Here is a 136,745-nt window from a genome sequence, read left to right as displayed (position 1 = left end):
TTTCACGACAGCAGAGCAAATGCCCGAGTCAGGGAGGTCATTTAGATGGGACTAAACTGCAAAGTTTATGTTTTCTTTCACGGTCTGCGTTAACCCCGGCAGGCTAGGCTGCATGAAGACAAGCACAGCACTCTCATATTCAAGCTGGGGAAAGATGCAGAGATGGGTTGGCTCAGAAAAAGTAAAAAGTCCAAATATGAGTGGCTCCTGTTTCCCAGGGCAGCCTTTGAAATGCTGGGGATTAACGAGGAGGACAACAACTTTGGTGTATGTGATGCAGCTAAAACATTTCCACTTCCTCTGTGCTGGAACGAACAGCACTGCCAGATAATGTAGGGCACATGCAGCAGTCGCGATGACGCAGCTGCTGCTGCTTTCACTGTGTGTGTGAGATGATCACAAAATGGGTCCCCGAACAGATCTGGAGTACGTCGGCAGGTGTGTCTGTCAGTCTGTGAGTGACAGACTTTGTCAACAGGGCGACGTCACGTGAAAAGCCCCAGAAATAGAAGGGCCCACGGTGCCTGGGGCCCATCCACGCGTCACAGCCCCGTCCAACACTCTTCTTAGTACATGTGTAACGGTCTATATGCTGCATCTCTGTGAGACAAGCGTATAACGTCCAGGATTCGTCCAAGGACTACTGGTCTGTAGCTGTGCTGTTACAGTGGTGCATGCTCATACTGAACGTGGCTGGATATGAAAACGTAATCTGTGTAAGCAAAACGCTCAGCCTTCAGACTAAACCACCTTTGACTCGGTGAGATCAGCTCCGCTGCACGAGACAGATCGTGGAGCATGAAGAACCATTAGTGTTACAGATGCAAACAGAAACGGTTTTTGCATCAAATGCGAGAGAACGAGGAGCTGCTGTCTGTACCGTCCATTTTTCAGACGATTGTGTCAAACTTTAGCTTCACTTTTGAAATTCCAGGTTCCTGAAATCATATCAGACATTTGGCCTAAAAACATTTCTAGATAATGCTGCTCGCAAATACTTCAGACTTCACCATAAAAACATTTTGTATGAACAAGCTGTAAAATAAGAGTAGATGTAGTAGATGAGACACATGAACTGCTGTCTTTGGCCTCTCCGCCTCCATTTTTCTAAAATCACCTCCAAGTGAAGGTAAATTTGTGTAAGAGATTTTTTTTAAGAACATTTTTAATTCTGGTAACGGATATTTGAAATCTTTGAACATGAATCCTTTTCCTAGAAAGCAAGGAGCACATGGAAACCCATGTGTACAAGGCTTTTTGTGTGTGCAGAGTTTCCAGTGCATAGACACATCCAGATAGCTTTAACCCTTCAAGGCCTATCGAAGCGTGCACGCTCCGTTTTGCACAACTATTTTTAAATGCCGGTAGAATTGCAAGCTAGCGCAACATTTCTTTTGCATTTGAAATATGAGGAGTTATATGCATTCAGCCTGTCCCAGGCCGCGGTTTTTATGGCTTTGCAAAAATCGCGTAAAAAGTGCCGGCAACAACGAAAACATGATATTCCAGAAACACGCTTTGCTGATCTGATCAGCTGTTTACGGCACTTTAACGTCAGCTCGAACTATCGCATGTCCGCCATGTTTGACTTTTTGCCTTTCTGTTTCTGGGATTCTTAGAACTTAAACTGCAAATCGTTTTTTTATGCTGTTTTTTGCAAATTGTGCTCAATAATATTTATTTTTGTTTCTCCTTGATGTATCTAAAAGTGAAACTATGAAGACGCTCAAAATAAATTTCCTGTGGTTGGAAACTATTTTGTGCAACTTTTCTGCATTTACAGTTTTGAGGGATCTACCTGTGAAATTACTGTAATTGGAAATATGTGTAAAAAACAAAAACGATTTTACATTTTTTGTTAGTTTGTTGCACTTTTTAGCAATTTATGTAGTTACTGTGAACGTAATGCATACATATTATTACAATTTGGGCTATAACAGTTGTACTGATGTAACGCAACTTGAAATGGTCCCAGAAATGGCACTACAGCAGGGCTCGCAAAATTTCAAAATCCCTGGTAGCCCTTCGGGCAGGGACTCTTCAGTTTTTGGTAGCCCAAAATAAATGTAAGTAGCCCGAATAAAAAAGAGAGCAATTTTTTGATTGATGTTTTGTTTCCGTTACAATATTATACATTAAAGTATAATATTGTAACGGAAACAAAACATTAATCAAAAAAATTGTTGAAAAACAAATTACAACATTGTATAAAAATTACAATCATCAACTGAAACACTTGGTTCTAATTGAACAGAAATTTCTATGAACTTGTAAGAACTGTGTAGGACATGAATCAGTCTGTGTCAGATCCTGAATTTGAAATTTCCACTGAAGTCACGGGTAAGAGGCAAGTGGAACCAAGATCGAGGCCGTTTGCTTTTTGAAGTTTGCAAAGACTGCTAAATTTTGCCAGTGGTAGTTCACTCTTCGCAACATAGTAGCTGTTTTAAACTGATTTTCAGGTTTATTTTTAGTTTGTTATTTGCAATTGGTGTTTGTTCTGGGAAAGCTATTGCAGACTGAGCAATAATGCATTTCTTGCATTTCTCATGGGTTCTAATGGGGGCCTTTCTTAAAATTACTGGTCCCAGTAACTAAGGCGCTTGTCGACTCAGAAATCGAGGGAAAACCAACAACACACCCGGCAGAACATTATGTTATTTACACGGGTGCACATAAGTGGTCCGCATGTGCGCATTCACTGTCAAAATAAAAGACGCGCACCAGATAAGAAGTTGCAACGCGCGTTTGCGTCCATAAAAAAGGCGCTGTTTTTGTCCGCTAGAGTGGGATTTTCACGGCACATTCTGCACCACACCTCTGTGCGTTCATCATTTGTTTGAAGCCAGCTCACCTCCTGCAACCACTTTTCCGAGAATACGCGCTTCTTTTGTGGTTCGGAGTCCTTCTGACATTTCTTTGGAGGTGGAGGAACATCACAGTAATTGCTTAAAGGAGTTTCTTCGACATCTTTAAGAGTTCTAAACAAATGTCTGTCCTCCTCCAGGAAATCTTATGTACACAAACACGCGTTGCAACTTCTTATCTTGTGCGCGTTTTTTATTTTGACAGCGAATGCGCACCTGCGGACCACTTATGTGCAGCCCTGGTTATTTAGCTTGTCATGTTGCAGCCACAGAAATTCTTTTGTCCATGAAACCATAAAGCTGCACTTTATTTTTGCCTTATAGTCTGATTTGTCATAACTTTTCCGTTTTGTGGTAAGCTTTTCTTTGGCCCTTCTTCACCCTGACCTGTCTTATTTGGCTCAGCAGAACTAAAATATATATCCTGCTGCTTTTACACAGGCACTCACATAACGCTCAGCGACTCTCTGCGCGATCAACCTCTCACATGTTTAAGCTGCGGGAGATTTCACTTGTCATGTTTGCGTAGTAAGCTAACGATTGATAAGACGATGTCAGAGGAATTGGTGCGCAAATTATCGTCACTCACCAATCAGTGCTGTCGCTCTCTATACACAGTTCGCGCGATTGCAAAGTGAAAGCAAAAAACAAGCGCAAATTCAAACGCGATTTCAATATGTCACATATTGACAGTGGCTCACCGATGCCAATGACATAATTACCCAGCTACATTTCCGAAAGAATGCAAAAGCATTGACATATATTTTTCCTTCCTACGATAGGCCGACGGGCAGGGCAGAGATAGATTCTGGTAGCCCGACTGGAAAAATCGCTAGACGTCGGGCTAGCGATTTTGCGAGCCCTGCACTACAGCATGTAAAAATATAAAGATAAGCTCTGGCAGACTTGGGTCTATGGTGGGCTTTAAAGGGTTTGTGTTTGAATATATGTAACCTACAGCCTGGGTTTTTATTTTTAACCATAAAGGAGAAAAGGCTCTGCACCTCACTGGCCTTCTATCCTTATCAATAAAAAAATCATTTGATTTATTTCCCGGCTAACATCAGCACAGAGGCAGAAGAAAAGTCTGTTTATGTGTCAGCGAGATTCCATAAAAACGACCGCGGTGAGGAGCGCACACCGAGGAGGGAACGATGCAAGGACACAGGGAGCACCAGTCCTGGCAGCGAATGCCTCCATATACTTCTACTTTCCTTCACTGTGAAATCCACCCACAGCAACATTTTTCTCCCTGTCATTTCATCTTTTCAGTGACAGCGAGCAGCGATGTGCAAACAGCCGACACAGTGTAAAAGAGACGCTTTCACACACATACGACCTTAAAAAAAGAACGCCATCTTCAACCCCTCCAGGTCAGTTGTTACTTTAGTAAAGAAGATAAACAGACGATGAACTGACTTGGTCACTGACAAATATAGAGCTCAATACAAAAATAGAGCTGAAGACAAACTAGGAAACACACTAGTGTGCACAATCAGGTGTGGAGATGTGTGAAAATGACTGCCAAGACCAAGACCACAAACTCAACTCTCAGACTGCTTACTGGCACGGGGCTGCCAAAGAGGTTTTGGAGTCCACGCTTACGGCCGTTTAGCACCTGGCCATCATCCCAGACAAACTCGTGGCTTTAGATGAATGCCGCCTAGGGCGGGGCTATATCATACCGTTCACGGTAATACCGGTGTAGTTTTGGGCAACGATAGGAAAATGAAATATGGCGATAGAATATGGGTAAAACGCACATGCGCAGCGCCTTTGTTTACATACGCACATGGCGGCAACGCAGAATGAGAAGAGCGAAAGTGGATCGTTGAATGAAACCAATGAACCAGAACTGGTTTGTAAAAATGCTGCAGCTTCACTGGTGTAACTGGTTTAGCTTTCGTCCGTCAGATACACAACAAAGCACTATTTTTGGTAGCGCATGCTAGCGGGCGTCGTTATTACCGTGTTGTTTGGAAAATACGGCGCACTTAAAATCAATCCTTTGATTTTTCTGAAAGTCGACAGAGCCCCTTATAATCCCGTGAGCCTTATGTATGAACTCTGGTTGTGTTTACTGACCTCGAAACGATTTTATGTACACGGCGCTCGAAAATCTGTCAAATGTTTCAGTACGACTTTGCTAAGCTACGAAGCCGCACCGCTTGATGGATTGTGGGAGCATTACGGCTGTCGTAGGCGGAGCCTCGCGGAGTGATACGTACTGTGCTTCAACATAATGTTACCGTATTGTGTGTGTATAACCTCTTTTTAAGTTTTGTGGATGTTATACATGGTTATGCTGAGGATATGTCGGCCAGTTTCCTCTGGAAATGCCTTTTGGTTAAACTGTCAGCAAGAATTTGCATTTGCACTGTTAAATGTTTATATAACTTTAATGCAAAAAACAGCTGCTTGTTTAAGTGAAAATACAGTGATGGTTTTTTGCACTAATAAAGTTGTGGAGTTGTAAAGTATTTTGTCTCGTGTCAATTATATCATCAGTTTTATCGTTATCGCAAATTTTCAAATGTATATCGTGATAAATATTTTCGGTCATATCGCCCTGCTCTAATGCCGCCTTAAAGCGCCGCTGGCAGAAAGGCCATCACGCAGGAACGGGTGCAGCCACACAGTCAGATTAAGGACGCTGTGACTGCAAAAGTCTACAACACAAACTGGAGAAAATGACGCGTTTGTCTATATGAATGAAACTCCTTACACACGTCACTGGATGAGCCCATTACTGTGAAACCGTGCCGTTAACCCTGTTTTACCCTCTTATTTGTGCCATTACAGACAACCCTCCCACACCTGTGGGCCAAACGAGGCACAGCTCCCCACTGTGGGAAGTTACCTCCATCTATCAGCAGAAAACATTCTTCTAAGTGAAACCAAGGTTTTTTAAAGAGTGTATAACATGTGTTATAGTGGAGTGTGGACAACTCTGACACCTCAGAGTAACTGTTATGTTTAGGTGTCTCAGGAATCGACAGCACCTTGCTACCACAAGTTGCTAAAATAAGCTTTTGATAGTGAAATTCAACCTTTAGTTAGCTGTATGTTAGATCCATACTGTAGAGCCCCCTGATTTCCCCTCAAGTGGGCATCATCATCACAATATGATATAAGAGGTTCAGAAAGTTAAAGGGGAAAAGCCCTCAAGCTTTATGGACAGTCGTCTCCACAGTGCTTTTGTTGTCTTCCTGACCATTCAAACAAGCCACACTCGCACAGGGCTCTAATCTATACACTTACACGCTCTCTCCATCTCAAGTCCACACCTACGGCCAATTTTAGAATTACCAATTAACTCTGGGCTGCAGGAGGAAACCAGAGCAGCCACACATGCAGACTCTCCACAGGAAGGACCCAGGCAGCTTTAAACCCACTGCTTAACTGCTGTGTGTTCACTCAAATGAGCTTTGTACAAATAAACAAGCTAAATAGATTCCTAAAGCTTTGGTCAATCAGTAACACTACGAGCTCACTAATGAGCTCATCAGTGCGCACATCCCGACGTCCCACTGGTAAAAGTCAAGTGACGAAGTGGGATAAACCTCAGAATGAAGATCACAAATGACTCCCTGAGAAGATGACCCAACCTTCACTTGCTGCTGTTTCAGACTCCGAGGTGTATCGATTCAGCCAAGCCAGAAAATTCCCTCCACGTGCATCCAGCTGAGCACTTGCATCCAGATACGTTTGCAATACTTTCTTCAGTGTCCAATCTTGTTCCTCTCACACAAATTTGGATCCAAATCACAATCACCTCCAAAGGTTTTTATCTAAATCTGCCTGTAACGTTTTGCTAGTGCCTTCTTGCTGTGAAGCAAGAATCATTTCATCACTGTTCAGTAACATCACCTACAGACAGGCTTCCCAAAGACATTTTATGCAACATGAAGCTAAATGCTACAGCACGGATATTACATTTAGAGCCCCCAGGTCATGAACACAAATGAACATGAGATATCTACAGCTTCATGTATAGTTCTACCAGCAGCTGCACACAATGAAGCTTCAGCTGAAGTTCCTGCTAATTAGCCCTCACCTTACCAGCTTTACTGGTGATAAAAAGCAATCCCCCAACCTAGTGACGGCTGCAACCTTTAAGAACAAAAAAACAGGAAAAAAGGCATCGAGCTGTAGAAACAGTTTCAGTGTCGTCCGTGTGTTTTCTGTGGAAGTACTGTGACTGTGGACAGCGCCACACTAGACTGAGAGGCGTGTCGATGATTATTTCAGACTAGCCGCTTGAAGTTTCACCATCTTAGCAGTGACTCACTAGCAGTAAGTGTGGGGTGGCTGTAGCTCAGGTGGCAGAGCGGATCAGCCACTAAGAAGGTCGGTGGTTCGATCCCAGGCTGCTCCAGTCTGCATGCCAAATATCCTTGGGCAAGATACTGACCCCATGTTGCTCTCCGATGCGTCCATCGGAGTGTGAATGTGTATGAATGCTTGTGTGATTGGGTGAATGAATTAGCTGTATAAAGCGCTTTGAGTGCTCGGACAGAGTAGAAGAGCGCTATATAAGAACCATTTACACCCCACAGTATTATTCCCCGTCGCCATCTTTCACAGCTTACTGAGCTCAGCAGCCTGGTACTACTACATACTGCCCTCTGGTGACGTTTTTGTGCAGTGCATTATTCTTCCCAGTTCTACAAACACACTCGACAGTTTCTCTGTTCATTCTCACCTCATCAGCTCCTCCACCTTATCATCGATATCCAGATCTTCCTCTGTAGCTTCAAACCCGAACGCTCGCGTCGCTGCAGCGCTGTTCACCGGATATCGTGGCGGAGACAGTTTTCCGTTGGGGGTGGCAGCTAGACTGTCGCGGCCGTTCTGTGTCAGGGCCACCAGCGAGACCGGGGACGGCAGGATGGCAGAGGGCGGCGGCGGCCCTGGAGGCGGGGACGTGTCGTAGCTGTTGCTGGGAGACAGCGAGAGCCCCCCGGCGCTGTTGAACTGCGTCTGCGTGGCTGTGGAGATTTTGGAGGTCGTTGAAGAGGCGGCAGCGGCGGCGTGATCGGCGGCTCCACCCTCACCGCCACTGTTGATGCCGCCGCCATTGCATGACGCTGAAGAGGTGGTGGTTGCCGAGGCAGTGTTGTTATTGTTGAATGACGTGGTAGTAGTAGTATTAGAGGCAGAGTTGTTGGTGCAGCTGTTGGCCCCGCCTACGCCGTAGGAGGACGAGGAGGAGGAGGAGGAAGAGGTGCGGCGGCCAAACTTGTCGCCGTGCTCCCGGTCCAGCCGGTCCAGAGTGTCGAGCGCATGCAGGATCTCCTGCTTGGTCATGCCGGTGCGACGCAGCCGCTGCAGCAGATCTATCTGCTCAATAGTGAAGCGCGGCTCCTCGCTGAACTCAGACATCCTGCTGCTGCTGCTGAGATGAGACACAATACAGACAAGCTGAGAAACACAAGAGGAACACAAGGCGAGGAAAGGAAGCAGGAAATGCAGACGGGGCAAGTTGAGGAAAGTAGGAAGGAATCCTTAGAAAAGTAAGTGGAGAAGGAAAGGAAGAAGGAAAGGAAAGGAGGAGCAAGTCAGGCAGTGGAGGGGATGGTGGAGTGACAGAGGAAATGAGAGGATTAAGTAGCAAAGAGTGAAAAGGAACGCAGTCGCAGATGGGGAAGGAGGATAAAGGTAGCGGAGGAGAGTTAGAGGGATAAAGTAGCCATAAAACGGGTGGGAAGGGAGGGGAATAAAAAACTGCAGGAAGAAAATATAAAGAGGCAGCGGAGAAGAAAAGGAAGACAAGAGCGAGAGACAGAAGTGTGAAAGAAAAAAAGGCGAGGGGAGGGGCAGGGCATAAAAATCAGCTATTTTTGGGAAGCAGCAGGCAACACGCACAGAGTGCCAGAGTCACCTTGACAGCTGATGCTATCTTAACATTCTGTCTGTCGTTCTTTAAGAGCCACAATACATCCTCGGCTCTGCGCACCACCCACGCTGTATGTTTTTCATGAGCAATTTGCTGTGCTCAAAATCAATGCAACTGGAATCAGACTGCGGCAGATTTTCCATCTTCTGTGCCAGCCCGACCTCTGCCGATATGATAAACGGTTTAAAAGGGGTCACTGGCATTTTTCTACATCTGTCTTTCTCCAAACTGTGCGGAGGACAGAGGGGAGGGGGGAGGAAACATAAATGACTTCTGAGTGCATTTGAAGTTATCATAAATAATGGGGGGACACTGGCACATAAACCATTACCAGGACTTCAGACACGTGCAGTAAAGGGTCATTTTGGGTCTGAGCACATTATTTCTGCAGCGCTGACAGGTGAACATTAACTAGTCCTTGGTGTTTAGAAGGTGAGCTGCTAATGCTGTAAATCATTACCAAGCAGAGTCAAAATCTGTCACACCCCAGAAAGACGCTGAATTTGGATTAGTGAGCTTAAACATGCAAGTGAAAGCAAAATGTGTGCTGCAAACAAACGAGAACATTTGAATTCATGCCCACTGTGATCAAGTGGGTAAGTTACCCATTCACCCAGAAGGCAAAGTTCACCTGCACGTAACTAAAGCAGTTAAGATGGAGCTGTCTGCATTCCTATCGGGCTTGGATGTCCCCTGATAACAGCGCAGCTAAGTTCACGAACTCGGAGAGTGTTTGTCATGCCAACAGCAAAACTACAACAAAATAAAAACACAGCCACGGTGTCGTTAAACACGGTAGCGTCTAACCAAACTCTAGATTGTTTGACAGCGCAGCTTTCTAAACGCTTCCAGTCTTAAACTGCTTCGCCCCGCAGTTGGCGGTATCTCTTCTCCCTCCATGTGTTTTTGTTTTGCTGGCCCGCAGTGAGAGCACAGATCCGTCGCGCCTTTCAGCGCTGCAGGCGAAGCGCTGTTGATGCCAGCTTTCACGCCCTTTGCCCGAAAGCTAACGTTAGCGAGCGCTCCGTGCGGCACACGGACAAACCGCCCTGACTAAACGTCAAAATTACCCAGCACGGCGAGCCCTCCGTAACACTCGAGGATTGCTCTCGTTTTCTTCACTGCCCCCCGAGGCTGAATCCACACTGACAACAGCCCCCTGGCATCGCGGAGGGCGAGTAGCCACCTGAGGTGGGCTACGCGGGTCGCCGTGGGCTCGTGCGATGATTAGCATACAACGCTAGCCGTGCCAACGCCGATACTAGCTGACGTTAGCCGCCGTCGCTGGCTAGCGAGCGTTTGATATTAATAACATCACTTTCTGTGTCGAGAGAGCCGAGTAACAGGACTTACCTCGGTTTCAAATCGTCCACTTAACCATTTAACTTTGTAACGGAAGCAAAGAGGCGCGGTGTCGTTTACTGCAGCCGAGCAATGAAGCAGCTGGGAACAGTGCCCTGTCCGACCCTTTTCCAAGGATTTCTAATCAGAGGCGAATTATTTGCCTCTCTGCTTTGTCTGTCTGACAACAGCCATATTGACAACTAACACCTCCGAGCAGCTCTGAGGGAACTGTAGTTTCACTCCCGCAAAGGCCTCGAACACGCGGCGGCGTTCCCTGCGCTAAGGACTACAAATCCCTGAAACGAGGGAGAGGGGGAGCTGATGGCTCGCTGATCTACAGTTGTCACAAAAAAACAGTGATGCAGTTTTTAATGTGGCCACAGCGGCTGCTCTCCCTAACCCCGCAGCAGCTGCACCAGGCGACCCGTGCCACCTCACCGGCCAACCGGGCAGCCACCAGCCGGCTGCACATCTAACCGCATTACCGCTGCGACACGTTTCTGTACACCTCACACGAATTCAGTTGCAGTGTGACCATACAGGGGCCCCTACTTGTTACTCTATTAAAGAAAAGGTAAAGGCCACTTAGTCTTTAAATGAAGTGGAAACCCCCCTAATTAAGTTGGTGCCAGTAATCAGACCCAAGGAGAGGGATTAGAAGAGTAGCCAATTAAACAGCTTTGGTTGGAGCACACATCAATGACCCAGGATGAAGGAAAGCAGGCTCAATAATCAAGATTATATGAAATGTGAAATACAGTCTTAGAACTGCAAGAATAGAAAAGAACAGGAACAACGCAGAGCAGAGCAAAACAGGAATCTGCTTCAAGGATGTCAAAATGATTTTACATCGTAGGACATAACAGCCCGCGTTGATCTGAAGTGAGGTGGACCAGTGACACTCTTTCTGTGAGTGCGAAGTTGGCCAACCACACATGTAAACTCTGGGATGTTTGAATATAAGAAAAAGATTAAAGCAGTACACCTCAGTTTGTTTTTTAGATGATAAAGAAATGCTGCTTTGGACTTAAACTGTAAGAAATGCAGATGGGTACACTGTGGTCATAGAGGGATGGTCCGCAGCAATACCAGGTGGCAGTTGATGCTGAACTGGTACTGAGGGGTCCAAAGTGAAAACATCCCCACACCATCCTGAGCCGTTGATACAAAGCTGAATGCTTCCATTCTTTCATGTTGTTTACATCATTTTCTGAAAATACCATCTGAAGGTCGCAGTAGAGTTTCATCAATTGGACAATCTTGTGTTGTCTGATATCGGAGAACCGGTGTGGACCTCAGTTTCCTGTTCCTGACAGGAGTGGCACTCGGCGGGGTCTTCTGCTGCTGTAGCCCATCAGCTCCAAGGTTCAACATGTGTTGCGTGTTCAGAGATGCTCTTCTGCATGTCTTTGCTGTAACAACTGATTATTTCAGTTACTGTTGCTTTTCTACTGGCTCAAGGCAGGCTGTCCATTCGTCTCTGACCTTGGACATCAACAAAACATTCTCACCCAGAGAGCTGCAGTCATTCTCTGTAAACCCCACAGCCCATCTAGGATCATCTACTACACCATGTTTAAAGTCCCTTAAAGTCACCTTTGTTCCTAATTCTGATACTTGGTCTGAACTTCAGCAGGTCGTCTTGATCATGTCTACAGCCCCTAAATGCTTTGAGCTGATGCAATGTGATTGGCTGATTCAATATTTGCATGAATGAGGAGTTGAAAAGATGTGCCTAATAAAGTGGCTGGTGAGTGTAATCTCAAAACTGCATTAAGTATATAGTTTAGAGGTGCTTTTGAATAATTTTCCTCAACAGAATTGATCCAAAATTGATAAATTACAGATTTATTCAAACTGAATGCTAACGAGCTGTTCATGGTTAAAGATTAGCCATAAAGGGACATTTAAAGCTGCTTAATTCTGGAGGGGGATTGGATCCAGGTGTTTAACCTGACATGTGCATCACTTAGACACTTTGTCTGAAAAACACAACTCATTTAAGTTAACCATTAATATAGTATGGGTGGGTTTCTTCTTCTCAGCGTGCACCTGCTTTGCCTCAGCAGAGTAGATGCACTTACATTTTTCATTCTCTGAGTTTTAATCAGAAAAATTCATTAGACTGCGTCAAACAAAGATGCAGAAGAGCACCGTTTGTATCAGCTAAAGGTCCATATATGATAATCTGCTCACGCACAGTTTGATCCAAGTGGTCACGCTGGGAACGAGACAAACGAGTGCTTCTGAGCAAGACAGTCAAACTTGATCTGCCACAGTGGAGGCGTTAAGTATAGTCTGTGCTGTTTGAAACCTTTGTGCTGCACAATAGAACAGGATGAATACTAATGCAGTTAAAGCGGTTGTCTATGACCTACCGTTCATGAATAATGCATAACAGACTCATGTAAGGTGCTTGGCATATTTACAGCAAGCTATATGGGAGCACTACTGCTTCACTACAGCCGGAGAACCGCAGAGATGGCAGTGTAAGTGCTGCTGCAGAATCTGTGCAATTTCCTGTACAGTCTGGTAGTCACACTGCCCCCATGTGACAACTACTGTCCAAAAATAGCTTGAGGAAGGAGTCAGTTTGTAGTTGTCATTGTGTATTTTATTTTTAAAATGTATTAAACGTGTCTTATCATAATGAGTCCACTGATGTGAGCTGTAACAAAAAGTTGAAATACTGCTTTAAGTGAGATCTATGATGCTCCTTTTTTTTTTTTTTTTACATTTTTGAACTCTAGAGTAGCTTTGCATGATTCAAAAGTTCAAAATAATCCTTATTTATATCATACTGGGGCTTGATGGAGTCCCCCGGCTGTCTGACACAAGCTGTTTAGTTCTCATCGTTTTAAAGGTCTCAGGGAGCTTATTTGAGTATCTTATTTTGAAGTATATTGAAATCCAATTTTAATAGTTACTGGGACATAAAAACTGCATATCTAAAGTCATCATCCATTTTCATTACTGCTTATCCAATTCAGCGTTGTGTAGTAGCTGGAGCCCTTACCAGATGTGATTGAACAATAGGCAGAGTACATCCTGGGCAGGTCGGCAGTCTATCGCAGGGCTAAACAGAGTCAGACAACCATTCCCTCCAACAGTCACACATATTGTCACAAATTAGCCTAATATGTATGATTTTTGGACTGTGGGAAGAGGCAGGAGCACACAGAACGGGGACAACATGAAAATGCCACACAGTACAGCCAGCGGGCTTGACCCACCAACACTCTTGCTGTGAGGTTACAGTGCTAGCCACTGCACCACCATGCCACCCTGAAAGCTCAGGATTCTCGCAGGAATCCAGTCTGTTTCTCTGAGTGAAAAGGCTTATCTATACTACATATGAACTTATGTAATACAAGTTCTTTAGTGACTGCTGCAGCTACGTGAGAGTCCCTCTGTCTCACTGTGTGGTAAAATATAAAAAACGTCTGTCTTTTATAATGTAAATCAAAACTTCCAGAGTCCAAGCTAATGATCTGACCTTACATGACATTGTTATGAGGACAGCACTACTCTGAAGCACGGTGCGAACAGGTGTTAGCTGATCAACCAATTCTAACTGTACTCAAGTCGAAGCATCCAAATTATATTACGAGGTGACCCTGATGTACAGCAGAAGAAAGCTTGTGTTTATTAACGGTACTTTGACTTTCGCCAATTTCCTCCACAGTTAATGATTCTTGGCTTCCACCTGATTCAGTACAGATGGTAAAACATGTGGGTATGGGCTGAAAGCTTACAAGTGTATCGTTATTGATGTCCTCATTAACTGAGACAGTTCTTTTGGTATTTGTTCCCCAATTTGTTGTTAGTGTCACGGTTTGGCTCTGTGGCAGGCAGGATGTAGGACCCAAACGCAGGAAACACAACATGGGAGGTTAACTGAAAATGGCAGCTTTATTGCTGATATGTTTAATATGCTGCTGAGAATATACCCCAGAAGAAGCGTATAGTATAGCTTTTATTTTGGAAAGAGCCATTTCTCTGTAATAAACTCTCTTTTCCAAAGATGAGTGATTTCTCAATCAGATAGATTTATTATTTTATCCCTTTGTTGTTTCAGCAACATTAAATTTAAAAACTGTACGTTTGAGTTAAAATATATATTTATAATTTTAATAAACGACAAATTAAAAAAGCATGAACATTTTTTTGTATCGAAAAAATATCGAACCGTGACACCAAATATCGAACCGAACCGTGAATTTTGTGTATTGTTGCACCCCTAATATCTATCTATCTATCTATCTATCGAGATAGATAGATAGATAGATAGATAGATAGATAGATAGATAGATAGATATGTATATTTACAGTGCAGTAGACTAAGCGTGATATTTGCATTTTGCTGATATCAGGAAACACTTTCCCATTGCTCTTTTCAAGCCTTGAAACTAGGAACCGGATGCAACATGAAGCTCATTTGGTAACTCAGGGTTCCCACTAATTTACCAAAAGACAGAAAGGAACATATGTTTTACTATAGGAACAACAATTTACTAGGCAACAGCATACAGTGTCCAGCAGTGAAGAGCTCAGTGCTCTTGGCTTCAAAAAAGTAAGACTTCATTTTTTCTAACCTACAAATGACCTATAACGACGGCATCTTCCATCTTTCATATACAGCCTGCTGATGCTTCTGTAATTTAGCTTTAAATGTTTTGATGCGTGCTCAATCATCCAGCTAAGTAAATCTCCAAAAGTTGATTCTGTTCAACGCTACGTCCAGATGAACAGAATCAACTTTTGGAGATAGCTTTAAATGTGTTGAAAAAACTGCACGTCCTGATGAATATTTATGCCACCAATTGGTACCATGTGTGCATCTGTTGTTGTCAAAGCATGTGTTTGTACATGTAGAACAAAATCAGCCATCAGGCTTTGCAAAAACTAGAATGTGATGGAAAGACGCATTCTTGCTTTCTGTTACTTTTGTCATTAAACGCTGTCCCTGCTGAGTCAGCATGCCTTCTTTGTTTGAGTCCAGAGTGAAGTGAACGCTTCTGTCTGATCGCTTTTATTCGAGACATTTTCAGTTCACTGCTTCTGAACGGTTTTGTTTGAGCTCCCAACAGAAGGACAGACACTGATATCTGAAAAACTACTTTTGCTCAAATAAAATACTTCGAGGAGATAGGAGGCTGAGGTACATAGTCGCCTCCTAGTGCCCTTCGAAGTTTCCTACATTTCCTCCCAGAAACCTCCTGATAGTACAAACAAGAACTCAGTGCGCAGCTGCCCACCCAACATGGTTTGATGCATGGAGATCGGATACATCAGCATCCGCAGGAACTAAAGTAGAAACCCGGGAATACTTCTCCGGCCGGCCGTTAGCACTAGCCCCGTGTCTTGCCTTCACACCGTGCGGGTGCTCGAGTGAGTATGGGGCTGGGAGAGAAACAGAGCAGCCGCTGTTGTTTAGCCAGCTGTTTTGGTCAGCGAGGTTAGCTGGCTAGCAGCGTCAGTCAGCTAACGTGAACTTAACTCGCCTGCCGAGGGGCAAGCACCCGCGCTGCGCTGTGTTTGTTTCGGGGGAGGCTGTGTGGGGTTCGTAGCTCTCAGGTGACGACAGAGCCTGTCTCCAAGCGAGCTGTTCACGCTTTGGGCTTCATTGTGGTTAACGCTAGCTCGCGGGGTCAGCTGTGATTTGACATAAGGCCGAGGCTGATAACGTCACATTTGGCTGTTAATGTGCACGCGGACAGGTCCGCCCGCCCCTTTAAATTTGAAACGGGGTGTTAGTTTCAGCTGTTCGGAAAGAAGCAGGAGTGAAACGTGTTCAAAGTGTTTGTGTACCTGGTTGTTATTAGTGTGCTGGTCTGCAAAGCCGAGCTGTACAAGCACAGGTGTATTTTCCATTTCACGGAGGACCGTGGACACTGTCACCGTGTTTGCTGTGTAGTTCCAGGAACTGTGCTGGCAGACTGAAACTGATGATGCTCTCTCTGCCTGACAGATGCTGCTTTATTTATTTGAACACCTCCTCAACAGAGTAGGAACTGTGCTTTTCCTGCATTTATAGACTGTTTATGCCTACCTGCCACTTCATTAGGTACATCTGTTCAAAAGCACATTAAGGCAAATATGTCATCCAATCACATGAGACCAGGTCATTGCATTTAGGGATGTAGGCATGATCAACACGACCTGCTGAAGTTCAGACTGATTATCAAAGTGTGGAGGAAGAGTGATTTAAGTGGCTTTGTTTGTTTGTGTCACGTGGGCTGCTGGGAACAGTTTGGACCAGTCCAGCATCGTTTTGAAACCACAGCCTGCCCGAGTTTGTTGCCCATCAAGTGAGACCTGACGTTGTTTCCGGAACATCATAATTATTGTTGGTCCAGATTCAACATTGCAAGTGACCAATCACATTATAGTGATGTCATGACCTGGATGACTGAGAACCTTCACAGACATAGTGATGTCATAGTTTTGCTAGGCTAGGTGGTAACACCATCACACCAAAACCCAACCTTAGCCCTGTGACATCATAACAATGTGACTGATCACTTGCAACTCTGAACCTGGGCCAGCCCTGACTACGTTGCTCCTGGAGCAACCCCAGCATGGGGATATCGGTCACACCTCCATCCCTTTATGAGCACAATATGCCCATCTTTCAGTGGCTGCTTCCAGCAGGATAATGTTTCATGTGACAAACCATCTCACACTTCACTGTACTCCAATTCCACAGTCACCAGATCTCAATCCAATAGAGCACCTTTAGAACTTTGGTGGAAGACGAGATTCTCGTCACATATGTGCAGCTGACAGATCTGCTGCAATCCGTGTGATGCTGTTGTGTCAGTGTGGACCAGAACCTGAGATGCTGACTCTTTGCTGCAATGAATTAAGCTTAAAGGCAGTCCAACCTGGTACTAGCGGTGTGTAATTCATGAAGTGGCCAGTAAGTATGCAGTGTATGGCTGGGAAATGAAGTGCATTTTCTGTGTCATTGCACCTGCTTTAAGCTCCTCTGGTTTAAACATTTGATGAAAGATGGAGACACAGATCCTTTGGGAGGTTACGTCAGTACAGCCATGTGGTGTAAAAAAGTCTTCAAATCAAATACGTGGAGCAGCTCTGCCTGAGCCATCTGAAAAAAGTAATTTTAGCTCCTTTTGATTGGAGCCAGCTTTATGATGCTGGGCTGCAAACAAAAGGTTTGAACAGCAGCTGCCTTATGCCTGTGTGAGTGACCGTAGTAGGGATATCTGCTCCCACTGACATCACACAGAGATAAGAGTAGAAACAACAATCTGAAAGTGAGCATAAATTTAGCACAAAATCTGAGCGCATCATTTGAAATTTTGGAGATTCTTAATTTGACCAACCACGAGAAACATGAAAGAAAAATATGGAAAAATGTAATAAGTAGAGATGGACCGATCCGATATTACGCATCGGTATCCATACTGACGTAAATTACTGGATCGGATATCGGAGAGAAATAAAAAATGTAATCGATCCATTAAATATCAAAAAAGCACCTCACAAAAGTTGTGACACGGCGTAACTCAGCTCATAACCGTAGCACGTCGAGCAGTGTGCATCACGTGATAGAGCGGCTGTGGCGTGCGAGACCTGTCGGTGGTCTGGTTGAGCATTTGGAGCTTCGCTACCAAACCAGCATTTCATCCCCGAGGAAGTGATCCCAGAGAGAAGTAAAGCAAGTGTGCAAGTTCATCTCTGAATGTTTGTAAAGCATTCGCACGTTAAGCTTAACAGCCGATATATGGAGCGACTGCCTCTCTCTCTCTCTCTCTCTCTCTCCTGCTGCTACTTCAATCATGAAACTGATCAACGATCAGCTGATCGGCTCTCTTGTTTGTTTTTGGCCCACTTCGCACCAGAAAGAGGAAACCAGCGGCTGAACAACAGCAGCACGTTTAAGCTTGATAAGCTGTTGTTAGAATTTATTTAATATAACTTTCTACACCAGGATCTTTTTCTACGCAGCTGACGGCTGGTAACTGTGCAGGGGCGGATCTAGCAAAGTTTAGCCAGGGGGGCCGATAGGGCATGAACAGGGAAAAGGGGGCACAAAGACATACTTTTCTTTCTTATTCTCATTTAAAATGTCGAGCTTTTAATAAATAATTATCTGAATCTTACACCCAAAGTTTTAATCTGATGTAAAATGTATAGAAGTCCATTACTGTATATAGTAACTATTAAGTCTAATATACCCTAGTAAGCTATAGTACTTTTTCCTTCCTGCTAAGTACTCTTTAAAATACCAGAATAGGGAGGATGGAGCAGGTTTAAGTTTATTAGCTTGATCAGTTTTGCTGAACTATGAAATATTTTGGGTGCAGTGTATTTTTTGCATACAGGTATAACAGAATAGCTTTAGTGTTGTTGTTTATTTAAACTTGAGTATGAACTTATACAAAATGCAGCAAGATATTAAAAAAGAGTTTTATTGATTAAAAAACACATTATATCGGATTCATATCGGTATCGGCAAATTTATGATATCAGTATTGGGTATCGTGCCATCTCTAGTAATAAGTAGACTTTTGAGTGGAATCCATGTTACTGTCTACCTCAGCTTGTTATTTTCCTTTATTTGTATAATGTTGCAAATATGAAAAATAGGGAAATATTAATGAGAAAATGTACAACTTAAAGATTAAGTTTGTAAAGTCTCAGAGATTGTGGCTAATTTATCAATTAATCAAATACACTCATTTAAAAGGAAGAAATGTATAAACTCCTTGAACCTGAATGAAAACAGTACATTTTGTGCCACCTTGAAAAGCTCCCCCTTACCTTTCTAAACCAACCTGGCACATAACTATGGGGCTTTGAAAATGCCTGAATTTTGAGATGAGCCAAATATTCTGTCATGAATGTTCATTTCAAGTAGGAAAGAGCATCTACATAACAATGACAGTGTGTCAGTGTTATGTAGATAAATATGATGTGTACGTTGAGTTTTAATGTGCAGCTTACCCAGTAAGTCCTCGCCCGTCTAGGCTTAGTGGCAGAAAACAGAAATATTTGAGATGATAAGCTATCCCCCCTTTTCCCTTTTTTATTTATGAAAGCAGGTTTTCAATGCCGTGTGTGTAAATGCACTGGTTGGCCAGCTCTCTGTCAACAGTTTGCAGTGAGAGTGTTTTTCTTACGAGCATTAGTGAGCTAATCCTTGTTTTATAGCTTCTCAACATCATATGAACGTGACCAAGAGCTCTTGAGCCAAATACTTTTTACAAACACAAGAGGGAAGTGAAAGTCAAAGATCTTTTGTGTTCGGTTAGGAACCATTGCTCGACCTAAATAGGCGTACAGACACAGCAGCTGACAGTGTAACATGGGGGATAGACGGGTCAGAGAGAAGCTCAAAGCCCTGGTTACACAGGAACAATGGCTGAATAGTCACTCCTGTTAAACTCCTGTGAAGTCTGCTTGAATTCCATTGCCTGTGGCACAGTCCACGGTCCACGTCCACAGACGGGAACAATCGAAGGAAAAATCTGCACGGACTGTCTGACGAGGGCACAGGAAGTAAAAGAGTTCATCCATCTTCTTATCCGATTCAGGGTGGCAGGGGGCTGGATGATATCCCAGCTGTCATAGGCTGAGGATGAATCTTTGGACTGTGGGAGGAAGCCAGATCTCCAGGACCTTCTTGCTGTGGGGCAGCCGTGTTAACCACTGTTCCACCCACTGAAAGAGCTCATGTCAGCCAACATTATGACAAATGTCCTCGCTGGTGGATAATTGGATTGGCAGTCATGTGCACAGCTAGTATGAAGGTTATGAGAGCTGTCTTTGAAAATGGACACTAGTGATGTGGACTCTTGTTATCTCAGATCAGACAAGTGGAATATTTCTTTATTCTGTGATGTTTGTGCACCAACACAGCAGTCATATGTGATTCAGTGGGTTTAAGTAATGCATTAAGAGTTTAGCAGTTGCAGCCTTGTATAATGCATGTTTGCCTTGAGAAACGCTTGGGTTGCCTTTGCAGGATGCTTTGGCCCATTTGCTCTTTACAGCCCTGTTCAGTCAGTTTTGCAACATTTTTGCAGACAGTGGATGAACTAATTGGCTATTACCGAGGCCCAGCTTGTAGATTATTATTAATCTACAATAACTTATTTGAACTGTGAGTCGTGCAAAGTTACTGTAGGAGAATGTGGTTTCTTTGAAGTAAAGACTTGTGAATGCTCTGTACTCTTCTTTTAATCAGGTTGTCAATGTTTCTCTCCGTTAGGTAGCCAGGTGAGCTCGTCTCTTTGTGATCAGGAAAGCAAAGGAAACACACAGAGTGCTCATCCTGAGAGTTTACAGTAAGTACCTACATACCACTGAACAGTCTAATATTCAAAGAACACACACGGGCTCTAATTTTAAGGATTCATACATCATGTGACTAACTTGCCTGTACTTGAATTGTCGCCTTGCACGGTGGAGAAAATGCCACTAGGGGTCACTCTTCAGCTTGTTATTCCTCTGTAAGGTTTGTGTGTGATGTCCTGCTGAGATTGAAGGCTGTAAACAATACTTTCTTTGGTTTTGTGTTTGTTGTGTTTCTGTGACGCTTACAGAAGATATCTGGATTTGGAGTGGGCGGAGCTTATGGATCAGTTCTGTTGGATTTTACAAAACAGCTTTCTCTTCTTTTTGCCATTTAAAAAGTCACAGAAGAGTTTTCCAAGTTTTTCCTGCTCCAAAATCTTGCTTCTAGGTGAACACTCTTATCCTTTCTTTCTGAGCGTTTTCCACTTTCCTCCTTCCCTGTCAGCCATCAGCATCTCCGTCTGCTTCTTATATCCCCCCGTCTTTCCTTAATGTCTCTGAATCCCTCCATCCTGGCCTCCCACCCTTAAGAGCAACTGGTCAGGACAGCTGGCTGTAACAGCTGCTCGCTATCTCACTTTTTCCCCGTAGCTTTTCTGTGCCAACCTTTATGTCTTTGTGCTATCTTTGTGTCACCGTATCAGCGCATTATTTTTTCTCCATGTTGGAAACATTTGCCTCTGTTGTCTTGTGTGGTCTTGATCTGTATGTTGCAATCAGTAGACTACTTCCTCTTTTGTCTTTTGCCAGTATCAGTTAACAGAACAGCCGTGTTCTGCGTCAGCATATGTAATGTTATCACTGTTCCTTTGTTTTCTTTCTCTCTGTTCACTGCCCTTACCTTCTGCACACAACGCCAGCGTTCATCTTCATTGCCTCAGAATGAATCCCATGTGTCATGTAACAGGCTGGACTGAATTATCTTTTGTCTGTTTGCTGATGATGTGCTGGAATTTTTCCAGGCATTTAGTTAAGGGGGGAAATGGGAAAGAGAGGTAATGCACAAACAGGCGAAAGAATAAATGGTAGAGCTGCATTAATCCATAGATGGGGGGGGGGAAAATGTAATCCCAAGTAACAAGACTGTCTTTACAAAGAGCACTGAAGCCTTTGTGTTCCTTGTAAACTGCTTTATTTCCTTTAGAGCAGGCGTGGGCAATTCATTTCCCCAAGGGGCCACATGAGAAGCTAGGACTGATGTAGAGGGACGCTCCGATAAACTGATCTTGGACAAAATCCCCTGAAATGAGACGCATTTTAATCAACTGCTAAATTACATTTGTGTAAACTGGCTGTCCTGTCAGCCTGTGGCAGCAGGAACAGGCTTCAGCACAACACGACCCCCGAATGTTATAAGCAGAAAAAGGACGGCGTGCACGGACGGCCACCGTTATAGCTAACCCTGTGCATGCCTGTGTGGAGGGAAACATGGTAGGGCTGCCACGATTAGTCGACTAGTCACGATTACGTTGACTATCAAAATCGTCGACGACTGATTTAATAGTCGACGTGTCGTTTAAAGCTTTGTAAGATCACAAAAGACGCAGGAATGAGTAGTAGGATTTAAGAGTGTAGTAACGGACTGAAACAGAAGATGGCAGCACTGCATGTACAAGGATGCCAGCTGCCGTTAAACCCCGAAGAAGAAGAAGCTCTGTCCCAGAATTCATAGCGCAGCCCAGCTCAGTTTCCAACAATGGTGGCAGCTAGTTAGTTTTAATATTACTCTTATTATTCTTTCTGGGTCACAAAATAAACGTTTAACATATTTTCAGGCGAGAATGTAGCTGTGTAAACCTCAAATATCTGCTCAGTTTATCAAGACACCACATATTTTCAAAAGCGCTCCGACGTTTTCGGAGACGTCTGTTACCCACTAGCTCGATAGCTAGCCGGGGGCAAGATCACTAGAGCCGTGAGAACACCGGACTCCCGGCAAATCGTCTTCAAACCCACCGCCGTCTTTCGCTACTCAGGTTAAACATATATGAGTCACTTAGATAACTTAAAAATGATTGTTTGGCTTTTTTTCAGTATTTTATTTGTTCCTGAGTAAATCGGTTTGGCTGAGATTAAAGTTATAGTTTTTACACAGCTGAACAAACGTCAAGCAGACAGCTGATTATCAGAAGTGTGAGATGCTTGAGAATTTACTCCGGTGTCCTGTTATATTTTAGATAGCAAGGAGTTTATTAAACTTCACCGAAACAATCTGCAGATTTCATTAAAATTTAATAAACTATCATCTTGTCTTTATGTTAGCACATACCTTAAACACTTAAAGCTGTAAGCTAATGATAGTTATATAAGAGCAGATGCTGCTGGTGCAGTAAGCTGTACATTTTATGTCCAATGGATGATGATCTGATTAGTCGACTAATCGCAAAAATAATCGGTGACTAGTCGACTATCAAAATAATCGTTTGTGGCAGCCCTAAAACATGGATACGAGATGGATAAGGGAAGACAGGTGGTTGGAGGTGGGTTCATTTCTGTATCATGACATTATACAGATAATGTGGCCGAGGTTAAACCTGCTCTGCCTCGCCTTGTACATTCCCGTGGACTGAAGCTGCAGTTGATTGAGCCGTCAAATGTGCCGATGACAAGCGCGTGACCTTTAGCGTCGTTGCTGATGTGCAGTTGTTGGCACTGTAATTTATCTTGCCTTGCTGTGGGCCGTATCCTCTGCTTTTCCTCCTTGGCGTGGCACAGGGGTTAATCGGGCTGGGAGCCGGATGCCACCGGAGGCATGACTGCACACTTGCTGCCAATAATTCAAAAGCAAGGCGCTGGCTTCTTTGATGTTGAGCTGAATGATGGAGATGCTAGTGGATCTCAAGGAACCATGTGGCACCAGCGTGCCTGATCTCTCGTCTGGAGAGACTTCAGGTTACTGCACAGTATGGATTTGTGTGTCCTGGTGCTGACAGGCAGGCTGGTTTGATCCACTGAAGATATCCAACAGACAGAGTAGTTGTTCTGTTTCTCAGGAGGAAAAGCCTTCTGCTATCTTGGCTGTCAAAGACATGGATCTGGATTTATCTCAGATCAGTATTTTGCTTTCACTGGGGATGAAATCCAAGCCAAAGATCAGACGGACGGGTCTGCACGATTCACTAGTGGGCTTTGTTTTGGCTACACAGGGGCAGCATGAACTATATTTGAAGACGTTCCTGGAAAACCAGCAACAAAACCTTAAATACTTAAACTGTGGACCCATTCTAAACCCCACCCACCCAAAAAATAACCTACAACACCCCCCACTGCAAAGTTCTGCATTACTGGAAACGGGAACGTTTCTGTCATTTAATTGTTTAACCTCTGATGCACGCTTTCACGTTTCCCAAAGCCATCCAGTGGGCGGCATTGTCTTTGGTCCCCGGGCCTTATGTTTGACACCCTTGATTCTGTGTCATGTTAGTAGGCATTACATCGTTGGTCCAATATTCACGCTGTTTTGGTCTCTAACAACAGTGAAATATCTAAACTGTGCTCAGGAGGTTGGTTTGGTCTGTTTGGTGCTAAGCAGCCACATCTTGCATGTGATTGGATGGCACAGAGGAGCAGCTGAACAGGCGTACCTAACAAAATGGCCTGTGAGTGTATACGATGCACACATTATAGTGCTGTAAAGGTTCAGCTGCAAATTCTTCTTAGGTTAAACACTAAAGTCACCTTCGTACACGCTAATGCTGACACGCTGTAATACTTTATTACCTTTGAATTTTTATGTCAACACGATTTTACGAAATCTGAAACCTGCAAACGATTTATCGTTTACATCGATCTTATAATGTCTGCTGCAGTAAAATTGGATTTCACAAGACATGAGATGTTGGCATGAAATTTAAACAGAATGCATCTGTTCTGTTTAAATTCTGTCCTCTGGTTAAACCGAGGACGGACGTGCCCGAGCTTTTAATGGAGATGCCAAAAGCAGTGACTGATGAAAGTTGTTGCGACGTCCGTGTTTTCAAAGGGTTCGTCACCTTGTGTCGTTTGTCTTGAGACGCAGAAGATGGAGAGTGCTGTAGGAAAACGTCTGTGTGGCGTCCGATCAGGTGATTTTGTTTTGTCTCGTACTGTCTGGATAAATGACTTTTTTTTTAAACAGCACCCGTCTGATGGCTGCTGCTGCAATGATCTGCCCGCTTCCTCCATGCTCGCTCACGCATTCTTTGTTATTCAGTAATTCAGCGTGCAGGCTCCAGCTGCCTAACCATCCGCTTTCATCTCCTCAGGACACGAATGACTAGGGTTAGGGTTGCACTCTACTTGTAAGGGATATTTTAATTTGCACATCATAAAAAAGTGGAAATCCAGAAGGATTGGTGTAGGTCTATTTCTTCCCTCTCTCTGGTTGGCTGGGCTGGAAAAGATGGCACATTGCTACAGCTGTAACATAGCGGCGTTTTTCCTGCCTCAGAACGGGCCTTTGTAATTCTATTGGTCCACATGTAGCTAAGGTTAAAGTCTGCGCAGTTTCCTGTTGTTTCTGCTCATTTGATAAACTAAAGTGTATTTTAATGCTTGAGTGAATGACAGCCCACTTTTAGAAGTTAGTTCATATTCATTTAGCAGCAGTGAATGAAAGTTTTCTTTTTCCTGTTAGGGTTACTCGCGCCTCAGCAGATGCTATCACTGCCTCTCCCACCATCCATCACGTCAGCTCCTATCTGCGTGTCTTTATGGAGCTCGTAATTGAAAGCAGGCTGCCTGATGGTCCCTTTTCTTTCTCGTTCCCGGGCTTTAGATTAAAGCGATCGATAGCGCCTGGTGCGCCTCGAAAAGCATATGTGAAATATTACAGGCTCTGGCCACTGCACTCAGCTTTAAGCTATTTGACCCGGAAAGAGCCCTGTGTGGGAAGAAGCGCTCTTCAAAAAGAGAAAAGAGTCTTGTCTCAGTCTTGTGCATCAGCCCAGAGCATCGCCGTATCACTGCCAGCAGCACAGCTGTCACTGTTTTTATATTTGACATACTGACGGATGGCGACAGGAACAGGTGCTGCACATTTGCGCCACTACTTTATTTGACCCGTTTAAGCGCAGGAAAAAAAGTCTGACTGCAGTGGACAGAGTGCATCACTGCAGGGGACGGCAGTCTGTCTTCTTCTTTTTAAACTGAGGTTTGCTACAAACAGGAAGGGGCACCGACAAGACGGATGAAGCCATGTGGTTCACGTGGAGTGAGCCCCCCCGCCCCATACACAGATCACATGGGAATCTCTTTGAGCATCAGCCTTTTCCATCCTGCTCACATTCGTCAGTAAGGTCTGTGTTGAGTTTTCAGGAATATCAACCCCACATGGACATTTGTACAGTATATTGTAGCACTACTCCATAGTCACATGGGCTCACATGGGCAAGTACCTCTAAATAATTCAATAAAGTTTTATTTATACAGCGCCAAATCACAATAAGGTAAGGTAGACCCTACAATATTACATACAGAGAAAAGATTACAACATTTGTTCAAGAACAAAAGTATCTTCTTGAAAATGGGTCACTTTTCCCTGAGCTCTTTCAGCTCTTCGTCATGTCGTTTTAAGCAGTTAGCTGGCAGAGAAGAGAGAGTTCTCTTCCAAGATGTATATCACGTTTAAACTGGTGAAATCTGAGGCCATGTTTGAACACGACTAGCTCAAAGCCCATTAAAGATAAAAGCCTGAGGTTCTCACTGGCCTTTCTTACTATCATCATGGATTAGGATCTGGGATTTGGGACAGATGCATTAAAAATGTCTGATAATTGGCCAGTTAAAATATAGAGGAAAAAAAGCCCCATATTTGAGCGCACATTAATAAAAGAAAAAAAAATTTCAAAAGACGGCTTGTGGTCATTTCTCAATGTTGTGTACTTATATTTAACAATCCTGTGAAATAAAGCATGTTGGATTCTTTGTAACATGAAATTTGTGCTCACAAAAAGTGTAGTGCAAAAACAGAAACATTAGTGTTCTATTCACTCACCCAGATAGAACAAAATTCTAGTGTTTTCAAGTGGCGATAACTCACAGAGAGGTTCTCTGACATGGTCCAAAGATTGTTGTCATAATTTTAGCTTTTATGTCAAATTTTTTTAAGATGTTTTAGTGTTGTTGTTGTTTTTAAAGTTTTATCCAGTTTAGAACTTTTTTGTTTTTGCACGTTGAAATCTGAGTGTCTCATTATGCAGGGTGGGCCATTTATATGGATACAGCGTAATAACATGGGAATGGTTGGTGATATTAAAGTCCTGTTTGTGGCACATTAGTATATGTGAGGGGGCAAACTCCTCAAGATGGGTGGTGACCATGGTGGCCATTTAGAAGTCGGCCATCTTGGATACAACTTTTGTTTTTTCAATAGGAAGAGGGCCATGTGACACATCAAACTTATTGGTAATGTCACAAGAAAAACAATGGTGTGCTTGGTTTCAACGTAACTTTATTCTTTCATGAGTTATTTACAAGTTTCTCTTTGTTCACAGCCATTGACATGTCGAAGAGGTTAACACGTGAGGAGCAAAATTGTGTTGATATCTGGTGAACGCAGTAACCGGGTCATTGCAGCAGATTTCAATGCAAGACCCCCTACGAGACCACCCATCTCCCATGCTACAGTCAGCAAACTGCTCGCCAAGTTTTGTGAAACTGGTTCAGTGTTGGGTTTGCCAAAATGTGGACGCAAGAAAACTGTCACTAATGAAGAAACATCAGTGGCTGTCCTCGCTTCATTCAGCAAGAGCCCACAGCATAGCACGCGCCGCATGTCCCTGGAGAGTGGCATTAGTCGAACATCCCTTCAGCGGATATTAGCTACTCACAAATGGCACCCTTACAAACTCCAGCTACTGCAGCATCTCAACAAGGATAAAGTTACGTTGAAACCAAGCACACCATTGTTGTTCTTGTGACATTACCAATAAGTTTGATGTGTCACATGGCCCTCTTCCTATTGAAAAAACAAAAGTTGTATCCAAGATGGCCGACTTCTAAATGGCCACCATGGTCACCACCCATCTTGAGGAGTTTGCCCCCTCACATATACGAATGTGCCACAAACAGGACTTTAATATCACCAACCATTTAGGGCTGGGCGATATGGCCTAAAATTCATATCGCGATATAATTTGAAGCACGTGCGGTAACGATATATATCACGATATATTCTTTTCTTCTGTATAACGTATTTTCCACACTTAAAATCTTTTAATTTTCTCAAAAATCGAGAGTGTGCCTTATGTATGAATTCTGGTTGTGCTTACTGACCTCGAACTGATTTGGGCAGAAATCTGTTAAAAATGTTTTAGTACAGCTTTGGTAAGCCGCACTGCTTGATGGATTGTCAGAGCATTACGGCTGCTGTAGTGAGGAGCTTCGCGGAGTAATCTGGGTCCAAAACTCCGTCTGTTTCAGGTCCCAAAGTCAAACGAACACTGAGAGTTAAAAACGGTCTAAATTCTTTCATCTTTAATTAAATCATCAGCGTTGCTGCTTTATCGGGTGTAACAATTAAGTTTAACATCCAGGCATCCATGAAAACAGAATTTATTAAATTTAACGGAGTTAGAAGTTAACAGGAAGTTAGCTCGCTAGTTTACACCTAAACATTTCATACCATGTTCTGACTGAGAGATTTTTGAAGCTAATTCAAACGTACAGCTCTGCTACCACTTCCAACATAAATGAAGACAGAAAACTAAACAGCAGTGATGTTTGCAGGGTTACTGAAGTTGGACTACCTGGTATATAATGTTGTGCTACGTGATTGCTAGCGACACAGCTATGTTAGCATAACATTAGCACAGTGAAGCTGGAGGATGAACGCTAACTTTTTTCCACTCGATAAAAGTTAACGTGAGGGATTCTGGTGGTCAGGGACAATTGCAGTCGCATAGCAGGATGCTGTACACGGGGCAAACTTCAGTCAGGAGAACAACTGAGATTATTCATCCACAATACGAGGTTAGTTATTAATATACTGCATTAAACAGACACTTTTTATTTGAGTTTATCAAAACTCTTTCAAAAAATCTTTCACAGGTTACACATTCTTGTCTAACCGGTCGTGGCAGATGGCCCCGCCTTGAGCCTGGTTCTGCTGGAGGTTTCTTCCTGTTAAAAGGGAGTTTTTCCTTCCCACTGTCCCTAAGCGCTTGCTTATACAGAGTCATCCGATTGTTGGGTCTTTACCTTGCAATATAAAGCGCCTTGAGGCGACTGTTGTTGTGATTCGGTGCTGCATGAAGAGAATAGAATTCAATTAATACCTTACAGGGGGTACTGAGTCATCTCGTGTCTTCCTGATGACGTTAAACCACACATGTTGTTTGTGAGTATTTTCATTCTTTTACTGGACCCATTCTTAATCTGTTGCCATTCTTTGGCCTGCACAAAATCATTTTGCTCACCTCACCTCATCAGTCTTTCATTTTGTGAGTGTGCATGTGTAAGAGAGAGATGTTTCTTCACTACATCTTTCCTTGGTTGCGTAGCTCATCAGACAAATCCCCACAGACAGGACCTCAGTTCCCCCACAGAGAGAGGCCTCATTAGGATTTGTTGCACAAACTGGAGAACGTTGACGGCTGAGGGAGCAACCAGGCCTCCTCTCCCGGGGACACGTGTCCCTTGCTGTGGCCTGACCCTGGAGTTCTGGGCCTTGTCGAATCATATTTGGCTCATACGCCTCCCAGTGTTGGGCTTAGTTACCTCTGAACTGGTTTCACTGGGGCCTGAATGGTAAACTGAGTTGAAAGTGGTACTAAATGGACAGGTTGTAGAGAAAACACAGCGTCACGCTCATGTTTCTCTCATGAGGCCTTTTGTTGTGTATCTCGCAGCCTGTGCTCTTACTCATCAGGAGTCAGGTGGTCTCTCTCACTTCAGATATGTGTATATGTTTTTTGTTTCTACAAATGATAATTAAATATCGCTATGCTGTATCGATTATTTATGTATTTCCCCCACACCTGATATTGGGTCACTGCATCTTTCATCCTTTCCAGTGCTTCAGCTCCATCAGCTCTGACATCCTAACCATTCTTTGTCCATTCAGTCATTATTACCTGACATATTTCCTTGATTACTAATAGCTGCCATCGGCTGCCAGTGTTTTAGATTGAAGGTGACCTACGTCCCGATGACAGAATGGTGTCTGATTACAGAAGCCAGCCAATGTCCAAATGTCTCAAAAGGGCTAAAGTAATTCCATTACTCGGCCGATCCACTGCAGTCCTTATAATAGACGTTTCTTTACTCAGCCATCTCCACATCATTCATGTTTGGCGATTAACATGAATGAAATGTTTATTTAAATCACTCCTATCTGAATACTAAGAACCAGGATTGACCTCCCCAGACGTCCTCCATAATGAGATGGGGACATGCAAACCTTTTTTGTGTCCCACTGCCAAGACTCTAAAAGCTTTGAATTTTGTTGCTGTGGGTTTTGCGGTTAGGGATATGTCTCACAGTCGATAAGAACTTAACTCCAGAGTTAAGCTGATAAAAGGTTAGCACACTGTTGCCCCTCACACATTATGCCACCTTATGGACTCCCTGTAAGCCCAAGGACAGCACAAGGCCACATTCCTCCAATGCTCGACTTAATCATTACTAACAGGTGACTGTGCCATGATCAGTAGATACAGTTCACCTCCCAACTAACCGCAGAGATAGCCACTGCAGGTGGAAAACAGTGTGCGACTGATCCATCAGCCGTTCTGTGTGAACAGCTTTGTTTCCCGATATGCAAAGAAGGACTTGTTTAAAAAATCAGGATGTGAGGGGTGTGGCTTGTACCATTTCAACTCGCACTTCGATGTTTTCCCAAACTGCTCAAATTGTCATTTTTGTCAGTTCCCAGCTGACCACCTGTATGAAACCTTTGTCATTACTCAACCTCGTCACACAGTATCGACTTTGACTGAACCTTTGGCTGGACCCTATAGAGACCCATAATGGAGACTTGTTGTGCCCTGAGGCCGAGCTGAGAAGCAGCGCAAGTGGAAAACTGGACTTAATGATCACAGATGGAGAACTTATTCAGATCCTGACGGACAAACACTTTCCTCATCTGGCTTTTTTGTCACTGCCTTACATTGTGGATTGTGCTGTTGCCCTGATGGCTGTTTCACGACACTGCTTTTGCTGGAAAACTGTTGGCCGTCATGATGTGCTATAAAGAAACTGGCACCACAAGCTTCCTGCACCACTTCTCCAGAAATGATCATTCTCAGGGGTGAACTTTACCGTTAATGCCCCAAGATGTTCAGAATAGCACAACTGCTTAGCTTAGCAGTTCCCATTTCAGGCTGGTTTTATATTTAAAAAATAAAGAAAGAAAGAAAAAAACTCATGCTAACTAGCCTACCATTTTTGGTAGCCCCCGCCCTACAGGTGCGACTCCAATTTTTAAAAAAATGTAAAACCTACTGTGTGGTTGGCTCCAGAGAGACTGACTTATACTCCGTGTACCACTTGGACGTGTTTTGGTCAGTGGACACTAATTATTCAAAGAGAAAATGAAGCTGTTCACCCAAGGCCTCAGACACACAAACCTAAACACCAATGACTGTAGAAAACATAGACGCCTAACAGCGCTGCAAAAAGTCTCTATCGCCCCCTGGTGTCTGCCTGCAGTACATGCCATAAACCCAGATGGGACTGGGGTCACACGACCAGCGGGTGTGTGGGCGGGACTGTGACGTCCCCACTCAAGTCCCGCAGACTCAGTGCAACACAGCAACTCCCACAAATGGGAAATTTTGGCTTCATTTTTGTACCGTGGGAGGAAGTGCAGCCAGGTCGTCCATCTGTAATGCTAAAGACCAGTCGGTGACTTCAGGGAGACATTTCTTGCCCTAACTAGTTGGAAAGTGGTTGCTGGTTGTCACTGGCTGAATCCTGTTGTGATTACTTTGTTCACTCGCAGTTGCAGAGAAGATGCCAAGATCTTCAAAGTAAAAGTTGTGTCTTCAGGTCTTTATACAGCAGACATACAGAGTCTGTACAGATACTTTGCTTATTAAAAATATTTTTCGGACTCGCACTGATTGTGCTGGAGGAACTTGCACAATTTACTTTTTTGCACACCAAGTTTTTTCTGTTTGGGTTTTTTTTTTTGGATCCAAATAAATGGATGCTGACCAATCATCAGCCATTTGTCTTTAGTGACCGCTGATTACAAGCAGGTCACTGACCGGCCTCTAGGCCTGTGAGACTGAGGTCTAATTTAATTTCACTAGTCTCACATCAGCTCAGTTTGACAGTGATTATGCTTTCAGTTTACGGTAGTGCGAGCTTCTTCTTTAGCTAATCTCAGTCTGAGTCTATGACAGGACATTATGTCACCATAATTTCCCAACAGCTGACCTCAGTTTGTGGTAAAGCTGAAATGTATCATAAACATGCAACGATGAGGTGGTGGTGTAGAAAGGGTGCACCGATCAGATATCCGTCCCTTTTATTTTCTCTTTGTCGTGTTTTATATCATCCCAGAGTTCCATCTGCTTTCTTGCCACAGAACAACTGAGAGAGACTTCATTAGTGACACAGACCAGAGAGGGTTTCTGATGGTGGGAAGGTGCTCCCAGGGAGCGAGAAAGGCCTGGGCCCAAGCTTCTAGCCCTGGAGGGTCTGTTGTAGGGATCAGATCACAGAAACGGGTGGAAGGGTGGAGAAATTGATGGAGGAAGGCTACAGCAGAGGGTGAGCTCCATCCATTACTTTTGTTTGACATGACAAAGACATTAGCTTGGCTTGGCTTCATCCATAAACTCGAATAAAAGGCTGTGTGCAGAGCTCCCGCCAAGCAGGCTGGGTTAACCTGGCGCCCTCCTTCTCTTTGTATCTCAGTGCCTCTCTCCTTCATATATCCATCTGTGCATTTCCTCCTCACCCACGCTCTTTCTTGCTTGTTTCTGAACGCACTCCCGTTTTCTGCTCTTTGTTAGCTGTTAGGGCTAGCTTTAGATAGCGACAGTCATTGTTTTTGCAGATTTTCATTGTTTAAAACCAAAAATCAGAGTTGAATTGTGTTGAACTTAAAGCAAACACAGGCGTAAAACATTATGTTTTGCTTATGCAGCCCACTACTGAAGACTCAGATATTTGTCTTTCTCAGCCAGAGAGTTTCCCGTCTTCCATGTGGATGAAAGCTGACGAAAAGCATGTTTATTGCGCTGCGTGCCGAGCTGTTATATAGACACACCTGCATGCAAACAATCACATATGGTGCATACGGTATATGCATACACACAGGCATGGGTGTACATACAGTATGCACACCATACATGTCAGCTTAACTGAACTGCAGGAACATTTGGCTTGCATTTCCTCGTTCCTTGGCAACCTATTGGCAGCTTCTGTGTTTCACTAAGTGTTAACTAGTGTTTCACTAAGGCTCATCGTCCTGTGGATGCAGTGAAGCTCTGAGTGGTTCAGCGTGCTCCTGGTCAGCTTCAGGCTGGCAGCTGTGGAAGCTGAAGGTTTACTAATGCCGCTCACTCGAGTGTTGGCAGCTCTTAAGCCCCCACGACTTGGGCTCTGTGGTTTGCACTGCATGATTTGTATTGGGTGGCTGTAGGATGTAAGAGCCTTGTATCTTTTTCTCATAGTTTCCACTTCTTCTTCTGTCCTTTTAGAGTAAGACACTTTTGGTTACTTTTTGTTAGGAGGGAGTTTTTCCTCCCCACTGTCACCATGGATACAGCTGAATGATGCTGAGGACTGCCAGTAATTAGCAGCGACTTGGATTCTGAACCTTTGAGTGCGGGGATTGTTTATGTTTCGGAAATCGATGACAGATGCTGTTGTTCTCAGACAGATAAAAATAAATAAATAAACAACTAATTTTCTTGGGTGGCCAATGGCCATTAAATACACACGGGCAGCCTGCCCAGGTAATGTTTATTTGTGGGAAAGACTTTGCCTGTTTCAGTTGTCCTGTGAGCTCTTTTCCTACCACGGTTATAAGTGTTATAAGTTATAAGTGCATCCAAACCTAATGTCTTGGCTCCAGCAAACACTCAGAATAAAGTAACATGTAGTTAGCTGAAAGATTGTCACAACACTGATTTTAATCTGCTGTCAGAATTTATGTTATGTTGAATTAATGTGCTTTAAGTGCTCCTTTTGGGCAGGTGATCTGAGGTACAGTGTGTCCTGCAGATTTGAATGGCAGGCTTCAAGTTCATTTAGGTTAAATGTTTAATAGAGTTGGGAACTAAAATGCAGAGTTGTTTTTTTTAAATAACTGTACTCCAGCTGTTACTGGCACCTCATGTCTCCACCCAGAGTGGGAGCAGTGACAGAAACGGCATGTTTTATGGTAGCGCTTAACACCTTTTCTTTACCCCAGGGTATTCAGTATTTAGCAGTGTGTGTATTTTTTTTCACTGCTGTTGCTGGTTTGCACTGCATTATCTATAAATATCACTTGGCAGTCCAACAGTAGGTCCATTACCGTGTTTTCTGTCGGTGCTACGTTGGAGTTGTTTTTCATTGAGGTTTTTGTTCTCGTGCCAGTTACTTGGTCTTCCCATTTTCCCCCAAACAAATTGCTTTTACTGGAAACATAAAATATGTAATTTCCTGCAAACTTAGCAGACATAAATGTTTGCACCAGAACATATCTTTAATAAAAGCAACATATGTTGGATTACCCTTTTTATTGTCCCGTGGGAAGATGGGGTCACTTGATATGGAAGCAAAAGAAATGACCCTCTAAATATGGATCCATTTTTTTAGATCTTCCTTTTTAGTTAATTAAATCATTCCTGTCCATAGAAAAGGGACCAGTCTGTTTTTTGCTGTCTTCTTTAGAAGCCAAAGCCTTTCTGCAACATGTGGCTTACAGCCAGAGAGCTGCCTGTGTGAATGCATCAGAGTCCCTGCATGCACAGATGGATGCACACATCTCTGGTCAGGATGTCAAGGCTTTACGCCGCCCTGCAGAGCTGTAGGCCCGAGTACCCCTGTCACCAAGTGCAGTCTCACTCAATTCATCGGATGTCCTCTGCTGTCAAGAGCATTCAACTGCATTGTGTATGTGTGTGTGAGACAATACGTGATTGTCTAGCTGTCCTTGTAGTTTTTGAACACACTTACAGGTATGCCTTTTTCTAAGTTTGACTTGGAGGGTTGAGGCTTGTTAACGTCGATCTGGTCTTTTGTTCGTTTGTATTGTTTTCAGATCGACGACAAACCTGCACGACTACTTTCTGAGTGCATGAGCAGCACGCAAGTGTTTCTGAAAGATCACAGAGGTCAAGGATTAGATTAAGTCATGGGCCATATAGGACATGTTAAAGTGTAGGGTTAGTGGAGGTGAATATCAGGTAATGTAGCGCAGTGCACACACATGCCACCAGAGGGCAGTATTGAGTCTTCAACAAGGAGCTGAGCTCAGTGAGCTGTGAAAAAAGCTACTGCGAGTAAGAAACTACGTTTTAAGTTTTGAAAGAGGGTAACATTATTAACTAGGATTCAGTTCAGCTCACTGACATGTCAACGGCTGTTACAGCAGCTATTGTTTACAGGTCATCCAGCAATATTGTGTGGAAGAAGACAGCGGTATCCCTAGCCCTTAATGTCCTAAATGTTGAAGAAAATGCTCAGTGTGGCTAACATTAGCACCGTAGTGTGGTTTAGCCAGTTTATACTACGATTATTCCCTTTTTATCAGTTCATCTATAGGCTCATTCATTTTTGCTGAATGTCAGAAAACTGGTAACATTCATCGGGTGTAATGTTTCAGAATCTGAAACCTAAAGATACTTTGTTTCTAATGTAATAAAAGCAAAAAGATTGCAATTTTAGATAGTCTAAAAATGTAATGAATGATATACCTTTCAGTATTAAATCTGACCATTTAATCACTCTGTTACTCTATTGTCTCAGCTTTAGTTTGTCTAGCTTTAATTTACTCACCGAAGGACTCAAAAACAACACATTTCGGTACACTGTATACTGTGTATATTGTTGACCTTGAATCTTGCTCTGCTGCTGTACTGCTCTGGAGTTGAATTTTCACAGAAGCATCTTTTCCACTTGTTACTGAACTGCTTCATATTCTGTGAGCAATATCTGGTGTTGTCCTTTTTCTGCTTAGTTAGTGCTGTTCTGTGTGTTTTTGGAAAACTACCACTCAGAATTTTATTAATCGTGAAGTGGTGCAGCACGTGGACAGGAAGGGCCCATCAAATTTGGATGCATCTGGATTACTTTCTCTAAAACTGCTGAGTACGCATCGGCCTTTGCTGTGTCGGCACTTTGAGTTTCCTTCTAGTTCCGCCTGCATTTGCTGTCATATTGCCACTGATTGACAATAAATATGATAGATGTGCTATTACTTGAGACCTTAAATGCATTTTGTAAAAGACCCTTAAAGGAGCCATGCACCCAAATGGCCAAAACGTGATCTGCTTTGCTTTCTGTGTTGCCTGGATGCACTAAAACTCCCACTTTAAAAAACTGTGATAAAGACACAGTGAAGTGTTGCACAGACTGTTCTGCCTCTCTGTCTCCTCATATATACACAGATCTAGAGCAGGGCAATATGACCAAAAATATTTATCACGATATACATTTGAAAATTTGCGATAACGATATAACTGACGATATAATTGACACGAGACAAAATACTTTACAACTCCACAACTTTATTAGTGCAAAAAACCCACCAATGTATTTTCACTTAAACAAGCAGCTGTTTTCTATTTGCATTAAAGTTATATAAAAACTGGCTAACATATCCTCAGCATAACCATGTATAACATCCACAAAACTTAAAAAGAGGTTATACACACACAATACGGTAATATTGTGTTGAAGCACAGTACGTATCACTCCGCGAGGCTCCGCCTACGATAGCCGTAATGCTCCGACAATCCATCAAGCGGTGCGGCTTCGTAGCTTAGCAAAGTTGCACTAAAGCATTTGACAGATTTTCGAGCGCCGTGTACATAAACTCGTTTCGAGGTCAGTAAACACAACCAGGATTCATACATAAGGCTCACGGGATTATAAGGGGCTCTGTCGACTTTCAGAAAAATCAAAGGACTGATTTTAAGTGTGCCGTATTTTCCAAACAACACGGTAATAACGACGCCGGCTAGCATGCGCTACCAAAAATAGTGCTTTGTTGTCATTCAACGATCCACTTTCGCCCTTCTCATTCTCCGAAAAACGCCATGTGCGTACAAAAACAAAGGCACTGCGCATGCGCGTTTTACCCATATTCTATCGCCACATTTCATTTTCTTTTTGTTGCCCAACATTACACCGGTATTACCGTGAACGGTATGATATGGCCCAGCCCTACACAGATCTAGGAATTATTGCAAAATATTCTTCACAGGCGTCTGCTGGTCATGTTGTTTTGTTCTTACTGTGCAGAAATAGAATAGAATAGAAAAATGCAGCTTACTCTCTGTCCCACTTGGGTGCACTTGTGTCTGGCCTCTGTGTCTGGCGCCCCCCCGTGTGCGGCAGCCTGTTACAGCAGCTCTGCTCATTCTGAGTTTCTTTCTTTCTTATCTTTTTTCTCGTAATTTTTTTTATAACTAACGTATTAGTAATTAGACTCTGCAACCATGTTCTACCGTTTTGTGCTAGTCCTGGTCGTTTTTCTCAGTTTATTTCTACTTTTTTCACCCGTGTCTGGGGACCCAGAGCAGCGATCCTTTGTTTACAGTAAGGATCAGCTGTTAGCGCTGCGTCCTGCAGCGGTACTGCCGGCGGACAGACCCGACATTCCCAGCGAGCTGAGGAGGAAAAGACGGGGGTGTCGTGCTGGGAAGGAGCGCCGTCGCCCGAGAAGGAGACGTTATCGACCATCTCTTCCTTCTGTAATTATTGGAAACGTAAGATCTTTGCCCAGTAAGATGGATGAGCTGACGTCGCTAACCTGGTCACAGAGGGAGTACCGGCAATGTAGCATCATGATGCTAACGGAGTCGTGGCTAACATCGCTAACTCCGGACACGAGCGTGACACTACCGGGATTCCAGCTGCTGCGAGCGGACAGGACCAGAGACAGCGGTAAGAGGAAAGGAGGGGGACTGGCAGTTTTTGTGAATGACAGATGGTGTAACCCGGGCACATCACTGTAAAAGAGCAACTCTGCAGCAGAGACATTGAGCTGTTAGCCGTTAGCATGCGTCCGTACTACCTGCCCCGGGAGTTCTCGCATGTTATCCCGATAACAGCGTATGTCCCCCCCTCGGCCAACGCGGATGCAGCCTGTGACTCTCTCCACTCTGTGGTCAGCAGACTGCAAACACAATCACCGAGAGCCCTTCTCATAATATCAGGGGACTTCAATCATGCCTCACTGGACTCCACACTGCCCACCTTCACCCAGTATGTGACCTGCCCAACCAGAGACAATAAAACACTGGACTTACTGTATGCCAATGCAGAAGAGGCATACAGTTCATCACCTCTCCCTCCCCTGGGCAGATCTGATCACAACCTGGTGCACCTTGTCCCTGTGTATGAGCCCTTAGTGCGCAGGGAGCCACCAGCCACCCACACAGTACAGAGATGGTCGGAGGAGAGCGAGGAGGCTCTTAAGGATTGTTTTGAGTCGACTGTGTGGGAGGTGATTTGTGATGACCACGGAGAGGACATCGACAGCCTTACTACATGCATTACTGACTATATAAATTTCTGTGTGGATAACACCGTCCCTACAGGACTGTACGGTGTTTCTCCAACAACAAACCTTGGATTACCCCAGAAATTAAAACTGTCCTCAAGCAGAAGAGGAGGGCCTTCAAATCCAGAGACAAAGAGGAGTTGAAAAGGGTGCAGAGAGAGCTGAGGGGACTGATAAGGAATGGGAAGGACAGCTACAGGCAGAAGATGGAGAACCAGCTTCAACAAAACAACGTTGGTGAAGTCTGGAGAGGCCTCAGAACCATCTCGGGCCACAAACAGCAGAACTCTCTGCCTGGGAGGGATGTGAGGTGGGCAAATGAACTGAATCATTTCTTCAACCGATTTGATTCAGCCATGAGGCAGTCTGCAACATCGGCTGCAGACTCACCCACCCCCACTGCTGCTGTTCCACCTCTGACACCTCAGACACTTCACACCTCCTCTCCTCACCCTGCTCACTCCTCCCCACCCCCAACAACAGCATCCAATACACACTCAACACAAGGCTCCAGCCTGTCTCTCTCAACCACCCAGGTTAGGAGGGAACTGAGGAGGATTAATGGCAAGAAGGCAGCGGGCCCAGATGGCATCAGCTCGAGGGTCGTCAGGTCCTGCGCGGACCAACTGTGTGGGGTGATGGAGCACCTCTTCAACCTGAGCCTGAGGCTGGGAAGAGTCCCACAGCTCTGGAAAACCTCCTGTGTTGTACCAGTGCCAAAGACTTCACGCCCCAAGGACCTCAACAGCTACAGGCCGGTGGCTCTGACATCCCACCTGATGAAGACCCTGGAGCGGTTGGTCCTGGCTCAGTTTCGGCGCCTGGTGAGCTCATCACTGGACCCACTTCAGTTTGCCTACCAGCCTGGCATTGGAGCGGATGATGCCGTCATTCACCTCCTACATCGTTCCCTCGCTCACCTGGAGACCGCTGGAAGCACTGTGAGAATCATGTTCTTTGATTTCTCCAGTGCCTTCAACACTATTCTTCCCTCGGTCCTGAAGGACAAGCTGGTGAACTCTGGAGTGGACCATCACCTCACTACCTGGATTTTGGACTACCTCACCGACCGACCACAGTATGTGAGGACTCAGGGCTGTGTGTCGGACAGGGTCGTCTGCAGTACGGGGGCCCCACAGGGAACGGTTCTGGCTCCGTTCCTCTTCACCATCTACACTGCAGACTTCTCCCACAATTCCACCCAGTGCTTCCTGCAGAAGTTCTCTGATGACTCTGCAATAGTCGGCCTCATCACTGATGGGGACGACAAGGAGTACAGAGGACTGACCCAAGACTTTGTGGACTGGTGCCAGCTGAACTACCTCCAGATCAACGCCAGTAAAACCAAGGAGCTGGTGGTAGACTTCCGCAGGCACAAGCATTCTCCACTGCAACCACTGAACATCCAAGGTATGGACATTGAGGCTGTGGACAGCTACAGGTACCTTGGTGTTCATCTGAACAACAGACTGGACTGGACTCATAACTCAGACGCCCTCTACAGGAAAGGGCAGAGCAGGCTGTACCTGCTGCGGAGACTCAGGTCGTTTGGAGTGGAGGGCCCACTCCTGAAGACCTTCTATGACTCTGTGGTGGCTTCTGCTATCTTTTATGGTGTGGTCTGCTGGGGCGGCAGCATCTCTGCCGGGGACAGGAAGAGACTGAACAGGCTGATCCGAAGGGCCAGCTCTGTGCTAGGATGCCCTCTGGACCCAGTGGAGGTGGTGAGTGACAGGAGAACGGTGGCTAAGCTGTCATCACTGTTGGACAACATCTCCCACCCCATGCAGCAGACTGTGACAGCACTGAGCAGCTCCTTCAGTGGGAGACTGCGGCACCCACGGTGTGAGACGGAGAGATTTCGCAGGTCTTTCCTCCCCACTGCTGTCAGACTCCACAATAAAGACTTTAACTGATCAAACACATACATCCACACATGTGCAATAACACTAAGTGCAATAATCTTTTCTGTCATCGTTGTATTTTTACTCAGTTGTATATAGCATTTGTATTCTATTTTTATCTTATTGTATATTTATTTTATTTTATTCTACTGTATATAGTATTTTATTTTATTCTATTCTGTACAGTTGTGTACTGTATTTATTCTTATTGTATCCTAATTTTTGCCTCATAACTTTTGCACTGTCCACTTCCTGCTGTGACAAAACAAATTTTCCACGTGTGCTGTCAGCTGTCAGCAGCAGTGATCTGGCCTGAGCTGTGCCATCCCAGCAGGTTTACAGACCTCTGCAGACTTGCTGCTTCACTCGGTGGCCTAACTGTGATTTGTGGACTCGATGTCGTTTGGGTCGAGCACATTCTCGTTTGTTAACCGCTTCAGGTTAATGTTGTGCAATTTTCTGTGACACCACCGTGTTGAGTGTGATTTACGCCCAATTTAAAACTTGATAATGTGCTGATTTAGTATTTGGACTCCACAAACTATATCACTTTCCACACTACCTACATAAACTGGCTGGCTTAGCTCCTGTATTCACATCTGTGTCGTGTTTTGCTGTTTGGCCTTCCCAGAAAGCTGGAGCATAATTGACTGTAGGTTCAGCATTGCTTAATAGCTTAATAACAAGAAGTTATTTCTCCCAATTCTCCTGAATCTGTCAAATAATTGCTTATTATTGTAGTGCACTGTCACGCGCACTTCTTCTTCCCATACACCTCCATCACACCCTTCCTCTCCGGTTACAGAATCAGTGCTGGCTTTGTTTTTCTAATAATCACTTAGGCCTAAATCACAAAGGTAGGAGGTCACTACAACTTCCCCTGTGGGGTTGGTTTAAGTGGCCCTTAGCCCGGCTACAGTAGCTAATCACAGGGATTTATAGAGTGCATCGCGGAGAGGCCGGACAAACCTGGGGAAAGTTCGTGGCACCCTGCTGCAGGTGTTACAAGCCTCTTTTCTTGGTGCCGTCTTTCCTCCCCCTCCCCTTCTATTCTAGCTGCTGATGGCAGGCAGCTGCTTGTTCTTCACCTACTGGGGCTCTGTTGGTGGAACATAATGCTGGCAGCACCCTCCTCCTCATCCTGTTGCTGGTCATTCCCGTGTCCGGAAAGTCCTCCACATAAAGCTTTCATAATTACATTGATCTTGAGGGGGCCTTTTACGACCTGCTGACGCATTCAATCACATTTCAGCATGGCCCTTGTTAAGGGCGGCTTTTCCCCTTCTTTTTAAAGCATATTCCAAGTTCACGTCCAACCGTTTGTACTTCTCATGTTTCTGATAATTGGGATTTTTCACATGGGCCTGAAGGAGAAGGATGAAAATTAGAGGATGGGAGGAAAGAAGAACAAGAGGGGAGCCCTGTGGATGGACAGGGAGCAGGGTCGTTGCTTAGCTGAGAGGACGGCTGTCAAAAAAACAAAACTGCAGAGGCGTGTAATACAAGATCCAGATGTTGAAACCCTCCAGCAAACAGCCCGCCCCACCGTGTTCATGTCTACTGTACATAATCGTAAGTCTCGATTACATTGCACTGACAGCATCTCAGCACTCTTTGGTATCACTTGTTTTCTCACCATCATCTGTGGAGCTGCTCTGTTTTGCTTCCAGGCTTAACTACAGGAAGTGTTTTTAGGCTCCAATGCCCCCCCCCCCCCGAATTTCCCCCCGATCACGTCGTCGGTCTGGTTTGAGTGAGCACAACAGCGGGTCAGAGCTAATGAGCTCGCTGGGATCTAAGAGCAATGCCATCTATAGGCATTCACCCCCAGCCTGTGCCAAATGCCGAGCGCTGAGAAGCCTTGATACGGGGGGGGCTGTAACAGAGGGAAATCTTAAAAGGGGCTTTTTGGGAGAATTGAAATCACATTGTTGTTGTTGGCCTCAAGAAATGCCAAATAAATCCAGATAAAACTTGGATGAACCGCTCCCAAGAAGTCAAGGTGAGCAAATTCTTTCTCCACTTCCCTTCTCCTGCCTTCACTTTTACCCTCCCCCCATTTTTCCCCAGTCCTCGTTTTCCGAGAGTAACCTTTGCCATGAGAGGTCAGAGCTGTGTTTCCAACAGGATGACCTTCGGTAATGAGAGGGCAAGTTAGAGACTGACCTGGAAGCGCATTGTTCATCCGTCCTGGGAACACAAACAGTAATAGTGCGAAGGCACACAGGAACAGCTGCACGGCTGCAACGTCGCATTCTCCGGCCTGTTCTTTCACCCATCCATCATTTCACTGCAGAAACAGAAACATATAAACAAGAAGCACATCTCCTTTACTCATGTGACATCAGAGGGCTGTTTCTGTCTGCCTGACTGTTGAGAGCATGCTGCTGCCCGTGGGTATATCAGCACTTTCAGGCACAACACTGCTGGCTTCATTATTCTCATAGAAAAAGTGTTCTGACCAACCAAAGCCATTTCAGCCGGCACCAATATGATAACAATAAACCATAAGATAAGCTGGGTTTCGTGGGGCCAATAAGAAGTATGTCAGGACAGTTATTTGGTGAGTTGCTGGGGCTTTCAAGTCAGTGACGATGTCCCAGTTAACCCAGTAAGGAATGCACCTGTATATCAGAAATGCTAAAATATACTTGTTCTTCCTGTTTTCATGAGCCAGCTCTGTTTTTATGGGTTTTTTCCTGTAACATGAAGATGCTACAGGCGAGTCTAACATGAAGCTCGAACCGTTCTTACACACAGCGAGCAGCTGCGAGACGGGGCTGATACAGAGATGGTGAACTCAGATGCTTTCCTGGCGCTCACGGCATCGGCGCTTGTTACTGTAATCGTGATGCAAAGCTGATGTAAAGCCAACAAGGGTCCTTTTATTGGAGCACCTGTTCGACAAGTTTAAGCATGAAGGAAAGTGCGTCTTCAGCTGCACTCGTCCTTGGTGGTTTGTGTCACGTGATGGAGATAAAGTAAAAGCTGTGTTTATGCAGAAACCGTTAGCTTAGTTTGATACGGGCTTTAACCCTGACAGCTGACAGCAGCTCTACTTTCTGTGGCGGAGACATATCGACTCATTACTGCTAATTCTAAAAGGCACGGAGAGCACAAACATCAGAGAAGACGTTCATTGTAATGACTCAGAGAAGTGGACGAGGTCTCGCAGACCCCCTCAGTACAGCATCCAGCTATAAGAATTTACCCCTCTCAGCTGTGATGGAGCGTAAACCATCCATAGAGGCAAAGCTATTTTTTTGTATCGTGCCATAAGTTATCCATCTTAACACAGGAGTCTGTGGGCATTGATACAACAGTCATAACATTATGGCCACCTGTGTCATGTTATGTTGGTCTCCTGCCAACGTCACGTCGAGGCATGGACTCCACTATATTCACCACGAAGAAAACTGATGTTAAAAATATGGAAACATGGCAGGAAATATCAAAAATATGTTCATGTATTATTAAAATATCACAAATTAACATTTGAAAAACAAATGGATTGCAGCTGAAAAGTGTGGTGCATTATGAATGATGCACATTGTTTGAAAATTTCAGCTTATCCAGGAAACACTGAGGCGTTAAAAGGACAGTCGAGAGAGATGATGTCTCCAGTGAGTCCTGGGTCTACTCGCAGGCCTCTTCCTGAACACCTTTACCCAGGAGGCTACTGCCTCAGCTGGCTCCGTTCAATGTGAAGCCTCTGTTGAATGGCTGAACTCATCGCCCTGCGCTGGAGAGCCCATCCACCATTCAGAGAAAACTCATTTCTGCCACTTTTATCTGCAGTCTCGTTCTGTCACCTTTGAAAGAACTAAAAATCCAAAGAGGTAAAGTCCGTATAATAATAACCACTAGTGGTCAAAAGTATTACAACACCCCAATTTTTCCAGTTATTTATTGCAATTCAAGTCATTCAGACGAATGAATAGCTTAAAGGGTACAAAGGTAAAAGTGGTGAACTGCCAGAGGTTAAAAGGTAAGGTTACCCTTAAAAACATAACGCAGGTTACCCATTTAAAGCTCGTCTGCCTGTCAAAGTCACTTAAACCCTCATGTTTGCCCATTTTTCCTGCTTCCAACACCTAAACCTAACCCAACACGTCAACTTTGAGGTCAAAAATATTGACTTGGTCTCAAATATATCCCACCCACTAACAGGTGCCATGATGAAGAGATAACAAGTGTTATTTATGTGACCTATCAGTGCTCAAAATGTTATACCTGATTGGTGTATACGGCGAGCTGAGCGTGACAGTTCCCTCTCACTGATACCGTAATCTGGCACCTTATGCATAAATGAAAAGTTCAGAAACTGTCATGAAAGTTGTGCAATATGAAAACAAAGGTATGAACTGGGTAACTTTTACCCAGTTAAAAGGAATCTGTTTCTTTGTTACTCTCCTCGAGCACACGTTTTTGATAGAAATGGCACTTTTGTGATCTCTGAATCCCAGCTTGCTGTTTATCTGATGTTAGAATAAATGTTCCACCCACAGTGTGGTGGCAGGTGTGTCTGTGGGTGAGTACGTGCTTGCCTCTACATGTCAGAATCGGAATCAGAAGGGCTTTATTGTTGTTGTACTTTGCAATACAATACATGTGGGTATTCATCTGTGGCTCTTACCCCTAGCACGCTGGTCACAGTATTCAGAGCGTGTAAAGGTTGGCTTTTAAACTTAGTGATGGGATTAAAACTAAAGGCTGAACTCGTTGGTTCAGACTAACCCCCCCCCCTCCTGTGTTCACTGAACGTCTTTCATCACCATAGCCTGTTTTGGTCTCGCTCTTCCCTTTCCTGTCTCGCTCTCCACCGCTGCTTTCATCGCTGGAGATGTCCCATGTTGATATCCGCATGTCATTTGATTCAGACTTAATCATTTATTCTTCTTTTAATGTTGTTGCCATTTGAAAGATTCCTGGTCCCGTGTGGTGTCCTGTGTGACTTTCAGAAGCAATTTCCATATGTGGCATGGGATCGAACAGCTGAAAAAAGGCACAAGTGGAGCGAGGCTAGATGCTTCTTGGCTGGCATCCATAAACTGCAGAAATTACTAATCTGCTTGCACAGCCTGCTGCGCTTCTCTCTTCCTTGACTTTGGAGTAGTTGTGAAACAGAGTGTCCCTGCAAAGTCTACTTATTGACCTGCCCGTGGAAAACATCAGCCAAGGAGAAAGGGAGACTGAGTGAAAATTGCAAAGTGGCAATCGTTGCATTGATCCTTATTGTGAGAAGGCGACATCTTCAGAAAGGCTGCTCGGGTTTGAGTCCGTCCCATCGCACAGAGAAGAGAGTGTACTCGAGCATTTCATGCTCTTCATTTTATGCTTGAAAGCAGCACACTGACGGGACAGCTTAAAACCTTCATTTGTGCCAAATAACCCAGTAAGCTTGCTGGAATCCTCTTACTCATTTACATCATCTGTGAAAATAAAGAAAGAGCCAGGTGTACTCTAGACGAGTTCCTCCAGAACAAGTTCAGTCCAACTGGTAGCCTGTGGTTAAACACCGCTCACGAAGATCAGCATTCATCCTTTTTGGGCCCAAAGTGATTGTGAATAAAATTACGACTAAATGGTTAGAAAGCAGCCTGTGAGTGTGGATCTGTCCCTTTCTTTAAAGCTGATCAATGTGAAATAATTAATTTTCAATTAAATTTTATTTATATAGCACCAAATCGCAACAACAGTCGCCTCAAGGCGCTTTATATTGTACAGTAGACCCTACAATAATAGATACAGAGGAAAAACCCAGCAACCATACGACTCCTATGAGCAGCACTTTGGCGACAGTGGGAAGGAAAAACTCCCTTTTAACAGGAAGAAACCTCCGGCAGAACCAGGCTCAGGGAGGGGCGGGGCCATCTGCTGTGATTGGTTGGGGTGGGAGAAGGAAGACAGGATAAAGACATGCTGTGGAAGAGAGACAGAGATTAATAACAAGTATTCAGTGCAGAGAGGTCTGTTAACACATAGTGAGTGAGAAAAGTGACTGGAAAAGAAAAACTCGATGCATCATGGGAATCCCCGGCAGCCTACGTCTATTGCAGCATAACTAAGGGAGGATTCAGGGTCACCTGGTCCAGCCCTAACTATATGCTTTAGCAAAAAGGAAAGTTTGAAGCCTAATCTTGAAAGTAGAGATAGTTTCTGTCTCCCGAATCCAAACTGGAAGCTGGTTCCACAGAAGAGGGGCCTGAAAACTGAAGGCTCTGCCTCCCATTCTACTTTTAAATACTCTAGGAACAACAAGTAGGCCTGCAGTGTGAGAGCGAAGTGCTCTAATAGGGTGATATGGTACTACAAGGTCATTAAGATAAGATGGGGCCTGATTATTTTTGTCTTATATTCTAAATAAAGTGGAGGGGGCAGTGTACCTGCCAAAGCATCCTTCGGTAACATTTAGCGAGATATCGAATCCTGAATTGCTCCTGACGCCTTCATTGGTGTGTGAATGTTGGATAGGAAGAAAAGTGCTTGTATGAATGTGTGAATGAGGCATGTATAAAGGGCTGTGAGTTCAGTTTTAGGTGGTGACCAGAATAAGTGAGCAGTCCTAGTTTGAGCAGGTCTGTCTTACACAATGCAGGAACACAAATGTTGACTGTGTCAGTCGGGGACTGGCTGACCCGGAACCAAAGCAGGAATGAAGACTTGAGTGCCGACTTGTCTGTCTGGAGATGGTTTTCACTCAGAGGGAAGGAGTCTACGATGCTCACGCATTGCTCAAATTCCTCCCCTTGTGTCATCGCCGCTAAAGCAAATAGCGGCTTAGGGGGAAGGATTCTGCCACTGAATCAACACAGTGTCTTCAGCAGTTCAAAGGGAACATTTTCACAATTGCGAAAAGGTAGGAATTTTGGGAGTTGTCCCATTTAGTTCCTGTGAAGCTGTGACTCAGTTTTTTTGACGAACCCCTGCATTGGAACGGTGCCTCTGCCTTTATATTTTGGAGAAATTGCGAGGTACTGGGAGGGAGGTACCTTGGATTCGAGCGACTTCTTTGGAAATGAAAGTTGACTGTGACTCGAGCCATCGGATTAATTGGTGTATGCATGGTTGGCGAAGGCCTAGCGGCGACCTGGGGTTGATGGGAATTGCCTGTGAGATACTTGCATGTCTGAGCTCTTTCCACACCAACAGGCTGTCACATGATCACAGTAAGCATCAGGGAAAAAGGCAACAGCGTGATGACAAAGGGCAGAATTTTTGCTAACTGAACCTCGTGATTTTGATTTTTAACATTTGCAGTGAAGGGTCTTCATATCTAATGTATTTAAATGACAAAAACAGGAAGGATGTTCTTCATTGAGAGGAATCGATGCTTTGATTGTCTTTGGGCCTTTCGGAAGCTTTGAGGTAGAAAAGAGTTTTCTTTTAAAGACTGCTCTCAGTGGGAGGGGGGTAAATGCTACCCCTCCAGTGTTGGAGTGTGGGGAGAAACTTTAAGCTGTTATGTTAGGATAAATGGGTCCGTCTAACCCGAGGCCGTTGCTCAAAACGAACTAAAAGCTTCCTCGTCCGTCCATATTTAACCCCCTCTGTGGCGACCACTCTCTTCATCTTCTCTCTATCGACACACACCTTAGTAACTGCTGATGTGAACCATATGCTGCCTTTGAATGGCCTTCTGTTCTGCTGAGCCCTTGCACATACTCAAGGTCATATCATGACCTTGTTTCTAGGCTACCTGCTAACCTCCCAGGACCGGCGTCACGGGGCAGGATAATGCCTTCCTGTCCTGCTTCCTGCTATCCGGCCTTCTCGTCTAATCTTCTCTGTACCTGTTAAATCATCACCTAAAATCTCTGCGGTATGAAGCTGCATTTTTTTCTGTCAGTGGGCCTAATCTTCACAATAAGGTGACCTTTGCAGACCTTATTAACAGACCCGCGAGTGGTGTGACCTCTCAGCTTTGAGGTCGAGGGGAAGGAACAGACTTGTAGATTTTGCCTATTTCGGTCTCTGTGTTTTAATTTTTTTTTTACCAGACTCTCTTTTATTGTCTTACACTTAAAAAATTTTTTCTTCCATGGATTCCTTGAAAAGCTTATTTCCAGCAGTGATTTTCAAGGAAAATTGGCACCGGTAGTCTTTCCTATTTAAGGCATAGATGGATAGCACTTGCTGCTGATCTTTAACTCAGTGGAGTCGTTTCTTTCCAAAGGGAGCCGATTTTCATTTTATTTTGTACTGTGTTTCAGAGCAATGTTGTCTGTGTGTCCACAGATTGACCGGTGTCTCTGAGGGCTTTGAGAGTGTGGCCGCATAAACAAATGCAGAGCACGGTGCATCGTCATCTTGCAGGTAAGGCATGTAGCTCTGCACACCATAAAGTTCACATCAAACTGTAGTTCTGAGGGACGTCCTGTTGTACATTTCCTTCATTCAGTAACTGAGTGTGGTTTAAACCCAAAATGACTGTGATGATCAGTCTGCACAGTGCTCCCTTTGCCACGTGTTGCTTTATTAACTCGGCTAATGTGATGTTCATTATCGTCTGTATTTTAATATTTCCCACCAAGAGGCAGAGGTATTAGCTAAGGCTGGCAGGCTGAACTGAGCTGTGTGGGTGCATCACACATATGACCTGTAATATGTTTTATCCATCAGTTTGTGTTTTTTCATCAACATGTTTTACTAAGATTCAAAGTGTTTATTGTCATGTGTCACAAGAGAAAAAGGGCATTTCTCTGTGCAATGAAATCCTTTCTTTGCTGTCCACCCACAGATGCTGATTAATATATACAACAGGAATAGAACTGAAGATAGAAAAGGAGACAAAATATGGAGGTGTGAAACAGAGATGTGTGCAAAAGAACTATAGCTTAAGAAGACAGGAACGGGTGTGGCACTATATTGAATGTAGATACATATAAGGCAAAAACCTGAGCTTGGAAGTCAATATTTGGTACAATCATCTTTAACACAGCCTGAACTCTCTGCTTCTCACGTGTGAAGTTATCTTCAGGAATAGCTGTCCTCTCCTCTTCAGGACATTCAACGCTCGTCTTTGTTTGGCTGCTTTTGTTCGGTTCTCTGTCAGGATGATCCCGCTCTGCTTCAGTAATGTCGAGGTCTGCACTGTGTGCTTGTTTTCTGTCCAGGCGTGCTTTTACTGCACGCAGAGTGTTTGGGGTCATTGTTATATCAAAAAATGAAGCCACGGGTCAATCAGATACTTTCTAGATGATTTGTAGTGTCAAAATCTGATGGTACTTTTAGTCATTCATAATGACATTAGTGTTTTTGAACTTGCCAGCACCTCTGACCGAAACGCCCCCACCATGTTTTACAGACGGCTGTAGAGCTCTCAGTCTGTGCTGACTTTCCTCCTTTTTAATCGCTCCAACAAACCTGTGTGTTGCAGCCTCCCTTCCACCTTTCGTAGATTAAACTGAAGAATCTACAGTGTTGTGTTTAGACATGAGTTAGAAGTAGTTTTTATTAGGGCTGCCACGATTAGTCGACTAGTCACGATTACGTCGACTAGTAAAATCGTCGACAACTGATTTAATAGTCGACGAGTCGTTTGAAGCTTTGTAAGATCCCCAAAGACGCAGGAATAAGTAGTAGGATTTAAGAGTGTAATAACGGACTGAAACAGAAGATGGCAGCACTGCATGTACAAGGATGCCAGCTGCCGTTAAACCCCGAAGAAGAAGAAGTAGCTCTGTCCCAGAATTCATAGCGCAGCCCAGCTCAGTTTCCAACAATGGCGGCAGCTAGTTAGTTTTAATATTACTCTTATTATTCTTTCTGGGTCACAAAATAAACGTTTAATATATTTTCAGGCGAGAATGTAGCTGTGTAAACCTCAAATATCTGCTCAGTTTATCAAGACACCACATACTTTCAAAAGCGCTCCGACGTTTTCGGAGACGTCTGTTACCCACTAGCTCGATAGCGAGCCGGGGGCAAGGTCACTAGAGCCGTGAGAACACCGGACTCCCGGCAAATCGTTTTCAAACCCACCGCCGTCTTTCGCTACTCAGGTTAAACATGATATATGAGTCACTTAGATAACTTAAAAATGTTATTGTTTGACTTTTTTTTTTAGTATTTTATTTGTTCCTGAGTAAATCGGTTTGGCTGAGATTAAAGTTATAGTTTTTACACAGCTGAATAAACATCAAGCAGACAGCTGATTATCAGAAGTGTGAGATGCTGGAGAATTTACTCCGGTGTCCTGTTATATTTTAGATAGCAAGGAGTTTATTAAACTTCACCGAAACAATCTGCAAATTTCATTAAAATTTAATAAACTATCATCTTGTCTTTATTGTTAGTTAGCACAGACCTTAAACACTTAAAGCTGTAAGCTAATGATAGTTATATAAGAGCAGATGCTGCTGGTGCAATAAGCTGTACATTTTACGTCCAATGGATGATGATCTGATTAGTCGACTAATCGCAAAAATAATCGGTGACTAGTCGACTATCAAAATAATCGTTTGTGGCAGCCCTAGTTTTTATGTCTGGGTGATTCATAGGTCTGTGTTAAATGGCTAAACCAACAAAAAGAAAACCCCACATTCCTCTGAAAACGGTCTGGGCTGGACCATGGATGAGTGAAAAAGCTGCCGGTTTCCAGAGAAAATCCTGCAGAACTGTTGCTCGGGATCACTTTAAAAATGAGAAAAGGGTATGGCACCCAAAATGTAGAGCAGTAAGGGCTGTCTCAAGACTTCCTCACACTGAAAATAAAACAGTTCAAATAACCACATTAGTAATTAGTAATATTTGTTCTGTAGTTCCATTAAAATGCTTCCGAGTGAATCAGAATTGAAATAATGAGATAGGGAGTAACTCAAAGTACGCTGGTAGACTGAGGCTGGGTAATTATGGAAAAATGTCATCACGATAACTTTATTGTGATAAATATACTCTTGAACAGTTAATAGAACTTTATTATTAATGAATAACACGCACACACGGATATTATAACAATATATTTAATTACATTACAACCACACGATTGGTTCGGCACTGTTCTCACAGGTGTTAATATTAAACCATGGATACAGTTCTGCAGACTTTGTGTGTCTTTGTATATTACAAGTTGTTTTCCTGTTGTTTTATCAGCCGTGTACAGCTGATGAAGAGGGAAGTTAGTGATATAAACCACACTGTTATTTGTAGCTGCCTATAAACATGTTTAGTTTTTACCACGGGAGTTGGAGGATTGACCGGTGTTTGCAGTCGGCCTCATGTGGCCACCGGGGGCGGTTGTTTTTGGCACTTAGACTTGTCTAAGGGTGCTGTTGGATCAGTAACTGCTCTTCTGTCTGTAACTGCTCTTTGGAAGGTAATGATAACAATGTCCACAACAAAACTGTAAGCTGGTGTTTAATCAGGGCTTTTTTCCAATTCAAGTGCAGTATTTTTTTTCACGAGGTCCTAATTTCAGCTTTCCTGCATGACGTCATGTCAGCAACCATTTAAAAGCATGAACCTCTAACTAACCAACAATCAGAATGGGAAAAGTCGGGACCCTTTCATCAGTGTCCTGTAATCACGAGCAGTCTAATAAGGAAAACATGCACGGAGGGAAGAACTGCTCTGTAACGCAGCTATTGCTGGACCTCTTCATTTCCCCCTGCCTCTGTATGGCGAGTTCAGACAAGCTTCTAGTTGAAGGGGAGGATGTTTGTTCTTCACCGCGCTACAACTGGGTCAGTGAGTGAGGTACAAGCTGTTTATCCATGGCTCACAGTGCCCCCATACACCCCTATGATGGATTCATGGCTTCTCTTGGAAAAAACTTGTCTCTCATTTTTTGATATTTTTAAAATGGCTTTCTGGCTACGCTGATGTGCAAATGAAGCTTAATTTTTATTTCAAAACATTTGCAATGATTTGTGGTCATAGCTCTGTGTGGTGGGGTATGACCAGTCCCACCGAGAACAACGGTATAGACAGAGGATCAACTGTATCTGTTTACTTACTGTCCAATGTATGATTTCATGTTGACATGTAAATCTAAGCTCAGGGAGCAGTGCAGCCTTTTACACGCAGGAAATCTCTCGCACGCACGCATCTCTGAGTTTGCACACAGACATTTTTCTTTTACACTCAGTCTGTGTTGCAAACACAGTAAAACACAGCATTTGTACTACTACCAGTATATTAACCAGTGTTACCTGTCCACATGGATCTGTAGTCACACCTCCAAAATGCTAGCTGTGCTGCCATGTTGAGCTTCTTTGTACATTACTGTGAACACACTAGGCGTACACACAGATTGGAAGAGCTGTGCAAACCAAGACACACGGCTAGTGTGGCTGATGGTGCTGTTTATAAGAGACCGCCTAATGAACTGGTGCTCATTCAGCAAAGTGCAAAATGTCCATCACCAGCATGACGTAGCCCTGACAGTAGATTAAAAAGCCATCATTGGTTTGATGCCATCAGTAAAGCTTTGATTCAGTGGAGAAGTTTGAATTACGTAGAGCCTGTGTAAGTGGCTGACACCATTGCTAGTAATTGTACCTGTGCATGGTGGACTTGTGTTGCTCTACAACTTCGGCAGTGGACTTCCTGTCTTCAAGTTGGTCTTTTGTCTTCTATTCGCTTCTGAAAATTGTGATAGAAGCAACAGCCAGAAATGCAGAACAGGAAATAATGAATTGATCAATCAGTTTTTGGCTGCAGTGCTGAAACATGTAGTTAGATTTTTTTTTAGGGAGGTGCATGTCAACTTAACCTCCTAGGACCTGGCGTCCACATATGTGGACATCACATTTGGGGTTATTTAGACCAAATTGTCACACTGCTTCCACTGCCCGACTGCAACTGCACCTTATGTACATCCTGTAGTATTCATTCCACCTCATTTCATTTCTGTCATCCTGTATTCTATGTATATAAGTTTAGATTGGTTATTTATAGTTGGTTTACACAGCTTTGTGTATGCATGTGTATGCATGTGTAATGTGTATATATAGACACGTGTGTGTGTGTGTGTGTGTGTGTGTGATTTACATTGCTGTGCTTGAGAGTCACCATCTACCAGAACCAAATTCCTTGTATGTGTCTGTGCATATACCTGGCCAATAAACGCGATTCTGATTCTGAAATACTCACTTTTGCTCTACAAGGGCCTGATGTCCACTTACGAGGACATTATGCTGCTACTGTTCTATTGAAATTTTAAACGAATATCCTCATATGTGGCTCTCATTTTGTTAGAAACAAAAATCAGGTAAAAAAAAAATAAAAATCTGGCAATTCTTTGTTTTTACGTTCATCAGGTCCCAATCAGCCCAAATATCAAAGAGAAATTAAAAATGCTGCTGTGGAAGAGTTCAGGTCTTAGGAGGTTAAAGAGTGGGATTTCTGAAAGGTTTGCTATTACAGCATACCTATGGTGCAGATTTAATGCAAAAGTATAAATCCCACTTAATCCTCCACCACCAACCCTGCGCCAAGCCCGGAAATCATCCGCCCGCCAACCCGGTCATATCTGTGGGAGGCTACAGCTTCATCAGACTGAGAACCGGAGCTAATGTCAGAGTTTCCACACCAAAGCAATTTACAGATATCCTCTCTTGTTAATATAGTATTAAATCTACTGCATGAGCTACAGCGTGCAGAAACACATGTGGCCAGCTCTGGTAGTAATACACGGTCGTAACAAAAGATCGTGCTTAGCACAAGAAAAAATGTCTTTGAAACAAAATGTAATAGACTGCCATTGTAGCTCAGTTATTCTGCTAATGCAACAGATGATATTCTGTCTTTGTAGATCTATGTGCATGTGCACTCTCATTTCTGTTATTTCTTTTAAATTAAAGTTTAAGCTAAAGGTTAATGAGCTATTATTCAAGATTTATTACCAAGATAAGCTGCTCAGTTTGTACAAGTTGCTCAGCAGTACAATACAGACACAAACTGCAAACAACGGCGGTGCCGACTTTGGCAGGGAATTAAAATGATATTACAAATGATGATTTGCAGACAGGCATTACTGTCCTTTGGAAGCTGCCTTTGGCTGTTTTGCACTGTGGAAGATTTGAAATGTGTTTTGAGGTTTCTTGTGAAACATAATGACATTTTGTGAATTTTGGCGTTAACCATTTCCTTTGTAGTTTTGTAACATAGTATTTGTCACAATGTCATCTGCCATTCACCAGCAACCACCACACTATAATCTGTACTTTATCATTTATTTTTCTGACAACTTCTTATTTACACAAATTTCTGTACTTTCTGCTGTTTTTAATACAGGCCTGTTACTTTTGGCTCAGCGTTATCACTTAAAGTGAAAAGGAGTTTGCAAAGAAAAGCATCTGGACTTCTTTAATTTGCTTGAAGACGTTTCACCTCTCATCCGAGAAGCTTCTTCAGTTCTAAGGTCAAATGGCCGAGAGTCCCAGATTTAAACCCAGTGGGAGTATCCCCCCAAAGAGGGACAAAAGACCCCCTGATGATCCTCTAATCACATGCGCCAAGGTGTGAAAGCGGGTGTGGGACCTAATCAGCCTGACTGAGAACTTTCACAGACACTTAAAGTGAAAACAAACATTTTTGAATTCAGATTGAAAGAACTTTGTATTCTCATATCCTGATATTATTTTATTGTCGTCCTTCAAGGAGCAACTTTTTCCTTTCTTACTTGGAGTACATTTTAGAGCCTGTACTGCTTAAATTTGGACTTGTGGAAAGAAATTGATTGTAATTTTAGTGAAGTATATTTAACACCATTATCTCCATCTCGCTTTCTTAAATGAAATACTGTTGCACCGCTGAAAGCAGTGTGTTAAAGCTGGCCCAATAATGTAAGTCAGTTAGCCGTGTTTTCATTGTTTTGTATGTTTACACTGTGATGTGTGGGTAATAACTGATGATCCTTTAGTTTAGTCTGTAACCCAACCGAATGGTCTCAACATGGCATACGTGTCTCTGATGGTTCATTTGGTTACTGCTATTTTTATTTTTAATGTGAGCGATGTTTTGGGGACTGTTGCCATCCATCCTTAAAAGCTAGCAAGAAAACCTGGACCTTTAACGCTCATGCAAAGTTCACCAAAACAACGATTCCATTCATCACCACTTTCCATCGGTTTTGTCTGAATGCCAAACACTAGACACGTACAACCCAAAGAAAGGTGTCTAGAGATGACGTTAAAATCCTTTCGTGCTTTGGACTAATGTTTCTTAGCTTGCTCACTCAGTCTTCCAGTAACCAACGACAGATCCACCCTCCCCACTCTGCACGAGCAGCTGTGTTGACTGTCTCGTGCATGGGAACCCTTGATTACTAGGCTGACTGTACGTTTGGGCTGAGCCTGGCAGCCAGCTCATTGTGCCTCCCTCAGCCAACACACAAAACAGAGCTTTCTTAACTTTGATCGTGGAGAGTTGTAAACGACTGCTGCTCCGTCATCCGAGGCCTCGGGTGATCCACCGGGCTTCATTAGCCTAATGAATGGTTTGGGGATGTTTGTCTGTGCTACAGTGCGCCTGCCTCTGGCAGCCGGTTCATGCCTGACGGCCTCACGTTGGCAGCCAGTCGCTCGCTGTCGGCTTCATTAGAGGCTTCAGCTGCGATGGCTCGGGATGATGTCTTCGTTAAACTTTATGATTTGTTGATTTTAATAATCTGTTGTGTTTCTTGATGTGATTGTTAGGGACACGTTAGAAAAACAGCACTTGTTGCAATAACAAGATGCAGGTGTAGTAAAATGACATCAGTGCATAAGCTCAGCTGGAGGCAGCTCTCCAGCCAGAATATGATTTTTCCTGAAATATGCTGAGTTTGATTTATGATTAACCTTTCTCTGTGTAATGAAGCCACATCTGAGAGGAAAGTAGATGTGTGTGAGAAACTGCTAATATTGAAACATGTTGGATGGTTCTGATAGAGTCTTGGTTGGTGATCAATAATAGATGCTTTGAAAGTTCTCAGTTCAGTTTTTCCAGATATTTGGAACCGTTTAAGCTCAATAGTCCTAGCGGGGTTGTGATTTACACAGTTGCCTAACAAGATCCCCCGGTTCGATCCCGAGACGAGACGCAGATTTCCTTTGGGCTTGTGTCAGGATAAGCATCCGACTTACAACATCTGCCAGAATGCGAGCTGCTGTAGTGACCCCTTGTAAACAAGGAAGCCGTCAAGAGTGTCTTTTATTCCTGTTACGATCAGACAAATAAATCCTTAGAATATGTGTGTTTATTGTTTCTGCTGGATCCGTTTTTAAAGCATCAGATGTTACATGTACATTCACTTCTGAAAAGGATCCTGATGAAATCATGTTACTGTATTACTCGCATATCTGAGCATTTCCTGCAATAATATGAAAAATGTGAGGCATAACCTATCTGGCCTCATCTCATGAGGTTATTAAAGGAAAAACATACAATATACTTACTGGATGGGAATTTAATGGTGCGGATGAAATCACCAATGCAGATGGAGTTGTACCAGATGTTGGATCCTGCCAAATGTCTGCATAGAGAGTAATGGTTGTGTAGCACACATTTAATACATGCTTACATATGTACTTGTCCCAGTGCGGTGTGACGGGATCTTCAAGCTCTCCATCTAGTGTCCAGCTTCAGAGACGAAACATACTGAAGAACATAGACTTGGATCTGTATATTGATGGATGTTTCTTGATATTTGTGTTCCCAAAAATCCCAAATGCTTCAGGTTCAGGACGGATGTATAGGCATTTTAGTTGTGCTGCCCCTGGTATAAAAGATGGATGTAGCCACTGTGACATCACCTGAAGTAATGTTTTGAAGCCTCAAGTTTCACTGCCACCATCTTGGTGAAAGCAACATGTGGCTCTTATTGGCAAACCCCAATCCTGCCTACTTGTGATGTGTGAAATGTTGTTGGCCACTGAGCATAGCTTGGATAATCGTTCTAACTTTTAATATATAGGCCACACGGAGTCTCCTCATTAAAAACAAGTTTGAGTCACTTCAGCACGGACTTTTCCGACGTGTCTGTGGTGATACTTTTATGGTTTGTACAACTATTAAGTGGACTTGTTGTAAAGGCTCACCTTTCAGCACATTCACTTCACCAGATGCACCTTGTTTCTTTTCCTCACCTTTGATTGGGGGTGGTGCTTGGCCTTAATTGCACTCACCTGTCACTCGTTATAGAAGGACTGCACTCACCTACCCCTCACTCTTTCTTCGCTCCCACATGGGGCGGCAGCTGAGATGAGTTTCTCTTTGAGTCTCCTGAGTTCATGTATCATTTTGAGTTACTTAAATCATACTTTATGTCCTTTTTAGAGATAGCAGTCCATGTGTCTTTCCTTTACCCGTTATCCAATAAAAAAACCTGCAAATGATTGATGACTGCTTATTCTCATTCTAATCGGATGAGCCCATGATGATGACTACTTAAACCCTGAACCGTCCTTCCTCCAAAACAAGACTGATGTTTAACATAAAATTATTTTAAAATCTATACAAACTCTGTTTAAATGGAGCAATTAACTCAAAAGTTCAACTTTTAATTTGAAGGGGAATGCTCTTCATTTCCAGTTTTCTGTTGGACATTTAATAGTTTCACCACTGCTTGTTGAGTAGTTTGCTATGCTGCTGTGACCTTCAAATCATCAGGCCTAAATTTAACTTGGGCTACATTCACTCAGTGTAATCGCTGTTGTTCTTCTGTTAGCAATTAGTCCCGTACACTCACACCTTGTTGCTGTGTGTGAATCGCAAGTTTCAGTTAAATTAAATTAAATTGATATAGCTCAAAATCACAAAAACAGTGGGCTCAAGGTGCTTTATATTGGAAAAGACCCCGCAGTACGAGAGATAAGCCTCTGAATGTTGAGCAAGGATTTGGTGACGTGACTGTTGGTTTCCGACATCCTGGGCACAGGAGAGGAAATGATAAATGACGTGAAGCACAGTGAGCGCTTCAGATCAATGCAAATCTCAGCTCTGCTTATTGTTTCAGGCACTGAGGGGGTTTTAGCTTTGTAGCGGGCAACTCAACCTATAGGTCTGTCTGACACCTGGCTGACCTGCTGTCTGTGAACATATGAGGTGTACAGGACGCAGCCTATATGTACAGTTGTACAGCAGTTAGACATAGTACAGCTGTATACCTACAGATATATATGGACGTAGATGATCCACATATGAACAGGTGTAGGGGTTTGACCTTTCTGTGGCTTTTCCACAGACCTGCAGCCGTTCCTGCTGCCTGTTTGGTTCATACTGTAACTACAGCTACAGTGTACCTGCTTTGACAGAGACAGCTTAAGTTGGGCTGCTCAGCCTTCTTTGTTCCAGCTTGGAAAGATGGTTCCTTTTGTCGAGTACTGGGTAAGTGCGGCGATGAAGCCTGGAGGGACGTGTGCATTAATAACATCAGTGCTTCTTTCCTTTCACTCTGCGTTGTGTCCTGTTGTGGATCCTCTTTGCTGTATTGTCCTGACGTCCCCAGCACAATCGATTAGTGGCAGTGGATCTGTCCCAGCTCACAGCTCAGTGTATTGAGAGTGTAGGTGCCAGTAGGGAAGGAAGGATCCCACTGTGTTGTCAGCTTCTCTGACCCCTCTGCCACAATGGGACCCCCCCACACACACACCACCCCCACCCCCTTTCCCTGCCAAGCTGGGAAGAGTAAATATTTATCAGCCCCCACAACAATGGCCAGCTCAGAGGAGAAAGACGCTCTGAGCAGAGCTCACGCAAGGCTGACAGATCACCTGATGTCAGTCGAGGCTTAAAGATGGGCTTCAGGAAGCACAAGACTCTGGTTTGCCAATAAGCACTCTGCAAGTTGTTCTGTCACAGGAACGTCCGGCTGTTCTGGACTAACTGTCAGACTCAAACCTTTGAAAACTGTGGAGTTTGTCTAAGAACTCCATCAACTAAACTCAACTTATGTTCAGTTTTTACATGAAGGATGTTTTAGTGAAGGCCTCACTCAAACTACTCTTGTTCTGTTTTGTCTTTCTGTACTAACCATTAGTTAATAACAGAGGTTGGTATAGAGCTCCTCTCTGTTTCTCAATTTTGTTACCAAGAAGTGTCGAACTAAAGACAAAAGGAAGCAAATAATATTCGTCATGGGCCAAACACTCGCATCAAATACAGCTGTGTTCTTCCCTAAAAGCTCAGATATGCTCAGTGTTTTTCAGCTGAAGCCCAGATAAATAAAGTCAGCAAAAGCTGTAAAAGGTTTCAGTGCAGGTTTCTGTAACTGTTACAGCTGCGTGTCTCTGGATCACCAGTGTGGCTCCATTACTCTGTCAAGCCGTGGTTAGAGACCAGATTATTGCGACTGTGTGCATCGAGCTTGTGATGCTGTTGCCATTCGAAATGGTTGATTTCAAATATTGGGAGCAGGTCTGCAACCCCGCAGCTGGCTGTCATTTTCAAATCAACTTTGGTGCACTTTGCTCTTGTGTGCTGTCTGTTTATTGCACACTCAGCTATTTGGTGACCAGCTTGTCGTTGTAAAAAATGTAATTTCTCTCCTCGTCACAAAGAAGTGTCTGTCCTGTTCTGAGCTGTAGGTGGCTGTAAGTCTCTTCCTGCTGTGGATGCTGACGATGGGCTGTTGCTCTTGCAACATGGTCAAAAACACCCACTCTGCCTTCCTGCCATATTCATGCAGCCAAAGTTAACTGCTTATTGTGCAGGTCTGAGTTAAATTTACCTCAACTTTGACAGGAGAAACTGAAGCAGTGGGAATAAAGACAACTGTTAATTGCCAACAATGCAGTAAATATACCAGAGGGTTACCTGCTATATGTGAGGAGATGTCCAACCATTGGCTGGAAAGTGATGCACAGCATCATATGTGGGAGGGTGTTTTTACTTAATTCTTAATGAGTTTCTTACCAAGACTGAAAGCCTGCAGCTGAGGCCGCACCGCCATGTTTTAGGCTAAATGCCAACTTGTTCAGCTGATGGTGCCACTGTACACAAACAGTTATTTAATGTGTTGTTAAAAACGATTTGAAGTCATTGTCTTTTTCTCCTGAGCCTCATGTTGTTTCCATCTCTGCTCATTAAGATTAAACTCCGGGACACTACATCACAATTAATAGCTACATGTTGGTGGGAGGTGTGAGAAAACAAAACGGTGCTGAAGGCGGTCTCTGTGCACCATTAGTCTCCAAGCGACATAAACGGCCTGAAGCCGGTGACACAGATAGCCAATAGTTTGGCTGTGCGGTGTAGTGGAGGGGAAAAGGAGCAGTAAGAAAAGACCAGACGGCTGAAGGGGCGTCATGTTGCAAGTAGAGCTTGATGTGCATTTACAAAGCAGTGTTCAAGGAGCATGCGTGCAGCTGCACTGAAATATTCTGCACAGCCGTGTCACGTAATATATGATTAAGGAAACACCTGCTTAAGTGAGTAACAGAGTGGATTGCGAGCAGGTGCTTCCCCACATGTTCAATATAAGCAGTTAAACTTTCCTCGCAGCTCTGTATAGGGGTGCTGGGTGTGCTTGGTTGCTACATTGTGTTTTGCTAATGTAAAAAAAGGAAAAAAACCTTGGATGTTGCAGGAGGACACGTTGGCCACGTTGGACTTTTGAGTGCTTAATGGTGGCGTTTGAGTATATAGGGGGAGGACAAAATGCTCCTCCACATGTGGAAGCTTGCTGAAGAGTTTTGCTGAGTGATGCTCTCTGACATTTCTGGCATGTGCTGATGTGATGCTGCGTGACAGAAAACTCATCAAACTGGTGAATCGGCACATTTCACAAAGGCAACGAGTAAATCAAATCATCAACTCCGCTTGCCTGCCTGCACGCCGCGGCTCTCTGTACGCTTGTTAATTGGCCCAGTAAGATTGTTCTTGGCAGATGTCCATAATGAAACACTAACATGTCAGATATGGTGTGAAATGGTTGAGTATGAATGGTTGGCAAAGATCAGGCTGCTGCCTGCCAGAGAGCTGCAAGTTTATGAGACACTTTGTTTTTAAGGCTTTTCTTGGTGCTAATCTTGACTTGATGTTTTGTATGTTTTATAAATCTGTGGATTGTTGGACTCCAGTATATTCTACAGTGGACCAATTAGCTGTAAAGACGCAGGATATTAGGTTCAACAACAGACTGTTTCATTTTCAACAGTCGTCATTACTTTAATGATTGTGTTTCTGCAGCACAAAGACTTGATTGAATATAAATATTCAAATCATTAATTTGCAATGGATTTTCATGGTAATCAGCTGTTGGAGATCACAGCATGACAACCCAACAGCTGACAGTATTGTACTGTAACGTCATACAGCAGTTTTATATTTTTACAGTAAGAGACTCGTTCACTTCAGTCAACACTGTAAACACTCTACAGTGAAGCTTCCGATAAACTGAAATACAATCAATGCTTCTGCTGGAGAGGGTAGTATAGAATAAGAACCCGACTTTAAGTTCAGTCCCTTTAACGATTATCCTTAGACTCAGTAAGAAAACACTTTGTCTACAATGGAAAGAAGACTAAATGCGACCACGATGAAGATGCATGTTAGTCCCAGTATGGGGTCCTAGTCCAGCAGTGATTCCTGTGATCATTGATGCTTTGTCTGTAGTACTGTAGGGTTGTACATGTTGTTTCTGTATATTATTGTGCCTTTGTGTTGTGAACTGGCACAAAATTAGGAAAAAATGAAACAATTTTGGAACTACAGTATTATTATTTGTTTTTCCCAAAGTGCAGACACAGTCCACTGGGTATGTTATACCACACTGTCACAGCTACGTCCTAATGCAGGACCTTTCCCTGTTATAAACTTGCTATATTGCCTGTCTGCTTTTTTTAACCAAACAAAAAAAGCCTCATTTCAGTTTAACTATACACTCAACTCGAGCGCTCGCAGAGCTAGAGGCTCCAGGTATCATTGGTGTACCGCTCCTCCCTTTATTATGCCTTTGGGGAGCCCCACTGACCCTGAAGCATGATGTAATTCCTTAAGCCTGTCACTAATAATTTCCCCCTCAATGTTAATGACTCAAAGATTAATGCCAGGGCAAAACTGGGCCCCCATTTTCAGGGCCCCGCCTTGCCTGCAGTTTTACGCTGTTTATAAATATTTATGGACACATACAGACAGCTAATAAAGTCGGCGTTGGCAAAAAGAAACTGAACAACTTTCCACTTATTTTCATTTTTTGAGCATTACTGTTCCTCCGTGCTGCCCCGCTTCCCTGTGCCAAAAAGGTGTATCCACCATTTGAGTCATAATAACAACTTGTTTTCTCACATAGGAAAGAAGGGGGTGGGGGGTGTAAAAATTGCAAACAGGCCCTCGGTCCAATGAGTATGCGCCTACATGCCCAGCAAAGATAAACATACCCTCATGTGTCCCACGGCTCGCGTCTGCTGTGGGAGCAGCACGGGGCTGAGGGGTATCAGACAGGTACACACACACCTGTAGGCTTTCTTCACCATTTGGTGCTGTATCAGAGCTTGGTTTTGCCCGTCGAGGCTGGGCGGCTGCAGAGCGGCTGTCGTGAGCAGACACAGGGCACCGTTATTGTTTCAGTGCACGTTTGTCTTTTAACATCAATCTCTGATCACAAGCATCTCGTACAGTAAGGCACGGGCGCTTTTCTTTTTCTTTTTTAAATCATGCACTCTTGCAGCACTGCAGTCACTGTGTTACACTGCACATGAAAGAAGCAGTAGTGCATGTATGGGATTAAGGTCCATTTGTCAAAGCTCTCATTTATCATGGAGCCCACTGGTGTCAGACCTGCTGCTTTCCCAGCCCGTCTCTATTACGCTCTGCTGGTACTCACTTGGACACTCAACACCTGACCTGACACACACACACACACATGCACACACACACGTGCACACATACACACGCACACGTATACACACACACGTGCACATGTATACACACATACGTGTGCACGTGCACACACACACACACGTGCGCACGTGCACACACACACACACGCACACGTGCACACATACACACGCACATGTGCACACACACGCACACGTGCACACACTCCCGTATGTGAGAGGCTGACAGACAGAGGATAAATGAATGGCCCTGAGAGAGACACAGTTCAGTCCAACCATGAAAGAATTCCTGCCTTTCTTTTGGGGAGTGCAGTCAGCCTTGATGGGGGTGACACCCCACCCACTGGAAATGGCCTTAAAAGATAGATGTAGCAACCACAAAATCACAGATTCATGTTTTTGGACTCTACCGTGGCTTTTTGGACATATTTTTGGAGCCACAGGTGAACCAGAGTAATGAGTGTAAAGTTCATCAGTAACAGACTGAGCCTGCTCTGACGTTTGGATGTTCTGGTCAGCAGGTTATCAGATATTGAGGGAGTGACGGCACGGGCCAGGTTGGGAGGTGAAACTGACAACAGTGTGGCCACGCCCCTTTCTCTAAGCTTTAATCCATTTTTGTGAGCTATTAGGCAAAATTAAGGCACAATTAGTTTTTCTTTTTTCCCACCAGGCTTTGCCTTTGGAAACTTTAACATGGGTGTCACTTTTAGTGTCAGCCTTAAGTGACTGTTGGAGAACACCCTGCAACCCAGGGTGTGTGTCGTGGCCAAGAACCAGGAACTTGGGCAGCAACCTGCAGCCACTTCCCAACCACGACAGCGGTCCTGACTGCAGATCTACTCTGCTGAAGTGCTCTCGGGCAACAAAGGCCCTGTCTCAACATGCGTACTTGCGTTCTCGTGTACTCGTGATACGTCATCAGTCGGAGACCAAGTACTGTTCCAATTCGAAGTACGCATCAAGCCGAGAACGCGAAAAATTCCCGGCCCGTTTCATCGAGCATGCATCGGTGGTGACTTGTGTGGACTTGGTACAGCTAAATATCCCAGAATGCATTTCGTCCCAAACTCAAACGCGGCAATGGCGGACGAGCGGGGCTTTTAAATATTACTCTTTCTAGGTCACAAAATAAACTTTTAAGTTATTTTCAAGCGAGAATGTAGCTGTGTAAACTTCAAATATCTGCTCGATTTATCAAGATATCATATATTTCCAAACGCGCTCCGACGTTTTCGGAGACGTCTGTGACCCGCCAGCTCCATAGCAGACAGCGAGGTCGAGGATTATTAGAGCCGGCGAGAACAGCGGACTCCCAGCACATCGTTTTCAACCCCCCCGCGGTCTTTTCGCTACTCAGGTTAAACAAACCCCAGCAGCTGTCTATTGTATTGAGTGTCCACTACAATAAAAATAAAAGCGTTCGAACATCTCACCTGCTTGTTTTTATTAAGGTATGTACACGTATGTACATGTACGCTATTTTTATTAATGGAGATTTCACTACTGAGGTTAAACATGATATATAAGTCACTTAGATCACTTCTAAATGGTAATGTTTGGTTTATTTCAGTGTTTTATTTGTTCCTGAGTAAACCGGTTTGGCTGTGATTAAAGCTTCATCACATATTACTCACAGTTAAATTAAGAGGGGACGGCAGTAAAAACTCCGGACCTGTGACATCACCAAGTACGCTGGTGTTCCAGTTGTTCAAATCGCGAGTCCGTACTCACGTTCTCAGCGAGTCCGGTCTCGCCGAGAAGGTGAGTACGTACTCGCGTACTTAGAATTGAGAAAGGGCCAAAGTGTCCATACGATTGATTCACCTCTGGTGTTCAGAGCAGAGAAGTTTCCATCTATGGTGCTGAGGGAAAAGCTTATATTTGGCTTTAGGCTTCAAAGTAAAGTCAATGCTTAACTCCAGTGAACAATAACTGCAGTTGTATCAATGTCTGCGAGAAGTATTTTCCCAGTACTTTCAGTGAACGCTTCCTCAGTGAGTATATCGCTGTCTCGAGTCTACAGAGCAGTTCCTGCTCAGTTATTTACTGGTCGTTTAAGAGAGAGGAAAGAAACAAATTTGGGCTCATCGACTATCTTAACCGACACAAAACATTTAGCTCATTTTAAGTCAAAGTCAAACAAATATTTAGTATTTTTTTTTTTTATAAGAAAACGCTGCATGTTTGCTGCTGAGGTGTGCGGCGTTTTGTGCCGTGTATAATGTTGCAGACGTACATATGATGCCTGAGTTTGGCTAACCTTAGCGGTAACAGCAGTAGTCTTGGTATGGTTACACTCTGGTGATATTCCACCAGGCAAAGCCGACGTTCACACACTGTCTCTTTCTTTTCACTCGTTTATTTTGTCCTTTGACACGGAAACTGCTCAACTGGAGATTTTCTGGTGTGGTGGGTGATGCCACGGTGGCTGCTTCTATCTTTTATATACAGTAAATAGTCAAATGTGATAGAGAAAGCAGATGTATGTTGTGGTTAGTATTAAACATGGGATGCTATTAGAGCAGGGCGATATGACCAAAAATATTTATCACGATATACATTTGAAAACTTGCGATGACGATATAATTGACACGAGACAAAATGCTTTACAACTCCACAACTTTATTAGTGCAAAAAACCATCAATGTATTTTCACTTAAACAAGCAGCTGTGCACATAAAATCGTTTCGAGGTCAGTAAACACAACCAGAGTTCCTACTTAAGGCACACGGGATTATAAGGGGCTCTGTCTGATTTGAAGTGTGTCGTATTTTCCAAACAACACGGTAATAACGACGGCCCGCTAGCATGCTCTACCAAAAATAGTGCTTTGTTGTGTATCTGACGGACGAAAGCTAAACCAGTTCCACTGAAGCTGCAGCATTTTTACAAACCAGTTCTGGTTCATCCGTTTCATTCAACGATCCGCTTTCGCTCTTCTCATTCTGTGTAACCGCCATGATTTTTTTTTCTTTTTTTTTCTTTTTTTTGTGTCCCGTTTGGATCTTTAGCCATCAGAATTGTTGTCTTAAGGCCAAGAAAGATGCCAAGCGGATTTATTTTACCAAGTGGATCATCATGGCCTTGCCATATTGGTCCATTTGATTGACCTTTATTATAATTATGTATTTATTTTATTTTCGGTTGCTACAAACGGGACAGACGTGACTGGGGGATAGGACAGGGAGAAAGAATGAAAGAAAGAGAGGGAGAGAAAGAAAACCAAAGGGGAGAAGAGACGGTGAGAAGGGGGGGAAGAAAGGAAAAAACAAACAAACAAACAAACAAAACACCTGGATCACCTGTATGGAGAAAAAAAACAGAAGAGAAAGCAAACAACAAAGAGCAACATAATAAAAACAGCACCATCACAATAAACTAGCTAGCAGTAGATAACAGTAGATACTAAATAATAAACGATATTGTGCAGCACGCAAGATAGACAGCGCACAATGTGCTTTGAGGCAGCAGCCAAGAAAGGTGTAGTCCGCGTCTGTGAACACCCGTGTGTACACCTGTGTGTACACCTGTGTGGATCAGCACGCTTGTATTCCAAAGGTTTCTCCATGTAACGATCTGCTAGGGAGTGTGGGGAGCCATAGCCCCGTCCACCAGGGTATGAAGCAGGTATGGAGGAGATCCAGGCCCCAGATATCCAGAGGCCCCAGAGTACAAGGACCCGAGGAGGACCACCAAAGGGGGGGGGAACCGTGCCACCCTCCTGGGAAGAGCTGAGTAGAGCCCCAAACGAGAGGTCACCCCGCAGCTACGGAGCAGAGGCCAGAGGGGGTTGCAGTGGCGTGCCCGCGGGCTCCGCCGGCAGCCAGCTGTACCAGAGAGGACCGAGCTTCAGGCCCAGAGGCCAGAGGCCTGAGGGCATCCCACCCCCCGGAAGGAGCCCAGCCGGGCCACAGGCGCCCGGCCCCGCCAATCGGCCACCAGGAGTGAGCCGGTACATGCATGAGCGCCCAGCCCCAGACGACAAGGACCACCAACACACCAACGTCTGAGGGCATCAGCCACCGGCAGGGAGTGTGGTGAGGGGAGATAGGCCTCCGTACTTTAGAGGGCCTGAGATGTTCCCACAGAGGTTGAGTTCATACATAAGGCACACGGGATTATAAGGGGCTCTGTCTGATTTTTAAGTGTGCCGTACTTTCCAAACAACACGGTAATAACGACGGCCCGCTAGCATGCTCTACCAAAAATAGTGCTTTGTTGTGTATCTGACGGACGAAAGCTAAACCAGTTCCCCCACTGAAGTTGCAGCATTTTTACAAACCAGTTCAGGTTCATCCGTTTCATTTAACGATCCGCTTTCGCTCTTCTCATTCTCCGTCGGCGCCATGATTTTTCTGCCGTGTGTGTATGAAAACAAAGGCACTGCGCATGCGCGTTTTACCCATATTCTATCGCCATATTTCATTTTCTTATCGTTGCCCAACATTATACCGGTATGATATGGCCCAGCCCTAGAAGATATCTGCTGTAGTGACTCTTGTACAGATGAGCAGATCAGAGGTGTTCTTTGTTTATTTAACAGAAATCTAAGATGACACATGCATTCACAAACCTTGCAGCTTTGTAGGCGACTAGTGTGGTCCATGTAGTGCGTTCATCGAATTCTTTAGTCAGCATTTAAACACTGCAGCTGTAAATTAGACCCACCTTTGCCCTGGGTGCTTGTCTTTAAACTTATCTGGCAGCAGCTGTGCGAGCACAACTAAAAATCTTTCTTTGTCTTTAGTGTGTGAGCGTCTTTTTTAAAGCACTTTACTTTGGACATTTATGTTGTGCGCAGTAGGGCTGCTCAATTAATCGAATTTTAATCACGATTACGATCTGGGCTTTCAACGGTCATTAAAAATGACTGAGCCGATTATTAGCCCCTCCCTCGTGCTTTACTCTCGCGCTGCTCCGTGTGGCAAATCGAGCGCACCTCTCTGCGTTTCGAACACGTGTCGCAACAATTAAGAGCAGCGGTCTCCAACCTTTTTTGCGCCACGGACCGGTTTATGCCCGACAATATTTTCACGGACCGGCCTTTAAGGTGTCGTGGATAAATACAACAAAATAAAACTAGTACCGGTACCGAAAAAAAGAAGATTTATTCATAACACACGTGAAAAGACCCAGGAAAACCGAGTAAACGATAAAAACGATAACAAAATAACACTGAAAACCGATAAAAACCCTGAAAACCACACATTTCACACCTGAGCCTCAACTCTCACCAAACGACTCACGGACCGGTACCGGTCCGAGGCCCGGAGGTTGGGGACCGCTGATTAAGAGGACCCGAGGGAAGCTCAGAAAGCTAAGCAGAAGTTATTTGGAGAGGAGAGTGACTGCCGTTGATTGAAAAGAGAGGTAAAAAAACGTCAGTGGTGTGGAAACATTATGGGTTGGATCAGACGTGGATCAAGTAGACACAGTGTGTAAACTTTGCTACGGTGTCGTAGCTGCACCACAGAGCAACACTGCAAAGTTCACTAAACATAGATGTTTACATTTTTCATTTATTTTTATATTGCAAACATTTGCACTGTTATCAGTATTTGCACACTATTTTATATTATTTTTTGACAATCTTTAAAGTCATTATTCAACACGTTGATGTTAAATAAATATCGTCAAATAATCGAGATCTCAATGTCAGTGAAAATAATCGTGATGATCATTTTTGCCATAATCGAGCAGCCCTAGTGTGCAGTGTGTCTGTGCAGGTTCTTACATCGATGGCTCCTGGAGTGTTGAGTTTGTCAAATTCATATTAAAGACAAGAATCAGTAACATCAATTTAAATGGTTGCGATTTGTTGAGATTTAAAAAAAACTATGACAAACCCCCCCCCCCCCCCCCCCCCCTCAGTGGTACAGTCCAGTGAACTGAAAACAATCAGCCATGAAAACACCACAACAGACTAGAGTGCTTAAAAAATACACTCACACCATTAAAAACCTTTAAATATTAAGTTAGATCAGCTAAATCAAGATTTACTGAAATGTCATTTGAGAAAGAGAAACGTAAAATACATCAAATCATCAATCAGCTGTCTTACAGCTGCTTCACACACGGCGTCTTTGTTTGGTCCTGTTGACTCAGGTCATGGAAAAAGAAGCTGCGAGACAAATGAAGAGACGGGTAATGAGAGGGATGTGAAGAGGACAACATGAGAGCGTGTGTGAGAATGCATGCCCCTTAAAGTCTTCTGATTGTGATTCTGCACACACAGAACTGAGCCAGAACTCTGTGTCCACTTCGGCTCTCTCCTACCCAGCTCTGCACAGCCCTCGAACCTCAGAGGGCCCTCCAAGCGCTCCCTTGTCCTTCAGTTGGATGACACAGGATGAAGTCACTTCGTTTGCTTTGGCACCAGGATCTTTGTTTCAGGCACCGCGGTGATGTGCCAGGGGCTGTGTTCTCACAGCAGAGCGTTCCTCCCGCTGCTGTATGAAAGGGACAAGGCCATAAAAACTAAAGTGTCCTCTGTGTAGCTCAACAAATTGCAGTGTGGGACACACTGTGCCAAAGCCGAGCACGGCAGGAAACAGGTTTTGTTTGTTGCTCACAGCATGTTGCACAGTATAGCTGCGTTGCTTTCTTACTAGCCGACTGTGTTTGAACAGTTGGTCGTTTTAAATGTTCCCTCACTTTTTCATTTCATAGTTTATAAGAAAATCTGAACTCCGACTTTATGAAGACGACTTTTTTCTGATTCACTTCCAGAGCCAAGCTAATGTTGCCTCAACATGCTTTTACACAAAAATAGCTTACCACAATTAGCAGGACTATATTACACCCGATTCTTTTATCCCAGTATTGAACAGAGAAAACCCAACTCGGTGTGGTCAAAGCTCAAAAAATCATCTTTATTCTACATTTCCGGAAAAGGAGAGCTGCGGACACTAGCAAGCACCCACCGGTCTAAAAGCATTACAAGCTAAATGCGTATATATAGTTCTCTTATACGTCACACACAGCTTCGATCAAAACGACTCCTTCTGGCCTGACTGTGTGTGCGTGTGTTACCTAGTTCCGCTTTTTCTGTCTGGTTTCCTGTTCTTCATATTGACTCTGCAGCTCTGCACTAAACTTCCTGTTTCTTAAACTTCCCCTAACTTAAGCTGTTGCTAAGGCGACCTATCACCCTCTGACCTCGTTCTCTCTCACAGCTGGCCTTGCTTTATAGAGGCCTTTATTATTAAAATACATAAAACAATATATTAAAAAAATAAGCACTAAGAATATATATTCCGTAACAACTATAAAGAGAATCTTATAAATATTTAGGCGATGCACATTAAACAAACTGAAGAGGATGGAGAAGGTAACGTAGTGACAGAAGGATGAAAATAAACATGTTTACGAAAATCGAAAGAATTAATAATGAACATTTTTCAAAAACATGTTAATAATTGCTGTGTGCACAGACCGATGCCCCTTTTCAGGCAGGCTTGTGCAGCAGAGTGAGCTCTTGCAATGACACATTCAGAAGTCTGCATATTTGCGGTGGTTGCATCTGGGACAAATAACATACCAACAGCAGGAAAACAGACTGTTGCTACCAGAAATATGTTCTGTGGCAGTCCTGGCTGGATAAGCTCCCAGTCAGACGCAAACTAAACTACAAACTACAGCGGGGAAGATGTGAACACTTGATGGAAACCAGTGTGGGAGAAACACGGGCGTGTTATAGATGTTCTGTGGAGTGTAGCTCGTTTATTAAGCTCAGCTGTTTGAGATAAGGAGGGCGGCATGAAGCTTCTCAGAGCACAGGACAGCTGTCGATGTCATCAAGAGGTTTCCAGGTTGTCTCTGTCTGCCTTTCAGGCGCGACCAGCGGTGACACCTCGGTGACACCTCTTTCTTCCACTTCTCTCCCACTGAAGCATTTCCACCCTCCTTTCTCACAGCTTGTTTCATTCTTCACGTCCCCACACCTTCACCTCTGCCAAAAGGTTTATAACAGCAGGATGTGATCTCACACCACCTCCTGCTTTTGCAACAGTGCAAAAAATTGCCAGGGCTTTTTTTTTGTCCTCTCTTTTTCCTCCGCAAGGCCGTCCAATGTCCCGCCCTCCGAGGCCCCTGAAGAAATGTGACACATGGATGTGATCACACAGTTTGATCGCAGTTTCTGTCTTTAGGCCTGTCCGTGTTAAAATGCTCCGACGTCGTCCTCGCCGTTCTTTTAAAAGCACTGTTATTTTACTGTATTTACAAACCACCGTGCTGTAACTTATGTTACGAATTAAAAATGTTTTCTTTAAAATTCTCAGCAATTTGGAACCATCAGAAATGCAATAGGGACGTGTCTGTTAGAAGGAAGCTGAATGTGGCCATCTGATGGTTGGTAGGGTTCATGTCATTATGAGCTTTGTTTGTGATTGTTATTTACATCCATCTATGCTGGTAAACAATGACCTGCCTATAAATCATACGCTAAAAGCTTAATTATTACTAGATATGATTTTGAGCAGTGTTTTAAACTACACGTTTACACAGTCAATAGATCAGCACATTAACATCAGTCACATGAGCTTTTAATCGTAAGGAATGAAGATGAAATGATGATGGAGTTACTGTAGTCGTGTATTTTCTGTTTACAATTGATTCTCTTCTGTCACTGCAGTTTTTAGTCTTTAGTTTTTGTCACTGTTGGTTTGAACCTTAAGTGTTGTTCTATGGAGAGTATATGTCTCTGTTACAGTCTTGGATTAAGATGCTGGAGAGAAGCTGACATGAAGGCTCGTCACAAACTGCTGCTACAGCTACACAAACATCACCCTGAGACTTCAGAGCTGTGATTGGTCGGCGTCTGCTGTATTTTTCTATAAACTCTCTAATATTACTGGAGGTTTTCAAATGGAGAGACGCACACACACACACACACACACACACACACACACACACACACAGATAAAAGCTGCGTGTGTGTGTGTGTGTTTGGGCAGTCTTTCAAAGGCTGTTGTCCTCCTGATGAGCAAACACAAACTTTGTTCTACTCAAAGGGGAAATGTCCTCCATTAATTCAGACACAAAAACATCTGTCCACCAAATTCCTCCTACACAGCCCTCTGTGTGTGTGTGTGTGTGCGCGTCTGTGCGTGTGTGCATGCATGCATATGTGCGTGTGTGCGTGCGTGTGTGCGTGCATGTGTGTGTCTGTGCGTGTGTGCGTGCATGTGTGTGTCTGTGCGTGTGTGCGTACATGCATGTGTGTGTGTGTTACCGTGCGTGTGTGCGCGTATTTGTTTCTGAGATCAGACGATGGTTCTGTCCTCCTAAACGAAGCCCTCTTTGCTTCCTCTGTGTTGTGTTTCGCGGACGCTCCTAATTTGCCGGGTTCTTGTTCCTCTGCTGCTTCTTCTTTCTCCTTTATAAGAACTTGCCGTTTGCATGCTTTGCCTTCTTTACTCTGTCCCAGCCATCCCGGCTGCTCGCTCTCTGATCAACAACAGAGAGGAGTTTGGACTAAAGTGTCTCTTTTCCCAGGCTGGGACGTTTCTCAGGGACTTTGTAGTTTATTGACAGTTTATTGACAGAGAGGTGGAAAGGAGCATCAAAAGAAAAAAGCCAGGGAAGGACAAAGGCTGCTCCAGAGCTCCTCAGGAAAATCAGCTGTATCGAGAAAGCTCGGATTAAGTGGTGCATATTTTACTGCATTAAAGAGAAATAATTGGCCTGTTTCTAACTAAATCTGTTTAATAAAGTTTTTGTCCTTTCAATCAGATCTTTTCTTTACTGCTGGGCGATACCTCCCAAAGGCTGGGTTTGGTTTTTGGTTCAGCCCTGAGGCTGTGTCCGTGCCAAGCGGTCTTTAAATGGTGAACTGATCGAAGGGATGATTTATTTTCTCAAATAGTTTTTAAAAAAATGATACCACAATCAGCAGCTTTTCCTGCCTTTCAGTTTCACACCAGCCAATCAGTGCAGCTCAAACATGGACGTGATGTCATTGACACCAGAGTTACCGGTTGGCACCTCTGGGAGTAATGTGGACATTACAGTGCTCTGCCAAACTCTTGTGTTTTATTTTCTTTTAACCGTGCGCTGTATATCAAAGAAAATGATAAACGTGTTATAACTAGCACTGCTAGCTAAGTAGCTTCGGTCCTTGTCCCACCCCACATCTCCTTGAGATTGAAGGTGGTCGCCTATTTGCAATCAGTCTCCAGTCACCATTAAACCACCAATTTTTCCAGTTTCATCCCATTTTAACTGTAGTGTGACTGAGCCATCAGGCAGCTAACTTTGCATATACACATAAAGCTGCAGTGGCGCCTTTATTTGGAAACGTTACAAAGGATAAGTACAGCAATTTGCCAGAGGCCGTGTCCTTGCAACAAGCCCAGTGCACATATGTGCGACATGTGGCTCGTCACGAGCGCACAATTGAGGTTTGTTTTGTAAAATGTTGAGCTGTGGATAGCAGAGAAGAAAGGCTCTTGTCTCTAAATGTGAAGGCGTCAGCTGGACTACAGCCAATCAGGGCTCACTGGACCCTCGCTGTCCATCGGGTGGGAGATCCACACAGCCGGGGTGTTGGAGGGATTGGGTTTCCGGATCCTTCAGACTTTATGCCCGCCCCCCCCCCCAATTTTAGTTGTCCAGTCAGTCACTCTTTTTTTAGTTTGTTTTTCTTCATGCTGTTATCGTCACTCCAGCACTTCTTAATATTTCTTTCATCGTTTGCCTTTCTCTCATCCTCTCCCCCATCAGCCAGACATTGCCGCCACCGTAGGTAGCTGCAGTGAGCTTCTAGGATTACCTGCCCCCCTCCTGCGTGTATGACAAACCTCATAATGACCAGCATGCTCTGCTGTTAGATCGCTCTTAATTAGGGCTGGGCCATATCATACCGTTCACGGTAATACCGGTATAATGTTGGGCAACGACAAGAAAATGAAATATGGCGATAGAATACGGGTAAAACGCGCATGCGCAGCGCCTTTGTTTACATACGCACATGGCGGCGACGCAGAATGAGAAGAGCGAAAGCGGATCGTCGAATGAAACAGATGAACCAGAACTGGTTTGTAAAAATGTTGCAGCTTCAGTGGTGGAACTGGTTTAGCTTTCGTCCGTCAGATACACAACAAAGCACTATTTTTGGTAGCGCATGCTAGCGGGCCGTCGTTATTACCGTGTTGTTTGGAAAATACGGCACACTTAAAATCATCCTTTGATTTTTCTGAAAGTCGACAGAGCCCCTTATAATCCCGTGAGCCTTATGTATGAACTCTGGTTGTGTTTACTGACCTCGAAACGATTTTATGTGCACGGCGCTCGAAAATCTGTCAAATGTTTCAGTACGACTTTGCTAAGCTACGAAGCCGCACCGCTTGATGGATTGTCGGAGCATTACGGCTATCGTAGGCGGAGCCTCGCGGAGTGATATGTACTGTGCTTCAACATAATATTACCGTATTGTGTGTGTTTAACCTCTTTTTAAGTTTTGTGGATGTTATACATGGTTATGCTGAGGATATGTCGGCCAGTTTCCACTGGAAATGCCTTTTGGTTAAACTGTCAGCAAGAATTTGCATTTGCACTGTTACATTTATATATAACTTTAATGCAGATAAAAAACAGCTGCTTGTTTAAGTGAAAATACAGTGATGGGTTTTTTCCACTAACAAAATTGTGGAGTTGTAAAGTATTTTGTCTCGTGTCAATTGTATCGTCAGTTATATCGTTATTGCAAATTTTCAAATGTATATGGTGATAAATATTTTCGGTCATATCGCCCTGCTCTACTCTTAATGTTTTTTCAAATAACACGGGCACGAGTTGGATCATGTTTAAACTTATGGGCCTGGCACAGAGGCTTTTTTCTTCCCCCGTGTTTTTTCTTTGTTGCAGCTGTTTGAGGGCAGAGACGACGAGTTTGCCATGTGGGCTGCTCGTTGTCGTACTTGCTTTCAGATCCACAACGGGAGGGAAATAATAGTCATTCTGACCCCCACGTTTGTAATTAGTGCTTGGGAAACAGTGAATTTAAATATCGTCACAGCCTTAAATGGTTTGGAAACATTGCGTCCTTCTCTTTCTCTCCCACCCCTTTCCCCCCTCCCGTCCTCTAAACCTGTTGAAATCAGTGAGTTGTGTGCAGTGTGCTCAGGGGCCACACCGGGGCCTCCATCCCCTACCGGTGCAAAGCAGCCTTTGATGTCGTTCCTTCTTTAGCTCCATGTGGGCAGACCAGGCTTCGGGGTCGGCTGGAAAAGAAAACCCAAACTGGGACTTTACCACGTTTCTACTCCACATTTTTAGTAATGTTGGTCTTAGTAGAATCTGAACCGATCGGTGCTGTTAGAGGAAGTCTTCTGCTTCAGTCATTTTGGACTCGATCAGGCAACAGTGAGGCTCCTTTTCACAAAAGAAAGGGTGCAGTACATGACAATGAACAATGAGTTAGTGCACAGTTGTTATTAGATGATGACTCCAAAGCCTTGAAGGCTTAGGTCCTGTCTGGCCCCGGGGCCAGCTGTGAACCAGCACATCACTACTGCACATAATTACAGCTCAGTATATGAACTGTGGCCTAATCCTGTCGGACAGCTGAAATTAAAGCCAGGTACGACCCTCTGGCTTCCCAGCATCCCCTGCGATAAACCATCTCCCCCGCTGAGAAGAATCAGCTCCCTGCGAGCAAACATGAAAGCATTTCCAGAACTTTCTCCAGATCATGAGCACAAAGCATTTCTCAAACTGGAGACCACAAATAGAAGGTGAAAGATAGCACTGACCATTGGGATTAATCTCCGAAAAAACCTGGGTTTTAAATAAAAAGCGGCCTCGTACGGAGCATGTTTCATTGATCATTTCATTCTGTTTTTGCTGTATACGAGTAAACTACACGTTTAATTTCAACGTGCCAGCAAGAGGAACAGAATGTACAGCAATGTTATGACCTGTATGGACAGAAATGAGTTCTGTAACATGTAAAATCATGCTTTTTGCAACTAATTCTTTTTCAGAGTGACTCACAAGATCCTTCGTGTGCACAGGGTAGCTGTTGTATATATTCTCAAACTGTCATGAAGTAGTGTATTGATTTGGTAAGCCCAGAGGTTTTGTAGCGTGGATGTGGAGGAGGGAGAGATCTTTAAAGTAGATACTTTAGTAAAGCCAGAAGAGCTGCTAGCACATCAGAACAGTAATGTATAATTTACGTAATCTGATGCGTTAAGAATGGGTGCAGCCTTATTAAGGAATTATGTGGTAGAATTTCAGATAATTATAGGCCGTTTACGGTCTGTGCAAGGGCGGCTGCCTCCTTTGGCCACTTGATATCACACTTTCACACAGATCTTGACTCAGCTGGATAAATAACCTCTTCATTTGAATAAAGCACTTGAGAGTATGACCATCCTAATGAGGACTCTGGTTCAAGGAGTTCAAGGTAAATTCTGACTTTTTAAAAAAAATGGCCACATAGCTGTGTGTAGGCAGAAGACGCTTAAAGTGCCGAGTTCGCTTGGTGCAGTCTGTTTTGGTAATGAACAGCGGTGTGTGCTGACTTAATGACTTACAGGTAGGTTATAGGTATACAGTCTCTCAGGCTGTCATGGACGGAAAGGTTGGGCACACCCCTGAACAGGTTGGCAGTCTACTGCAGGGCTAAGGTGTACTGACAGACAAGCGTTCACTCCTGTGGCCAGTTTAGGAGCAAACAGTCCTCTTAGCATGCCTGTCTTTGGACTGTGGGAGGAAGCCAGACAATGAACTGACACACACACACACACACACACACACTACTGATAGTATTGGTATCAATATTAGGATGATGTTTCTATTCTCTTAAGTTTTGTGAATAGCCCACCAAGTTGTGTTAAATGTATTATGTGTGTGTGTGTGTGTGTGTGTGTGTGTGTGTGTGTAAGAATACCAGAGGTGCAAAACACCCACTGCTGTTCTGCACAGGCCTGAACCCCTCAGTGAGGTCAGTGACCAGACTGGCTACAGATACCGACTAAGGAACGGAGCAGCTGTCAGCCACCTCCTGTACATGGATGACATCAAGCTGTATGCCAAGACTGAACGAGACATCGATTCACTGATCCACACCACCAGGATATACAGCGATGACATCGGGATGTCGTTCGGACTGGAGAAGTGTAGTCACTAGAAAAGCCGCAACCACCAAGTACCTGCAGAGGGTGAGGCAAGTCCTGAGGAGTCAGCTGAATGGGAAGAACAAGATCCGGGCTATCAACACCTACGCCCTGCCCGTGATCAGGCACCCTGCTGGGATAATACGCTGGCTGAAGGAGGAGATAGAAGCTCCTGACCATGCACGGAGGGTTTCACCCTGAGGCTGTACGCTAAGTGAAGGAAGGAGGCCGGGGACTGGTGAGTGTCAGCACCACGGTCCAGGATGAGACAACAAACACTCACGAATACGTCACGAAGATGGCCCCAACCAACCGTGTGCTCAGTGAATACCTCAGGCAGCAGAAACCCAAGAAAGAGGAGGAACCATCATGGAAGCACAGGCCCCTGCACGGTATGTACCACCGGGAGATAGGGGAGGTGGCTGACATCCAGAAATCCTACCAGTGGCTGGACAAAGCTGGACTGAAAGACAGCACAGAGGCACTAATCATGGCAGCACAGGAACAAGCTCTGAGTACAAGATCCATTGAGGCTGGGGTCTATCACACCAGGCAAGACCCCAGGTGCAGGCTGTGTAAAGATGCCCCTGAGACAATCCAGCACATAACAGCAGGGTGCAAGATGCTAGCAGGCAGGGCATACATGGAACACCATAACCAAGTGGCCGGCATAGTGTACAGGAACATCTGTGCCGAGTATAACCTGGAAGTCCCGAGGTCAAAATGGGAGACGCCCCCAAGGGTGGTGGAGAATGACCGAGCTAAGATCCTGTGGGACTTCCAGATACAGACGGACAAATGGTGGTGGCTAACCAACCAGACATAGTGGTGGTAGACAAACGAAGCAGACGGCCGTAGTCATCAATGTAGCGGTTCCCAATGACAGCAATATCAGAAGGAAGGAACACGAGAAGCTCGAGAAACACCAAGGGCTCAGAAAAGAGCTCGAGAAAATGTGGAGGGTGAAGGTGACGGTGGTCCCAGTGGTAATCGGGGCACTCGGTGCAGTGACTCCCAAGCTAGGCGAGTGGCTCCAGCAGATCCCGGGAACAACATCGGAGATCTCTGTCCAGAAGAGCGCAGTCCTGGGAACAGCTAAGATACTGCAGGACCCTCAAGCTCCCAGGCGTCTGGTAGAGGACCCGAGCTTGATGGATAGACCGCCCGCAGGGGCGAGAGGGGGATTTATATACACTCCTCACTCTGTAGGTGACTTTCCTGAGACTATTACCAATGTTATTCTGTTCCCTTTCAGACCGTGCAATATTACCCAACAGTACCTTATTGAATATTTGTTTCATCCCCCCATCATACGCTGCTACTCCCTTTATTCTATTGCACAATACTATGTCACTTTCTAGAATCGCCTGCACTGATAGTTATTTATTCTCCAGGATATAGTTGTATATATTACTTCGTTAGAGTTATTTGATACTATGCCTTGCACTATCCTACTGTATATTACTGTATACTACTATTCATCTGTTCCTCTGGCTCTCCTGCTGCTTTGAGCACGTACATGACAAAAGAATTTCCCTCAGGATATAGTATAGGATAAAGTTATTGTTATTCTTATTATATATGCGCGTGCCACCGGTGTGGCGTGGCAGTGAGCGGGTTAAAGCGGACGGTGTGACCGTCCTATCAGTGCTGCCCGGTTTAGTCCCAGCCCACCGCCTCCTGCCTCTGGAGAGCAGATAGCTGGAGCTCGTGTGTGTGTGTGGGTGGGTGTTTCTCATTCTGGCAGGACACACTCCCACGATAAACACTCCGCTGTCCTCTAGACTTGTTGCTGCTTTATTTTTCCCTCCCCGGTTGTACGGTTTGTTTCCGGGCTCTTGTGGATATTCTAACTTTACCGGAGCTGGTTCGTTTGTGTTTTATTGCCATTATTATTTTTGCCTCTGTTTGGGGTTACGTTGCGTCGCGTGCTGTGGATTCCACCGGCGATAATAAGCGAAAGCACCGGGAGACACCGAGCACGGTAGGTACCACGGGGCTGGCCGCCCTGCACACAGTTGACTGCAGCACTGCTCACACAGTTTCACCGGACTTCCGAGACCTTTCTGAGGAGAAAGTGTGCGAGTGTGAGCCGCGGTGCGTGTAAGGGAGCTGTGTGCTGTTCGGGTCCACGAGCGTCAGTGTGTCTATCCAAGTGGTTTGGCTGGAAGCGCAGTTAGACGAAACCCAAAATCACTTCCCCCTTCCTCCGTGGACAGCTCACGGCGCTCCAGTTTGGGGGAATCGATCTGCCGTGTTGTTTGTAAGTAGACGGATCCGTCTCCTCTGGCCAGCAGCGTGCATTTAAGCTTTAGCCCTCAAAAGGTGATTAATAGCTCTGGCGCGAGCTTTCTCATTGTTGTCCCACTCATGTAACTGCAGTTTGATCTACTTACCGTGTATAAGCTTAATATCGTCACGATTTACCCAAGCCCATAAAGAGCAGCCGCACTGAATGTAAGCGCGTTTACCGTTCACTCACATTTGGACGGAGACTCCATTCATTACTCTGTATCTGATTTAGGCTGGATTACACTCATGTGAGCACCGTAAACATGCACATTTAAACTGTATCAGTAACCGTGTACAGGCTCATAATAATCTGGGGCAGATTTGGAGCGTTTCATGTAAACACACTCAATTTTAACCTTTTTATGCAGTCACATTTTTTAAAGGGTAACATAATGCCATATTTCTAGTGAGCACATAAATTGTGATGAGGGCATAAACATGACACAGACATGACATGGCGAGCTACTCCAATCTAGTTGTTTTTTCTTTTAAAGCCCGGCTAATCCTGGAGCAGTGCGAGGCATGTGTGCACCAGCACGAACTGAATGCCTGCTGTTGATGTTCTAATTATTATTAGAGGCAGTGTTGGTATTAACCGTCTCTTGACTGATTCCTGGTAATTGCTGCCTATTAGCTTTAATTAAAGGGATGCAGGATGCCTTGCCTAGTGGTGCTGTTAGATGCCTGTCGCCTTAGGTTTCTCCTTCTCTCACACCCCGTAATCATAAAGCTGACATGAAAGACAGCAGCAGAAGAAGACGAGGCACCTCGTCATCGCTTGCGTTACTCCAAGCTGCTTGCGCAGTGAATCTTTTTTTTTAAGGGACAGAGATTTTTCTTACTGAAGCCTTTTGGGCTTTGAGGAGAACAGCGTAGCTTTATCCCTGCTGGCACAAGGAGAATGAAGGGAAATGGCACTTCGTCGTTCAGAGTCTAGACAGAGTTTGACATGTCGGATTAAGTAGGAGTGATGGTTTAGGATTCGGGGTCACTGTATTTCACACTTCCTTCTCATAGACATTCAGAGCCTGTCAGATTATTTCCACCTGAGCCGGACGATCGTGCAAGAAATCTGGGAAATTGGAGCCACGTACTGTCGTGTGCTTTCAGCCATATAGAAGAAGTTTCTGTTTCTGTAAAACAAAAACTTTACGTAATGAGAAACCAGGCTGTAACCATGTAATCAATATTATCAGCATTTTATTTATTTATTTTTTCCATGAAATCAAATCAAGTCGTCCTTTTTGTTGTTCTGCTGAAATCCTTCTCGGTACACTTGATAAACAGCAGCAGACGTTCCTTCATGAATAGGTGGAGTGAGAGGAGTTGTAGTTGTTCGAGCTGTCAGCTTTTATTTTGAAGAGAGATGCGAGGCCCAGCTTGTGTCTGCAGTTCGAGCAAAAGCTCATTGACTTTCAGGCACTCTGGAAACGTCCTTCAAACCCTGCTGCTCCCAGTCCAGTTCTGGGAATCCATCCTACATGAAAAAACATCCTACCCAATGTTTCTGCGCAGATGCGCCGCATGCGCACAAAACCAACGCCGAATTAACTTCTTTTCTCTCACCCATCCGGAATACTTCTTAAGGTTATGGTTAGGGGTAGGGTTACGTTTAGTCGCAAGTCACCGTCAAATTATAATACGGGTAGGACGTTTTGTCAGAGTAGGATGGTTTCTCAGAACACCGGCCCTTTCTCAGCCGTTCCAGGCTCTTTGACAGCTGTGGGAGTCCCAGGCCACGTCCACACTCATCATTTTCTCTCCGTTTTGGCCTCTCGTCCACACTGAGGCTACGTCCACACGTACCCGGGTATTTTTGAAAACGCAGATTTTTCTATGCGTTTGCACCTTTCGTCCACACGTAAACGGCGCTTTCGGTCACTGAAAACGGAGATTTACAAAAACGCCTGCCAGGGTGGATATTTTCGAAAACTCTGTTTTTGCATTTAGGTGTGGACAGAAAACGCAGCGTCAAAGGTGTGCGCCTTTTTTGACGTCACACTGTGCGCCACGTCATTGTTTCGGTGAAATGAATTTCTACAATACTGTTACTGTTACTTGTACTCTCTGCAGTGTTTAAATGCTTACATATACACACACAGTTACTGTCCCTCCACACATACAACTGGTTCTGCTTCTATGTGCCATCTTTGTTTACTATTTCCCACCGAGGCTTCTAGACTTCTGATTGGCCAACATTTCTACACGGATAGGAATATAGCGCCACCTGCTGCTTTGGCATGTTCCTAGCAGCGTTTTCCTTCGTTTCTGACTTTTACGTGTGGACGGGATTTTTTTTTAAAAACGAAAACGGAAAATCTCCGTTTTCAAAAATACCCGTGTACGTGTGGACGTAGCCTGAGACGGCGCTTTCCCCAAGGAAAAAAGAATACATTTCAAAACGGAGCTGTCCCGTCGCAGTGTGGACAACGAAAACGCACAGTTTCTAAAACGATGACGCATGTTAGTCACGTGATGCAGTCATGTGACCAATTAAACAACGATAGCGGAGCGCATTATACAGCAGTTTGTTTGTTTTTTTGCTCTCAATTTTGACAGCCCTAAAAAAAGATTCATATCAGTCTGTACGTGCTCCAGATAGCTTTTCTTCAAATTCTGTAATTCTCACTCGATTTTGCGCATGCGCAGGACTGGTACGTTAGCGTTTTGGGCCGTTTCAATGTGAACGCACAACTCTGTGAAAACAACTGAAAACGCTAGTGGGGACGCGGAGCGTTTTCAGTAGTGATGTGCGATACCACTGATTTCCTTTCCGATCCGATACCAAGTAATATTCAGGGTGGTATCGACGATACTGATCCGATACCGATACTTTGTACAAAAACGTATTTTATTTATTGTATCTCAAATTATAGTTTCATAATGATTACAGGACATCAGATTACTTGTTCTTATCACTTAATAATGCAGAATTCATCATATAGAAATAAAGAACCTGAAGTTGTGCGCTATTTGAACACCTTGCCTGCCTGCACCTGTCCCTCTCCTCTTCAGTTCGCCTCAACATACGCTCGTCATATTCTGTGATATGATTTACTCTGAGGTGTTTGACAAATTTTTGGTGTTGCCACAACACCTCACTTTCTTGCCACATGTATCGCAAACCATGTCTCGGCTGTTTGTGGATGTAAAATACGTCCGCACATAACTCCAATTACGCTCAGCCATTGTTGTGAGTGCGCACGCCAAGGGGCTGCCACATTTATACAGCCATATTTTGCACATGACTATGAAAGGTGGAAGAGGAAGTAGTTCCTTCCAATTGTAGCCAATCCGAATGAAATGGTTTCTTTCCACTGTGTTCCTGTTAATGATAAACTACAAATTTACCCTAAATTACTAAAATATCGATATTTTAATGTGAGAATCAATTCTAGAACATAAATGATTGGTATCGGAGGAATCGATATTTCAGGATCGATCCGCACATCACTAGTTTTCAGACGTAAACGCCGTTTTCAAATCTATCCGGGCCAGTGTGGACGTAGCCTCAGACTAATGACTTCATCTGGCCATCCCTCAGCTCTCCTTTTCTAACCTCATCCTTCCTCAGCCACCCCTGACCTCGGGGGGGCTGCCGTGCTCATGTTTCGCCACTTGCTCATGTCGAGATGAAACACACACACACACACACACACACAGAGCGTGCGTCTCGGATGGAAAAAACAGGCTACTGTGATGGATGACTTGTTGCTCAGATGTGAGGATGTCCTTTTTTTTGGGGGGGGGGGGGGGGAATCACTGTTGGAGTGAAATGAAATCCTGAACCTTCCATGAAAGGTTCAGGTGAAACTCAAGGTACACAGATTCAACGTCATTTTCAAAGCGGTAAAGTCGCAGTGACTTCAAGTGGCATTATAATCAGTACAAAGGAGTCGTGTTTCACAGGATGCGGGAGCATTTGAAGCACTACAGTAATCAGTCTGGGTCTGAAGCATCTGAAATGTTTTCCACGTCATCAGCCTCCTCTTCGTGCTTTATCTCAGCTACATGGCAGATAGCAGTGTTCACGCATCGAGAGCCTCATTCACGGTCCGCACTGAAGCAAACTTAAACAAAGGCTTTAAAGCTGAAATGCGTTTTACAGCAGTTGTCACTGTTGTCAAGTTCAAGCTTCCCTTAATCCTTAATGTTCACTTGGTTCTTGTCTTTTTACACCAACAACATGAAGGTAACAACTAGAGCAGGGCGATATGACCGAAAATATTTATCACGATATACATTTGAAAATTTGCGATAACGATATAACTGACGATATAATTGACACGAGACAAAATACTTTACAACTCCTCAACTTTATTAGTGCAAAAACCCCCATCAAAGTATTTTCACTTAAACAAGCAGCTGTTTTTTTATCTGCATTAAAGTTACACAAAGTTACCTTGCACAGTACGTATCACTCCGCGAGGCTCCGCCTACGATAGCCGTAATGCTCCGACAATCCATCAAGCGGTGCGGCTTGTGACAAAATGCTTTACAACTCCACAACTTTGGGTTTTTTTTCCACTAATGATGTATTTTCACTTAAACAAGCAGCTGTTTTTTGCATTAAAGTTATATATAAATGTAACAGTGCAAATGCAAATTCTTGCTGACAGTTTAACCAAAAGGCATTTCCAGTGGAAACTGGCCGACATATCCTCAGCATAACCATGTATAACATCCACAAAACTTAAAAAGAGGTTATACACACACAATACGGTAACATTATGTTGAAGCACAGTACGTATCACTCCGCGAGGCTCAAGCGGTGCGGCTTCGTAGCTTAGCAAAGTCGTACTGAAACATTTGACAGATTTTCGAGCGCCGTGCACATAAAATCATTTCGAGGTCAGTAAACACAACCAGAGTTCATACATAAGGCTCACGGGATTATAAGGGGCTCTGTCGACTTTCAGAAAAATCAAAGGATTGATTTTAAGTGTGACGTACTTTCCAAACAACACGGTAATAACGACGCCCGCTAGCATGCGCTACCAAAAATAGTGCTTTGTTGTGTATCTGACGGACGAAAGCTAAACCAGTTCCACACCAGTGAAGTTGCAGCATTTTTACAAACCAGTTCTGGTTCATCTGTTTCATTCAATGATCCGCTTTCTCCCTTCTCCTTCTCCTTCTCCGTCGCCGCCATGCTTTTTCCGCCATGTGCGTATGAAAACAAAGGCACTGCGTGTTTTACCCATATTCTATCGCCATATTTCATTCTCTCATCGTTGCCCAACATTATACCGGTATTACCGTGAGCGGTATGATATGGCCCCAGCCCTAGTAGCAACTGCCTCCTCACAAGCCACCAATCAGTAGCATCCTAACAGAAAGGGTCATGGCAGACTGGGTAATTGTTTCCGATCGTCAGTCCCAAAGCCATCTTTCCATCCACGGGGTGCTGGCGTCTCTTGTCAAATGAACTTTGGTACACAGGTTTAAAACTGTGCCTGTTGTTGTCAGAGCTTTTTAGTCTGTTTCACTGCCTCCAGTAGCCAACGAGCGTTTGAGTTAAGCACATTTATTTATCCAGCGAAAAAGCTGTGAGCGGTTTTACTGATCACGAGCCTTTCATGCTAAACTGCCAGAGTAAAAGTAACGTTTTTCTTTAGTGGTGAACTTCAGGGATACCTACTCATAAAGATAATGACCTGCTACTCGTGCTGCCGCCTCCATGTGTAAAAAGTGTGGAAGGTGAGCAAGCAGGAGCTCATCACATAGGAGCTGATGTCAGCGGCATTTATAGTCACATAGTTCCTGAGACACCTTTGCTGGACTCCTTCTGTGATGTTCTTGTGAGCTTGACCTTTGCCCTCAGTGGTGTTTAAAAAAAAAAAAAAAAAAAAAGCAGGTAATTTGCTAGCTGTATTGACTTTAGTAAACAGTAAACATGTGCTGCACAGTGGAGTTGTTTTTAGTGTAACTGCACTGATACTGACCGAGCATTTATTGAACCTTCTGATCAGAAAAAGAAATTCAGTTTTAATTTTCAGTTTTCTTTGCTGAATCCTTTTTTCCCCAAATCTCCCAATTCAGACTTTGTTTCTAAAAACTAAAACTGACAGCAAAAAAACACCTTACACAGGTGACAGATCATCGCACACTGAAACAATTCTGTTCTTACCCCACACACACACACACACACACACACACACACACACACACACACTGTGGTCTCCTGTGTGTATTTTTGTAATTGAAACTGTAGCACGAACCTCCTGTTTTTCCTCACTTGTTGGAAGCTTTTTCTCCTCATATTTTCTGTAATCCTCCGATTCTCTGCCCGTTCATGCTCCATAAATCATATTGATCTGAAACGGCCTCATTTTATGACTGTTGTGACTTCAATGAGAAGATGGGAAAATTAGTTTAGTCTGCCAAACTTCACAGGTGAAGTTTTCAGAGAAAACCCATCTGTCTTCAGGTTTATCGCACAGGTGTGTACTAGTTCTCTTAGATCTGCACGACTACCTCCACGGGAGCTCTTTTTATTTATGAAATGAAAGAGTATACTTTCTCATGATTTGTGGATTTAACTGTATTAAATACAGAACATACTCCCACAGGGGTCGTCCTTAGTGAAAAGTGTTCTAAAACTACACCTCGTTCCAAATTATAATGCAAATGATATTTTTCTGTTTTTCCTAAATAGTCGATTCAAATGACAGTCGGCATAATTTCCGAGTCATCAACCATTAGAGTACAATCCAACTGTTACTGAACAAAACTCTCAATGAAATCAGCGTTTTTCAAAAATAAAAAACTTAAAATGCTTTGTTCCTAATTATTACGCACACAGTTTCAAAACATTTTATAGGTTGTAGAGAATTGAAAATGGTCATTTGTTGAATTTGCAGCATTAGTAGATCAATTTCACTGAAATCAAAAGCTGTTTCAATCAAAAACATCTTAACAGGTCAAGTTACACATTAACATAGGACCCTTATTTGATAGCAGTTTTACAATTCTTGCATCCATGGAACTTGTAAGTTTTTGGAAAGTTTCTACTTGAATGTGTTTGCAGGATGTCAGAATAGCCTCCCAGAGCTGCTGTTTGGATGTGAACTGCCTCCCACCCTCATATTTTATTTTATTTTTTTGCTTGAGGATCCTCCAAAGGTTCTCAGTAGGATTGAGGTCAGGGAAAAATGGGGACCACACAAGTCTCTGGAGGATCCTACACCTTGATGTTTGCAGGGCTCCGGAGTCACCAGCAGCTTCAAATATGTGTTTGCTGCTTTGTGATGGTCTTTTAGCAGCTGCTCTCTTAGGTTTCTCTGGCAGAAACCTTCATCATTGTGCCTTTATCTGCACGAACCCGTGTGTGCTGTGACTCGGCCACAAATCTCTTAACATTATGGTGATCACACTTAAGTTTTCATGAAATATCTGAGGTTTTCATTACGTGTCCAAGACATTCAACTATTTCACGCTTTTCAGCAGCAGAGATCATTTCTCATTCCTATGTTGCTTGAAAATGGTGGTTTGCTTAATAATGTGGAACATCCTCCTTTAGTAGTTTTTCCTTTAATTTACTCACCTGGCAAACTAATGAACACAGGTATCCGAGATTGATTTCAGTGATACAAAGAGTCGTGAGACACAATTCCATCCAAGGGTTTGATTGAAAAACAACTTATTTAATCTTTATGACACTTAAACACAATTTGCATATTAATTTGGAGCACTGTGTAGAACCTGGAGCGAGTAATTGAGCTATGAGCATCTTTACTGGCAAAGTAAAAAATAATTTAAAAAAAAGTGATTATGGTCCAAAAATGGAAGTATGTGGGACAAAAACCGTCAAACATCTTTGGTTGCCTGATTTATGACTCAGACACTTTCCTGATGAGTTCACAGCCACAGTCGTTCCTACAACCTCACAATGACAAGCTGAAAGGTTTACTGAAGGCAACATTACAGGGAGTGCAGAATTATTAGGCAAGTTGTATTTTTGAGGAATAATTTTATTATTGAACAACAACCATGTTCTCAATGAACCCAAAAAACTCATTAATAGCAAAGCTGAATGTTTTTGGAAGTAGTTTTTAGTTTGTTTTTAGTTTTAGCTATTTTAGGGGGATATCTGTGTGTGCAGGTGACTATTACTGTGCAGAATTATTAGGCAACTTAACAAAAAACAAATATATACCCATTTCAATGATTTATTTTTACCAGTGAAACCAATATAACATCTCCACATTCACAAATATACATTTCTGACATTCAAAAACAAAAACAAATCAGCGACCAATATAGCCACCTTTCTTTGCAAGGACACTCAAAAGCCTGCCATCCATGGATTCTGTCAGTGTTTTGATCTGTTCACCATCAACATTGCGTGCAGCAGCAACCACAGCCTCCCAGACACTGTTCAGAGAGGTGTACTGTTTTCCCTCCTTGTAAATCTCACATTTGATGATGGACCACAGGTTCTCAATGGGGTTCAGATCAGGTGAACAAGGAGGCCATGTCATTAGTTTTTCTTCTTTTATACCCTTTCTTGCCAGCCACGCTGTGGAGTACTTGGACGCGTGTGATGGAGCATTGTCCTGCATGAAAATCATGTTTTTCTTGAAGGATGCAGACTTCTTCCTGTACCACTGCTTGAAGAAGGTGTCTTCCAGAAACTGGCAGTAGGACTGGGAGTTGAGCTTGACTCCATCCTCAACCCGAAAAGGCCCCACAAGCTCATCTTTGATGATACCAGCCCAAACCAGTACTCCACCTCCACCTTGCTGGCGTCTGAGTCGGACTGGAGCTCTCTGCCCTTTACCAATCCAGTCACGGGCCCATCCATCTGGCCCATCAAGACTCACTCTCATTTCATCAGTCCATAAAACCTTAGAAAAACCAGTCTTGAGATATTTCTTGGCCCAGTCTTGACGTTTCAGCTTGAGTGTCTTGTTCAGTGGTGGTCGTCTTTCAGCCTTTCTTACCTTGGCCATGTCTCTGAGTATTGCACACCTTGTGCTTTTGGGCACTCCAGTGATGTTGCAGCTCTGAAATATGGCCAAACTGGTGGCAAGTGGCATCTTGGCAGCTGCACGCTTGACTTTTCTCAGTTCATGGGCAGTTATTTTGCGCCTTGGTTTTTCCACACGCTTCTTGCGACCCTGTTGACTATTTTGAATGAAACGCTTGATTGTTCGATGATCACGCTTCAGAAGCTTTGCAATTTTGAGACTGCTGCATCCCTCTGCAAGATATCTCACTATTTTTGACTTTTCTGAGCCTGTCAAGTCCTTCTTTTGACCCATTTTGCCAAAGGAAAGGACGTTGCCTAATAATTATGCACACCTGATATAGGGTGTTGATGTCATTAGACCACACCCCTTCTCATTACAGAGATGCACATCACCTAATATGCTTAATTGGTAGTAGGCTTTCGAGCCTATACAGCTTGGAGTAAGACAACATGCATGAAGAGGATGATGTGGACAAAATACTCATTTGCCTAATAATTCTGCACTCCCTGTATGCTCACTCTGTAACGTATGACACCCATGTGCAGCGATCCTCCTTCCACCCTGAGCTTGTCAAACACTGCACTGGTGAGCGTGCTCTGTGTGTCGTCATGGTGGGACTTGAATTTGTAATATTTCCATCGACCGTCTTAAATAGTTGCATATAGCTTCTGACTGAACGCCGAGGCCATCGGGGAGCGACTTGTGTCGTTGGTTATGAGTAAAGTGACCCTACAGATCCTTTACATGCTAGTTACATATCACTCATAGTTACTGTTCACTGCAGAATGACGCCGTTCTGCTACCTTATGATTGTTGCGTATGAGAGCAGACTAAGAAGAGTTAGACTGATCAGTGATTGCAGACTCTGTAAAAAGTACTGACCTTTAGTCAAGGTACCAGCTTGTGCCACTGGTAGGTGAACTTTAAGGCAGTGCTAAAGGGTGACGTCTTTGCATAGCTGCATCATTGGAAAACATCTGCACTGGCTTCAATCAAATATAAGCCCGTTCTGGCTGGGAAGATGTTATGGTTATCCTGAGGAGCTCCGCAGATATCTCACCACCTGCGAGGAGTGGTTAAAAAGACTTGAAATGTTGCGTTATTTGTGCCTGTATCATCAAAGTACCAGTAACAGTGGGGTTAGTCATATATACTGAAGGAGAGAGGGGCAAGGTGCTACATGCCAGAGCCTGGGGAAAGAGGAGAAGAGACGAGTTAATCCCAAATGATCTCCTGGGGAAGTAAACCACAGTAAAAACCGATGCAGTTTATGACGTAAAGGCTTTGAAAAATGATCCCTTTACTGAAAGAAAGAGTGAGTTGTGCCGTGAAGTACCCAAACATGTAAAACTGAACTTGTAGAGCTGTATAAGGGCAGAATGGCGTCTGTTTTTTCTTCCTTCGGTCTTATCCAGAGTGTGTGACGTGCTTTCAGGGAGCTTGGTCGGTTCACATTCCTGCAAAATCACGCTTTTCCTTAAGTGTGCCAAAGTGGACACTGCACAACAAATGTTGTACGTGTTGACCAATCACAGTTGAAATGGCTAATTCAGTAAAGTTGAAAAGTCTGCATGTTTTAAATCTAAATGTTTTTGCATGTGTAATGTCATTAGTGTGTTATTTTTGCTGAATGTGCCGTTTTTCTTCGGCCCTCTCTGGGGCCCCTCGCTGTGAATGGAAAAGGATTTTCTCCTTACTTTCTCAGGACTGGTAGTTTGGAGTTTTTAGGAGACTCTGATGAATAAATAAATAAACAAACAAGGCTTTTGTTTTAGACTAGATAAACAGATGACCCTAACAGAATTTGACTTTGAAATGAAAAGATCAGGATAAACGTGTCTGTCAAACTGCAGACGGACGAAATGGGAGAAGATCCTGGTTCCATCCAAAGACTGAAAAAAGAAGCAGACGGTGCCTCCAGCAGCTCATTTACGTGTTTATTCTCATTTATTATCTGTCCAAACATCCAAGTGTAAGAATGAGTCCGTGCTTTGTGTTTGTGGATTATTTACAGACGAGGATCTGTGACTTTGTGGAGCCGCTCGTCTCTGCTTGGACTCACTGTGAGGACAAGACTCCAAAAACTCACTGTCGCTCGCCAAGAAATAATCAGTCACATAACTCCAACTTGTCTTGTTTACACTTCGGTTTTCTCTGGATTACACAGAAGAAGAAGCGTTTTTGTTTTTTCCCGCTCTCCCCAACTTTGGGACGGACCTGCCTCAAGTTTCTAATAGCGGGTGGAAGCAGCAGCATGACACGGACATGCAGATGTTAAAATATAACTTCAGTTATATCGTTGAAAGCCTGATTGCAGTCAGAGCTGTCGGGGGATTAACGGAGCACGGTCAAGTCAAAATTGGGACAGCTGTGTGGTGTAGGTGCAGTTTTAGTTGGTGCGCAGCTGTTTGCTTCCATTTGTTTATGTAGCGGCAATTTGCTCTAATTTGCCTTAAGGTGATTTATTTAGCAAAATGGTAAATGGCCTGTATTTGTATAGCGCTTTACTTAGTCCCTAAGGACCCCAAAGCGCTTTACACGTTCAGTCATCCACCCATTCACACACTGGTGACGGCAAGCTACATTGTAGCCACGCCCGCCCTGGGGCGCATGACAGAGGCGATGCAAAGATGATCCCAGCTGGCCCATATGGGATGAACTCCCTTGTAACAGGAAGAAACCTCCAGTAGGACCAGGGTTCGGGGAAGGGCAGCCGTTGGATTAAAGGTGAGGGCAGCTGAAGGTTCAGTCAGTATTTGCTGGCAAACAGCTGGTGAGTGCATTCCCACCTCAATCAGGGGAAAAGCGGGAAAAATGTGTTTGAAAAAATGAAATGCTCAGACAAATCTGAATTTGTGAAAAAGCTCTCCACCACTTCACAACAATATTGCTGTTTGGCCTGAGTGTATTAGTAACGTATCACGATACCTTATCAGCCTTTTGCCCCACCCCAGCTCTTCGTGGAAAAGAGACTGTCCCTTGTATCTCCATATTTAGTAGACTGATAAGACAATGGTAAAGAGAAACATTAAAGGACTCCTACATGCTGATGCTCATCAGTGTGTATGCTGCTGCAGTGACACCGACAGTTGTAACAACTGCATCACATTCTGAATGTACGTTGCAATGCTAGAATCGAAATGAGAGAAACTAATAGTAAATTGTGGTAAGTGAGAAAATGACCACTAAAATGTATCCTCTCCCTCTGCAGAGGAGTGACGGTGTCCGTGACCGGCCCGCTGGGAGAGGACGATGGCCCTGAGCGATGGAATCGGCGACCCTCTAGCCCTCAGCAACGGTGGGCAGCATCCTCTCAGCGCCAGCGGACACGCACCTTCAAACATCAGGACAGCAGTCAGCAGTGGCCAGGACCCTCTCACACGCGACCCTGCTAGTGACTGTCTGACAGCAGGAGGAGATGAAGACGCAGCATCAAAGCTGCAGCAGCAGCCACACAGTATTCAGCGAGTGAACAGAGCGAGCCAGAACGGTGGCGTGCTCAAACAGAATGGTTCCCTGAGGAGTCTTCCCCCAGCATCGGCCGCCTCTTCTTCTCCTGCCGTCGCCGTCAGAAGCCACCTTCCCTCCGCTGTGCCCCCGTCCTCTTCCTCTGCTGCGCTCTGCTGCCAGCACTGTCACTTCCCCTCCGCTGTGTGCTGCCCTTGTGGCCGGCAGGAGTGCCCGCTCTTCCAGAATCCAGGCACAGGTCCAGGTCCCGGCTCTGTTCCCCACCCAGGGACCGGTTCATCCTGCCCGTGCTGCCTCTCTGCCTGCACGTACCCTCACCCTCATTCTCTTCACCACCACCATCAGCAGCGCTGGCAGGAACACCTTCAGAGCCAGACACAAGCACCAGGGATCAGGTAGTTTTTCTTCTTTTCCCCCTCATTTTTCCAAAACCTTAGTCCGGCCCCTTTTCCACGAATACCTACTCGGATCGACCGGCTTTCCGTTACAACCTAGTGTGGGTGCTTATCGTCATAGCAACATGTCCGAGCATCCCGCGACATAGTTAATATGCGACACGAACGCTACAAAAAATGTGGACGCCGAGGCGGGAATAAACCTGCTGCTCGGTCTGTCTCTCCGTCACACTCGGGACCACGGCAGTGTTTTTGTAGCCATTTGCGTCAGTGCCGGGTTTCACAGCTGGCAGTTTTAATTTTTGTGAACAAGACGCTCCCGTGACTCATCGAGTGTAAATGAAACTGTGCCGAGTCAATCAGAGTCGATCCTAATGGAAAAGAGGCTTAAATGATCAACTAGTGTCGCTTTGTGTGTTGTCTGTGCTGGCCACGTTGCTGTTTCCTGACCTCGTCTTTGTTTGTTGACTCCAAACACACTGTTAGTCTGAAGGTCTCACAGTTTTTGAGCCCCCCCCCGCCTGTGCCCCTGTGCTACATGCCAGATCTCTCAGACTGGAATGCAACACAAAGTGGTTATGGATGTTGGGGACTCGTCATGTCCATCATTAATATAAATGGACTATAATTTTCTATCATTTTTAAGTGTTCTCCTGAGGGCTCACAGTCTGTGCTTGAGTTTCCCTCTTTGGCGTACGCCCCTTTACAGCCGATGGATGACGACCAGTCGCTCAGATTAGGGTTCATATTTGACGTTTTTGGGTTGGTTTAAGTGTGTTTTTTGGTTTGCTGGACTCTTCAGATTTGTCGTATCGAAATGTTTCAAGCAAAGATAAGACGGGAAGTTCTCAGGTTTTTCCTTAACCCGCCATGGACATGTGGACTCCCTGTGCCGGGAGTGTGCCTTCTCCATTTGAAGCAGGATTTTTACATTTGTTGGCAGCTCCTTCCTCAGCTGATCCATATTTAGCGAGTTGGCTCTTTCCCTTTTACTCCCACACTGCAGGCCTATCCCGCATGTGAAACTGGAACCATTCAATGCCTCGTGTGCTCATTTGCATAATCCTATATTTACCAACCCAGCAGACCAGGGCGGGCAAGAGGTGAATTTTTGCTGAAGTAATTATTTACTCATGTCGGCTCCCTTTCCACGGTTGCAGGTCGCTGCGGGGATTCTCTTTACTTCTCAACGTGGAATTTTCCTCACTCAAATAAAGTCACATCCCCCGCTCATAAGTTTCATTACAAAAAGAGACGTTGTGGGTGGCGTTGAAAGATGAGGTTTGTGTAGCCTCAGTGGGTACACACACTAAACCCTGGGTGGGCAGAGGAAAGCGAAACACTGATTGTGTTGCAGGCATTTAGATGCATCTGCAGGCCTCTGTAGTTCTGTTACTTTCATTTTTCCCTCTCCTCAGTTTTTCTCTCACTCCATTAACACTCTCACTATGTCTTCTTTCCTTGCCCCCCCCCCCCCCAAATTCCACATGAGAATGGAGAGCAGATGTGCTGTGGGACCTGTGCATCTGTAATGTTGAACTTCTCTTATTTACCAAACAGGTCCCTGTTGTTCAGCGATGACAGGTTTGAATTACAGACCCTGGGTTTGTTCCAAAAAGTGCATCCCCCAACTTTCCTGTTTCCTGGTGTGTGTGTGTGTGTGTGTGTGTGTGTGTGTGTGTGTGTGTGTGTGTGTGTGTGATTACACACAGGAAATGATATACCTGTCTCAGTTGTGCCGTTTTGTCCTGAACCCAGACACTAACAACAACCTTAAGCATTTGTCTCCTCTTTCTCTGGTACTGCTGGAGTTCAGTTGTAGTTGAGTAGAAGTCTTCTCCCAATACGTTTGATAATTTGGAGGCACGTAGTCAGACAAGATGGTGTCAGATATCATTTTGATCTGCCAGATTAGCCTCTGAGATCACAGCACACTCGCGTCTCACACAGAGTTGTAACGTCAGCGCTTCGGGGAATCTTTTTACGTCTGTTTCACAACAGGGGATTTTTCTGCCCCTGTTCACGGCTTCACAAAACATGAATCCATGTTGTGAGATTAGCCCGTGCTTGCTTTTCTAATGTTTCTATTTTGAGAACGATCAAAAGCCTTCGTTCTTTTTTGTCCGTGCATGGATTCAACCAAATCTTTGGAGAGGTCCAAGCACAGCTCAGCAGCAGTTTGGGTCTGTTAGAAGCATTAGGAGCATGTTTGTGTCTGCACTGTAAGATTAGCTATGTAGCCACTTTGTGTGGTTTATTGAAGATCGAGCAGTAGCACGGCGTCCTCGGGAATGGCTTTCCCAGTCAGGACCAGGCCTGCTGACAGGTTTAAGGGACTTTCTGTAAGATACAGCAGTCGAGAAGTGGTTTAGCTCCAAAAGCCTGAACTAAAAATCAATCAGATCAATTGTATTTATATAGCACTTTTAAAAACAACAACTGTTGACCAAAGTACTGTACAATAAAATAATCTGATAAAATTTAAAAGGAAAGTAAAATAAAAGATAAGAAAATAATAAGAATAAAACAATGACAGACTCATACAGAATTAAAATCCAAAGAGTAAAAATGGGTCTTTAAACGAGTTTTAAAAGTATCCAGTGTTGGAGAGGTCCTGATATGTAAAGGCAGTTTATTCCACAGTTTCGGAGCGGTCACAGCAAAAGCCCGATCTCTGCGTTTTAATCTGGACCTGGGGACAACTAGAAGCATTTGGTCCGCAGACCTCAAACATCTCGCATATATAGGAGCTAGTCCATGCAATGTTTTACAAACAAGTGTCAAGATCTTAAAATCAATTTGAAAACTACTGAGGCGAGTGTAGGGGATGTGTGCTCTCGCCTTGCTGCAGCATTTTGAACCAGTTGGCCAATAGATGACGAAGTAACACCAGAGTAGTAGCTCTACAGATATGTATCGGATTCAGCACCACATACGAAAGTGACCCAGATCGGATTTTGCCGTTCACACTGTCATACCATGATCGGATATGGGTCGCATAGGGTCAGAAAAGTCGGACTGGATGCGCTTTCGCCTGCAGTGTGAAGGCAGCCTTAGTGACCAGAATCCAACCAGCTGCTCCAGGTTTCTAAAAGTCTCCATAGGTACGTGTAGGAGGAGGCTGCAGCTGGTGGAGCTTCTCTGAGCTCGGTGCAGTCACACCAGCACCTGCAGCACGTTCTGCTGGTCCTTCAGAGCAGAACAGCTACCAATCGTCTTTGAGGTTTTAATTGCTGCCAATCAAAGCTGGCCAACACTACAGTGCAGTGCTGTTCTCGCTCTGCAGTGAAACCGTCATCACGAGGGAGAACGGTCGTGTAGCTTCAGGGCACCTGAGGTTCAGCTAAGCTGCTTCTGCATCCATGACCCAACAACAGCGAAACAGCTCGCTGACACTCAAGCATCCAGGGTCACTCTGAACATTTCACCTCTCTCCTCTTGTGCTCCAAGTGCCGCTCCCTTCTTTACCGACTCCTTTCTCAACCGCTCCTGTTGTTTACGGCAACCGCAGGTTTGGCTGAGCTCCGTGCCTGGTAGGACTGCAAAAATTCCCGCGTCTGTCTCTCTCGCTCTCTCTCCGACGCCGCCTCGGAAAAGGTCAGCTTTTATAATCTGGAGCGAGTTTGAATTTTGTGGTTTGGTTGCTATGACACCTGGGAAAACTCCATGAAAACATGACCGTGAAGTGCAGAGCAGTTCATCGGGTGTCATTTTGGAGCTTTATCAGCTGATTTATCAGTTATCTTCAGTGGAACAAACGTCTCTGTCCAGCTTTTATTTCTTTGCAGTATTGGCAATTTATCACTCTCCACATTTTTCCCTCTTCCTGTGTTTTTCTGTCAGACAGCTGCAAGCCTCAACCAGCAAAGGTCTGTTTGAAAGTGATCCCTTTTCTTGGTATTTCAGGGTGTCAGCTTGATGAGGATTAGCACATTATCAAGAAGAACAAGTGTTTGTAAGGCCTTTGTGGTGGCCTGTTCCCGAGCTTTGTCAGCTGCCTCACCAAATAAGGCGCGTTTGTGGGAATGTATCCTGTTTTCCTTTGTTTGAACACTGTGTGTCAGCCTTTTTATTCACAGTCTTCACATGAGCCTTTTACCCTCAACCTTAATGTGCAAGAACTAAGAAGCTGGATCGTGCAGTTGTAACTATTTTGGTTGTTTTTGGCTTTGTTTTATTCACTCAATATTAAGTTATTAGCCCATGGTACATGTTGCACCCATTTCAAATGAGACGATTGCTTGGCTGTATGCATGTGTGTACATTTTGTGGCTCCTGGGGCGTTTCTGAAAGCTCTGTGATGGATGGGGGAGATTTCTGGGCATCCTGTGTGTCTAATCCTCTCTGTACTGCAGCGGAGCTACAAGCTTATCCCAGGATACATGTGTGACATATCAGGACTGTACACGGTAAACCTCAGTGTAGAGCAGGCCGATATGACCGAAAATATTTATCACGATATACATTAGAAAACTTGCGATAACGATATAACTGACGATATAATTGACACGAGACAAAATACTTTACAACTCCTCAACTTTATTAGTGCAAAAACCCCCATCAAAGTATTTTCACTTAAACAAGCAGCTGTTTTTTATCTGCATTAAAGTTACACAAAGTTACCTTGCACAGTACGTATCGCTCCGCCTACGATAGCCGTAATGCTCCGACAATCCATCAAGCGGTGCGGCTTCGTAGCTTAGCAAAGTCGCACTGAAACATTTGACAGATTTTCGAGCGCCGTGTACATAAAATCGTCTCGAGGTCAGCAAACACAACCAGAGTTCATACATAAGGCACACGGGATTATAAGGGGCTCTGTCTGATTTTTAAGTGTGCCGTACTTTCCAAACAACACGGTAATAACGACGGGCCGCTAGCATGCTCTACCAAAAATAGTGCTTTGTTGTGTATCTGACGGACGAAAGCTAAACCAGTTCCCCCACTGAAGTTGCAGCATTTTTACAAACCAGTTCAGGTTCATCCGTTTCATTTAACGATCCGCTTTCGCTCTTCTCATTCTGCGTCGGCGCCATGATTTTTCTGCCGTGTGCGTATGAAAACAAAGGCACTGCGCATGCGCGTTTTACCCATATTCTATCGTCATATTTCATTTTCTTATCGTTGCCCAACATTATACCGGTGTTATCGTGAACGGTATGATATGGCCCAGCCCTACTGCAGATGTTAGTATAATGACAGCACACACACTCTTTCTCGCTCTCTCACACACACGCTCTCTCTCTCTCTCTCTCTCACACACACACACACACACACACACACACACACACACACACACACACACACCCCAAACCAAGATGCTGTTATGGTAGGACCATAAAGTTCTAGCTCTTCATCCAATAGGAGGAGGGGGGTCATAAATGCAAACCTACTCTAACGAACTGCTGAACGTCATGGACAGTCTTAGCTCGCCTAAAGGAAAGCATAACAGACCTTCCCACTCGAAGGCAGAGGCCATATTTGCAGGTGAAATATTAAATATGTTTGCAACAGCCTGAATGATCTTTTCTAGCACTTCATGTCTGACAATGTGTCAGGTTACAAATTATATATGAATAATTGATATTATTTCAAACAATATCAATGCGGCCTAGAGCTAGAATTACAGTTTAGACCTTCACGTAGCTAATCACACAGGGGTCCAATTTCACTGCATGTAACGTGGACGTGTGACATTGTATGTGACGAATAAAGGGGCCGACTGAGGTCTTCCCCTGCCAAATATTAGACTACTTTAGGGCAGCACAAATCAAAACCTTGGTAGACATATATGTAACTGGGCCTGCACAGCACAATGGAAGGAGCTGGAATGCCAAATATCAGCTCATATTCACCTACAGGCAATAATAAGCGTCAGAACCACACAGCTTCATGATCCAAGCCCTGGACTGGACCGCTACAAACATCTTGGGGCTTAATGTGGTCGGAGAAAACCAAACCAGGGAAAGACTGATACGGTGGAGATCCTACAACCCTGAATTCATCCCAAATAAAACTGATAGTCGATTTGAGAAATGGGAAGATACAGATTTGATTAAATATTTTATTTACTTGATGGGACTGCTTTGGAGATTTGAACGAACAAAGACTGACAAATGAAGAGTTGGCGTAATAAGCAAAGGCTTCAGCCAATACCTTTTAATTAGCCTTGTCTCGTGCTTTCTTGCTTTGTGGTAGATCTTTGTTCTGTATTCATTGAGATATTTGAATGCTAATCAATAAAATCAAATCAAAATCAAAGACAAATTGGACATCATATACCGGACAGACGCACGCATGACATTAGAAAAAGCAAATCCATTATCATTCAAAACCTTATATTTAGGTCTTTGTCTTCAGGCTCTGGGAGCAGGACAGACATCTAGGATGTCATTCCAGAGCCTGTCTCCCAGTTCGGGGGTCATAACCTCTGGTGTTGCTGTTACCACGGCAACCACTGTTACCTTCACCATATCCTCTCTCAGCTCTTGATATTTCTTAAGCTTCTCGTGTTCCTTCTTCCTGATGTTGTTGTCGCTCTCACACCCACACAAATATCTATGTATAAATTTATACCTCGGTATACATTATACATGTAAACCCCTCGCCTCTGTCAGTGCGCCCCAGGGCAGCTGTGGCTACAATGTAGCTGCCATCGTGCGTGCGTGTGTGTGTGTGTGGGTGAATAACTGAATGTAGTGTAAAGCGCTTTGGGGTCCATAGGGGCTAAGTAAAGCGCTATACAAATGCAGGCCATTTTACATTTACACCAAAAAGAGAGTACACCGTGTGCGAGTACACCGTGTGCGAGTACACCGTGTGCGAGTATACATACCGGATGTGTTGATTTACTCTTGTTTTTTCCTTCATAATAAAGTGTGTTTGAAACAGCCAGGCAACACCCATGTGGAGATGAACAGCCCGTTTCTTGCTCATGTTTCCTCTCCTGCATTTTTGAACTTTTGCTTGGAATTTTCCAGACTCCCTCCCCGCGTCGCAGCACTCTCCTAATGTGAATGCACACTCGCAAAAATACAGTGTCTCTGTGTGAAGGAGCTCAAGCAACAGAATTTGACTTGAGTTAATACATTTCCAAGTATCATCTTTGACCAATGTAAAACAGAGCTAATGAACACAACTAGAGCACTTGTTTGCCACGTTGCACTTCCCAACAACACAAGATATCGCAGCAAAGCTCCAGAAGAGCAACCCCCCCCCCCCCCAAAAAAAAAAAACTAAACAAAAACAAAAACCCTACCAGACAACGGTTAGGAAATGATGAAGCGAGAAGAGTGATTGATGGAGACAGGAATGCTTGAGAGGAGGCACTCAAACAAGTGGCGACCCTGGAGCTACCGTGTCCTCAGACGGCCCGGGACACAAAAGGATGGCGACAAAAGCACAGGGGAAACTAGACTGATGGTGCAGTGAGGTAATGATGGAAGAGGGAGAGCAGTGTAGAGTGAAAAATGAACCTCCACAAAAAAAAAGAAAATCTCGACATCGCCCTTTTTTCTTTCACTACCTTGTCTGTTAATGAATGAGATCAAAGAAGGTCAAAGCAAAGCTCCAGGCGGTGTCTGAGGCAGCATAGGTAAGATTCAATGTCAGAGCGATTCACATGGGTCATTAAGGTGGGCCTGTTTCTCCAACCTCCAGGTCTGCATCATTCTGAATGGTCTTACTCTGAGCCGTGCTCCTCCTCCTCACTTCACTTTGTTTTCAGTTTGTTTTGTTCTTACTGGCTGCAGCTGATGGATCCAAATGTAGAGCATGAGCCATTCTTTGATTACTTTTACATTTATCTCATTATTTTAAATGTTTGCATCTTAAAAAGTGTGCACATAAAATAAGGAAAACCATAATCTGTCCCTTGTAATGTGTCTTTAATTACTTAATATAATATACTTGGAAAACCAGTGTAGTAAACTAGCCGTGCTGCCAGGTATCGATGCTGCAGTCAGATTTGAGTCTTTACATCAGCAGCCATAGTAAAATAAGATGCTGAACTGTATTGCCTTTGCCTGTCCTCTTTCCTGTTAAGGTTCTTGGTTTATACCAGCCTTTCTATTAAACGACAGCAGATTAATGACTCGTGTTTGCCTTAAAAAGCTTCTCCTCACTGTGAACGAGAGGCTTCAGGATTTTCTTTGAAATGACTAGATCTGTAGTTTATCTAGCTGCACAGCGACAAAGTGTTTTGATAAAGATTCATTATAATTTTCATTTCTCATGTTTGCACCCCCCCACAGCCTACTCATTCAGTAAGCCATACTCAACAGACGCCTGTGGTAAGAAGCTGGAGGATCAGCAGTTGCTGGTGGGAAGCATTGGTTCCACCTCTGGAGGACTAATAGGAAAGCCTGCTGGTCTCACTGACCACACAGGCCCTCTCAGCTGCAGACAACTGAGCGGTGTAAAGTTGGCAGGTTGGACTTGTGGATTCAAACGGTCAGATTCCTCCTGGCACTGCCCTCCAGCTATTGGCAGGTTCTGCTTTTTATTAGAAAGAATACGAATGACAATAATGATGTAGGATATGAAGCTCTGTGCAACAGACAGGCCTGCGTGCATCTCCGGGTCTGAGGTTAAAGTGATAAGAATGAGGCGAGGAGCAGCCACAGTAAAGACGTCGCACTGACTGACAGCTTAACTACAGCCACAGTGCTTAAATCCCACATGTATGCTTGGAATCTTTGTGCGCCCGTATTTCACCTCCAGGAATTCAAGGGAATGGCAGGTGCAGCCAGAAAAGGCCACGCTCACCAGTGGAAGCAGTCATCCTGCATCCACACATGCAGATGTGAACACGGACGTTTGCTTAAAGTCCTCAGGATCAGAATCAGTAAGAGGGCAACAATTCAACCCATTACCCACACGACCAGAAACCATTTCTCTGAAAAAAAACATGAAAACTTATGTAGGTGTTTTGAAAGTGTAACTTTCAGAAATGTCTGGCACTAACTACTCCACCAGGGCTGTTGGGACCATGACCACTGGCATCTACTCACCGCTAACACCGTTATGCTGCTGCAGCCCAGGCGCCTGCAGTAGCTGTTGGTAAAAAGCTCACCTGCTCAACCAGGTGAACTACAGCAGCACCCAGTCTGTTCATATTTTGAGTACCGAGTGAATACTGCATATTTGGCTTTTTAAAATGATGATGCAAACTGGTTCCATCAAGCTATTTCAGCGTGTTAGCCACGCCACCTGTTATGTGTCACATCAGGTTTTTCTCTGGATAAATATTCAGAGCGTCTGTGCTAAAACAACAACTTTATGTCAAGAACATTTAAACATTTCCCTGACACAAAAGTATCAATGTATAAGTTAAGATTAAAATGCTTTTTTAAATTTATTTACTTGACTAAATTTTTGCTCAAATTCCCAGTGTGATTATTAGTTGGCTTATATGCAAAACCTCTTACTGGGACTATTTTATTCCGTGCAGGAATACACACTGCGTTGGGGAAAGAGTGAATTACAGTCTGATGTGTCAGTGTTGAAATTATTACCTGGAAAATGAAGAATGGAAAATGTGCCGCAAAATCCTGCTGCCTGCAAACCAAACGCATCAATAAATTGTTATATTTTCAACTGTATCATCACAAATATTATTTCAAATTTCTTGGAATATCGCAGTGTGGTTTTTAGGCTGTATCGCCCACCCTTATTGGCTCATACATCTTTTTTGCTCTGTTATTGTTTCAGGCACTCAAATCATAAACAGATTTCCAAAACATTTGTTTAAATATTTACCTACTCGTTTATGCTTTGTCTAACTCTGTTATGCTCAGCTGGCTGTTGTGGATGTGCCAAATCCACAGCAATGCTTCCAGACGTGTGTTGCCAACAGGCCACAGGTATCGTAGAGCGCCCTCTGGTGGATAAAACCCTCCGACATGGTTGAAGGATGTTTCTTTTTTTTTTTTTTTTACTGACACTCTTATCACTGCTTCACTCAGTGAATGGGTTAGATGCAGAGAGCAATTTCCCCACGGGGATCAATAAAGTATACATCATTATTATTACTATTATTACATGTAAGTGCGTCCATAACGGCACTTGTCCTGTGGTTGCTGCACTTTTTCCTCCCATCATGTCTGGTTGCGTTTCCACCATGCGATGATGAGACGAGGGTGTCCCCGACTGACCTCAGTCTAAACTTGGTTTAAACAGCCCAGGCCTGTTTCTATGTTTATTGGAGGCCTGTTAGAAACATGATGCCCAATGAATCACTGTGTGTTACCACTGATGCTAACTGATGCCTTTTTTCCTCCTTGCTTTCTTATCTGTCTGTCTGCCTATCTTTGCAGACGTAAAAGCAATGTGTCCACTTTATAGCACACAGTTGGCTGCTCTTGTTTGGTATTTCTCTGATGTATGTGAGTAATGGCTTTACAAGTGTTTACAGTCTTGGATTTTATTATCTGTTTACTGCAACACTGCTGGGCTAATTTCCACATGCGCTCATTTCCGAGCTTTCTAAAAGCTGAACTTTAGTGTTTGCATATAAACACAGGCTGACTTAAAGCGCTGATTTCCACTCATTACAATTATTTATCTGTCACAAAGTTTCCATTCCTTACGCCCTCTGAGCCTCGTATCTGTTTACAGTTGTGTTAATGTAATCCAAGGCTTGACACAGTATTCTTCTTTAGGCTGAGTTATCGGGCACAGTGGAATTTTTCTGCCCAGCTAGTCTCATGATGTCATTCGAGTGGGAGCACTGGTAGCCGGGGCCTATTTCACGGCTAGATCGAGCCTCTGAGTGCAGCGTTCCAGCGAGGCACTAATCAGGGCAGGGCGGGCCCAGCAGCCTGATGGCTGACACTAATTGTTCCTGCGCCGACTTAAAGGCCATGTTTGTGAAATATTTAGCTACCCGTCTGTTGACAGTTAACTCCGTCCTCTGCCTCTGAACTCTTAACCCCTTTACTTATTATTTTGCTAGTTCCTGTCCAGTTGTGAAATGCATCAAGTTTGAGCACAAATGTCAACAACAGCAGTGCACAAACGTGGCCCATAGAGCTTAAAACCAGCAATCGCCTCACATCTGTTACAGTGCGCTCCAAGATCTCCGTTTTGGATGAACCCCAAAAGATTTCGCCATGCTCCTCCTCGCGCGATTGTCTGCTTCCGTCTGGGATGAGCCAGAGCCATGGTGTGTAGAAAGCCGTCCCTCGGTCCCCAGCTGCTTCTCTGTTTCTCTGTCAGCGCCGTGCTGAGCGAGCGGCGGGACGTCTGTGTTTACCTTATTAATTAGCCCAGTGATCCAGAAACACTCTCCCTCTGGTAACTAGAATAACAGTGAAAGGTTACACGGGCGGAGGAGAGGGAAAAGGAAAATAAGAGAGCAGGCAGCAAGCAAAGGAAGAAAGGGAAGGCGGCATGGTCAGGAGGGACCAGAGAGTCGTGGAGGAAACCTGATGTGGCAGGTCAAAGGATTTAGGTGGTTTTTGTTCATTTTACAGATTGCAGTTCTTGAGATCATGTTGACCCCAGCTTGCCAGTTTCAGTTTTATAACAGTGGCATAAATTATTGCTGTGAACTGCATAGATCAAGAATCCATCATCTCTTGTCTTCTTTAAAAGCATCCAAGTATGCTGTGCAGCTTTCCAATTGGCTGAAATGAATTCAGATCGGAGCGTTGCAAGCCAAAATTCAAAATAGACCATTAAGTAGACAAATAGACAGCCTGACAGCGCTTTTATGAATCTGCTCCAAGTGTTTCCGATTGCTCGACTCCTCCATCTTGGGCCATATCTGTGTCCTGGGGTCTGCAGTTCAAGGCCATACATGGAAAGCCAAGAGACGGCGCCCAGTGAAATGAATTACATTAGCAATACAGAGTTTTCCCTCGGCTGCGTGTTCAAAGAAGGGCTGGGGAAACGTGGCTTTCATTAGGTACTGCTGGTTTAAACCGGGTTAGAGGTCACTTTGAAAGCTGAAGGGGAAAAAGTCTCTAATATACGAGAGCGAAGAGCAAAGGGAGGAAAACACATTTTAATTTGATCAGTTAAAATGAGCTAATTTAAAGCTATTGCTTCAAATGGCTTAATGCTATGAAAACACTCAGGTCCATCTGTGAGTGGACTTTTCCTGGTTAACACTATTGTGACACAGGCAGTAGATCCGGTGAGGCCTTGCTGGATTGGACCTCTTCCAACTCATCCGTGCTCGATCCGTTTGGGATTTGAGGAGTGTAGAGGCCGGCTCGATGCCGTGGGCTCTGTGTGGTGCTGTTTGCAGGGAGCCCGGCGCATTGGAGCACAACACTGCATTGTAACATTTCTTTCCCCTGAGGAGCGTGAGTGATGGCCTGTTTGTGTCTGTGCATACCTGTGTTGGCAAACTGTGCTCTCAGCTTGTGCCACTTGACATTTGGCTGTCATATAAAAAGGCCCAGCGGGGCTTTAAAGGGGATTTACAACCTCCTTACAACCCTGTGGAGTAAAATTCCTCACTGGTCCCGCGAGTTCATTTGTGGTTCCCATTATGACTTATCTGACTTTGATGGGGGGACAGACACCCTGCTTGGATCATGGGGCCATGTCGCTAAAATCAGAGTGCTGTCAACTTGATTAGCTGCACAAGAAGGTTACCTCAGAACTCACTTCCTGTTTCTTTGTACCATTAGAGAAGTAAAGTAGGGCCACTTAGCTTCCAGTAAAGATGAAAATGTATTTACAATCCTTTAAGCTTCAGGTTAAAGCCCTGCATTGATCTTTCCAGAGACTTTTCTGGCAGAATGGGTAACCCAGTCCCTCTGGCCTCCAATAAGGACTCTGCTCATTGATGTAGTCACGGTCCTGACACTCTCCTCTCGACTTGTCATCATTTTAACTTGTGCCTGAATGTGCCTTCATTTGGCATCAGTGTGCAATAAACAGCTCTTTTAAAACGACTGATTTTCGTGTCTTTTAGGGGTGCAACGATACACAAAATTCACGGTTCGGTTCGATACTTTGGTGTCACGGTTCGATATTTTTTCGATACAAAACAATGTTCATGCTTTTTTAATTTGTCATTTATTAAAATTATAAATATATATTTTAACTCAAACGTACAGTTTTTAAATTTAATGTTGCTGAAACAACAAAGGGATAAAATAATAAATTATCTGATGGAGAAATCCCTCATCTTTGGAAAAGAGTTTATTACAGAGAAATGGCTCTTTCCAAAATAAAAGCTATACTATGCGCTTCTTCTGGGCTATATTCTCAGCAGCATATTAAACATATCAGGTCCCCATAAGGAAAATCATGTGCTAACGGCTGTCTAAATGACTCGGGTAAAGTTTGTAGCATGGTGCTTGTTGTTTTGTCTGCTTCCACTTGTCTTTGCACTAGGATGATGTTGGAGTAAATGTGCAGTCATATTCGTTGTGTTCCCACTAGCGCTGTCAGCGTTAATCTGAAATGACGTTAACGCCACAACACGGCAAATCTCCGTTAACGAGCTACCGCGGATCGCCCCGTGCGTGGGGCTGGACGGCGTCAACACATTAACGAGCTAACTGCGCTAACGCAGTAGTTCCCACCATGTAATTGAGCATTGCGTGGCACATCCGACATACTGTTTTACTTTTGTCCATGACGCGCTTACCTTCAGGGTCATACTTCACATGAAGACCAAGATAGTTCCAAAGGCCACATCTGAATGAGGGTGGGGGAGGTTCAATTTGCCATGTTGCAACGAGCTTAGCTTCTGTCTTGCTAGCTTGCGCTGTGCTCAGTGGATCTGCGCTCGACAGTGCAGCCTAGGCGGAGTAGTCGAACGCAGATCCACTGAGCGCTCAACACAGACAGCATCGTCAGAAGAAAAGTTGATAAAATAAATAAAATTTGTATTATTCGATACATATGCGTACCGAACCGAAAGCACTGTATGAACGGTTCAATATCAATACGAGTATCGTTGCACCCCTAGTGTCTTTGGGTAATATCAGTTTTGAAACCAGCTCTGATAACGTGACGTTTACCTGTATCAGTTTACTTGTTTATGTCATGTGATTCATTTATTTATTGAGTGTTCAGACTTTGTTCTGTTTGCCCGTTTTTATTCACTCAGCTGTGTATGTTCATCCAAAAAAAAAAAAACCCCAACCCTGCATCTTTTTTAACTGCAAAGCTTCAGTTTAGGTTTTTTGGGAAGCTAAAATCTCCAACTCTGGCTGTTCCGTGTGTTTTCTCCACACAGACATGTGTCTGTCTCCCGTGAACCCCTTTAGCCTTGATCATTAATCTCCTGTAGCCCCACTGTGATCAGGTGGTCGTATCTGATTCTGCCACTTCCTCTTCCCTTCCACCCGGCGCGTTTGCTGCATCTCCGGCATACCGGACGCTCCCCCCACTGCTCCCAAGAGGAGCTGACGAGAATTCCAGATAGATCCCGAGCAGCTGAAGGTCTCGTATGTGTCTGTGGGCGTGTTTGGGTCAGCCACCAACAGGAAGCCTGATTTCACAATGTGATAACATGTCTTTGTGTGGAAGTGCAAGTTGTAATCCGAGACTTCCCGCTGTATCGGTGAGGGCCTGGTGTGTGTTGGAGTGCTGATTTATCGAGCACATGGCACACTCGGCTTCACTTGGCTTCAATGAAATTTAAAAAATGCTGTTTAGCAGTTATCAGGAACATTTGAGGCTTTATTTAGCTTCACGCTGACATCCGTTTGTGTCAGGATCAGCCAGAAATTCAGGATCATTTTGAGCCCAGCACAAGTTTTCAGGTCGGCGTCGGCCTGCAGTTTAGATGCTGGTACCTCGCTCGCGTCGTTAGATGTCGGCGTGTGGCTCGTGTATATTAGAAAGAAAATCCCTGTAAGCTTGTCTGTCAAATCAGAACAAAGTTTGAAAAAGGAGCAGAGAATTATGAGACGTTCAGCACAAAGTGGTTTTGACAGCCATGTCAGCTTTAATGTCTTCAGCGGTCCAATATCCACGCTGCGCGCTCCTGCTGGAAAAAGATAAGCAGCAGATGATGGAGAAAAGATGTCAACTCTTTCTCAAGTCTCCTCCAATATGTTTTTGATTGGTTGTTGCTTTGACTTCAAAATATAAACCTGATTTATCTCCCTCTCTTTGGTTTTCAGCCCTTCGATGCCTTTTCGATTTCCCAGAAGGTAAGACCTGCCAGAAACGCTCAAACTTCTCCTCCTTTCTTTATTTCTGTCATCCATCCATCACAGCTCTACTGGAGCCATCATTCCTCAGTAGTGAGTCACGACTTATTGATGGGAGCGTCACTTATCCTGCAGTAACTAGCAACTTGGATGTCCTCATTTATCCATTAACCTACAGTAAAATCTAACTCTTAAAGAGAAGACATGTTTTCGTTTTCTCCGTTTGTTCCCTCAGTGACTAATTTGATGCTTTTTCTTGTTTCTCCTACTCTGTATGTAATCAGAGGCACATGCTGTTTGAAATCAACTGTCAAAGGACGTCTTGTCATCAACTTTTATGTGTGTCTTTTTCACAGCTATGCTGAGCTAATAGCTGATTGGCCAGTGGTGGTGCTGGGTGTGTGCACGGTGCTTATTGTGATCTGTGCCCTGGTGGGCATACTTGTGCCTGACCTGCCGGATTTCTCTGACCCACTGCTCGTGAGTACACTACTCATTGGTCACCTTTGTAGATGACGGTAGCCGTCCTCTTTTCAGTGTGTAGTACTGTATTTTCCGCACTATACGGCACACTTAAAATCCTTTAATTTTCTCAGCAATTGACAGTGCTCCTTATGTATGAATTCTGGTTGTGCTTATTGACCTCAAACCAATTTTATGTGGTGCACGGCGCTCAAAAATCTGTCATAAATGCGTCAGTATGACTTTGGTAAGCTACGAAGCCGCACCGCTTGATGGATCATCAGAGCATTACGGATGCCGTAGTCAGGAGCCTTGCGGAGTAATCTGGGTCCTAAACTCCGTCCGTTTCAGGTCCCAAAGTCAAACAAACACTGCGGCATCACTGAGCGTTAAAAACGGTCTAAATTCTTTCATCTTTAATAAAATGATCAGCGTTGCTGCTTTACCAGGTGTAACAATTAAGTTTAACATCCAGGCATCCATGAAAACAGAATGTATTAAATTTAACGGAGTTAGAAGTTAGCAGGAAGTTAGCTCGCTAGTTTCCACCTAAACATTTCATACCATGTTCTGACTGAGAGATTTCTGAAGCATTCAAACGTACAGCTCTGCTGTCACTTCCAACATAAATGAAGACAGAAAACTAAACAGCAGTGATGTTTGCAGGGTTACTGAAGTTGGACTAGCTGGTATATAATGTTGTGCTACGTGATTGCTAGCAACACAGCTATGTTAGCATAACATTAGCACAGTGAAGCTGGAGGATGAACGCTAACTTTTTTCCACTCGATAAAAGTTAACGTGAGGGTTCCCGGTGGTTAGAGACAAATGCAATCGCATGGCAGGATGCTGTAAACGGACCAAACTTCAGTCAGGAGAACAACTGAGATAATCCATCCACAATACGAGGTTAGTCATTAATATACTGCAACAACATGGGAATAGAGCAGCTGATAGAGAATTCAACATTAATGAATCAATGGTACGGAAGTGGAGGAAGCAAGAAGAATGAGTTGAGGAAAGTTTGACTTATCCGACTGTTTTGTTTTGCTTAATGCGCCTTATAATCCGGTGCGCCTTATGGTCTGAAAAATGCGGTACTCATGTTGTATATAGAGACGCACTCATGCAGGCTGATCGGTTCTATGTTGTCCTGTTATGTTTGAGTTTAGTTTGCCAAAGCAAACTAAACTCAAACATAACAGGAGTACAAAAAAAGCAAACATGAATTTGACTGTTATTCACGTTATTTCTAATAATTTCTAAATTTCCATAGATATTGTGATGAAATAGTTGAGGGTTTGATTTTGGGGGAATATCAGTGAATATATTTGATTTTTAAATCGCTAAAAAATGTGTGTCGGGCTTAAACGTCCTGTATTGGCTGAGCGTGATGAGAACTGTGTGATAATAAAATGATCAGTTTGCCTTAATACAATACATTTCTACAAGCATAATCATGTCAATTTCTGCTGTTTTATTTCTGGTATCTTTTTTTCCTACAAGGGCTTCGAGCCACGGGGAACAGCCATTGGCCAGCGACTAGTCACATGGAACAATATGGTGAAGAACACGGGCTATAAAGCCACACTGGCCAATTATCCATTCAAATATGCAGATGAGCAGGCCAAAATGTGAGTTTACACTCATCTGAGATGCTTTCTGAAGCTCCGTGCAGGAACATGCGAGAGCCGGTTTAGCAGCTTTTTTTGTTCCAAAGGCTGTAGAGTTTCTCTCTGTCTGCTCATCAAGCCGTCTGAAAGGCGATTGACATTAAACCTCTCATCGGTGGGTTCATCTGCAGATGTTTGCTTTAGCAGAAGAAAACAAAGATTTGTTGCACAAGTGTCGCTGCAGGAGGACAAATCTCACATTCACATGTTAAATATTTGTCGTAACCCTTAGTCCACGCTAAAATGTGCAGTCTGTCGATTGATTACATGGGCAGCAAACTCTGAAAAACACACAACAGTTTTTTGTTCACTTGTCTGTGTAAAATCTCCTTCGAACACCTACAAGTTTAATCCCAATGCACCTGCGAGTCTTCTCATTGAGTCTTTAGTGCTCTCATTGTCACATCGTTGTGTCCCATCGACTTCAGTGTTCACTTTAAGATTATGGTTTTGACTTTTCGAGCCCTGCATGGACGAGCAGCGGCGTACCTCAGTGAACTTTGACAGCAGGTCCCTGCTGCATCATACGAGCTTTTCTGGCTTCCTCCTCAGACATAGTTATAGTTTTCCAGTCAGACCTTTTACTTCTTTTTGCCTCAGCAGTGCAGGATTCTGTCCACTTCACCTCCAGGTAAACTGCAGCAGCACTGCCCTGCACATCTGAGTTTTCTGTGTCCACATTTTGCCATCGAGGGTCTCTTTGTCACGTTTGCCACGGCCACAATTAGCTGCAGGATTTCCTCCATAGCGTGTAGATCAAGGGATCAGACCTCTGGCTGCTGGAACATAGCAGAGCATTGCAGACCATATTCTGGTCTTTGTGGGAGACCAGAATATGGAAATGGAAAAGTCTATCCTGCTGCTCCTTCATCCATCTCCAGGGCTCGCAAAATTTCAAAATCCCTGGTAGCCCTTCGGGCAGGGACTCTTCAGTTTTTGGTAGCCCAAAATAAATTTAAGTAGCCCGAATAAAAAAGAGAGCAATTTTTTGATTGATGTTTTGTTTCCGTTACAATATTATACATTAAAGTATAATATTGTAAAGGAAACAAAACATTAATCAAAAAATTGTTGAAAAACAAATTACAACATTGTATAAAAATTACAATCATCAACTCAGATACTTGGTTCTAACAGAAATTTCTATGAACTTGTAAGAACTGTGTAGGACATGAATCAGTCTGTGTCAGATCCTGAATTTGAAATTTCCACTGAAGTCACGGGTAAGAGGCAAGTGGAACCAAGATCGAGGCCGTTTGCTTTTTGAAGTTTGCAAAGACTGCTAAATTTTGCCAGTGGTAGTTCACTCTTTGCAACGTAGTAGCTGTTTTAAACTGATTTTCAGGTTTATCTTTAGTACGTTATTTGCAATTGGTGTTTGTTCTGGGAAAGATATTGCAGACTGAGCAATAATGCATTTCTTGCATTTCTCATGGGTTCTAATGGAGGCCTTTCTTAAAATGACTGGTCCCAGTAACAAAGGCGCTTGTCGACTCAGAAATCGAGGGAAAACCAACAACACACCCGGCAGAACATTATGTTATTTACACGGGTGCACATAAGTGGTCCGCATGTGCGCATTCGCTGTCAAAATAAAAGACGCGCACCAGATAAGAAGTTGCAACGCGCGTTTGCGTCCATATAAAAGGCACTGTTTTTGTCCGCTAGAGTGGGATTTTCACGGCACATTCCACACCACATCTCTGTGCGTTCATCATTTGTTTGAAGCCAGCTCACCTCCTGCAACCACTTTTCCGAGAATACGCGCTTCTTTTGTGGTTCGGACTCCTTCTGACATTTCTTTGGAGGTGGAGGAACACCGAAGTAATTGCTTAAAGGAGCTTCTTCGACATCTTTAAGAGTTCTAAACAAATGTCTGTCCTCCTCCAGAAAATCTTATGTACACAAACACGCGTTGCAACTTCTTATCTTGTGCGCGTTTTTTATTTTGACAGCGAATGTGCACCTGCGGACCACTTATGTGCAGCCCTGGTTATTTAGCTTGTCATATTGCAGCCACAGAAATTCTTTTGTCCATGAAACCATAAAGCTGCACTTTCTTTTTGCCTTATAGTCTGATTTGTCATAACTTTTCCGTTTTGTGGTAAGCTTTTCTTTGGCTGTCACTTCTTCACCCTGACCTGTCTTATTTGACTCAGCAGAACTAAAATATATATCCTGCTGCTTTTACACAGGCACTCACATAACGCTCAGCGACTCTCTGCGCGATCAACCTCTCACATGTTTAAGTTTGCTGCGGGAGATTTCACTTGTCATGTTTGCGTAGTAAGCTAACGATTGATAAGACGATGTCAGAGGAATTGGTGCGCAAATTATCGTCACTCACCAATCAGTGCTGTCGCTCTCTATACACAGTTCGCAAAGTGAAAGCAAAAAACAAGCGCAAATTCAAACGCGATTTCAATATGTCACATATTGACAGTGGCTCACCGATGCCAATGACATAATTACCCAGCTACATTTCCGAAAGAATGCAAAAGCATTGACATATATTTTTTCTTCCTACGATAGCCCGACGGGCAGGGCAGAGATAGATTTTGGTAGCCCGACTGGAAAAATCGCTAGCCCCGGGACGTCGGGCTAGCGATTTTGCGAGCCCTGATCTCCCCTCCACTCTCATCTTCAGATGGGTCAGAGTTGGAGACCGCTCTGTTTCTACCTCCTCTTTCCCCCTAAAAGATCATTCCCAGAGCCTCCTGTGTGCTGTAAAGTGTTGCCCTCTTCAAAATAACTGCTCCACCATAAACTACCTGAGCCAGAACCAAAGCGCCCTATTTTGTTTTCAGTGTCTTTGAAGCACTGAAAAGCTATCAGTGTTTATTATCATGGCCTTAGTTTAAACACAGAGTGTGGCTTTCTAAGAGAGAAGACTTGAAAGTGAAACACACACACACACACACCATTGTTCAATATCAATCATCAATAGTGAGACCCACTTATTGTGTGAGTAACTAGGCAAACTTGCAGGAAAAGGTAAAAAGTGTAAAATGTTGCTTTCAGTGGTAAAAGTTAGTGCCACCTGGTGGACACTATAAATATGAAACATTTAAAGCAAGTGGTCCAAAATAAAAAATCTTTAAATCAAATAAATTTACATAATTTTCTTAGACATTATTAAATGTTTAATTACTTTCGAGCCTGTAAAACTGAAGTGACAGTGTAGAGAACATTATTAAACTGTTACTGGTTGAACAAAGACATTATATAGCGTCTTTGTTTCGCACTCATGCCGTTGGCTTCCACTATCAGCCAAGAAGAGAGGTCACAGGGGAGCGAGAGTTAAAGGCATGGGGGTCAGAGGTAGGGGTGAAGGATACTGTTGACAGACCTGTCTGAATCTCCTCCTGAAAGAAGAGAGGGAATAGTCGAGGTTTGTCCATCCACGAGGTCAGCCTCTGCCTCCCGTCAGCCAGAGTCTGCTAATCAAGAGCAAGTCTTTGCATGTCTGTCTCTTTCAGGTCTTCATGCACACATCAGACTGCAGATATCTGCTTTCTTAAATTTTACTGTTGCTCAGTTTTGCTTATTTGATGCATATCACCATATTCACAGGCATGTCACTTTAGCATGATTAAAAATCAGTAGACCGAACAGTCTTTGAATCAGATTTTGTTTAATTTTTTATGAGCAGATGTTGTGTAGATACATGTAGCTAAGATTAGAGCCTCTAAAAACAGCTCTCTTCTGCTGATTAGATAAAGTCTGTTCTCTCCGTCTCCCTCAGTGGACGCCTTTGTCTGTCTTGCGCCGCGTGTCTGTCTTCATGTAATGTTGTATCAGAAAGTGGCTCCTGCTTCTGTCAGCGAGCTCCCCTGGCTCATCCCCGCTGTCTGTCACTCTCTCTCTCTGACAGCCGCCTGATTACCCTGCCTTCCTCTTTTCCTCCTAAAAATGTGGCTCATTTAAAAAACTGATCTGCACGTCTCCCCCCGGGCGCCCTGCTCAATCAGAGTTACCATTATGATTATTAGAATAATGACAGCAGTACCTCGCTGTACTGCAGAAAGTCATTTATCTGATTTCTTGTAGGGAGCTGCGATGACTGCTGCCTTTTCTGACACAGCAGCATCCGTTTGATTCATGAAGTCATGAATAAGAATTCTTTCTGGATCGTTTTCAACTTGGTACCGACTGATTATTATATTTGCAGCACATTTGTGCTACAAATATTTTTAGAGCTTTTCCTCATTTTCTGTCAGTCATTGAACACATTTAAGTACCAAATGACACATTTTTGCTCTCATTGTTCAGAAGGAGCTATCTGCTCTGACAGAACTTAACGGAAATGGTATTTCCAATAGTTCAACTGTAATGTTAGCTAGCTGTGTTATTATAGACTCACTGGTCATTTTGTTAGTTACATTTAGCTAGTACCAGGTTGGGGCTACGTTTAGCTTCAGAAATACTATATTTCTTCTGGCTGTTGCTCACTAGGTGGCCCAAAGTGTGCCGAGGAAACTTAACAATATAAAAATGCCATTTAAAAAAACCCAATGTAAAACAATAATAACAATATAAAACAATAATAGGAATGTTAGGAATTAACTATGAAATAAAGTTAGTTTTACAACAACAGCGGCCTCAAACAAAATGTCAATGTGTGTTTCAGGATAACATAAGAAGGACAGGATACTTTAATGTTGTTATTGTGATCTGAAACTGAAATTTCTTGAATGAATCATTTGTTTTGCTTGTTTGTTTTTGTTTTTTAGTAATTTTGCTAAATTTGAAGTGTTTCATTCAAGAAACAAAATGAAATCATTTGCATATAGGCCTTCTGCAAAATCTGGTTTCATCCCATGATCACCATCTTCACCAAGTCTACAAGCCTTAATGCACTGAGCTGCAGCCATGTGATTGATTGCTTGTTAATACAAATGTCCAGTCACAAAGGTGTGTCAAATAAGGTGGCCACTGAGTGTATACTGTTACAGTGGTGGATGATCATACAACTCGGACTGGTCTAAACACAGTCAGATAGTTTTTTTTGTTTGTTTTGGGGGGGGGTCTGTTTTTTCCTACTCTTGATTCTTTCTGATGCCAAAGGTGATTTCATGCCCAACTCTGGCTGAAAGTGCAGAAACGCTGCCCTCCCGCTGTGCAAAGCTTCTGTTTGACCTGTCACACTGCTCCCGTGACCTGTCACACTGCTCCCACTGCCAGACTGCAGCTGCACCTTATGTACATTTTGTAGTATTCATTCCACCTCATTCATTTCTGTATTTTATGTATATAAGTTTAGATTCGTTATTTATAGTTGGTTACACAGCTTTGTGTATGTATGTGTAAGGCGTATATATAGACACGTGTGTGTGTGTGTGTGTGTTTTACATTGCTATGCTTGAGAGCCACCATCTACCGGAACCAAATTCCCTGTATGTGTCTGCACATATACTTGGCCAATAAACACACGATTCTGATTCTGATTCTGATTGTGAGGAGTAGCCAATCACATATCTGGTTCAAAGGGGTGATGATTTTATAATACTATGAGCTATGAATCATGCAAAGCTTCATAGATTACACAGAATGGTCTAGCACTTCCCAGTGAAATCAAGGTATTTTGTGTAAAATTCACATCCTGTTCAGCACCTTAGTTCAGTGCTTCAGATGTTTGCTTATTCTCCTTCTACTGTTTTCCAGTCACCAAGAGCCCAGGCGGCCCAAAGACCACTTTGACAGAGACAAACGGCAAGCTGAGTGGGACTTCAGTAAAGAGTTCTTCTGTGATGTGCCAGGTAAGATTCAGGACAATGGAGAACAGGAAGAATTATACTAGTCCACATTCCACACAACTCCCAAAAAGATTTATGGCTTTGTATAAGGATGAGCAGACATGGAATAGTTGTGCTTTTTACTGTGGCTGATGGACGTGAACAGGATCTTTGCCAGATGGTCAAATAATTTTTTGTCTTGTGTAAAATGGGAAACTTGCTTTCCTACTTGACTATGCCATCCTTTCTGCAGGTGACAGTTATTCTAGAGTGGTGTTCTCATCAGCTGAAGGGAAGAACCTGTGGAGTATTCAGGCCATCAAATCCATGTGCAATCTGGACAATGCAAGAGTATGCTGGCATCATTCCAGTCGTGTGAATATGTTTTTCTGTTACACTTCTGCTTGTTTTCGCGTATTTATTCATTCTTTCCGCCCTTAGGTGCGTTCCCACCGGGACTACTGGAATCTTTGTCAGCGCACCAATGCTGACTCCTGCTGCCCCAGCTGGACGCTAGGTAACTACATCGCTGTCCTCAACAACAGGTCATCCTGCCAGAAGATTACAGAACGAGACGTATCGCACACACTCAAGATCCTGCGCTCGTGTGCCAAATACTATCATAACGGCACTCTGGGACCCGACTGCTGGGACATGACCCTGCGGCGGAAAGACCAGCTAAAGTGTGCCAGTGTGCCCCGCAAGTGTACAAAATACAACGCCATCTACCAGATCTTTCACTTTCTGGTAGACAAAGACTTCCTGAGTCCCAAGAGCCTGGAGTATCCTCCGCCTGTGCTCAAGTACAGCATGCTCTTTTCCCCCACGGAGAAAGGCGAGTCTATGATGAACATTTACCTGGACAATTTCGAGAACTGGAACGCCTCCGACGGCATCACCACGGTCACAGGGATCGAGTTTGGCATTAAACACGACCTCTTTCAGGACTACCTCCTCACAGACACGGTGTATCCTGCCATAGCCATAGTGATTGTCCTGCTGGTCATGTGCGTGTACACGCGGTCAGTTTTCATCACACTCATGACAATAATAGCCATCATCAGCTCGCTGATTGTGTCATACTTTCTCTACCGAATGGTTTTCAACTTTGAGTTCTTCCCCTTCATGAACCTCACAGCCCTCATCATCCTGGTAGGTATCGGTGCAGATGACGCCTTTGTGCTTTGTGACGTGTGGAACTACACTAAGTTCGATAAGCCTCACGCTGAGCTGGCAGAGACGGTCGGCGTGACCCTTCAACACGCGGCCCTCTCTATGTTTGTCACCAGCTTCACCACTGCTGCTGCTTTTTATGCCAACTATGTCAGCAACATCACTGCCATTCGCTGCTTTGGAGTCTACGCTGGCACTGCCATATTGGTCAACTATATTTTAATGGTGACATGGCTGCCCGCCGTGGTGGTGCTACATGAACGCTACCTGCCGAACATGTTCCTCTGCGCTAAGCCTCAGCACCAGCAGACAGGTTGTTGCACGCAGATGTTCTGGGCCGGTCTTTGCCAAAAGGCCAACAAATGCCTCTTCACAGTTTCGGAGGTGTCGAGGATATTCTTTGAGAAGGTGCTGCCCTGCATCGTCATCAAGCTCCGCTACCTCTGGCTCTTCTGGTTTCTTGCCATGACCATGGGCGGGGCCTATGTGGTTTGTGTAAACCCAAAGATGAAGCTCCCCTCCTTGGAGCTGGCAGAGTTTCAGGTCTTCAGATCTTCTCACCCATTTGAGCGCTATGATGCAGAGTACAAAAAGCTTTTCATGTTTGAGAGAGTCCATCATGGCGAGGACCTCCACATGCCCATTACCATCATCTGGGGGGTGACCCCTGTGGATAATGGTGATCCCCTGAACCCCAAAAACAAAGGAAAGCTGATGCTGGATAGCAGTTTCAACATTGCCAGTCCAGCATCTCAGGTCTGGATCCTCAACTTCTGCCAGAAAATGAGAAACCAGAGCTTCGTCTTTCAGTCCGAAGAGCAGGACTTCACCAGCTGCTTCATCGAGACGTTCAAACAGGTCAGTACTGCATGTGTACTAGTGATACACGGAGCAACCTCAAGAACCTTTTTATCAATAAAAAAATAAAGTTATTAAACCACAATTGATCTCCAAAACCAAAACGATTACTCTAAGAGTTGAACACATTTCTGATGTTGGTGTTCTCCTGCCGTTTGTTAAATTCTCACTTGGACTGATTGACTTCATCAGATTAAACTTTCTTACAGTCGGCTAGCATTAGCTTATCTGCTATATAGAAAAATGACTTGTTATCTGGACTTTAAGTGATGACGCGTGAACCCTGCTTCCAGGTCCAAACTACTCTGCGTTTATTAAGGCTGTTGTGTTTTTAACATGCTTTAATGCTTTGTATCCTGAACGAGTCCCTAAAAACAGTCAGTGATCACTGTCGGCCTCGCTCGGTTTTTATTACCACTGTTCATTTCAAAGCTCAGTTTTTAAACCTTACGATGTAACTACAGCCCATGCAGCAGTATATTAATGACTAACCTCGTATTGTGGATGGATTATCTCAGTTGTTCTCCTGACTGAAGTTTGGTCCGTTTACAGCATCCTGCCATGCGATTGCATTTGTCTCTAACCATCGGGAACCCTCACATTAACTTTTATCAAGTGGAAAAAAGTTAGCGTTCATCCTCCAGCTTCACTGTGTTTATGCTATGCTAACATAGCTGTGTCGCTAGCGATCACTTTGAAAAGGAGCTTGGAAATAAAAGCGTCTGGACTTGTTTAAGTCCCAGATTTAAACCCAGTGGGAGTATCCCCCCAAAGAGGGACAAAAGGACAAAACGTAGAGGATCATCAGGGGGTCCCTTTGTCCCTCTTTGGGGAGATACTTCCACTGGGTTTAAATCTGGGACTCTCCACCATTTGACCCTTAGAACTGAAGAAGCTTCTCGGATGAGAGGTGAAACGTCTTCACGCAACTTAAACAAGTCCAGACGCTTTTCTTTCCAAGCTCCTTAGACTACGATGACCTGGATGACTGAGAACCTTCACAGAGAACTGTTAGCACTGTTTATGATGAGCACAGAGAAGAGTGCTGGTGAGGAGTGAGCATACAGGTCTCATTCTTCAGTCCTTCTCTTAGAAATCGTTACACAGGCTATCTCAAGACATCCATGTGGATGGCAGTTTTTCATTTTTCAGTTGCAGTCCTTTTAGACATTGGCCATAAATGAATTAAGCCATAAAGTTTCAGAAAGCAACCTGACCGATTCTGGTTTACCTCTTCTGTTTTTAACAGTGGATGGAGAACCAGGACTGCGATGAGGCCTCTGTCTACCCTTGCTGCAGTCAGTCCATCTTCCCATACAAACAGGATGTCTTTGAGTTGTGTATCAAAAGAGCCATCATGGAGCTGGATCGAAGTACTAACTACCACCTTGACAGCAAGACCCCTGGACCTCGATTTGACATCAACGACACCATCAGAGCCATTGTTTTAGAGTTCCAGAGCACCTTCCTCTTCACATTGGCCTATGAGAAGATGTACCAGTTCTACTGTGAGGTATGCACAGCCCCAGCATCACCTGGACACATCTCCACTGGTGAAACAAGATATTTTATAATGTTAGCAATGTCTTTCTGTTTTAGGTGGATGCCTGGATCGAGGAGGAGCTTCGCTATGCCCCAGCAGGCCTCAGCTATGGCTGGTTTGTGAGCAACCTGGAGTTTTATGACCTCCAGGACAGCCTGTCAGATGGGACTCTGATTGCTATGGCGCTGTCAGTGGCTGTTGCTTTCAGCGTCATGCTCCTGACCACCTGGAATTTCATCATCAGCCTGTATGCCATCCTGTCCATTGCAGGGACCATATTTGTCACAGTGGGCTCTCTGGTGCTTCTGGGCTGGGAGCTCAATGTCTTGGAGTCTGTGACCATTTCAGTGGCGGTCGGACTGTCAGTGGACTTTGCTGTCCACTACGGCGTGGCCTACCGACTTGCCCCAGAGCCGGACCGTGAGGGAAAGGTGATATTTTCCCTCAGTCGGATGGGTTCTGCTATTGCAATGGCAGCACTAACCACCTTTGTTGCCGGCGCAATGATGATGCCGTCAACTGTCCTGGCCTACACGCAGCTGGGCATGTTCATGATGCTGATCATGTGCATCAGCTGGGCCTTTGCCACCTTCTTTTTTCAGTGCATGTGCCGCTGCCTGGGGCCCCAGGGCACCTGTGGCCAGATACCGCTGCCCAAAAAACTGCAGTGTCAGGCCTTCACCGAAACCACATCCAGCAGCCCCTCGCCCCAGGGGAAGAGTTCTGGTCTGGCGAAATACCAGCTGGACAGCAAGGGCGGTGAGGTGGAACATTACGAGCTGGAGCCTTTAGCATCCAGTCAAAAAACTGAGGATAAACTGCACGAAGGGCATGATTCCAGCACTCAGCTTTATAACAGAATTCCTCCTCACCACCACGCTGCTCCTTTTTCAAACATTCATTACTCGAACACAGAAGCCGGTGAAAGAGGATCTGAGAATGGGCATGTAGCCACGCTGAGCACACCGTGCAGGTGCCAGTACTCGCAAAACACCAACTGCACATGTGGGGATCCTCCTCATCTGCTTCAGCAGTGGAACCCACATTCCTGTGCGCCGGATTCTCGCTCCTGCCCTCCAACCTCTCAGCTCTTCCCCCTCTCAGGAAGCCCCCTCAGCAAACAAAACGCGACCCTTTTACCAACAAACCTGGACCCAGCCTACACACGCGTGGAGTGCTGTATGCACTACTTCCACTGTCCACTCACTCATTTCCACCACTGCTCACAGGGGAGATTGGTGACCCCCAGGCAAGGAGCTCCCCACACCTGTCACTTCAGGAAGCACTGTGTTCATACTGCGGCCCTGCAGGCGGCCTCAGTAGGAGACCAGAGATTCACAAGCCCAAAGCAGGACGCTGGCCCGGATCCAGGACCAGGACCTGGCTCTGATTCTGAGACTGCTGGAGAAGTCATAGTTCATAGGCATGAAATGTCATTACCTGACAGTAGCCAAAATATCAGCACCACAGCACAGCCTCAAAGCCCCTCCCCCTCTGCAGGCTCCTTACACAAAAGCTGCCATGAATGTGCAACGGACACCAGCCGTTATCGTGGTGATAACCACACACCCCCCACAAGAACTGAAACAGCAATGCACATGGATGTTTGTGAAGTCCCTGGCAACCAGGACAAGCCTGACAGTATTCCCGTCACACGGGAAGAGATCGTTAAGACATGCAAGCGGAACTCAAAAAGAGAGCGGGCGGCCTCTGCCTCTCCAAAGAAACTCAACTGTTTTAACAGGACGTTGAAAGTGAAATGCAATTCAGCGTCAGACGTGCCAAAAAGCGAAGCCAGCGTGCCTCCTATTGCAATAAGCACCACTAATCCCTCTTCTGAAAGCTTATGCTGACAATAAGTGAAGTCAGTATCACAAACCAAAAGTCCAAGAAATGTTGTGCAATCGTACAAGGTGTGGGATGTGTTGACCAAGTGCCTCGGTGTGTTTCATGAAGCACGGACTCACTACATGTATTCAGTTTACAGTTTTCTTTTTGTACTCACCAGCGTTTCAGATGTGATTGTTGTTTTTTAACAGTGAAACAAACACTACTGATGAAGCTGCATCATCACTGTGGGAAGCGAATGGTCGTTTTTCTTAATTTTTCAAACCGGCGTCGCCAACAAATGTTTTTAAGTCGTGTGTTAAATACGCAGCAGCCATTCGCACCGACATGAAATCGCGCCGCCTCTGTTGCTTTGTGTCTATCACTTCTTTGTATGTGCTGGAGTCCGTGTTAACTTCCCAGTGTACTCTTGTTGCCACATGCCTCAGATAAAAGCTGTACTGTATGATTAAAGTGTCGTTTTTAAGAAACAAAAACATTGCTGTTGTGTGTATGTGTGCGCGCACAGACAGACAAAGAGACGCACATTTACAGACATTAACAGACACACACACATTAACACACAGACAGAGACACACATTAACACACAGACAGAGACACATTAACACACAGACACACACATTAACACACAGACACACACATTAAAACACAGAGACACATTAACAGAGACACACATTAACACACAGACAGAGACACATTAACACACAGACACACACATTAACACACAGACACACACATTAAAACACAGAGACACATTAACACAGACATACACAGAGACACACATTAACAGACACACACACATTAACACACAGACAGACACACACATTAACACACAGACACACACATTAACACACAGACAGAGACACATTAACACACAGACACACACATTAAAACACAGAGACACATTAACACAGACATACACAGAGACACACATTAACAGACACACACGCGCACACACAGACACACATTAACACACAGACACACACAGACAGACGCATGCACACAGACACAATCAGAACAGACTTCACTCAGGAGTCGTAACGTGTGCACCTGTTTCATCGACTGCTGGCGCCTTCGGTGCGCTCTGTTACACGGCTCGAGGTCACAGGATTTAAACTGCACGTGTACACGTGATTTACACAAGAATAACCATCTGATTTTATTGCTTGTAGGTGTGTGCTTTCTCACACGGGTCCACTTACAGTTTTTCTAAGATTCAGAATAACATGCAGTGGTAAAAAATATAGATTTATCTATTTTTATTTCATTTTTTTAAAGAAATCTTACATCTTGGGAAAATTCATTACATGACATCATTGAACCCGATGAAGAAGAAGGCGGTGGGCTACACCTCAGGGCTTGTAATTACAGGAGAGATCACTTTGGCACACAAACACCAAAAAGGAGCCCTGCTACCATCAGCAGTGGTTTCACTCATCTAATATAGAACACGCATTAGCCAACCAGTAGCTTTGTATTACCAAAGAATAAATGAATCGTGGTGAGTAAGCTGAAGGGGGAAGGATAGTTATACACTTTGCAAAGTCACTGATATGATACATCGGCAATAGTAGAAAAAACTTCCATACATGACTTTTATATACAGTACTGTGCAAAAGTCTCAAGCCACCCCTCGTGTCTTTATGTCTTGATAGGAAAATGACAAATGGGTGCAGCGATTTACTGAAACAAGCTATATGGTGCGAAAAGAGTTTGAACAATTCTACTGGGCTTGAAAGTCAATATTTGTTATGACCGCCGTTATTCTTCAAAAGCGCCTAAAAGGCTTGGGAAGGAGTTCTTCAGGCTTCCAAAGCTCGTCTTTGGATATCGGCAGCCTTTTCTTTCATTCATGATAATCCTACAATTCTACAATCATGCTGAGGTGCAGCTTCTGGGGAGGCCAATCCATGACTGATCCCATTTTGGTTTTTGTGATTTGAATACAGTAATGCTTTTAGTGTCTTTGCAACCATTGCCAAGCTGAAAAATTAAGAGCTTTTACCAATCAGACACTTTCGACTGCTTGGTGGATAAAATCTGACGATACTTTTCTGTGTTCATAATTTCATCAATTTCAACAAGCTGCCACAGACTGAAATTCATCCCAAACCATGACAGAGCCTCCACCGTGTTTTACAGATGGCTCAGGGATCTACCTCCTGCCACCTTATTGACGGCCAGCCTTCCACAGTAGCTGGATCAAGGGGCCAGATCCACCTCTCAGGTCCTGCGTCAGGTCTTTGCATGTGACTTTAACATTTTCAGCTTATTTATTTGGCTTCAGCTTCTTTGCTTTATCGTTTTGATTCTCACAGCAACAGTTTGAGCGACAGCAAGAAAAAGCTGAAGAAATCATTACACAGGCCAAGACCTTAGAGTTGAATGAATATATGACCTGTGTTCATCGGGAGCGCTGAAAGCCGACCCTGACCCAACGCTAGGAATTTTACTCTTGCTCGAAGTTTGCCAGTTTTCAAATAATGCTGAGCCAATTTCAGAGCGAGTTAGCTGTCTGCACAGGTGACAGATGTGACAGACATAATATCCCTCCTCCTCCATCCCACACAGCTTGTTTTTTTCGTCTGCTCAAGCTTTTCAAACCAAGAGCAGAAAACACCTGTTTCCTCAGGGGTCAAACTAGGGGGAGAAAGCAGCCACCTTCTTGACTTTCTTCCCTCCAGTAAGTAATGTAGTCAGATATTCATCTTTGACTACATTTGATAGAGGCGTGTGAAACAGCCCAAATATCGACAGCACAGTGATGGTATTAGAATCTGATTGATAACAGCGACATGGGATTGATACTTTGTTTCTGTCCTCCAAGTTCATGTATGAATTGCATTAAATAAATTATTATTTTTGGAAATGAAAAAAATATACCTCAAACACACTGTGAATAATGTCTGAACCCTTTTGTGTTGACTGTCACAGCTGGCATAGTGCACAGCTTTTCTTTTCATGTGGAATCGCCCCACTGGCCTCTAGAGCTACTTCAACATATCAAATTTATTGCTTTATTTTGAGTGTCAGACACGTTTCCGCCACTTTGTGATTAAAAAAGTGGCGCTTCTGTGGAATTATGATAAACTCATCATGTGGTGTTTCCACCACAGTCTTGGCTCATTGACAAAGCTTCATATCAAAACGCTGATGTCCAAATCCTCCTAATTCAAAAACACGTCCCTCCACCAGCCACACTCAGCAGCGTCATGGCGGGCAGGAAAAATACCGCCATGCTTTTGCTTCTTTTTTCCTCTCATCCCTGAAACAAGCTCGCACATACAAACAAGTGCTCTAAAGTGCATTACACAAGTAAAACCACCCACAGCTTTTGTGTGATGGTTCTGTGTTGCTGGAAAGATCCTATTTTGGCACGTACAGCTCAGCTCGTGTTCCTTCAGGTGTCTGATTCCACGGCTGTGGTTTCTCTCCTCCACAGCTCAGTCCCTGCAGTGAGCCCACATCCCTCTGAGGCTCGCTCCTCAGGCTTGTGTGAGCATCCCTGTAATTCTGTTTGTTTAAATGCAGGTCAAATATTAGCTAAGGCTGTGTAGAGGGGTTTATTACATTCCCCCTTCTAGGCAGAATCTTCTAAGTGTAATCTGCAGGCATAGCTGGCCGATGGTGATTTTTCATTTTTATGGGACGATGGGTTTGTTTTTTTTAAATGATTAAAGTACATAAAACAATCTAATGAGCAGATACACATTAAAAATATCTCTCTATTTCTTAACAGGTATAAACAATGAAAGGTGGTGGATTGGCCAGATGCTGGCCAATGTGTAAAAATAACTCAGTTGTTTGGTGGTGGCTGTGGCGGAGCTTCCACAGAGGCCAGCAGGTGGATGAGAGAAAGGGGAGGCAGGAGGAGCAGAGACCCGAGGCGGCCGCCGGTCCGAGTAGGGTTGCCAACCGTCCCTTAAAAAACGGAATCGTCCCGTATTTAGAAACAAAAGTACACGTCCCGTATTGAGCTAATAAGGGACGGACTTTGTCCCGTAATACAGTGAGAATCAAAAGTAGTCTATAAATGTTAATGGAATTAACGCTTTGTTTGAAAACATAATTCCCAGCCCCTCTCCTGCTTTGTGACCAATGAGCTGACAGCACACTTATGACAATTCGAGTATGACAATTCAGATTACCGCTCATCTCATTGGTTGAGGAAAGGTCGCTTGCGGAGAAAATACTGGAAGACAACAGCTGACCACAACAACAAGCGTGGCCAACAGGGAAACAAACGCCGACACTGCGGTGCAAGTCTCGGACGACAGCACACCTAAAGCTGGGCAAACACTGTGCGATTTTTTCAGTCACGTTATTCAGCTCCTGCTCAAACTGCACAATTGACTCGCAGGGGTTAGAAGTTGGTAGGTCACGATGCAGGTCTCACACTATACCGCCCGATGCTCTGATGCGACCTGAGTGCTCACACTGTGCCTCCATAAAATGAAGGTTATAACAGAAAATCTGTCTCTCTCTCTCTCTCTCTCTGTCTTTCACTCACACACGCACACCACCACCATCAACTTTGCTAAATTGCTAATGAAAAACATTGATCAGGCAGCTGTGATTGAGCAGCAATGTAAATCCAACTATTTTCACGGTTGTTGTGGTCCTGATAATTTTGTGATGCCACATCGAAAAGGCTCGGATGAGCTTTCCAAAGTTCTACAAGTTGTGCCTCCATCGCTTGTGTCCAGATCACACGCTGCACAGCCGTGCTGCTCCGTCTTTTTCACCGACGTTTACGTGTTTGCGCGTGAGCAGTGTGAGCGGCTGTGGTGACACCCTCACGAGCGATTGATGATCGGGAGCTGGTCGTGAGGTGTTAATCGCTTCTCGTTACCCCACGTATACTACACGATGCACGATGAAGCCCATAATCGGGCTGATCACCAAATCGGTCGCACGACTCAAAAATCGGCTCAAAATGGGCCAAAAATCGCACAGTGTGAGCCCAGCATTAGAGCAGCAATGTTTGTTCGCTCAGAGAAAGAAAAAAAAGGCTGCAAAAGTACAGGGAAGAATGGGAAAAGGAAAACACCTGGCTGGAAAAGTGCACGATAACACCTATAAAGCGCACTGCACTGTGTGCCGGCGCACTTTTTCCACAGGCATGCTTCTAATGGTGGGCACATGAACAACATGAGGGGCGTGAAAGCTCGGGGAACCCTTAACCAATTTTTTGTCCACCAGGCCACGGCAGGAGCAGATATGGTATGTAAACACTGGTTTGTTTTTTTTAAACCCTCTGGTTAAGGTTAATATGGGCATGTGCAGTGAATATCAGCGCTATGTGGCCAGAAGTGTGATAATATAATTTATTTTGTGTAATAAACAACTGCAAGGAGAGATGATTACAACAAATAGATCACTAATACATAAAAGTAATACATAGATGAATAATGATGATGAGTTATGATGGGTAATCATGGGAACAAGCGGGTTTACAAACAGGAGCAGGAGCAGGAGGGACAACAACGTCACATTAGAAAGGTATAGTAATCATCCACAACTATTTTCGGTTGCAGATGATAAAGGATTCAGAAAGTTTATTCATGCAGGTCCATATGACAGAGAATGTGCATCTTCTTTTTGTTTTCATATTTTAATTTATATTTAATTGTGTTGTGGTTTGCAGTGTTTTGCGTTGTTTCACTTTAAATTTGTAAAAGGAAAAAGCTGAAAATTTAAATAGTTAAAAGTTGAAATGTGAATAGTTGATTTTTGTATTATATGATTTATTTATTACATTTTATGTGGAGTGAATAAATAAAAGTATATTTACGGTGGCCCCTAGAGACAAAGCACGTACAAACTTCAAATCACGTACAAACTCTGAAGCACATACAAACCCTGAAGCACGTACAAACTCCAAAACACGTAAAAACACGTACAAACTCCAAAACACGTAAAAACTCAGAAGCACATAAAAACTCAGAAGCACATAAAAACTCAGAAGCACATAAAAACTCAAAACACGTACAAAAGACAACAGAAGTGCTCCAGGATGCTGGGCGCAGTGTTGAGCTTTTGTTACCTAGTGGCTACACAAGCCAGCAAGTACCAACGACCGGATTTGGTGTGTGGTAGTAACAGGTAAATGAACTTTTTTTAAATTATTTGAATATATATGAATGCTTGGGTATAAATACACAAACAACACACATATGCTTTCAATTGTGTAATTTAAGTGATCTAGTAGCTCTGCTTTGGAAGTTCAGTTCAAGCTAGAAATGTGTTTTGGAGTTTGTACGTGTTTTGTCTCTAGGGGCCACCGCATATATTTATATATAAACATATATAAATCACTTTTTTTTACGTTAGTAATTCCTTTTGTGCATAATTTTATATTATTGTTAACAATAAATTAATTAAAGCAACAAAACAACCTGAAGAGCCGGTTCGGAGCCGAAAGAGCCGGCTCTTTTTAGTGAGCCGAACCGAAAGAGCCGGATCTCTAAAAAGAGCCGGAAATCCCATCACTAGTTGCTACTTCAATCATGAAACTGATCAATGATCAGCTGATCGGCTTTTCTCTCTTGTTTGTTTATCGCCCACTTTGCGCCAGAAAGAGGAAACCAGCGGAGGTCGCATTAAACAACAGCAGCACGTTTAAGCTTGATCAGCTGTTGTTAGCATTTATTTAATATTACTTTCTAGTATCAGCTGATGTTTGCTGGAGCCACAGCTGTAAAGCTGCTGGTCGTGATGTCGGTTTGGATATGTGGTGAGAGGGAAACATGAAGATGAAACCAGGAGATGTCCTTACTGAATCATCAGAGCTGAACAGGTGATGGAGAAACAGGTTTACCTTTTAGGTGACATGAATGAGTTGAAGTTATGAACTGTTTCTGAGAGACAAATAACACCAGGATCCTTTTCTAAGTAGCTGACAGCTGGTAACTGTGCAGGGGCGGGTCTAGCAAAGTGTTGCCAGGGGGCCAGGTAGGGCATTAACAGGGAGAGGGGGGCACAAAGAAATACTTTTCTTTCTTATTCTCATTTAAAATGTCTCGCTTTTAACAAATAATTATCTGAATCTTACAGCCAAAGTTTTCATCTGAAAGAAAATGTATATAAATCATACATATATGATTATATCAAGGGCGTAGATTTCGTTTTGGCATTGGTGGGGACGAATGATTCAGGTTTTTTTCCTTTTTGTCTTTGCTTCTTGATAACAAAAGGAGAAATGTACTTGCCTACATATGCTATTCTACATGCTTTTAAACCATTTAAAATTACAATTGATAGTTTTATATGTGAGTTATATAATGCTAAATTACAATTAAACAAATGACTAAGTATTTTAGACTTTAGTTTACTTCAGCCATATTCAATATAAATCAGGTATCATACAAAAATAAAAATAACTTCAAATTCAGCAGGGCTGGACTGGGACAAAATATCTGCATTTTGACTAGTGACCGGCCCACCATGGTATTATAGGAAAAGTCATAAATCCTTTAAAGCCTTTATAATAAGCTTAAACCTACACCACCTTCCCTATTCTGGTATTCTGAACAGTAACACCTAATTTATAATTACATATACCTATAACTAAAAGGGTTGCCAACTCCCAGCAAAAAAAGAAAAGAAAAAAGTAGGGAACCACTCCCCCACCCTCGGCCTCAAGATGCTTAACTAACAAAACCGATTTAAATTTAATGCACGTAGAAAACAAATGCACAGAAATCTATTATTTTTCTCCAGTAATTAAATAGATTCAACAGCTTTCTTCAACAGAATTGCAGACTGCACAGATGGTACCTTAACAAAGTAAAGAATACTATAACTTACTAGGGTATATACTAACTAGACTTAATATTTACTGAATACAATAATGGATTTCTATACATTTTACATCAGATGAAAACGTTGGTTGAAAGATTCAGATAATTATTTGTTAAAAGCGAGACATTTTAAATGAGAATAAGAAAGAAAAGTATTTCTTTGTGCCCCCCTCTCCCTGTTAATGCCCTACCTGCCCCCTGGCAACACTTTGCTAGACCCGCCCCTGCACAGTTACAAGCTGTCAGCTACTTAGAAAAGGATCCTGGTGTTATTTGTCTCTCAGAAACAGTTCATAACTTCAACTCATTCATGTCACCTAAAAGGTAAACCTGTTTCTCCATCACCTGTTCAGCTCTGATGATTCAGTAAGGACATCTCCTGGTTTCACCTTCATGTTTCCCTCTCACCACATATCCAAACCGACATCATGACCAGCAGCTTTACAGCTGTGGCTCCAGCAAACATCAGCTGATACTAGAAAGTAATATTAAATAAATGCTAACAACAGCTGATCAAGCTTAAACGTGCTGCTGTTGTTTAATGCGACCTCCGCTGGTTTCCTCTTTCTGGCGCAGAGAGAAAAGCCGATCAGCTGATCATTGATCAGTTTCATGATTGAATTAGCAACTTTCTAGCTGAAGTAGTACGGGACAAATCGCGTTCCTTTTCACCTCAACTTTAAAGTTTGACCTCCTCGGCTGTAATTGGTCCAGCCCAGAGTCGATCATGACCAACTGGCCAATCCACCACTGTTCATTTATACCGTTAAAAAAAGAAAAGGAAGAAAACCCCATTGGCCCATAAAAACGAAAAATCACTAGCGGCCCACTGGGCAAATGCCCGGTATGCCCGATGGCCAGTCCAGCCCTGAAATACAGTCATGACAATAAACGAATATGAGTTCAAGGACTTAACAACTTTACTTCAGTTACACCAACATCTCTGATACATTAGCACTAAGGGAACACTGAATGACCTGGTGGTTTATGTCCATCTAAGATTACCACAAAGTAAAAGATCTCTCAGCAACATTATGCAACATTTTAGCCACACTATTGCCCCGATCAGATCAGTGAGCTGGGATTTTCTATTCTAAGCATGAGCTACTGTTACAGCAACAGACATTAATCCTACTGGTGTCCCACACAACAACTCAATGTCCACTATGTGAAGGAGCCAAACACATGCCTGCTCCTCTCGTTAACTGAGATAAACTGCTGGCATATTGGTTTTACATCTATACTGTCCAGTCTCTCCTGGTGGACATACAGCAGCATTGTTTAATCTCATTTGAGTCATTGTTGACTTTAGCCATGTTTTTAAACTTCTGAGAGCACTGAAGCTTCTGTCAGCCTCAACTGAGGATACTGGGATGACTAAAAGCAGCCTGACAATTGTCATGATAATAAATACTAGTTAATCTATAGCACCAAATCATCAGTCAGTCACCTGTGACCTCGCCTCTTCACCTCTGTCCGAGCTACAACATGGCAGAGCTGATAAATAAGTGAGACACTCCACATACATGCAGTCACACATGTGATTCAAATACAGTCATGAACCAACAAGTCATCATCCAATTTCACCTGTGATCTTGTGTCACCATTGCTCTCTGAGCTTTGTGTTGGTTCTTCTGTCACCTGACAAACAAGACATACATGACAATAAGAATAAAATGTGCAGCTGCTTCAGTGTTTCTGTCACTTTGTGCAGATCTTGACTCATCAGTAATGTTTGTAGGCTGAGTGCATTTTTACAACAATTTGTGCAAACTGCACTACAAGGTGGAATATTTGCAAAATCATGACTACCTCATGATATTTTGTCTCAGAAATTAACCCTATGAATATGTCAGTGCCATTAGGATGAAATTATTGTTTCACCAACATTTAACATTAGACATATAATTCTAACAGCCTCTGTAAACTAATATCATGGCTGCTCGAGGCTGCAGTTTTCTCTGACAGCTTCAATCAAAATTAGAAATGCTGCTCTGAGACTGAGAGAACTAATAGTGCTGCCTGTTGTGCAGTTAGTTTCCAAAACACGTTATTCATGGTTACATACAGTTTTAGACTGATGTGGGCCAAAGCCTAGCATAGCCTGTAACGTTATTGTGACTGTGATATTCTGGATTAGGCTCTTAAAAAGATCAGGACAGAAGGACGTGGATAGGTGCCTTTATTGAACAGCAGGACATCACACACTAACTTGTTGTTTTTTTAGCGGTGCACAAACTACCCTTTTTTGTTGTTATATATTGGTCAACCAAGAACTAGCCCTGTAACAGGCACTTCTGTATTTTACCACTGGGGGGCAACAATTCACTCTATTACATTCCTCCCCTTTTAGATTTGTAATTGAAATAAGCAACCCTTTAAAGAATGTATTTCACTGCCCCCACCAAAAGAAATATTCTGTGGCCCTTACGAACAATGAACAAATGTAGCCATTACTTTCATTATTAAACTGTTCACTTCTAAATAACTGGCAGTAAAATAACTAAAACATAACTCTACGTTTTCAAAGATTCAGTCTCTTTGGGGGAACTCTGCATCTCTCTGGGTATCTGCGTTCCACAGATGGGCTTTGGGTGGTTTCTGGGGTGGATACTGGTGGTTCATCGGTTGTCTGTTTAGGTGGTTCAGGAAGTAAGGAGTGTGATATTAAAATCCCAGGTGGACTTGGTGGTATCTCTGGAACAACACTGTCCATAATCACTTCTGGCCGTCCCTCTGAAACCGGTGAAAATATAACTGGGGGTTTCTCCACAGTCTGTCTCCATGGTAACAGGTGGTCCACATGTATTGTGCGTGTTCTCTGTCCCTCTTGTATCAGGTAAGTAACACTTCCCATTTTCTTCAGAACTGTTCCCTGAGTCCATTTTGTTTCCCCCCCCTGAAGTTTCGGATACGCACAGCGTCCCCCTCCGAAAAAACACGAACAGGTTGGGTTTTGTAATCATGGTGTCGCTTCTGCTCAGACTGTTTCTGTTCAATGTGTCTGCTTAGTTCAGGTTTCAGCAGGCTGAAGCGAGTCCGGATCTGACGTTTCAGGAACAACTCTGCTGGTGTACGACCCGTCACAGTGTGCGGTGTACTGCGATACATGATAAGGAAGTTTGCCAAACGATGACTGAGTGGCAATGTGGCCTTACCATCTGCTTCCAGCACATTTTTCATCAGGGATCGTTTCAGGATTTGTACTGACCTCTCTGCTGCCCCGTTTGATGCAGGATGATAGGCAGGAACAGCTGTGTGTCTGATCCCATTTAACTCCAAAAACTGATTGAATTCCTTTGACACAAGTTGAGGTCCATTGTCTGAAACAAGCTCTTCTGGAAGTCCATATGAAGCAAATAACCCTCTCAAAACCTCAATGGTGTTGTGTGAGGTAATGGATGGCATAGGGAACACTTCCAACCATTTTGAATGACTGTCAATGACAACTAAAAAGTACTGCTTGCCTTTTTCAGCGAAATCAATGTGAATCCGTTGCCAAACTCTCGCAGGCCACTTCCACGGATGGAGTGGTGCAACGGGTGGTGACTTCTGTACAGCCTGACAGACTGAGCAGCTTTGAACCAGTTCTTGTATATCACCATCACAGCCTGGCCACCACAGGTAACTGCGAGCGAGTGCTTTCATACGACAGATACCTGGATGTTCATGATGCAGGTCTTCCAGCACTTTCTGTTGGTAAACTGGTGGAATGATGACCCGTTGTCCCCAAAGAACACATCCTTGTTCTGCTGACAGCTCGTGTCTGCGTGTAAAGTAAGGCTTGAGTGATTCGTCTTGCATATAACTCGGCCACCCATTCATGGTGTAGCTCCAGACCTTGCTGAGGATTGGATCCTTCATGGTTGCTCTCTCAATGTCTTTAGCTACTATTGGTAGCTCTTCCACATGTGAGAAATAGAAGATACTTCCCTCCTCTGCAATGTTGTCTGGCGTATTCCGAGGTAGACGTGACAATGCATCTGCATTGGCATGTTCAGCTGATCTTCTATATTCAATGTCATAGCTGTATGCCATTAGAATAAGAGCCCAGCGTTGCATTCTTAGTGCAGCGAGTGTTGGGACAGCTGACTTTGGCCCTAGTATAGCCAGCAGTGGCTTATGATCTGTTATGAGGGTGAATTTCCTTCCATACAGATATTTATGGAATTTCTTTACTCCAAAAATTATGGCAAGGGCCTCTTTTTCTATCTGGGCATACTTTCGCTCAGCTTCAGTTAATGTTCTTGATGCGAAAGCCACAGGCCTTTCCTCTCCATTTTCCATGACATGAGAGATGACTGCGCCCAATCCATAAGGTGACGCATCGCAGGCTAACTTCAATGGCAGATTTGTGCTGTAGTGCACCAACACTTTGTTCTGCAGCAGTAGACTTTTTGCATCCCTGAATGCTTTTGCACATTCCATGGTCCAAATCCATTTAGCATCTTTTCTCAACAGGTTATGCAAAGGCTGAAGAATGGTGGATGGATTTTCCAAAAATCGACTGTAGTAATTTAGAAGACCAAGAAAGGACTTCAGTTCAGTGACGTTTGTTGGTTCTGGTGCATTTGCTATGGCTGCTACCTTTTCCTCTAAAGGATGCAGTCCATCCCTGTCAATACGATGTCCCAGGTACTCCACACTGCTCTGAAGAAAGTGGCACTTGGAAAGCTTCACTCTGACACCATGCTTCTCCAGACGTGTGAGTACTTCCTCCAACCTCTTCAAATGATCCCTTTCAGATGAAGCAGTGATGAGGATGTCATCCAAAAAGCAGGTCACATGCTCCATCCCCTGAAGGATTTGATCCATCACAGACTGGAAAAGAGCCGGAGCACTGGAAACACCATAGCTGAGGCGATTGTACTTATAGAGACCTTTGTGTGTGTTGATGACCAGATACTTCTCTGATTCTTCATCTAACTGTAGCTGCTGATAGGCATGAGAAAGGTCAAGTTTACTGAAGGATGTTCCTCCAGCTAAGGTAGCAAACAAATCTTCAGTATTAGGAAGTGGATATCTTTCCTCTTCAACACACTGGTTGACACTGACTTTGTAGTCACCACATATCCTAATTGTTTTGTCTGCTTTTGGCACAGTAACAATAGGGGATGCCCACTCACTTTTCTCAACCTTTGAAATAACCTTCACCTTTTCCAATCTGTCCAGCTCCTTTTCCACAGCTTCTTTTAGTGCATAAGGAACTAGGCGAGCTTTACAGAAAATTGGTGTAGTGTTTGGTTTAGTGTGGATTCTAGGTTTAAATCCCTTTATGCAGCCTTGGTCATCCGAAAACACTGCCTGATGGTGCTGAATCACTTCTAGTACTCCTGGCTTTGCTTCTTTCTGCACCAGTACCTTGTGTACTGTGAAAATCTGTTTCCAGTTCAGCTGTAGTTTCTTTAACCAGTTTCGTCCAATCAGAGCTGGTCTGTCTCCCTGAACAACGATCAGTGGTAGGGTGATGTTTTGAGTCCCATACTGTACTGGTAACATAATATATCCACGCACAGCAATGTGTTGGCCTGAGTAGGACTTGAGCTTTAGCCCACTGGCTGGTTTTATAGGGAAATGAGTGAGATGCATCTGATAATACTTGTCTGATACTACCGACACTGCTGATCCTGTATCCAGCAGCATGGTGGTGTTCTTGTTCCCAAGCGCAACATCCACTGTGTATCCCTTCTCACTGGAGGTGATGGAGTACATTGAATAAACTCCAAAAAGTTCAGCTTCATCATTCCTACTTGAGCATTCATCCTCAGTTTCCAAATACTGAGTTTGCTGACTGAATTTTTTATTCCTGCAAGCACGTGCAATGTGTCCTATTTTTGCACAAACATGACACTTTTCACTCTTAAATTTGCACTCACGTGCTGAATGCTTTCCACCACAACGATAACATGGTTGCTTCACTCCTGTTCCTGTGTCTTTTTTAGGTCCCTTCCAGTTCTTTGGCTTGTTATTGCCCTCTTGCCTGTTCTGTCCTTTCCATCCTTTGTTGAAGAAATTAGGAGCATTTGTCAAGGCATTTACGTGGTGAGGGTCCTGGCGTCCTGAGAACTCCATCGTATTTTTCGAAGCGAGTTCCATGGATATGGCAATCTCACACGCACGTGGAAATGTAAGATCTTTCTCCGATAGTAGCTTGCGCTGCACAGCATCAGAACGCAGCCCACTAACAAAACGATCCCTCAGGGCCTCATCCAAATATTGTCCAAAATCACATGTGGCTGACAACTGCCTCAGGGCGACAACAGAGTCAGAAACTGCCTCCCCTTCTTTCTGGTTACGTTTCTGAAAACGAAAACGCTCAGCTATCACCACTGGAGTCGGCTTATAATGCGCACTTAACGCTCCAGTCAGCGCTGCATATCCCATGGTACTCGGTACCCTCGGAGACACAAGATTCTTTAGCAGCCTGTATGCATCTGCTCCGATCACAGAGAGAAACGTGCACACCTTCTTCTCATCGGAAACATCATTTGCCAACATCCATTGCTCCAACCGCTCCAAATATGACTCAAAATCTTCCTTCGATTCATTATACTCTTCAACACGACCCACATGCATCACCATGTTAGCTCACCAAAAACTGTTCCGCTGCAGCCGTGAAGAAAACGTCTCGTTTTGTCTCTTTCCTTACATGTGAACACAGCCCTTCTACAGCCTCTGTCACGCTGTGGAAATCTTTAGAATCCTCGTCGCCAGTCGTGATATTCTGGATTAGGCTCTTAAAAAGATCAGGACAGAAGGACGTGGATAGGTGCCTTTATTGAACAGCAGGACATCACACACTAACTTGTTGTTTTTTTAGCGGTGCACAAACTACCCTTTTTTGTTGTTATATATTGGTCAACCAAGAACTAGCCCTGTAACAGGCACTTCTGTATTTTACCACTGGGGGGCAACAATTCACTCTATTACAGTGACGGACACATTTTATGAGTGAACTTGCCTTTAAGTGACTGACAGGTTTCTTTGAAAAACACTTTCTTATATCCAGGTTCTTCCTCTTTGCTGCCGTCCTCCTCTCCTCCTCCTCGCAGCGCAGGCTTGCCGCTGCTAAAACTAAACAGAGCTCCCTGAAAGGCTCAGCCAATCACATTGGCCATATTTGTCACATGATGTAGGACTCCAGTAGAGGACGTAATTTAACTCTTTCTGCACCGCTGGGTGAATCAGACGCTGACAGATCGTTTTTTTCTTTCTATCGGGTTGTTTTTCTTTACTCGAAGAGATCAAATTATTGGTGGGGACACGTCCCTTCCGTCCTTTCCAAATCTATGCCCTTGGATTATATAATATACCAACAAGACAGAGTGCATCTCTGTCACATCTCTGTTTGTTTTCATTCAAAGATTTTATGGCATTTCCTATAATACCTGGTGGGCCCGTCTCTAGTCAAAATGCCCGGCCGATGTTTTGTCCCAGTCCATCCCTGTCTGCAGGCCAGGAATAACTGTGATGAGGCTGCAGAGCTGGAAAGCTTGTTTACAGCGTAAACATTTGCTTCCACTTTTCAAATTAGATTCTGGAGGAGCCTCTGGACTGTACGTTTGTGGAAGTGAAGCAGGTTTGGCTTCTTATTACTACATTACTAAACTGCTCTTTTCTCACATGGGATCCATGAATTTCCTGTGAGAGTACACAGCATCTTCATTAGCTCAGGATGATATTTCACCTCTGACTGACATATTTCTGTCCAGACCTCTGTAATCAGTATCACTGCTGACATCTATGCGAGTCATCCTCACACAAAAGGAAAAACATCAGCACTTCTGAGGGAAGTATGCCCATCCCAGCATTCACAGAGTCAGTGGACTGAAGTGGCTGTAAATAGTACTGAACATACCTGTAACGGTCACCTTGTAGAATCTTTGCAGACAGCGATATGTCAAGGTCTCACACAATTATCAGCGAATAAAACTTAGTGAGTAAAGAGTTAATGCCTTTGTGGATTACCTAGCTTTCCACAGTGCCACCATGAGGCTGAAACAAAGTGACAGGCTGTGACTGAACCAGGGTTATTACAATCGACTAAAACTAAATGTGAAAAAGCATTTTAATTTGATTAATCAATAAAAAATAAAAACTAGACCTGTGGGGAAAAAAAGAGCTGAAATGGTAAAAATCTATCAGAACTTGCCTTGTGAGGCTACGATGGATGTATTTGAGACTGAATCACCAGCTTTTAAAGGGTTCTGTGTTTTATTACAAAAGCATGCACTGTTTTTTCTCAATCTTGCCTTCTATATATGTCCTTCATACAATAATAATTAATAAAGACATTTCCAATAATCATTTCTTAACTGAAAATAACAAAGTCACTCTGGAGATTGAAACTAAACTGAATTTAAAGCAAAATAAAAACCAAAGAAAACAAAAATGAAATCAAAATAATGAATAATTAAAAAATACAAAACTATAACAACTTTGGTGTCAACAAACACTGAAGTGCTTTGTGGCTGAGCGCTGTCCAGACTGACAGTGAGCCTTGATTAGTTACACCCT

At 43.9% G+C, this 136,745-nt stretch overlaps 2 protein-coding genes across 20 annotated transcripts in view; one reads left to right on the top strand and one right to left on the bottom strand.

The window, feature by feature from the left end:
- The window catches only part of LOC146371338 (homeobox-containing protein 1-like), a 53,607-nt gene extending 43,210 nt beyond the window's left edge, over positions 1–10,397 (bottom strand). For 10 of the 15 annotated variants that reach the window (XM_084954207.1, XM_084954211.1, XM_084954208.1 and 7 more), the window contains exons 1-2: positions 9,837–10,042; positions 7,573–8,265 (exon numbers count right to left, since the gene is read on the bottom strand). In XM_084954207.1, coding sequence (XP_084810333.1) covers positions 7,573–8,265; positions 9,837–10,000 — 857 coding nt within the window. In that variant the 5' untranslated portion in view covers positions 10,001–10,042. Of the gene's footprint in view, positions 1–7,572; positions 8,266–9,836; positions 10,054–10,119 lie in introns of those variants that run through there. The other 5 variants (XM_084954222.1, XM_084954221.1, XM_084954220.1 and 2 more) reach the window with 5 other exon arrangements.
- A 4,911-nt stretch (positions 10,398–15,308) lies between these two features.
- Positions 15,309–121,617, top strand: disp1 (dispatched homolog 1 (Drosophila)). Of its 5 annotated transcripts, XM_084953502.1 has the most exons (12): positions 15,309–15,501; positions 20,351–20,426; positions 48,229–48,306; positions 91,358–92,009; positions 107,105–107,134; positions 107,491–107,614; positions 109,103–109,230; positions 114,934–115,028; positions 115,258–115,355; positions 115,446–117,035; positions 118,285–118,548; positions 118,635–121,617. In XM_084953502.1, the coding sequence occupies exons 4-12, from the start codon at positions 91,399–91,401 to the stop codon at positions 120,429–120,431; spliced, it is 4,737 nt and encodes a 1,578-aa protein (XP_084809628.1). In that variant the 5' UTR covers positions 15,309–15,501; positions 20,351–20,426; positions 48,229–48,306; positions 91,358–91,398; the 3' UTR covers positions 120,432–121,617. The 5 variants fall into 5 exon arrangements, with proteins under 5 accessions (XP_084809628.1, XP_084809629.1, XP_084809630.1 ...); XM_084953503.1 differs by lacking the exon at positions 20,351–20,426; XM_084953504.1 differs by lacking the exons at positions 15,309–15,501; positions 20,351–20,426; positions 48,229–48,306 and adding an exon at positions 78,611–78,863.
- The last annotated feature ends 15,128 nt before the right edge of the window (positions 121,618–136,745 follow it).

The sequence above is a fragment of the Perissodus microlepis genome, chromosome 15 (genome assembly GCF_051167445.1).
Source record: "Perissodus microlepis isolate ML-2025 ecotype Zambia chromosome 15, ASM5116744v1, whole genome shotgun sequence".
Classification (NCBI taxonomy): domain Eukaryota; kingdom Metazoa; phylum Chordata; class Actinopteri; order Cichliformes; family Cichlidae; genus Perissodus; species Perissodus microlepis.
Note: the sequence above shows the minus strand (reverse complement) of the source record. Positions and strands in the feature narration are given on the sequence as shown.

Bases quoted from the DNA above. Each gene is read 5' to 3' on its own strand.
- disp1 (XM_084953503.1), top strand. From the start codon at position 91,399: ATGGCCCTGAGCGATGGAATCGGCGACCCTCTAGCCCTCAGCAACGGT. The intron at 109,231-114,933 runs GTGAGTTTACAC...ACTGTTTTCCAG, and splicing joins GCAGATGAGCAGGCCAAAAT to TCACCAAGAGCCCAGGCGGC. The intron at 115,356-115,445 runs GTATGCTGGCAT...TTCCGCCCTTAG, and splicing joins GCAATCTGGACAATGCAAGA to GTGCGTTCCCACCGGGACTA.